This window comes from Oncorhynchus gorbuscha, linkage group LG12 (genome assembly GCF_021184085.1).
Source record: "Oncorhynchus gorbuscha isolate QuinsamMale2020 ecotype Even-year linkage group LG12, OgorEven_v1.0, whole genome shotgun sequence".
NCBI lineage: Eukaryota > Metazoa > Chordata > Actinopteri > Salmoniformes > Salmonidae > Oncorhynchus > Oncorhynchus gorbuscha.
Window position 1 is genome coordinate 70401409 of NC_060184.1, and position 121896 is coordinate 70523304.

At 41.8% G+C, this 121896-nt stretch overlaps 3 protein-coding genes and 2 long non-coding RNA genes across 7 annotated transcripts; 3 read left to right on the plus strand and 2 right to left on the minus strand.

Annotated features, from left to right (window-relative positions):
• Nucleotides 1–32232: 32232 nt before the first annotated feature.
• On the minus strand, nt 32233–53808 carry LOC123991350. 2 transcript variants are annotated; one of them, XR_006830784.1, is made up of 3 exons: nt 53676–53808; nt 36358–36428; nt 32233–35674 (listed from the first exon to the last, which is right to left on the minus strand). It is a non-coding gene; the product is annotated as an uncharacterized LOC123991350 (long non-coding RNA). The 2 variants fall into 2 exon arrangements; XR_006830785.1 differs by lacking the exon at nt 53676–53808 and adding an exon at nt 37133–37264.
• LOC123991349 lies at nt 52842–54744 on the plus strand. The gene is made up of 4 exons (XR_006830783.1): nt 52842–53291; nt 53453–53538; nt 53693–53789; nt 53929–54744. It is a non-coding gene; the product is annotated as an uncharacterized LOC123991349 (long non-coding RNA).
• Nucleotides 54745–55276: 532 nt separating this feature from the next.
• prkdc (protein kinase, DNA-activated, catalytic subunit) lies at nt 55277–99015 on the plus strand. Its single transcript, XM_046292848.1, has 86 exons — nt 55277–55535; nt 56520–56596; nt 56712–56816; nt 56920–56994; nt 57100–57208; nt 57474–57586; nt 58629–58728; nt 58896–58951; nt 59073–59103; nt 59251–59408; nt 60501–60647; nt 60849–61013; nt 61223–61391; nt 61747–61796; nt 62092–62235; nt 62672–62821; nt 62998–63116; nt 63343–63502; nt 64232–64297; nt 64403–64522; nt 64686–64845; nt 65013–65119; nt 65209–65299; nt 65691–65854; nt 66103–66255; nt 68245–68352; nt 68574–68800; nt 68934–69028; nt 69238–69340; nt 69466–69599; nt 70692–70922; nt 71099–71325; nt 71680–71888; nt 72112–72244; nt 72443–72601; nt 72921–73124; nt 73320–73508; nt 73670–73774; nt 74135–74302; nt 74890–75017; nt 75111–75318; nt 75693–75874; nt 76070–76238; nt 76866–76931; nt 77029–77092; nt 77224–77372; nt 77676–77813; nt 78268–78387; nt 78545–78688; nt 81378–81529; nt 81661–81795; nt 82439–82550; nt 82649–82776; nt 83566–83715; nt 83891–84064; nt 84255–84353; nt 84437–84647; nt 84967–85150; nt 85355–85549; nt 85783–85898; nt 86523–86654; nt 86853–87035; nt 88773–88984; nt 89162–89300; nt 89650–89835; nt 90728–90952; nt 91147–91255; nt 91442–91544; nt 91658–91823; nt 91976–92150; nt 92376–92569; nt 92666–92846; nt 93138–93298; nt 93399–93610; nt 93960–94047; nt 94174–94317; nt 94831–95041; nt 95170–95237; nt 95439–95659; nt 95866–95958; nt 96070–96162; nt 96346–96417; nt 96816–97017; nt 97375–97563; nt 97649–97788; nt 98224–99015. Exons 1-86 carry the CDS (start codon nt 55367–55369, stop codon nt 98426–98428), a joined length of 12378 nt encoding a protein of 4125 aa, XP_046148804.1. The 5' UTR covers nt 55277–55366; the 3' UTR covers nt 98429–99015.
• Nucleotides 99016–99054: 39 nt separating this feature from the next.
• LOC123991348 (GRB2-associated and regulator of MAPK protein 1-like) lies at nt 99055–105758 on the minus strand. The gene is given in 7 exon segments (XM_046292849.1): nt 99055–100909; nt 100912–101147; nt 101485–101645; nt 101914–103080; nt 103269–103399; nt 104246–104386; nt 105386–105758. Coding segments are annotated over 7 exon segments (2577 nt in total). The 5' UTR covers nt 105507–105758; the 3' UTR covers nt 99055–100289.
• Nucleotides 105759–113705: 7947 nt separating this feature from the next.
• LOC123990270 (neutrophil cytosol factor 2-like) lies at nt 113706–119358 on the plus strand. Of its 2 annotated transcripts, none has more exons than XM_046290857.1 (15): nt 113706–113965; nt 114200–114282; nt 114661–114769; nt 115006–115140; nt 115410–115517; nt 115759–115818; nt 115949–115992; nt 116426–116567; nt 116723–116788; nt 116975–117047; nt 117163–117206; nt 117340–117500; nt 117592–117703; nt 117861–117978; nt 118635–119358. In XM_046290857.1, the coding sequence occupies exons 1-15, from the start codon at nt 113792–113794 to the stop codon at nt 118724–118726; spliced, it is 1521 nt and encodes a 506-aa protein (XP_046146813.1). In that variant the 5' UTR covers nt 113706–113791; the 3' UTR covers nt 118727–119358. The 2 variants fall into 2 exon arrangements, with proteins under 2 accessions (XP_046146813.1, XP_046146812.1); XM_046290856.1 differs by having other exon boundaries at nt 113708–113965; nt 117160–117206.
• The last annotated feature ends 2538 nt before the right edge of the window (nt 119359–121896 follow it).

Below are 121896 nucleotides of genomic sequence, written 5' to 3' on the forward strand. Positions count from 1 at the left end.
TCTACCAGCAGCATATGATTACGATTTCAAGGGGCAGATTACGATTTCAAGGGGCAGAGTGCTTCATCAACTTCCACTGTGGCGGACCATATTTTGGTCTCGAGCATCAAAGCTTTTTACTCTCCCTCTTGGTAGACAACGTCATTTCAGGATACCACCCTTTTCATTGAGCATCCCTTTTTTTAGTCCCATCCCCAAATACCTTCATGTCATCCCTCTTATAAATGTAATCAACAGAGTCTCTTCGTTCAGTTAGAAGATTTCAGGAGAATTAGGCTGCATGCACAGGGTACGGGATATCCTTTCTTTGTTCCCTCATGTCAGAGGAATGTAGATGAATGTAGGGCATGAGCGGTGCAGGAATACCCCAACCCCCTGCCACTGGAGCAGCGGAAATCCCCACAGGCTATTATCAGGGTGAGGGGTTAGGGTTAGGGTTAGGGGGAGGGGGCTCTGAGGGTCCTTGTGCACGTCATTTCACACCTACATGGTGAGTAGGTCAGACAATATCACCTCCTCATCTAATTGGCTATCAAGGCCATTGATTGGGATGGATAATGCCAGGGGTTCAAGCCCTGGCCATGTACGCCCCTCTAGATCTTGTGAGGGTGGGAGGCACTGGCGTAGCGCAGTTTCTTTGGAACCCCCCCCCCCCCCTGCAAAGTCTGAGTTTACCCCCCTCCCTAAAATAAAATCTATTGCTTCAGCCGCTCACAAAGCATGGACTACAGATTGCTGTCCATGGTTCTGAAATGTCAATGTCTATGCAGCTGTCTGTTGCTAGGCTATCAGATTATGTGGTAGTAGCCTATGACTTTGCTTTAATGGACATATGTTAATTTTGATTTGGTCGTCATTTTCTCATGTTAAGCTACAGGCCTTATGGTGTCGCAATACTGCTATTTAGAATGCTGGCTGGCAGCAATAATATATTTACTTGTTTAATAGTTAAAGTGGAAATTCAAACATTGTAGATTGATTATATAAACACACACAACTCTCCTGTAAGGCCTATAGCCTGCCTTAGCCATCCTCGTACTCTCTCACATCTTGGATAGAATGTTTGTACCGCATAAAACCAGTCTATTAATGCCAAATAAGACAATAAGTCCACAGTCAAAACAATAGCTAACTAGGGATTGTTTCATTATGCAGACAACGGTCTAGCCTATCTATAGCTCTGGCTGTGCTCGCCCCCTTGGCAGAGTGAAGCGCCAAGGCTGTCTGGATGAGAATTAGTCTCTGTCTAATGTTGGTTTGTCTACTCCCACTCCCACTGTCATAACCTCTGCCCAGACACGCTAACAATGCTTTCAGGGGGTGTTTCTGTTAACCGGTTTTACACAAGGGTAGAGAGAGAGAGAGAGCGAGAGAGAGAGTGAGAGAGAGAGAATTTTACTACATTTTTTATCTTGTTTACTCATGCACTGTCATATGTTTTACTGTGAAGCACAGAATCATGAGGATCAGATCCCTCCTGTCCATGCAATCAAATTAATTATGATCTAAAAGGCTAAACTGATCCTAGATCAACACTGACTCCTACTTGCTTTATAAATAGAGATCTCTACACCAGGGTCAGATCAAAAAGCATAACAACCAACATATAAAAAAAGAAGAAGAAGCTACTTGTTCTTAAGATGGAATTAGAAGCTGTAGCAGAGACTGACCATCAGTGGATACTACAAGGGACATGACCAGGGGGTCAGTGGGTGATGCGTAAGAAGCTGTAAAGGACCGTGGCATCCAGCATAGTGTGGGCTTGTAGCAGCCTTATGTTCCACAGTGAACAAGAGGAGTAAGCAACAATGCATAACATACAGCCCTCTGTAGCTCAGTTGGTAGAGCTTTGGCGCTTGTAACGTCTACATCTCTCTTAGCTCCATTCATTTTAGTATTGATGTGAGCTGTAGAACATATTTTACACACTCTATTATACTGGAAAAAGACACTGTCTCTTCTGCAAAATGGAAAGTGAGTTAGTATTTCAGATGTGTTTTGATCCAATGCATTTTAAGCTCTTGGTTAGACTTGAATGTAACACTGAATACTGGTAACTAATATAGGACATTTGTTATTATTCAGTCCTGTACTTGGCCCTCACCAAGGCATCGTTGTCAGTAAGAATTTGTTCTTAAGTAGCACAAGCATTGAGGCAATAAAGTCTACACAATTTGTTACGGTTTTCTTCCGTCGAAGGAGAGTCGGACCAAAATGCAGCGTGGTAATTTCTATACATGTTTATTGAACGACAAAAACACGAACAAAACAACAAACGGAATGTGAAAACCTATACAGCCTATCTGGTGACTACAAACACAGAGACAGGAACAATCACCCACGAAACACTCAAAGAATATGGCTGCCTAAATATGGTTCCCAATCAGAGACAACGAAAATCACCTGCCTCTGATTAAGAACCGCCTCAGGCAACCATAGACTTTCTTAGACAACCCTACTCAGCCACAATCTCTATACCTACTAAAACCCCAATACAAAAACACACCACAAAATAAACCCATGTCACACCCTGGCCTGACCAAAAAAATAACGAAAACACGAAATACTAAGACCAAGGCGTGACACAATTGCTGTAAAAACAGAGTAAAAACTGAACTACCCATCTCGCAGCTGTTCTAAATCACAGATAAACCACACTGCTGACATTTTGCAGTACAGTGCTCATTAATCTTGTAATAATTACATAGGCTCTTCTACAGAGACCATATAATTATACATGTAATTTAATGGGCTTCTCCATCCATATTACCAATTCATTCACTGAATTTCTATATTTGTTAAACTAAACAACATTTCAACAATAAAACTTTGTGCCAGTTTGTTATCCCCAGATTGTGTGTCAAAGATACTGACAAATTGTCAATGTACTTCAAAGGCCTCTGTTGAATTGACACTTGACGTGTGGATGTTTGCAGTTCTTTGTGTTCTTTCATCCCATGGTGCGATGACATGATAATGCCAATTAAACTCAAAAAGCCATGGACACCAATGTGACATATAGAAAAGAAAGATATACGGTATATCAGGATTATTATTGTATAGAATGAAAGGATGAAGTAAATTAAATATTTCACACCATGGTAACAGAGGGACAGTGACACACACTCTTTAACCAAATGACAATCTAAGTGAGATCTAAACAGCTTCTGCCATGAAACAATGATATCAAGGCTCAGAAGAGCTTTTTGTCCATGTTTGAATATGCCTACATTAACTATGATGGCAAATTACTCAGACATGAAAGTTGGCCTTCTCTTTGAAGTCCTTCACAGACCTTGTGTACTGATGGGAAAAGAGGACCATCATTAACACATATATCAGGCGTTTAAAGACTGTGAGGCGGGCTGTGGGCCCTGCGTTGTCACTGATGGGCCTGGCATGTCTGGCTGGCTGAAGAATATAGACTTCAAAACCCAGAGAATTAGCAACTGTAGAACACACTATGTTCAAAGTAACTAATGATTAGGTTGTTGCAGAGAACAAAGAGAGAACAACGGAGAACAAACACAAGCATTTTTTAATGGAATTTCAAGTGTAGGTTTCCTCTTCTTTTCATTGTTCTTCTGTTTTGGGCCGAATGTGTCTTTTGTTTTTACTAGCAAAGTGCAAAGAATCTTAATTCAAATCAAATGTTATTTGTCACATGCGACAAATACAACAGCTGTAGACTTTACAGTGGGGGGGGGGGGGGGGGGGGGGGGGGTATTTGATTAGCTGTTCAGGAGTCTTATGGCTTGGGGGTAGAAGCTATTTAGGAGCCTCTTGGTCCTAGACATAGTGCTCCGGTATCGCTTGCCGTGCGGTAGCAGAGAGAACAGTCTATGACTAGGGTGGCTCTGACACCGGGGCCTTCCTCTGACACCGCCTAGTATAGAGGTCCTGGATGACAGGAAGCTTGGCCCCGGTGATGTACTGGGCCGTTCGCACTACCCTCTGTAGTGCATTGCGGTCAGAGGCCGAACAGTTGCCATCCCAGGCAGTAATGCAACCCGTCAGGATGCTCTCGATTGTGCAGCTGTAAAACAAAACTCTGAGCTTCTCATTCAATGGGTTTTGAGAAGGAGGTGAGGAGAGAGTACGCAAGGAATCAATGAAATGCAATTGAGATTCCCCTAAAGAGTACTGAACCACAGCAGGTTTCTCCTCTCCACCACTCCACCACCAGTCACCGGAGGGGTCTGACCTCATATCTGTTCCCCCTATCATCACGTCTGGGATAGGACCTTGTCTGATGTGGGGTGGGGTGGAGTGATGGAGGGGCCCTCAGAGCTAAACACATGAACGTTTCTTTGGGCCAGGCCAGCATCGCCAGATAGAGGAAGAAACTTAAAAAATAACATCACAGCCCGTAAAAAAACAGTCAAATGATAAATGCTTCCTGGAATTGGTAGTAATCGGCTGCCTGTTATGTGCCTAATGAACGCGAGCACAGTTCCCCGCCATCAGCGATGAATTACTGCCCCGGACAAGTGCCCCGGTTCTATCAGGAACAAATTGAACTTCTGTGTATTAAATGTAAATAACTGTTTTTTATGTAACTAGGCAAGTCAGTTAAGAACAAATTCTTATTTACAATTAATTAACCTTTATTTAACTAGGCAAATCAGTTAAGAACTAATTCTTATTTTCAATGATGGCCTAGGAACAGTGGAAGAACAACAGATTTTCACCTGGTCAGCTCAGGGATTTGAACTTACAACCTTTTGGTTGCAAATTACTAGTCCAACGCTCTTTCCGCTAGGCTACCCCAACAATGACAGGCTACCCCGGCCAAACCCTAACCTGGTCAACACTGGGCCAATGGTGTGCCACCCTATGGGACTCCCAATCACAGCTGGCTGTGATACAGCCTGAAATCGAACCAGGGTCTCTAGCAGTACCTTAGATCGCTGCGCCATTCGGGAGTACTATATTAGATTGTTTTAAGTAGCTAACTCAGTCGGAGCAGTAAAAAGTCTTGCAGTCAATTTGCCAACACAGTAATGATGACTGGTAATGAACACATTAGCTGCCTCAATATGTCACAGTTGTTCATGCCGTGTTCTTTATTAGGAGGAGTGGAGAGGTCTGTCTTTCCCCAGAAGGGATTTTCTTATTAGTCCATCTCTGGTCCAAAGCTAATGTGGTCTATAACCCACTTATTGAGAGTATAGAAGGAAGTAGCTGTTTAAAGGAAATAACTTGGCGTTTAGCAAGATGCCAGAGGACAGCTGAGTGGACACACAATCCAATAATCAATATTAGAAATGACTCGGGCCCCTATTGGTTTATAGTGAGTGGTCATTTGGGACAAAGCCAAGATTATGTTAAATACACAACGTTGCCAAAACAGATGGAAAGGAATACATCAATTGTCTGTTCAATGACAGGAGATGAATGTGTACTAACTCAGTCTGATCTGCTCCATAGCAACCACTGTTACTACAGTTTCAAGTGAGCAGATCTCAAGTCAGAATACCCCCAACAAAGAAGAATATTCCAAACAGCAACATGAAACAATGTGTACTTGCGTGGTTCTGACGGTTCCTGGTGCTGCATACCTTACAGTCATTAGGATGGGACCGGAGCTGCAATAACGTGTCGGATTTGATTCACCCTTCCTGGGGAAACTTCCACCTGTGTCAAAGGGCCGGAGCTAGAGTAAGCAGACAGATACACTGTTACTGCCACCCCCGGTCCCACAGTGCACCTGTGGTAATGGACAAGCAGTGAGAATGGATTGGTCTGCCTGGTTCTGAGTGACATGATCAGTGACCAATAAGAAGTGAGCAAATCAAATCAATTCAAAGTTTATTGGTGACATACACAGTCTAGCAGATGTTATAGCGGGTGCAGCAAAATGCTTATGTTACCAGCTCCTAACAATGCAGTAAAATGTCAAACATGCACACAAATAATAAATACATGAGGAAATGTAATTTCCAATTAACAACCCAAATAGCACCATAACAGTATTCCAAATGCAATGACATTTGAGTTATTTAGCAGACGCTCTTATCCAGAGACACTTACAGTAGTAAGTGAATACATTTTCATACTGTTCCCCTGTTGGAATTGAACCCACGACCCTGGAGTTGCAAGCACCATGTTCTACCAACTGAGCTACACAATCAATATGTAAATACACCAGAGGACTTTACACAGGACATAGAGTACTAAGAATGATATGTACTGTACATCAGTAGGTGCAGTATATTAGAGTGAGCTGTGTCAAGAATCCAGTATATAAATAAATATGTGCTGTGTATAAACATTGCATTAACTAAAATGCAATGTACTGTTGTAGAAATATTAGAATGTGCTTTGTCGTGAATCAGGGGAAGATACTCTGAAGATATATTTTACCAAGCTACCAGTTACTTAACACTGAAAGAAGTGAAGCTACACTACAGCGACTGTCGTAGCGTTGACTATCATTACATGTGAAGACTGTTATATTATCAAATCAATTCTCTATGTGTAATTATTCCTTACGTGATTCAACTCAGTCATGTACATTTAATTAACTAGGAAGTCGTGGCACCACGGGAAATTGTTTGTAGAGTCTCTATTTCACAAATTAACTCACATCTTATCGATTACAGTCTTCTATTAATGTATTATTACCTCATCAGTCTCATTCCTGAATGTCGCAAACCCTTGGATATCTGCGCGAACCCTAGCATCAAATCATGAATCAGCTAAATACAAATGGATTTACTAACTAACTAAGTCATAGAATTACATAAACACACACACAATAGGTCATACATTGGTTACTAACATGATACCAAGAAAAGTCCCTAGTGGATGAAACCGATATGACGGCTTGGTAGACAAAGGAAAGGGGTGAGGACAGCTCAAGAGCGGGAAACTCAGAGTGGACCCACTGTAATAAGTTCACAATTACACTCATGTAAATGCTAATACTTTGAACACGAACAGCCTCACATTAGAAAATAAATAGCAATTTACATATTTACAAGTGTATGCCTTTGTTGTCCATCTCTGTGATCACTGGTCTGTCTGCTGGATAATAGTTCATCAGAGAGTCTCTGGTAGTTGTAGGTTGCCTAATGGATAGAGTTCCATTCTGAAATATTCTTACATCGGATGTGTTTACCAGACTAAAGTATTTAAACAGCTGCATCCTGAATAATTGGTCTTTAGTTTGTAGATTTCTTCAGAATTTCAGAGTGCAGATGATCTCCACGTTCTCTGGTCTGTTCCTTTTGTAGAGTTGTTTGGTCCATAGAGTGTTAGCCATTTCAACGTGGGGACCACATCCCTGTGTTCTCTTGACTATATTTAAATTACCAACCATTTCAACATGTAGCGAAAGCTCCATGTTTTCTGATCTAATGTAAATTGAGTCGGAAAAGGCTTTTATACTGGTGTAGAAAAGGGGGCGTTCCATGATGCCGATGTAAATATCTGTGCTTACGGGGGCGTGGCCACTGACTGATATATACATTAAGAGATACAGAACAGTTATGTTGTCCTACCATCTTTAGTTACATCACAAATTATTAACAAATTCAACAGGATTGATCTTTAAATACGCACGGACATCTCCAACTGGTTGGAATACAGAAATATTGTTACATTATTCAACCTTTTGAGGTTATCATACTGTAAAGTTTTTCTCTGTGGTAACAAAGGGATTCTCAACTTTCATTTTGGCAGCGTGGGGAAAGGAGTTTTGGTATTTACGACTGTCAAAAGAGCTTTTTTGCACATTTATGAACAAATAAATAACAGAAATACCTTATAACAGAAAGAAGTATTCAGACCCTTTGCTATAACACGAAATTGAGCTCAGGCACATCCTGTTTCCATTCATCATCCTTGAGATGTTTCTACAACTCGATTGGAGTCCACCTGTGGTAAATTCAAATGATTGGACATGATTTGGAAAGGCACACACCTGTCTATATAAGAAGGTCATTGAAGGTCCCCAACCAGAATGATGGCCTCCATCATTCTTAAATGGAAGCAGTTTGGAACCACCAAGACTCTTCATAAAGCTGGCCGCCCAATCAAACTGAGCAATCAGGGGAGAAGGGCCTTGGTCAGGGAGGTGACCAAGAGTTCCTCTGTGGAGATGGGAGAACCTTATAGAAGGACAACCATCTCTGCAGCACTTGACCAATCAGGCCTTTATGGTAAAGTGGCCAAACGGAAGATACTCCTCAGTAAAAGGAATATGACAGCCAGCTTGGAGTTTGCCAAAAGGCACCTAAAGGACTCTGGCCATGAGAAACAAGATTCTCTGGTCTGATGGAACCAAGATTGAACTCTTTGGCCTGAATGCCAAGCATCACCTCTGGAGGAAACCTACGGTGAAGCATGGTGGTGGCAGAATCATGCTGTGTGGATATTTTACAGCGTCAGGTACTGAGAAACTAGTCAAGATCGAGGAAAAGATGAACAGAGAAAAGTACAGGGAGATCCTTGATGAAAACCTGCTCCAGAGCCCTCAGGACCTCAGACTGGGACAACAGTCTGAATGTGGTGACAACAGTCTGACTGGGACTACAGTCTGAATGTGGCACAACAGGACTACAACCCTAAACACTCAGCCAAGACAACGCAGGAGTGGCTTCGGGACAAGTTTTTGAGTGGCCGGCAGGAACCCGGACTTGAACCCGATCGAACATCTCTGGAGAGACCTGAAAATAGCTGTGCAACGACGCACCCCATCCAACCTGACAGAGTTTGAGAGGATCTGCTGAGAAAAATGGGAGAAACTTTCCAAACACTGGTGTGCCAAACTGGTAGCGTCATACCCAAGAAGACACGAGGCTGTAATAGCTGCCAAAGGCGCTTCAACAAAGTACTGAGTAAAGGGTCTGAATACTTAAGTAAATGTTGTTTTTTTAAATAAATTGCTAAAAATCTATAAACACATTTTTCTTTGTATTATGGGGTCTTGTGTATAGATAGATGGTTAAAAAAATATGTAATCCATTTTAGAATAAGGCTGTAACATAACAAAATGTGGAAAAAGTCAAGGGGTCTGAATACTTTCTTGAATGCACTGTTTGGGTACAGGTACCAAGTCAATGGTCGGGGGTACAGGTTAGTTGAGGTAATATGTACATGTAGGTAGGGGTAAAGTGACTATGCATAGATAAAAGCACAACATAGCTTCAGTGTGTAAATCAGCTAGAAAGATGTCAGCATCTAGTAATTGTCTCTGGCCCCCTCCTAGTTAAGGGGAGTGATGAGCTCTACAGCAAAGTCTCACAACTCAATCGCTGGTTGAAAACTGTTTTCTGCCCCTCCCAAAAGATAGAATTTGTAGATAATTGGACCTCTTTCTGGGACTCACCCACAAACAGGACCAAGCCTGGCCTGCTGAGGAGTGACAGACTCCATCCTAGCTGGAGGGGTGCTCTCATCTTATCTACCAACATAGACAGGGCTCTAACTCCTCTAGCTCCACAATGAAATAGGATGCAGGCCAGGCAGCAGGCTGTTAGCCAGCCTGCCAGCATAGTGGAGTCTGCCACTAGCACAGTAAGTGTAGTCAGCTCAGCAAAACTAAACATGGCAGTGTTCACCTTAGCAATCTCATTAGGATAAAGACCTTCATTCCTGCCATTATTGAAAGAGATCGTGATACCTCACATCTCAAAATAGGGCTACTTAATGTTAGATCCCTCACTTCAAAGGCAGTTATAGTGAATGAACTAATCACTGATCATAATCTTGATGTGATTGGCCTGACTAAAACATGGCTTAAGCCTGATGAATTTAATGTGTTAAATGAGGCCTCACCTCCTGGTTACACTAGTGACCATATCCCCCGTGCATCCCGCAAAGGCGGAGGTGTTGCTAACATTTACAATAGCAAATTTCAATTTACAAAAACAAAAATGACGTTTTTGTCTTTTGAGCTTCTAGTCATTAAATATATGCAGCCTACTCAATCACTTTTTATAGCTACTGTTCACAGGCCTCCTGGGCCATATTCAGTGTTCCTCACTGAGTTCCCTGAGTTCCTATCAGACCTTGTAGTCATAGCAGATAATATTCACATTTTGGGTGATTTTAATATTCACATGGAAAAGTCCACAGACCCTCTCCAAAAGGCTTTCGGAGCCATCATCGACTCAGTGGGTTTTGTCCAACATGTCTTTGGACCTACTCACTGTCACAGTCATACGCTGGACCTAGTTTTGTCCCATGAAATAAATGTTGTGGATCTTAATGTTTTTCCTCATAATCCTGGACTATCGGACCACCATTTTATTACGTTTGCAATCGCAACAAATAATCTGCTCAGACCCCAACCAAGGAGCATCAAAAGTCGTGCTATAAATTCTCAGACAACCCAAAGATTCCTTGATGCCCTTCCAGACTCCCTCTGCCTACCCAAGGGCGTCAGAGGACAAAAATCAGTTAACCACCTAACCGAGGAACTCAATTTAACATTGCGCAATACCCTAGATGCAGTTGCACCCCTAAAAACTAAAAACGTTTGTCATAAGAAACTAGCTCCCTGGTATACAGGAAATAGCCAAGCTCTGAAGCAAGCTTCCAGAAAATTGGAATGGAATGGCGCCACACCAAACTGTAAGTCTTCCGACTAGCTTGGAAAGACAGTGCCGTGCAGTACCGAAGAGCCCTCACTGCTGCTCGATCATCCTATTTTTCCAACTTAATTGAGGGAAATAAGAACAACCCAAAATCTATTTTTGATACTGTCACAAAGCTAACTAAAAAGCAGAGTAAATAAAAAATTTAAAAAGCAGTAATAAATTCATGAACTTCTTTGAGGAAAAGATCATGATCATTAGTAAGCAAATTACGGACTCCTCTTTAAATCTGTGTATTCCTCCAAAGCTCAGTTGTCCTGAGTCTGCAAAACTCTGCCAGGATCTAGGATCAAGAGAGACACTCAAGTGTTTTAGTACTAGATCTCTTGACACAATGATGAAAATAATCATGGCCTCTAAACCTTCACACTACATACTGGACCCTATTCCAACTAAACTACTGAAAGAGCTGCTTCCTGTGCTTGGCACTCCTATGTTGAACATAATAAATGGCTCTCTATCCACCGGATGTGTACAAAACTTACTCAAAGTGGCAGTAATAAAGCCTCTCTTGATAAAGCCAAACCTTGACCCAGAAAATATAAAAAACTATCGGCCTATATCGAATCTACCATTCCTCTCAAACATTGTAGAAAAAGTTGTTGCGCAGCAACTCACTGCCTTCCTGAAGACAAACAATGTATACGAAATGCTTCAGTCTGGTTTTAGACCCATCATAGCACTGAGACTGCACTTGTGACGATGGTAAATTACCTTTTAATGGCTTCAGACTGAGGCTCTGCATCTGTCCTCGTGCTCCTAGACCTTAGTGCTGCTTTTGATACCATCGATCACCACATTCTTTTGGAGAGATTGGAAACCCAAATTGGTCTACACTGACAAGTTCTGGCCTGGTTTAGATCTTATCTGTCGGACAGATATCAGTTTGTCTCTGAATGGATTGTTCTCTGACAAATCAACTGTAAATTTCGGTGTTCCTCAAAGTTCCGTTTTAGAACCACTATTGTTTTCACTATATATTTTAACTCTTGGATGTCATTCGAAAACATAATGTTAACTTTCACAGCTATGCAGATGACACACAGCTGTATATTTCAATGAAACATGGGGAAGCCCCAAAATTTCCCTCGCTAGAAGCCTGTGTTTCAGACATAAGTGGATGGCTGCAAACTTTTTACTTTTAAACTCGGACAAAACAGAGATGTTTGTGCTAGGTCCCAAGAAACAAAGAGATCTTCTGTTGAATCTGACAATTAATCTTGATGGTTATACAGTCGTCTCAAATAAAACTGTGAAGGACCTCGGCGTTACTCTGGACCCTGATCTCTCTTTTGAAGAACATATCAAGACTGTTTCAAGGACCGCTTTTTTCCATCTATGTAACATTTCAAAAATCTTCACTTTTCTGTCCAAAAATGATGCAGAAAAATGTATCCATGCTTTTGTTACTTCTAGGTTAGATTACTGCAATGGTCTACTTTCCGGCTACCCGGATAAAGCACCAAATAAACTTCAGTTAGTGCTAAATACAGCTGCTAGAATCCTGATTAGAACCAAAACATTTGATAATATTACTCCAGTGCTAGCCTACCTTCACTGGCTTCCTGTTAAGGCAAGGCCTGATTTCAAGGTTTTACTGCTAACCTACAAAGCATTACATGGGCTTGCTCCTACGTATCTTTCCGATTTGGTCCTGCCGTACATACCTACACGTATGCTACGGTCACAAGACGCAGGCCTCCTAATTGTCCCTAGACAACAGCTGGAGGCAGGGCTTTATCCTATAGAGCTCCATTTTTATAGAATGGTCTGCCTACCCATGTGAGAGATGCAGGCTTGGTCTCAACCTTTAAGTCTTTACTGAAGACTCATCTCTTCAGTAGGTCATGTGATTGAGTGTAGTCTGTTCCAGGAGTGTGAAGGTGAACGGAAAGGCTCTGGAGCAACGAACTGCCCTTGCTGTCTCTGCCTGGCCGGTCCCCTCTCTCCACTGGGATTCTCCGCCTCTAACCCTATACAGGGGCTGAGTCACTGGCTTACCGGTGCTCTTCCATGCCGTCCCTAGGAGGGCTGCATCACTTGAGTGGGTTGAGTCACTGATGTGATCTTCCTGTCTGGGTTGGCGCCCCCCCCTTGGGTTGTGCCTTGGCGGAGATCTTTGTGGGCTATACTCGGCCTTGTCTCAGGATGTTAAGTTGGTGTTTGAAGATATCCCTCTAGTGGTGTGGGGGCTGTGCTTTGGCAAAGTGGGTGGGGTTATATCCTGCCTGTTTGGCCCTGTCCGGGGGTTATCATCCTAACCCCTCCTGTCTCAGCCTCCAGTATTTATGCTGCAGTAGTTTTATGTGTCGGGGGGCTAGGGTCAGTCGGTTATATCTAGAGTACTTTCCTGTCTTATCTGGTGTCCTGTGTGAATTTAATTATGCTCTCTCTAATTCTCTCTTTCTTTGTCTCTCTTGGAGGACCTGAGCGCTAGGACCATGCCTCAGGACTACCTGGCATGATGACTCCTTGCTGTCCCCAGTCCAGCTGGCCGTGCTGCTGCTCCAGTTTCAACTATTCTGCCTGCGGCTATGGAACCCTGACCTGTTCACCGGATGTGCTACCTGTTCCAGACCTGCTGTTTTCAACTCTCTAGAGACAGCAGGAGCAGTGCAGATACTCTTAATGACCGGCTATGAAAAGCCAACTGACATTTACTCCTGGGGTGCTGACTTGTTGCACTCTCGACAACTACTGTGATTACTATTATTTGACCATGCTGGTCAATTATGAACATTTGAACATCTTGGCCATGTTCTGTTATAATCTCCACCCGGCACAGCCAGAAGAGGACTGGCCACCCCTCATAGCCTGGTTCCTCTCTAGGTTTCTTCCTAGGTTTTGGCCTTTCTAGGGAGTTTTTCCTAGCCACCGTGCTTCTACACTTGAATTGCTTGCTGTTTGGGGTTTTAGGCTGGGTTTCTGTACAGCACTTTGAGATATCAGCTGATGTAAGAAGGGCTATATAAATAAATGTGATTTGATAATAAACAGCAAGTAGCAACAATGTAAAAGAAAAAGGGGGGATCAATGCAAATAGTCTGGGTAGCCATTTTATTAATTGTTCTGCAGTTTTATGGCTTGGGGGTAGAAGCTGTTAAGGAGCCTTTTAGAATAAGTGCTCTGGTACCGTTTGACGTGCAGTAGCAGAGAGAACATACTATGACTTGTTTGTCTGGAGTCTATGACCATTTTTAGGGCCTTCCTCTGACACCGCCTAGTATAGAGGTCCTGGATTACATTTACATTACATTTAAGTCATTTAGCAGACGCTCTTATCCAGAGCGACTTACAAATTGGTGCATTCACCGTATGACATCCAGTGGAACAGTCACTTTACAATAGTGCATCTAAATCTTAAAGGGGGGGGGTGAGAGGGATTACTTATCCTATCCTAGGTATTCCTTAAAGAGGTGGGGTTTCAGGTGTCTCCGGAAGGTGGTGATTGACTCCGCTGTCCTGGCGTCGTGAGGGAGTTTGTTCCACCATTGGGAGGCCAGAGCAGCGAACAGTTTTGACTGGGCTGAGCGGGAGCTGTACTTCCTCAGTGGATGACAGGAAGCTTGGGGCCAGTGATGTACTGGGTCGTATGCACTACCCTCTGTGCCTTGCAGTCGGATACAACCTGTCAGGATGCGCTTGATGGTGCAGATGTTGAATTTTGAGGATCTGGGGACACATGCCAAGTTCCCTGTTGGGGAAAAGGCGTTGTAGTGCCCTCTCCTGTCATGTTTGTCATTTATTATCATGTCTTGTCCCTGTGCTCCCCATTCTATTCGTTTCCCTCTGCTGGTCTTAGTAGGTTCTTTCCCTCTTTCTATCCCTCTCTCTCCCCCTCCCTCTCTCACTCTCTCGCTCTCTCTTCTCTCTATCGTTCCGTTCCTGCTCCCAGCTGTTCCTATTCCCCTAATCATCATTTAGTCTTCCCACACCTGTTCCCGATCCTTTCCCCTGATTAGAGTCCCTATTTATTCCTTTGTGTTCCGTTCCTGTCCCGTCGGTTCCTTGTTTAGTATTCACTTTGCTGTGATTGTGTATCGCCCTGTCCTGTCGTGTTTTTTTGCCTTCATCAGATGCTGCGTGTGAGCAGGTGTCTCTGTCAACTACGGCCTGCGCCTACCCGAAGAAGCGACCTGCAGTCTGTGGCCGCTTCTCCAGTTATTCCCCTCTACAGACTAGAGGATTTTTGTTATTCCCTGTTTGGACTTAAATAAACTCTGTTTCTGTTAAGTCGCTTTTGGGTCCTCTTTCACCTGCATGACATCTCCACGACTGTCTCGGTGTGTTTGGACCATGATTGTTTGTTGGTGATGTGGACACCAAGGAACTTGAAGCTTTCGTCCCGCTCCATTACAGCCCTGTTGATGTGAATGGACGCGAGTTCGGCCTACCACAATTGTGTCGTCAGCAAATGTAATGATGGTGCTGGAGTCGTGCTTGGCCACGCAGTCGTGGGTGAACAGGGAGTACAGGAGGGGACTAAGCATGTACCTCTGAGGGGTCCCCGTGTTGAGGATCAGCATGGCGGATGTGCTCTTGCCTACCCTTACAACCTAGGGGTGGCCCGTCAGGAAGTTCAGGATCCAGTTGCAGAAGGAGGTGTTTAGTCCCAGGGTCCTTAACTTAGCAATGAGCTTTGTGGGCACTATGGTGTTGAACCCTGAGCTGTAGTCAATTAATAGTATTCTCACATATGTGTTTCTTTTGTCCAGGTGGGAAAGGGCAGTGTTGAGTGCAATTGAGATTGCATCATCTGTGGATCTGTTTGGGTGGTATGCGAATTGGAGTGAGTCTGGGGTTTCCGGAATGATTGTGTTGATGTGAGCCATGACCAGCCTTTCAAAGCACTTCATGGTTACAGACGTGAGTGCTACGTGGCAGTAGTCATTTAGGCAGGTTACCCTGGCTTTCTTGGACACAAGGACTATGGTGGTCTACTTGAAGCATGTTGATATTAGACTCGGTAAGGGAGAGGTCGAAAATGTCAGTGAAGACACTTGCCATTTGGTCCGTGCATACTCTGAGTACACGTCTTGGTAATCCATCTGGGGACAAGGCTGTTTGGCTCAGATTAGCCATGAAGAGGAAGAACATTGCATCTGTTTCTGATTAATTAACATTGCCATGCTTTTGGGTAACATTAAAACCCAGCCCTGAAATTGTTACGCCCTGTGACTAGGGTGGGCATTCTATGTCCTTTTTTCTATGATTTTCTATTTCTATGTGTTTGGCCGGGTGTGGTTCTCAATCAGAGGCAGCTGTCTATCGTTGTCTCTGATTGAGAACCATACTTAGGTACCCTTTTTCCCCCACCTATTTTGTGGGAAGTTAACTTTGACTTTGTTCAGGGCACATAGTCCAAAGCTTCTTGGTTTTGTTGGCGTCATTTAAATAAAAAAGAAAATGTACGCTTACTATGCTGCACCTTGGTCCAGTCCTTCAGCCAGCCGTGACAGAAATAGAGCCTGCACAAGTGAATGTTTCTCGGCAACCAGGGGATCCTGATATATTACATGCGAAGAAGATGGACTTTGTAGCATTTATTGCAATGGTCATAAACAACACAGCACCAACACTTTTTGGGACTCACTGAGTCCAAGAAATCCTGTCAAAGAATGTTCTGCTCTCACAGGCCCCTGAGCCTGTGTAGGAATGTGATTTGAATTAGAATGTGAGTGGTATGTTTTTTTTTGTGTGTGTGTGTGTGTCTATTTTTGTATTTTGTATGATGTTGTTTTTTCCCCATTTGGATACAATGGCTACGTTTACAGTAGGTGGTGACATACACCCCTGACGCTTGTTTGGGGACCACCATGGTACCGAAGAAGCTTATCCAGAAAAGTATATGCACGTCGTCTCATAAGGAAACATACAGCATTGACACTGATTTCCACAGATTTCCCATTACAAGCCCAAATATATCATACCTTGATTATAACTATGACTTATTGTGCAGCATCATGGCTAAGCTCTGGGCATCGTCAGTTTTGTAATTTAATGTACTTTTTATTTTTATTTCAGACTACTGTGTATAAAACTGCTTCAGTTCTTAACATATCATAAACTTCCAAGACATTTAGATGTTGCAGCTATAACTTCCAGGATCTCTGACTGTATGTTTACAGGAAATCACAGCGAGGATACAGCAGAAAGCAAATTGACCTGTTGACATCATGAATCATGTGAAAGTAGGTGCAGTATCTAATGAACGGCTCATCTCCTGAATGTAGAGACTGCAGTCAGCTTGAATGGATGGCTGTTTCATCAGCTTCACATTAGTAATGCAGGATTTTAAGAGCACTGTCGAGGCAATTTACATTTGAAGCACCATCCAAGTCATGGAGATGGAAATTGTAAGCCTGTAAATTGCCCGTTGCTTCATCAAATATACGCAAATTTCACAGCTATGGCTCTTATTGGGGCTGTGCTCAAACAACAAAAGGGCACCTCAAATGGTCACAGGCTCCTTGAGCAATTACACTGAACAAAAATATAAACGCAACTTGCAAAAAATTACAAAGATTTTACTGAGTTATAGTTCATATAAGGATATCGGTCCTTTTAAATAAATTCATTAGGCCCTAATCTATAGATTTCACTTGACTGGGAATACAGATATGCATCCGTTGGTCACAGATACCTCAACAAAAATAGGAGTGTGGATCAGAAAACCAGTCAGTATCTGGTGTGACCACCATTTGGCTCATGCAGCGCAACACCTCTCCTTCACAGAGTTGATCGGGCTGTTGATTTTTACTTGTGGAATGTTGTCCCACTCTTCAATAGCTGGGCGAAGTTGCTGGATATTAGCGGGAACTGAAACACAGTCGTACATGCCGATGCAAAGCATCCAAAACATGCTCAAAAGGGTGACATGTCTGGTGAGTATGCAGGCCATGGAAGAACTGGGACATTTTCAGCTTCTAGGAATTATGTACAGATCCTTGCGATATGGGGCCATGCATTATCATGCTGAAACGTGAGGTGATGGCGGTGGTTAAATGGCATGACAATGGGCCTCGGGATCTCGTCAAGGTATCTCTGTGCATTCAAATTGCCATCAATAAAATGCAATTGTGTTTGTTGTCCGTAACTCATACCATAACCATGGGGCACTCTGTTCACAACGTTGACATCAGCAAACCGCTTGCCCACATGATGCCATACATGCTGTCTGCCATCTGTCCGGTACAGTTGCCAGTGGCCATCGAAGGTGAGCATTTGCCCACAATGCACACAGATGAGCTTCCTTGAGACGGTTTCTAACAGTATGTGGAGAAATTCAACACAATTCCTGTCCAAATAGAATATAGCCAGAAATACTGTAGCCTACCATTGTGAAGCAGAATTCACCAAGCGTTGGATTGTTCACCCACTAATAGGAAACGTGAGCTGGTGAGACAGGTTAGTTTTACCCTACTGATGATGTGTTGTTGCAATAGTAATCCTGCTAATCCGACCCAACTCAATTTGTTTCCACTAGCATGTATCCCAGTGGTTTGCAAACTTTTTGACCCGCGAGGCCACGACACCCAAATAGTAAATGTACAGTAGTCTGTCATTATAGCCATAAATGATGCTGCATTTTCAAAATACAAGAAAATACAGTACACCTGTATTTGGAGCTGAAAGTCTGCCAATAATATCGTCTAGGGATATATCATGTCACTTCTCTGGAGTCCAGAGCAAGCTAAATCATACAACCTACTTGTAGCAGAGGTTGCAAGAACGTATGTTCTGTCTGCACCACACCATCAATTTTGAGGGCAGCCTGGCTGGAGAGTGCTCATTGCTAGCCAGGTAGCCCTGTTCTTCTTAATAAATATCGTAATAAATTTGCCAAAATATGTTACATCTTCATTCCATAACACTGAAGGGAGCGCGATGGTACAGCTGCTTATCTTTAGACACATAGCCAGTAGGCACACAAACTAGGCCTATCTGAAATGTGAAAATAATCAATCAAATTGCCAGGTTGCCTATTATTTTTCTGGCAAAGACAAGTCAGTAGTAGAACTGTATTTAATATGGAGGATAAATGTAGGCCTACTCTGTTTTTGCCTGGCAAAACTGGGGGAAAGTAAACAAGTTCTTTCTGGTCACTAATCTGGATATGCGCTCCCACCTTTGGGTTCTGAAGCATAGATGAGAATTTAATAACAAAAACATATTTTGGGGGAAATGATACTACTACCGAAAAGGGCACTTTGCAGACTGGAAGGACAAAGGGGCGTGTCTTAACAGGTAGAGCCCCATCTTGGCATGTTTCTGGTGCCTCTCACTTGGGTGGTGCCCTCGCTTGGGTGGTGCCCTCAAATGGGTGGTGCCTTCACTTGGATGGTTCCCAGACTTGGGTGGTGCCTTCACTTGAGTGGTGCCCTATTACAAAAGTTTTTAATTCAACCTTGAGATATTAGAGATGATATACAGTATGAAAAGTCACTTTTTTCTCTTCTAAAGTTATAAAATAGCGAGATATTTTATAAGTAAAGCAAAGTAAGGCCTACATTAAATTGCAAAATAAAAAATTTCACGCAATAATGATCTTAATAATGATCCCCATGTTCTGACTATCAATGACTTCTGGGTCAAAATAGAGTAAAAATACTAGTCATTAAATTATACATGGACGGGCTATAATGCCGAAGAATAATAAACCCAAAAATAACTTCATATCATAGTCGGAGAAGAAATAGTCTACCAGTATTGCAGAAATAACACAACATTGAAAGAGCATGCAAAACCATTAATCAACATATCAAACCACATGGATGTCCTTCATATGGAACAATGACGGACCTTTGATATGGGTTCCGTGCCAAAGGTGGAGCATTCCAGGATAAAGCCACTCCAGTATTTATTTAATATTTAACTAGGTTAAGAACAATGACAGCCTACCTCAGCCAAACCCTAACCCGGACGACACTGGGACAATTTTGCGCCGCCCTATGGGACTCCCAATCACAGCTGGTTGTGATACAGCCTGGAATTGAACCAGGGTCTGTAGTGACGCCTCTAGCACTGAGATGCAGTGCCATAGACCACTGCGCCACTCGGGAGCCCGTGGTGTATAGTCACTATTAGGACTTCATATTAGGAGTCACACAGCCATGGAGGTTGTCAAACTGTCCTAATATGGACACTGTAATCAGACCCAGCTGTAGTGGGAAGAGGAAGCATCTGTTCCTCGTGTCGCTGGTGCACCGACTACCACTCCAAATCGCTGCTTCTCACCACTTTAATCATCACTGAGTAGCCCCTTTATTTAGACAACAGCTTTGGAGAGCTCAGACCTAGCGGGGGGCCCCTCAAAACTGCGGTACTCCACATCTTAATCTTAGCTAGACAGACTTGGGGATGGATATCTAATCAATCATTCAGGATAATATATTCGTACACCATATAGCCTACCATGGTGGCTTTACTGGTTTGCATCACACAATCCCAGACAATGTGTTTTTTTCAAGAGAGATGAATGCACTCTTATCAATGTATTCTGATGAAGGCCAAGATAACTGAAAAGTCAACGATTATAATCTCTTCAAAGTAGAGGCGTTTTGGACTTCGAGAGTGAGCGCTGTACCTGTTTCTTCCCCGTTTTAATCACTCTACAAATAATAGCTGTGTAACGGCCACTTCAGTGAAAATGTGGGATTTGTTTGGATTCAATTCATTATAGTCGGAAGCATAAAGGGCTAGCTTAATGACTGTCCTTCTTTGTGTTGTGCCCTTGTTGAAATGAATTATGCTAATTAAAAACAAGGCACCATTGCACTTTTAAGAAGTGCAAATAGCAGCTGGCCATATTGAGCCCTGTTCTTGTTCACTAATATTAAACCATGTATTAATCCAAGTGGATTTCATCGTGGTAATAAGAACAAAACAATTCCCTTGCCATGGAGAAGTACTAAAGGAGGTGGTAAAACCCATGAGACATGTACTTATTCTTCCTGGGAGTACTTTGTGATGTCGTTGCACATACAAGGACATTCACAATTCAAAAGGCAATCGCACATCTGAGCTATCTTTGTTGCAGGTGCATGGTAACAGTTGAATAAGATGAGAAAAAGGAGAAACCCACACACTGCTCTTGCTAGTATCACTGCTCTTGCTAGTATCACTGCTCTTACTAGTATCACTGCTCTTGCTAGTATCACTGCTCTTACTAGTATCACTGCTCTTGCTAGTATCACTGCTCTTACTAGTATCACTGCTCTTGCTAGGATCACTGCTCTTGCTAGTATCACTGCTCTTGCTAGGATCACTGCTCTTGCTAGTATCACTGCTCTTACTAGTATCACTGCTCTTGCTAGTATCACTGCTCTTACTAGTATCACTGCTCTTGCTAGTATCACTGCTCTTACTAGTATCACTGCTCTTGCTAGGATCACTGCTCTTGCTAGGATCACTGCTCTTGCTAGGATCACTGCTCTTGCTAGGATCACTGCTCTTGCTAGGATCACTGCTCTTACTAGTATCACTGCTCTTGCTAGTATCACTGCTCTTGCTAGGATCACTGCTCTTGCTAGGATCACTGCTCTTGCTAGGATCACTGCTCTTACTAGTATCACTGCTCTTGCTAGGATCACTGCTCTTGCTAGGATCACTGCTCTTGCTAAGACCACTGCTCTTGCTAGGATCACTGCTCTCGCTAGGATCACTGCTCTCGCTAGGATCACTGCTCTCGCTAGGATCACCGCTCTTGCTAGGATCACCGCTCTTGCTAGGATCACTGCTCTTGCTAGGATCACTGCTCTTGCTAGGATCACTGCTCTTACTAGTATCACTGCTCTTGCTAGGATCACTGCTCTTGCTAGGATCACTGCTCTTGCTAAGACCACTGCTCTTGCTAGGATCACTGCTCTCGCTAGGATCACTGCTCTCGCTAGGATCACTGCTCTCGCTATGATCACCGCTCTCGCTAGGATCACCGCTCTCGTTAGGATCACCGCTCTTGCTAGGATCACCGCTCTTGCTAGGATCACTGCTCTTACTAGGATCACTGCTCTTACTAGGACCACTGCTCTTGCTATGACCACTGCTCTTGCTAGGATCACTGCTCTTGCTAGGACCACTGCTCTTGCTAGGATCACTGCTCTTGCTAGGATCACTGCTCTTGCTAGGATCACTGCTCTTGCTAGGATCACTGCTCTTGCTAGGATCACTGCTCTTGCTAAGATCACTGCTCTTGCCAGGATCACTGCTCTTGCTAGGATCACTGCTCTTGCTAGGACCACTGCTCTTGCTAGGATCACTGCTCTTGCTAGGATCACTGCTCTTGCTAGGATCACTGCTCTTGCCAGGATCACTGCTCTTGCTAGGATCACTGCTCTTGCTAGGATCACTGCTCTTGCTAGGATCACTGCTCTTGCTAGGATCACTGATTTTTATTAAGCTTGACTTATCATCGTCAAGGCCTTCGTCAGAGCTTTTACGAGGCCAATACGTAAAGCTTAATAAAAGCAGACATACGACGATATTAAAATAATGAAAAGCACACATAAGTGTATTACATTCAAATACTAGTTAACGACAATATAAGCCCAATACAATAGTGTATGTGGGTGAATTGATGATTAGGTCATTGTATAACTCATTACACAGGATACTTTCGACTAATTCATATGATAAACACACTTTTCAGAAGATGGGTTTAGGCAAAAATATTGGAGGGCTTTAGTGTATTCAGAGACATACAAAGCACAGGCTATTTTTAGACAGTGATTCTGTCCTTTGTGTGCTGTTGAGGAAATGAATCTATAAAACTCATATCTGTTTATGCTGTTAAGATTCTGTCAGCAATATTTATTGGGAAAGGGGCCAAACAAACGGAGAGCCAACTAGTGGTTCAAGTAATTACTGTGGGTGTTTACAGAACGCACTCTGAATGTAATTTAGTGAGATATGTTTAACTAGATGGCTACTTATTTGAAATTCACCAAATTGCTGATATTGTGCAACCAAAAAGATCTCTGCATTATTGCTTTCCATGTGTCCTATATCCTAATTGACTACTGAGCAAACATATAAACACAACATGTAATGTATTGGTCCCATGTTTCCTGAGCTGAAATAGAAGATCTCAGAAATGTTCCATACACACAAAAAGCTAATTTCTCCAAAATGTTATGCAGGAATTTGTTTACATCACTGTAAGTGAACATTTCTCCTTTGCCAAGATAATCCATCCACCTGACAGGTGTGACATATCAAGACTCTGATTAAAAAGCATGATCATGACAATAAAAGGCCACTAAAATGTGCAGTTGTCACACAACACAATGCCACAGATGTCTCAAGTTCTGAGGGAGTGTGCAAAAGGCATCAGAGCTGTTAACTTTTCTCTACCATAAGCAGCTTCTAAAGTCATTTTAGAGAATTTGGCAAAAACAAACACCAAAAGATAGTTTTTGGGTGGAGTTTTCCTTTAAGTCCCCTGCTCAAGGGCACTTCAACAGATAATTTGTTTGGGGATTTGAACCAGCAACCTTTCAGTTGCTGGCCTAACACTCTTATCCACTAGGCTACCTGCCACCACAAATACAAAATCTTACACTAATTGCAATATACTGTGCCTGTGAGATTTGATATGGGTTTATTGTACAATTGTATATTGCGAATCATTAATTGTCTTCAGAATAATTGCTTTAGAGAACAACAATTCTCTTAGGTCCTTAATCAAGCGAACATGGGTTATCTTCTACCTCTAATCTCAAATCAAATCAAATTTTCAGACCAGTACAAACATCAATGTGCAGGTGCAGTTAAAAAAAACAACAACATAAAAATAGTTTAAAAAGCGGTTTCTCCATTTCAAGACATGGCTGATGACATTTAGTGATGACACAGTCTGCGATAAGGCTTCCTGAACAATTCATGTGAAGGAATAGTGCCCAATGAAAATGTTTCCCAGGAAGTATCTGTCAGACATCGCCCCAATTGTCCTCATTGTCTGTCTGAGAGCTTATTAGAATAGCTGTTAAATGGCCCCTAATTGGAAATCAACTCTGCAGCCCCTTGTTTCTGTTGGTGAAACAAGACGTCCACAGCGTCCCTTATTATCCCTCACATTTGAATTAATTACCGGAATTAGGGGCTTCCTGTTTCAGAGGATTGACTCAATGCGGAAAGCTCAATGTAGCCCACATCCAAATATGAAATGTGAATGTGCACCATTCAAATGAATAGGTGTTTTGCTCCTAAAATGCTGTGGCAACAAGACACTCATTGGAAATGTTCCGGAGATGATAGATTGTGGAGCTGCCAAATTCAGTAAGCTACAGCTACATTGATTTTCAAACGGCGTGAATGTCAAGGATGAAGCTACAAATAGTTTAAACTGGTTATAAACCGTAGGTGATTCAGTGCTTGTTTATTTGATTGGATCTTGAGGTGGGGGTGAGGGGTAGATCAACCTACATTTGTTTTACTTATCACTTTGCCTAGGATATCGAACAAGAGCTGAATTCCTAGAGGGCCCAGTGACAGGCCCTCTGAGTTATTATCTTCTGTACACATCCTGAATAACGACACAAGCGCTTCATTCCAACGTTCCAATATTGTCATTTAAGCTCCATTCTAATGTTCCAATATTGACATTTAAGCTCCATTCTAACATTCCAATATTGACATTTAAGCTCCATTCTAACATTCCAATATTGACATTTAAGCTCCATTCTAACGTTCCAATATTGACATTTAAGCTCCATTCTAACGTTCCAATATTGACATTTAAGCTCCATTCTAACGTTCCAATATTGACATTTATAATCCATTCTAACGTTCCAATATTGACTCATTTACGCTCCATTCTAACGTTCCAATATTGACGCATTTACGCTCCATTCTAACATTCCAATATTGACATTTAAGCTCCATTCTAAAGTTCCAATATTGACATGTTTACGATCCATTCTAACGTTCCAATATTGACATTTAAGATCCATTCTAACGTTCCAACGCTCCATTCTAACGTTCCAATATTGACGCATTTACGCTCCATTCTAACATTCCAATATTGACGCATATACGCTCCATTCTAACGTTCCAATATTGACATCTTTACAATCCATTCTAACATTCCAATATTGAAATTTAAGCTCCATTCTAAAGTTCCAATATTGACATGTTTACGATCCATTCTAACGTTCCAATATTGACATTTAAGATCCATTCTAACGTTCCAACGCTCCATTCTAACGTTCCAATATTGACGCATTTACGCTCCATTCTAACATTCCAATATTGACGCATATACGCTCCATTCTAACGTTCCAATATTGACATCTTTACAATCCATTCTAACATTCCAATATTGACATTTAAGATCCATTCTAACGTTCCAATATTGACATGTTTACGCTCCATTCTAATGTTCCAATATTGACATTTAAGCTCCATTCTAATGTTCCAATATTGACATTTAAGCTCCATTCTAACATTCTAATATTGAAACAAACGCTCCATCCCAACGTTCCAATATGGACACGTGTTCCATTCTAAAGTGATGATATTGACACAAACGCTCCATTCTAACGTTCCAATATTGACAAGTTTACACTCCATTCTAACGTTCCAATGTTGACACTTCTGCTTGCTCCTTGTGCTCTAGGCCGGCTTACTGTTAAGCCCTTTACCACTGCTGATGTAAAGGACTTTGAATACATTTGATTGATTGGTTTACACATCTGCTCCACGTGGAACACAGACCTACGACACTGAAGACAAACAGAATACTGAGGCGGTTACTCATCTAGATTGGATAGGATCTTGAGGTGGGGGTGAGGGGTAGATCAACCTACAGTTGATTTACTTATCACTTTGCCTAGGATATCGAACAAGAGCTGAATTCCTAGAGGGCCCAGTGACAGGCCCTCTGAGTTATTATCTTCTGTACACATCCTGAATAACGACACAAGCTCTTCATTCCAACGTTCCAATATTGACGCATTTACGCTCCATTCTAACGTTCCAATATTGACACGTTTACACTCCATTCTAACGTTCCAATATTGACACGTTTACACTCCATTCTAACGTTCCAATATTGAAACAACTGCTCCTTTCCAACATTCCAATATTGAAACAAACGCTCCATCCCAACGTTCCAATATGGACACAAATGCTCCATTCTAAAGTGATGATATTAACACAAACGCTTCATTCTAACGTTCCAATATTGACACGTTTACACTCCATTCTAATGTTCCAATGTTGACACTTCTGCTTGCTCCTTGTGGTCTAGGCCGGCTTACTGTTGCAAAGGACTTTGAATACATTTGATTGATTGGTTTACACATCTGCTCTATGTGGAACAAAGACCTGCGACACTGAAGACGCACAGAATACTGAGGCGGTTACTCATCTAGACCTGCATTGAGGCTATGACCAGATCGATATCTGTGCTGTAGAAGGCTTTGTGGTAGACTAGCTCCGTCAGTAGCCTGTCTCCATGATGAATGAGTCCAAGACCGAACAGACAACTGAAATTCGACAGCAATGTTATCAATGCCCCAAGTCTTTTCATAAAGTGATGTTGAGCAAAGAAATAAAAACAGAGTACAATGAAAAGTTTTAGAGGACAATGCTATGACTGAGAATGTCATTTAAAAGGATAGGGGGCAGTATTTTGACGTCCGGATGAAAAGCGTTCCCAAAGTAAACTGCCTGTTACTCAGGCCCAGAAGCTAGGATATGCATATATAATCATGTCGGTGAGTATAACAGACCTGATTTGGCAGCCGAAACCCCGAGGACAAACCATCCAGGGATATTTGAGGTCATGGGATTTCCCAATGTTTTTCTATGGGATACCCTTATTAATTAGGAACCTGGTTAGTGTTCCTATGGCTTCCACTAGATGTCAACTATCTTTAGAAATTGGTCAATGTTTTTCTTTTGAGAAATTAAGAAGTAGTGCTATTCATTCCACGTGTCACTCTGAAGGTCTCTACTATTCTTGTGCGTGTGAACAGGAGTGCGCTCCGTGTTATTTTTCTTCAGAATTGGAAACACCTCTTAAATTTTATCGATTATTTACATTGTAGGATACCTGAGGTTGGATTAGAAACGTTGTTTGAAATGTTTGGACCAAGTTTACAGGTAACTTATTAGATACTTTGTAGTATTTCTGAATAAAAAGCGACAAATAAATGGACATTTTGGGGAAATAAAGAAGGAATTTATCGAACAAAACGACCATTCACTGAGACACTTGGGATTGCAAAAAGAAAAAAAAGAACAATTTCTTCAAAGGTAAGGCATTTATTATATTGTTATTTCTGACTTTTGTGTCGCACCTTCCTGGTTGAAAAATTATTTTCATGTGTTTGTATGCAGGGCGCTGTCCTTAGATAATCGCATGGTCTGCTTTCGCTGTAAAGCCTTTTTGAAATCTGACACAGTGGCTGGATTAAAATCATTTAATAGTGGATCAATTAAAAATCTAAATACATTTAAGGTGATTTTACAATATGATAAAATCCTGAATATCAGCAAGTATGTAGCCTATATGGAAAACATTCAGCTTGCCGTTCACATCTCTCGCCATAACCGCAGGTCAATAGAGGATAAAGATAGAAAGCTGTATGTCTCCTCCTCCTCCTCATCCCTCTACTGATACACATTAATCATTTAGGTCTTGGTAGACAGCACAGCGAGACCTTTTGAAAGAGATTGAACGCATTGTATATTTCACCCGTTCATTATGCTGTAAATGGAATCTCCCCAGGTATACCGGAGACTTTGAATTCACAACCATGTGACATCAGTCTGGTATAGTAACCCTTCAATAAGTTCACATAACCATGAATAACGGAGAGAAGAGTTAACGCCTTCATACAACACCCACCATTTTGTCCAAAGCCAACCAGCCCTAACGATTACATTTTTTACATCATTATTTGCTATTAACATGCTCTTTGGATTAAAAATATTCCTTACAAATGTACAAAAGGTAGACAAGATATGTGAATAAGAGATAGAGGTGAAAACAACGGTAGCATTGCACACACTCAAAGGGACACATGAGCGGCACATTTATTCATGAGTGAAGTCAATGCTCCTGGGTTCTGTAATGAACACGAGGGAGACGAGGGAGATGGTTTCAAGTGCAGAGCGTAGCAGATGTTTAATGCAAGGGACCAGAGCGTAGCAGATGTTTAATGCAAGGGGCCATAGGAGGAGGCAGGTAGCTGGGTACAGGGGCAGGCAGAAAGTCATACATGGTAGGTCCAAAAATGGCAACAGTACAGGCAGGAAATAGGCAAAAGGCGTTGTGAGTGAGGCAGGCAAAAACTATCATACACAGGAGGCGAGAAGGATGGGGGGGGGAGACAGCACTCCAAAAACATGTCTCAAAAACAAACAATACCTCACAGTGATAGGGTGCAAGGAACTGAACTAAATAGTGTGGGATGATGACATGTAGGTGTGTGAACAGGTGATTAGAATTCTGGTGATAGCCAAGCAAGTTCCCATCTGCTGCTATGGTTGGTTGGCTATAGCTAAAGCAGTGGTCTGTGATCCATTCCTCTCAATAAATGCATAAACTAAATAGTTTGTCATTCAGGGTCCACATTGCATTAAAATGGACCTTTCTAGCTAGCCGACTCCTCATTTAAACTAGCCAACCCTTCATTTGAGCCATTATTTTTAACATTTTAGTAATTTAGCAGACGCTCTTATCCTGAGCGACATACAGTAAGTGTATTCATCATAAGATAGCTACGTGGAACAACCACATATCACAGGCATAGAAAGTACAATCTTCCTCAATAAAGTAGCTGTCAGTAGAGTCAACGCTAGAAAGGGGGGGGGCGTTCAAGCAACTTATCGAGCTGTGCAGTTCCTGTACAGGTTATGCATGACATGATTGTTGTGTCCCGACAGAGTTACATGCAGTGTTCACTTGCTATCAGAGTTATGGGCAGCTCCTAGTTCCTAGTGGGAAATTTCCCTTGAATGACCCTCCAAGTCAGAACTACAAATGGGAAGCTCTGAGTAAATGATGTTACCAGAGTTGCGACCTTTCACCATTGACCTTTTCAACCAAAAGATGACAAATCAGTTTTTGACAATTACAATCAATATGAAAAATGTAGCTAGTTTCGCCATATTGTCAATGCAAAGCAATATAGCTAACTTTATCATGAGCATTGTTGGCTATATATCAAACTAAAATTGTACAGGTTGAAAAATTGTTTCCGACTTCAAAAGCAATTGAACACAATCATGTCGGACTTATGACATCCCACTTCCCAGTTTCCCATTTCCCACGAGCACGTGAAGGCAGCATAACATTTTTCTCACATTCAAATAGGAAAATCTGTCATTGTAAAGCAGTCATGAGTCATGACCGCAGTAAAATTCTACTTGACCGTTGAGTCACGGTAATCTCCTCTTAGGCACTCTGGACATGTGTTAGTAGTACCCAGCTAATGGCCTGGGATCTACGCAAGGATCTACTGTCCCTCTAGCCACTCTGCCATCAATGCAAATGCAATTGAAAATCACATCAAACACTTCTCATCAAAGCAGTATCTTGCTTTTAAAACTCACCTCACTGTAATAGATACATTTGAAGAAAGAAATTCAACAGGTCGAAACAGCGTAAAACATGGTCGTGGTGGATGTTGTTTCAAAGCCTAACACAGTGAAATGGACAGTGCTTTCTAAGGTGGTGATTAATGCAAAACACCCATATGTATATTAGAGCTTATACATAGGGCTATATGAGCCCAAGCACAAAAAAAACCCAGAATTAAAATAATGGTTGTGCGTTATACAATACATAGCCTACCACATATTACATGGCAGAAAAAAAGAAGCAAAAAATACAGATTTAAGATATCTTTGGTACATAATTAGTCTAGCCTAAATTAAACAAATTCAGAGTTAGCCTAAAATTATAGTGAATTTGTATTTTTTGATTTTGAATAGCCTAGTAATAGGGCATTTTGTATATTTTCATAATTAATAGGCTGACACATAACCTTTAGCTACAGAATATCTCACCACCATATGTTTCCATCTCCTCCCTTCTCCTTCATTCCTTTCTCAAGTGCACAGAGAGAGGGCCTGTCAACAGTTTCATGAAATATGTTGTGAAAGCATGTTATTATCCAAATTCCCCAACAGATTTAACTTGGTTTCCAAAATTAAGCACTGGGTAGCTGCAGGAACAGGGTTAGAGAGCCCATGGCATACAGAGTTTGGGCGGAATATCACCTGTCGCGCTATTCAATTGCATACGAATGCCATTTAAAATATATATATATATATATATATATATATATTATCTTGCCCATTTGATAATGTGTCATTCTAAATTAAATTGAGAATGTAAGGTCATATTTGGTGCATGTGACAAATACAATTTGATTTGAATAGTCTGATGGGTGAAAATATGATCACTTGATGAGAGAACGTGTGCAGCCTGAGGCAAGGAACAGAGCACTAGCTTTTCCCCCGACTTTCTCAAATTATCAACAGCCTATAGTCACATCACGTAGCCCATCTATCTTTTTCTAAGGAATTATGTGGGTTGTATCATTCACAACTCAAATTGCCAAATAACTCTAAATCTAGCATTTCAGATGATTAATTTGAAATGATTAATATTAATTTTCAAATAATCATGATTTGTGCTCAACATAGCCACTTCATATGCGCACTCTCGCTTCAGAATGGGAAAAATAACCTTTCTACTATATTCAATATTATTCTTACTATAAAATCACATAATATAAAATAATGGCAGGAACTTATAAGCAAATATTGTCAGCTAAATGAACAAACCTACAGCCTATGGCATGGAGCATAGACCGAACATACAGTAGGCCAACCCATATTCTGTTCTTCTGAAATACATTTTCTTCATATCATGTTTCTTTAGACCTGCCTAAAATAAATAATGGATTTATTGTGATGGTGTATATTCAATTGATTTATTAGACTTTTTAAAGTGTACATGTTCTTAAAGAGCGCATCAGAGGCTTGTATGTGTGGAGGCCTGGAGATGCTAAATGTGTTTTGTTAATTAACAGTTAATTACTGTGAGACCGACAATATTTTGCATGACAATAACCGTCTGTCAAAATTTCATGACCGCCACAGCCCTAGGTTTGGCTTTGGCTTTTTCATTAGCTTTGATAGTCCGACTGATTTGAGATTATCCAATCGCTGATTAAATTGTTTTGGACAATGCCCCTCATTTTGACGTCAGTAAAAAAAAACCATTTCTAGGATGGCAGTTTCAGGCTATGTTTAGGGCGATCGATAGAGCAGCGGAATTCAATTCAGGATCAGTCGTCAGGCAAACACACCTCCCCATAATAATAATGACATGTCATGTATGCATATTAACTATGGCAAATATTGAAGCTGACATTTGAGGTAAACAATTAGTAGCTAATTAAACTTGAAAATAAGTCTGACGCTGTATGCATGCGCAAATATCCTACTTTGGATTGAAATCCTAATTATTGGTGGACAGCATACACATGAGTAGTGAGACTAATATTAGCAGGCTACCCCTACTTAAACCTTTTCTGCAACACACATTCATATTGGTTGGCCTATTGACCAATTGTAATGACACATGGTATTTTATTTCTACATGGCATAAGACAAAATACAGCAATAACGTATAGCCTAATACAATCTACTGCAGTGGGCTAAATCCGGGTCAAACGGAGTGTTTCTTGGTAGTCTTAAACTAATCTACTTTGAAACAAAAGTACAGTCGTGGGCCAAAAGTTTTGAGGATGACACAAATATGAATTTTCAAAGTCTGCTGCCTCAGTTTGTATGATGGCAATTTTCATATATTCCAGAATGTTATGAAGAGTGATCAGATGAATTGCAATTAATTACAAAGTCCCTCTTTGCCATGCAAATTAACTGAATCCACGAAAAACATTTCCACTGAATTTCAGCCCTGCCACAAAAGGACCAGCTGATGGAGCACCTTGCCGTAAGACAAAAGTGATAACTTAGTGGCTCGGGGAACAAAACATCAATATTTTGGGTTCATGGCCAGGAAAATCCCCAGATCTCAATCGCATTGAGAACTTGCGGTCAATCCTCAAGAGGAGGGTGGGAAAAACAAAACCCCACAAATTCTGACAAACTCCAAGCATTGATTGTGCAAGAATGGGCTGCCATCAGTCAGGATGTGGCCCAGAAGTTAATTGACAGCATGCCAGGGCGGATTGCAGAGGTCTTGAAAAAGAAGGGTCAACACTGCAAATATTGACTATTTGCATCAACTTCATGTAATTGTCAATAAAAGCCTTTGACACTTATGAAATGCTTCTAATTTTACTTCAGTATTCCATAGTAACATCTGACAAAAAAATACCTAAGGACACTGAGGCAGCAGACTTTGTGAAAATGAATATATTTGTCATTCTCAGAACTTTTGGCCACGACTGTATACACCTCACACACATGGTAATGGGCTTAAAAAGAAGACACCTGTACTCAGATATAGAGTTGAAATGTATTACATTTATAGTTTGCATTACACTTTATATGCACATCACAGAAGACTGAAATATAACAAAACAGTTTGACATAGAAACATCAGATTTAATGTGTTAAAAAAGTATTGAATGGAATGTTTATTTTTTTAAATACATTTGCAACAAATTCTAAAAACCTGTTTTAGCTTTGTCATTATGGGGTATTGTGTGTAGAGTGATAGGAAAAAACATTTTAAATTCAATTTTAGGATAAGGGTATCGTATCAACATGGAACATATCAAACGCATCAAAATGTGAATAAGTGGTCTGAATACTTTCAGAATGCACTCTAATGTTTTGTTTTATCAAAAAATGTAATTTTGTGAGAAAAGTGGTGGAAAATATGATATTCTTAATATAAAAACAAAATGAGGTATGATATAAACTCCACACTGCCCTTCACCGTCACACTCAGCTCTGAAGCATCCTGGGGTTTTGTTTCCGTTTTTTGTAGAGTAAATGATCGTACATTTATAGACAGGGAACATTCTTGCCATGACCTTTAAAACCCCTAGTTTTTAATGCAATGGTGTGTTTGTATTACCCAGCCTATTTCTCATTTAATCATTTTGTTGAATTAAGTCTATGTATAAATATGTAATTAAAGAAATTGCTGCAAGCAAAGGCTGCGCTTCAGATGCTGGTAAATTGGCTTCTGAAAATCAAGTTATTTATTTATTTGATTTCCATGACATAACATCTGGCAGATTTTTTGACAAGTCTGCCACCTCTCTTTGACACCCTAGTCCCTCCTGCTGAAGTTTCTGTGACAAGGAGCTCTGCAATTCTGTAACATCTGTCATGTAGACATAATTAAAGCCGCCAAGTTTCCTCAACAAGCTGCACAGCACACAGGTCCGAACAGAATGACAGACACTGGAGACACTTGAAATATCAACATGTATTATCTGCTAGCCAGCCAGAGCAACAAGAGACAGAGGAGCTTTCAGTGTTGCTCTGTTGACAGTAGTCCTCTGATACAACCATTTAGCATAATTACTTCAACTCATTTATATTTGTCTGTGGGGAAACTAAATCAAATGACTGACAGACTGGAGAAAATGGTTCAGTTTTGTAATTAATGGCGCATGTCCAGGGGAGTAGCCTAAATGTTTGCAACCGACAATGGAACAGATTGTGGCAGACTGAGCTTCATATTGTGTTTTGTGTTTCTTGTCACTTCCTTTCCAACTTTCCAATCTTGTCAGTTTCTTGAAAGCTGGCAATGTAAACACAATGAAGGCAGTTGGCAAAAAAAATCACAGATTCCCTCAAGAGCTAAGTACAAATCTCCTGCCTTTCGTTTTTTGCCGTCTTCGTGAGGTGAAATTAGATGGAAAGTGTTATGGGACAGCAGTGAGAGAACAACTGAGAACATTAGTCAAAAGGTGAATTATGTTTGAATTACAGGTTCAGACTGACTGTCTTGCCACCTAACAGTTTTCTGTTCCTGTGACTTGCCGAGCTGAACATGAAGGGAGATATTATTTCCTGTTGACTTTAGAGATGAGGTTTAAAGGCTTCAGGGGCCTTGTAAAGATTTGCCTGATCGTTGTTTACTATTCCTGTTCCACTTCACGTATCAGTCTGGCTATCCTATTCATTCAAACCGCTTGAGCATACATCTGTAATGAAGTGCATTATTTAATATTGATTTGTCAGCAATTGGATCACCTTCAACCAATCAGAGGATGACCTAATTCAAAGCATAGTGTGTTAGGTTATAATATTTAGATATTATTATTGTTAGCAAGTTACTCACTATGACTGACGTAGCCAGCTATAGACCCAATGATTCAACTGTTGACACCATGTTTGTCTGATTTTTACACCAAGTCCAGTGAAGCCAACTCTGGATGAGAGATGTTTGTATGAGTTCAACACAACTTCCAACTTCTATGTGATGCTGACCTAAAATGGACGCTGTTCTCATACGGAGCCATGTGGATGTCGATACTTTATGCCAGTGTTGGATGACAGATACAGCAGGACATAATTATGCTGCAACCAATGTCAGAATGAGCTGTGGGAGCCAACGTATTGACAGTAATTCTGCATCCGTATCCTGGGCACGGTGTCTCCTGAATGTTGTGACGGGACGAGGGGGAAAGAGGGGGAGGAAATTACAGAACGTGTCATCGAAGTTGCAGATGCTGGAGGTTAATGACATATCAGTGATGATTGCTATGTGTGACAATACTTTCCACTTTTTCTCATGAGCCCCAATCAACTCAACATAAACCTTGGGAGAATATCTGTCCCTCACTGAAAAAGCCATGATCACAAAGACAAGGGAATTTCCCCAATAATACATTTGAAAGCTCCTGCACCTGTTCCTGACTGTTACATCGCGGCCAGAAAAACAAAAAGCCTCAGTGGGCTTTTAGGATCCAGACCCGATTCCCCCCGGCTTCACGTCTCCGTTCTACTCAAAATCCTCAAAGGTTCAATTTAGGACACAGAATTCTTGGCAGTGTTGAAGACTACTGTCAAAAAACTATTATCTGCGGCGCACTATCTGTTATAATACATTAGGTCCAATGACTACTTATAGAAAAACAAAAGCCCTTTTTATGTTGTTTTTCCTCCTACTCAAACTCATTTATCTAAGACAACGTGCTGATAATAAATGTTCTGTTTAGCAAAGAAAATGCATCAAATACATTCAATCTGTCACAATGCCAGTGAAAATAGAACAGTTCATTTGTCCAAAATTGCTTGCGCTGTGCATTGTTCATTTCAGTGAGTTTATTTTTGTTTTGATGAGCCAGAGTGCTAGAAGTTGAAACGCACATCGTAAAGTGCTGCTAGTGTGTTCTCTTGTTGATTTTGTCTATTCGCAGAATCTATCAGAGGAAGGAGACACATTCAACATGTGCTTCTATTTCCACCTTCAGAGTTTTCTCTACCAAAGGAAAGGAATTAGCTTTGTGACAATCAAATAAGTGCATAGAAAAAACACATGAACAAAGGTGAGTTGGATTCTCCCTCAAAGGTGAGTTGGATTCTCCCTCAAAGGTGAGTTGGATTCTCCCTCAAAGGTGAGTTGGATTCTCCCTCAAAGGTGAGTTGGATTCTCCCTCAAAGGTGAGTTGGATTCTCCCTCAAAGGTGAGTTGGATTCTCCCTCAAAGGTGAGTTGGATTCTCCCTCAAAGGTGAGTTGGATTCTCCCTCAAAGGTGAGTTGGATTCTCCCTCAAAGGTGAGTTGGATTCTCCCTCAAAGGTGAGTTGGATTCTCCCTCAAAGGTGAGTTGGATTCTCCCTCAAAGGTGAGTTGGATTCTCCCTCAAATGTAAATTGGATTCTCACTCAAATGTGTGTTGGCTCATCCCCCCAAAAATATTAAAGATTACCACCGCAAATCTGGAAATTATATGGTGCTCTTTTCCACTCTTTTTCTATTGTGGTATATAGCCGGAGCAACAGAATAGATGACCAGGGATGTTGACTTTGGTTTGTGATGTCGCTTTAAGACAACAGAACTTCTGTCTGACATTCAGGACACCTTGCCACAGAGTTCAGGAGAAAGTAGGGCACAGACTGGTAAAGAAGAAAGAAAAAAGAGATCAAATCCAATTGGTGACATACACAGTTTAGCAGATGTTATAGCGGGTGCAGTGAAATGCTTATGTTACCAGCTCCTAACAATGCAGTAAAATGTTAAACAAGTACACAAATATTTACACAAAAAATAACAAAGCAAAAAAATGTCGGAACCAATCCAAATAACAACCCAAATAGCACTGTAACAGTAATCCAAATAACAACCCAAATAGCACTGTAACAGTAATCCAAATAACAACCCAAATAGCACTGTAACAGTAATCCAAATAACAACCCAAATAGCACTGTAACAGTAATCCAAATAACAACCCAAATAGCACTGTAACAGTAATCCAAATAACAACCCAAATAGCACTGTAACAGTAATCCAAATAACAACCCAAATAGCACTGTAACAGTAATCCAAATAACAACCCAAATAGCACTGTAACAGTAATCCAAATAACAACCCAAATAGCACTGTAACAGTAATCCAAATAACAACCCAAATAGCACTGTAACAGTAATCCAAATAACAACCCAAATAGCACTGTAACAGTAATCCAAATGCAATCTATATGTATATACCAGATGAATAAATGAAAGAGACAGAGAGAGAGAGTGTGAGAGAGATGGGCACAGCAGCAAAGGGTTGAAACGACAGTTTCATTAGCAGAAACCTTTGTCCCAGGAATCAGATCACACCATTCCCAGCAACACCACCGTCCACCCCGCCATGACTTTCAGATGCCTGAAAAGTTTGAGCAGAGACAGTGCGAGAGCACTCTATTAGGTTGAGGTATGTTTATTGGGTTGAGGCATGTTTATTGTGCTAGGTATTGATTAAGGCCTAACTCTTTTTCCTTGGGCTTGTGAACTCATTTGAATCAGTCTTTCTTTTGGCCTTTGTGCCTACCAAAAAGGAAATCGAACTGCTAGAGGTGAGATTGAGAAGACTACTGCACAAATCTGCCATTATGATATATAGCGACTGAGGCTGTGCTTCTGGTGTTCTGGAGGTTGCAATGTGACCCAAAGAACAGAGCAGTCAGAGAACAGTAAAGAAAACAAATTACCCAAGATGCAGTGCATACGGAAAGTATTCAGACCCCTTGACTTTTTCCACATTTTGATAAGTTACAGCCTTATTCTAAAATTGATTCAACTGTTTTTTCCCCTCATCAATCTACACACAATACCCCATAAGGATGAAACAAAAACAGGTTTAGACATTTTTGCTAATTTAGAACAAATAAAAAAACTGAAATAATAAATTTACATAAGTATTCAGACCCTTTACTCAGTACTTTGTTGAAGCACCTTTGGCAGCCTCAAGTCTTATTGGGTATAAGGCTGAATACCTTCCAAATGGACTGTGCTGTACACTCTACTAGACTGATCACAGAGGCTCTGATGTCATGTCACACCGTCCCAAGGGTCTTGGTAGTAACAGACCTGTCCAATTGGCTGGCACCTCTCCCCTGGTCACACCTGACATGCTTCAGTGACCTCTGGGCGAACTCCACCACCACGTAACTCTTCCTCTTTTATTCTGACAGCACAGAGCTGGGTCATGTTCATTAGACTAGCAACAGAAAACATGTCAAAGTATTTTGCAACGGGGAACTAAAATGGTAGAAATGTTTTCTGTTCAAATCAGATTGTATATGTCATACACTTCATAAACAACAGGTATAGAGCAGGGCTCTCCAACCCTGTCTCTAGAGAGCTACCCTCCAGTACGTTTTGTAACTAACCTGATTTAGTTTATCAGTCAGCTAATTATTAGAATCGTTAGATTGGGGTTGGAGCGAAAACCTACAGGACGTTAGCTCTCCAGGAACAGGGTTGGAGAGCCCTGGTATAGGCTAACAGTGAAACACTTACCTATGGGCCCTTCACAACAATGCAGAGTGAAAAATTATATAAAAAATTATAACACAAGGAATAAATACACAATGAGTAATGATAACTTGGTTGTATACCATAGCTGTGGTACCAGTACAGAGTTGATGTGCAATGGCAAAATTCTATCCAGGCAGAGCGGTCGGCGGTGCATGTGCAGTGGAAGCCGCTCAGCTGAGGAGGAGAAAAGTGTAGTTGCTGACCAATCACAGTAGAAAACATAGTCTGCGTGGTGATACGTCCAACAGCAGGACCAGCTAACTTGCCCACTCTTGCTAGCTAACACTATCAGTTTAGAGTCACTTTTGGGTGACTGGAGTCTTTGAATTTCTAGGACCTTCCTCTGACACCGCCTGGTATAGAGGTCCTGAATGGCAGAGAGCTCGGACCCAGTGATGTACTGGGCCGTACGCACTACCCTCTGTTGCGCCTTGCGGACGGATGACAAGCAGTTTCCATACCAAGCAGCTGTAGAACTTTTTGAGGATCTGAGGGCCCATGACAAATCTTATCAGCCTCCTGAGGGGGAAGAAGCATTGCCGTGCCTTCTTCATGACTGTGTCGGTGTGTATGAACCATGTTAATTCCTTAGTGAAGTGGACACCGAGGAACTTGAGGCTCTCGACCAGCTCCGTCGATGGGGGCGTCGTGTCGTCAGCAAACTTAACGATAGTGCTGGAGTCGTGCACGGCCACACAGTTGTGGGTGAATAGGGAGCACAGGAGAGAACAAAGCACATATCCCTGAGGGGCCCGTTTAACTTCCCATCCAAAAAACAGTGTCCCCATTCACTGCCCTGGGGAATTGGGATATTTTTTAGACCAGAGGAAAGAGTGCCTCCTACTGGCCCTCCAACACCACTTCCAGTAGCATCTGGGACTGACCAGGCCCAACCCTGCTTAGCTTCAGAAGCAAGCCAGCAGTGGTATGCTGTTGCTTTAATGAACATGACACTGTACTGGGCCTCGCCACATAATGTTTGCAGGCGTGTTTATAATCCGAGAGAGGGATGGACGCTGATGTCAGGGACCATTGCAAAACAAACATAATAGAGGAGTGATGATGGTTGCCATTAGTTCTTACTGATACAAGTAAAAAGACCCTATCTGGAAAAGAACAGGAGCGCTCTATGCCTTTAGTGAAGGCTTCGAGATACAGTAGTATCTAACCGATCAATCAATGTGAGCTTTTCATTTTCTAAATTGATTTTTATAGTGATATTGCTGGGGTCTAGGAGCCTTGGCCTCAGAGACTGGTGATATTGCTGGGGTCTAGGAGCCTTGGCCTCAGAGACTGGTGATATTGCTGGGGTCTAGGAGCCTTGGCCTCAGAGACTGGTGATATTGCTGGGGTCTAGGAGCCTTGGCCTCAGAGACTGGTGATATTGCTGGGGTCTAGGAGCCTTGGCCTCAGAGACTGGTGATATTGCTGGGGTCTAGGAGCCTTGGCCTCAGAGACTGGTGATATTGCTGGGGTCTAGGAGCCTTGGCCTCAGAGACTGGTGATATTGCTGGGGTCTAGGAGCCTTGGCCTCAGAGACTGGTGATATTGCTGGGGTCTAGGAGCCTTGGCCTCAGAGACTGGTGATATTGCTGGGGTCTAGGAGCCTTGGCCTCAGAGACTGGTGATATTGCTGGGGTCTAGGAGCCTTGGCCTCAGAGACTGGTGATATTGCTGGGGTCTAGGAGTGTGTTTTTGACTACTCCTACGTCTCTCTGGTGGCCCTCATCTCCAAGGTGAAACCTCACCTTTTTTGGGGACAAAATGTCATGTTCTTTTTTTTGGGGTTACAGGTACATTATTAATTTCAAATGATATGTTTATAAAACATTAACACATAGGCTGCCACTCAAAAATAAAGAAAGAAAAATTCAGAGTAAGTGATAATAAATGCAATATAAAGAGTGGCCCTCCACCCCCAACCTTCCATCCCATCCCCCCCAACCATGTCTCAATCTAACAATCTTAATGTCAAGTAATCCAACACTCTACTCTGTCTCTGTTTTGATCGCTATTCAATCAATTCTAATCACATCCAGGAGGTGTTGCCTCTTCTTTTCCATTGATCTTCTCTGCATGCTCTGCTACAAAGTCACCTCAATATAGTCCCACAGTGTTATCTCCTAACTCTAAATTTGAAGGGCATCACATCTCTGATGGTAGAGTTGATAAAGACAGAGGCTTGGTTGGGCCTAACTGTTTAAATCAGATGAAATGTAGGCCCGGCTGAATGCCCTGGCTACACAGACACTCTTTCCTGAGGGCTAAAAATAAAAGTCATCAATTGAAAACATATCCTGACACAGTATCCCAACAAAGGCAAGCTAACCAACGAGAAAGATCATGGTTATGGCGTGTATATTGAACATGTTATCCTTAATTCAAGACACAAGCAACAGTCATTATATCTCATGATTTAGACCCTGGCATCCAATGACTACCATTTTTGATCCATTGTGATACCATTATAATTTAATTGAGTAGCACTTCATATTCTCTTTTACAAGCTAATGATTGCACTGCTCAGGATTTACTACACATGACCGAGTAAAATGGAAAGCAATCATGCTTACTCATGATCAAGCTGAACATGAGAGAGTTTATTGTTTAACGGGATAACCTGTCAAAACAACAAAGATGTATATTAACATCTCCTTTAATTTAACTTAGGAGTAACATTTAGCATCAACTGGGTATTTTTCGCTTCATAATCAGTCACATAACTGAAATGGTGTTCTGTAGGATGGTGAATGATTTCATTCCGAGGGTTCTTAAAATTCAGAGCTGATCTTGAAGAATGTCTCAGGACCGAAGCTAATTAAAGATGAATGAGCCTCCGAACTTTAAAGGGGCAATCTGCAGTTCGAACAATAACGTGGTCAACCCCGCCTCTGTTTTGGTAAAAAGCTGAGGGCTGAAGAAAAGAGCCATAAAAAGAGCTATGGATGTAAGAACTGTCAGGCCCTGGCCATAAAGAGGCTTTCATTCTCTATTTTGATTAGGCCAGGGTGTGACTAGGGTGGGCATTCTATGTTCATTTTCTATGTTTTGGATTTCTGTGTTGTTTGGCCAGTGTGGTTCTCGATCAGAGGCAGCTGTCTATCGTTGTCTCTGATTGAGAACCATACTTAGGTATCCTTTTTCCACCTGTGTGTTGTGGGTAGTTAATTTCTGTTTTAGTGTGGTTTGCAACTGACGGAGCTGTTTCTGTTGTTGCTTGTTGTATAGTGTTCAGCTTTACCATTAAAATGACAAACACGTGCTGTGGTCCTCACCTTCTTCCACCAACGGACGTTACATTATCCATTAACTTTTATTTTTTTTAACCATGTTTTGAGGCTATAGAGTGTTCGTTTACATTTGCTTTGTTTACAAACAATAGAGTAAAATAAGCTTTATATTTTGGGTTCTGATGGGGTACGACAGTTGAACAAAGCTCCTGATACATTTACAAGTTATACTGTATTCCTTTAAGAATCAATGGGTATATATCATTCATTTAAAAGTCCAAAAATGAATGTAGTAATCACAGATTGCCTCGAGTTGTGTACTAAAATAATATTGTAAACAAGCTCTGATTATAAAGGAAGTTTATTGACAATCACTGTTAGACTGTATGGAGATTAGTAAGAAATAGCTTTACAATATGGGTTACAATAATTTCAATGTGATAGTCAATACTTTGGCCTCATTATACGGAAGGTGAAATGACATAGTAGGTTAGTGCATGCATGCTTCCAAAGCCTGTGTGCCTTCACTGATAAAACATGCCTTCTTATAGTCAAAGATGAGGGGTAGTTTAGATTAAAATGGCACCGAGGAAGAAGGCAGATGTTTTACGTGTCCCCAACTGATTGCGTTTTTTGTTTGTTTATTTGCAACTTATATTTTTACTTGTTTTGTACATAATGTTAGCGCCACCGTCTCATATCAAGTTAATTTGTCTTGTGCGCCGAATACAACAGGTGTAGTAGACCTTACAGTGAAATGCTTACAGGCTCGAACCAATATTCCAAAAAAGGTGTTAGGTGAACAATAGGTAAGTAAAGAAATTAAGCAACAGTAAAAAGACAGGCTATATACAGTAGCGAGGCTATAAAAGTAGCGAGGCTACGTACAGACACCGGTTAGTCAGGCTGATTGAGGTCGTATGTACATGTAGATATGGTTAAAGTTACTATGCATATATGATGAACAGAGAGTAGCAGTGGGGTAAAAGAGGGGTTGGCGGGTGGTGGGAGGCGGGACACAATGCAGATAGCCCGGTTAGCCAATGTGCGGGAGCACTGGTTGGTCGGGCCAATTGAGGTAGTATGTACATGAATGTATAGGTAAAGTGACTATGCATATATGTTAACCAGAGAATAGCAGCAGCGTAAAAGAGGGGTTGGGCACACAATGCAAATAGTCCGGGTAGCCATTTGATTACCTGTTCAGGAGTCTAATGGCTTGAGGGTAAAAACTGTTGAGAAGCATTTTTGTCCTAAACTTTGCAATCTGGTACCGCTTGCCATGCGTTAGTAGAGGGAACAGTCTATGACTGGGGTGGCTGAGGTCTTTGACAATTTTCAGGGCCTTCCTCTGACACTGCCTGGTGTAGAGGTCCTGGATGGCAGGCAGCTTAGCCCCAGTGATTTAGTGGGCCGTACACACTACCCTCTGTAGTGCCTTGCGGTCAGAGGCCGAGCAATTGCCGTACCAGGCAGTGATGCAACCAGTCAGGATGCTCTTGATGTTGCAGCTGTAGAACCTTTTGAGGATCTCAGGACACATGCCAAATCTTTTTAGTTTCCTAAGGGGGAATAGGTTTTGTCATGCCCTCTTCATGACTGTCTTGGTGTGTTTGGACCATTCTAGTTTGTTGTTGATGTGGACACCAAGGAACTTGAAGCTCTCAACCTGCTCCACTACAGCCCTGTCGATGAGAATGGGGGTGTGCTCGGTCCTGTTTTTCCTATAGTCCACAATCATCTCCTTTGTCTTGATCACTTTGAGGGAGAGGTTGATGTCCTGGCACCACACAGCCAGGTCTCTGACCTCCTCCCTGTAGGCTGTCTTGTCGGTGATCAGGCCTATTACTGTTGTATCATTGGCAAACTTAATGATGGTGTTGGAATTGTGCCTGGCTGTGCAGTTATGAGTGAACAGGGAGTACAGGAGGGGACTGAGCACGCACCCCTGAGGGGCCCTTGTGTTGAGGATCAGCGTGGCAGATGTGTTGTTACCTACCCTTACCACCTGGGGGTGGCCCGTCAGGAAGTCCAGGATCCAGTTGCAGAGGGAGGTGTTGAGTCCTAGGGTCCTTAGCTTATTGATGAGCTTTGAGGGCACTATGGTGTTGATTGCTGAGCTGTAGTCAATTAATAGCATTCTCACATAGGTGTTCCATTTGTCAAGTAGTGGGAGAGGGCAGTGTGAGGTGCAATAGAGATTGCATCATCTGTGGAGCTGTTTGTGCGGTATGCAAATTGGAGTAGGTCTAGGGTTAAACAGCTTCTACCCCCAAGCCATAAGACTCCTGAACACCTAATCAAATGGCTACCCAGACTATTTGCATTGGCCCCCAGCAGTCTTTTACAACGCTGCTACTCTCTGTTGTTATCGTCTATGCATAGTCACTTTAATAACTCTACCTACATGTACACATTACCTCAACTAACTGGTGCCCCAGCACATTGACTCTGTACCTGGGCCCCCTGTATATGGTCTTGCTATTGTTATTTTACTGCTGCTCTTTAATTACTTGTTACTTTTATTTCTTATTCTTATCCATATTTTTTTTACTACATTTTTGGTAAGGGGCTCGTATGTAAGCATTTCACTGTAAGGTCTACAGTTGTTGTATTGAGCGCATGTGACTAATAAAATTTGATTTGGATTTAATAATCTGTCACTCCTGAGTCTTGGACATCAGTGAATTCCCATGGATTTCCAGAGGCTACCCTGCTGTGAAAATGTCAGTACTATACTGCCCTCTACTGTTCTTTGTGTGAATTTACCATTTGCCTTTTTTAGCGAGAGGCTACATTCATACAAAACAGCGGAAATCTCGTTGTAACATTTAAAAGCAAAGTTTTGAAAAGCATTGCTGGAGAAGTATCACTTGTGTTATAGTGTATAACATTAAAAGCAACAATTTCATAGCCTTCCTCATATTAAATAAATGTCAAATAAATGTCTAGAAACTTCCTGTTGTCCACATCTATCTCAATGTTATCCTGATGGTAAGTGAGTGAAATACCCAGAGATATAATCTATCTCAATGTTTCCTGTTGTCCAGAGATATAACATCTATCTCAATGTTATCCTGATGGTAAGTGAGTGAAATACCCAGAGATATAACTTCCTGTTGTCCACATCTATCTCAATGTTATCCTGATGGTAAGTGAGTGAAATACCCAGAGATATAACTTCCTGTTGTCCACATCTATCTCAATGTTATCCTGATGGTAAGTGAGTGAAATACCCAGAGATATAACTTCCTGTTGTCCACATCTATCTCAATGTTATCCTGATGGTAAGTGAGTGAAATACCCAGAGATATAACTTCCTGTGTAAATGACAATATCTGTAATGATAAGAAAATCTGACACCAAGCAAAATATGTTCACTAATGTTCTCACAGCCGTAGCCAAATCCCGTACTTACTGAAGCAAGCCATTTATCCCAAAATGTATATGGAAATGCATATCGACTAAGATGAAACTGTGATCAGGGATGAGGAACATTCTCTAGAGCCACGGAGTATGAAATTACCTAGATCTTGTAGATAAAGCTTTATTTTGTTTTTCCTAGTGTACAAAACCAAGTCTGTTACGATCCCATAAATAATCTTGGGGCTTTGCTTGCAGCAGTGACAGATGTGGCTGGGCTGCTACAGCAAGGTGGCAGCACAGAAGCCAGCACACCAGTGATTGATACACCCCTTTAGCTTAGCGTGGAGGAGAATGGTAATATATGCACAGTTGACATATATTGTCTAACTCAGAATGTGACGGAGGCTGAGAGACATTTCAACACCAGTTCTATATCTCTCACACACACAAAGCAATACTCGTTTAGAGGGGTGATGGTAAACAACATATTCAATTGTGAAACATGGATGGTAAGCAGCTCTTTCCTTTCTCTTAAAACCAATACTTTAGATAAGGGATTCTCAAGAACACTGTTGTCCATGATTGATTTGTCATCACCGCCTGTGGTCAGATCCAAGTCTTTTGATTTACAGTCAACAAAAGGCTGAATCAACTTCAGGTCTAAAGCCACACACATTGTCAAAGTCATATTCCCATGAATGTCAAATGAAGAGGTTTGATTTGTTTTTGTTTTCAAATGAGTTTAATTTAGTTTGCAAATAATACTCATTATAACCTTATAATAACATTATAACCAACATGCATGGCTGTGCTTTCTCATACTCCCAGGAACAAAATAATCAACATGTGAAATTAATCTAATGAGGAAACACTAATTTCATCCTCTCCAAAATGAACTTCGCAGTGATTCAGTCATTTAAATCAGAGTCAGCTAAAGTGTGAAGTGGGAAACAGACTTTAACAGCCTTCCCTGTTTTTCATAGAGAGAGCGAGAGATAGAGAGGTGAAGAGAGAGAGAGCGAGGTAGAGAGGTAAAGAGTGAGAGGTAGAGAGGTAAAGAGAGAGAGAGCGGTAGAGAGAGATAAAGAGAGAGAGAGAGAGATAAAGAGAGAGAGAGAGAGAGAGAGAGAGAGAGAGAGAGAGAGAGAGAGAGAGCTAAAGAGAGAGAGAGAGGTAGAGAGCTAAAGAGAGAGAGAGAGAGAGAGAGAGAGAGAGAGAGCTAAAGAGAGAGAGAGGTAGAGAGCTAAAGAGAGAGAGAGGTAGAGAGCTAAAGAGAGAGAGAGGTAGAGAGCTAAAGAGAGAGAGAGAGAGAGCTAAAGAGAGAGAGAGAGAGAGAGAGAGAGAGCTAAAGAGAGAGAGAGAGAGAGAGAGAGAGAGGTAGAGAGCTAGAGAGAGAGGTAGAGAGCTAGAGAGAGAGAGAGAGAGGTAAAGAGAGGTAGAGAGGTAAAGAGAGAGAGGTAAAGAGAGAGAGAGGTAAAGAGAGAGAGAGAGGTAGAGAGGTAAAGAGAGAGAGAGAGGTAGAGAGGTAAAGAGAGAGAGAGAGGTAGAGAGGTAAAGAGAGAGAGAGAGGTAGAGAGGTAAAGAGAGAGAGAGAGAGGTAGAGAGGTAAAGAGAGGTAAAGACAGAGAGGTAGAGAGAAAAGAGAGGTAAAGAGAGAGAGAGGTAAGTAGAGAGAGGTAAAGAGAGAGGTAAAGAGAGAGAGAGAGGTAAAGAGAGAGAGGTAGAGAGGTAAAGAGAGAGAGAGGTAGAGAGGTAAAGAGAGAGAGGTAGAGAGGTAAAGAGAGAGAGAGAGGTAAAGAGAGAGAGAGAGGTAAGTAAAGAGAGAGAGAGGTAAAGAGAGAGAGAGAGGTAAAAAGAGAGAGGTAGAGAGGTAAGAGAGAGAGAGAGGTAAGAGAGAGAGAGGAGAGAGAGGTAAAGAGAGGTAGAGAGGTAAAGAGAAGAGAGAGAGAGGGGTAGAGAGGTAAAGAGAGAGAGAGAGAGGTAGAGAGGTAGAGAGGTAAAGAGAGAGAGAGAGAGGTAGAGAGGTAAAGAGAGAGAGAGAGATAAAGAGAGGTAAAGAGAGAGGTAGAGAGGTAAAGAGAGAGAGAGAGGAGAGGTAGAGAGGTAAAGAAGAGAGAGAGGAGAGAGGTAGAGAGAGAGAGAGAGGTAAAGAGAGAGAGGTAGAGAGGTAAGAGAGAGAGAGGTAAAGGAGAGAGAGGAGAGGTAAAGAGAGAGAGGTAAGAGAGAGAGAGGTAAAAAAGAGAGAGGTAAAAAGAGAGAGGTAAAGATAGAGAGGTAAAGAGAGAGAGAGAGAGAGGTAAAGAGAGAGAGAGAGAGGTAAAGAGAGAGAGGTAAAGAGAGAGAGGTAAAGAGAGAGAGAGGTAAAGAGAGAGAGAGGTAAAGAGAGAGAGAGGTAAAGAGAGAGAGAGGTAAAGAGAGAGAGAGGTAAAGAGAGAGAGAGAGTGTGAGAGAGACCGAGTGGGAGAAAAAGGTTCTCTCTCTCTCTGTGTCTCTCTCTCTTTTTCTCACAAAGTGTATGAACTGATCCCCCACAGTCTCACGCCCTCGTGTTTTAATGTATCTATTTGGTTTGGTCAGGGTGTGATTCTATGTTTTGTTATCTATGATTTTGTATTTCTATGTTTTGACCGGGTATGGTTCTCAATCAGGGACAGCTGTCTATCGTTGTCTCTGATTGAGAACCATTCTTAGGTAGCCCTTTTCCCACCTGTCTTTGTGGGAAGTTGACTTTGTTTAGGGTACATAGAGGTTAGCGTCACGGTTTCGTTTTGTAGTGTTTTTTTGTTTTGTTCGGCATCCTTTTCCAAATAAAGAGAAAATGTACACTCACCACTCTGCACCTTGGTCCTCTTCTTTTAACGGCCATGACACACAGAGCTTTAAAATGGGCTTTGAATACTCAGAGAATGACAGGGCAGTGAGAACAAAAGCACATTGATTTAGAGAGTCTCTTTTTGGTGACATGTCTTAAAGGGAAATTATGTTCAAACCTTTTCAACTGAATATTTCAGTTCTGATGAATAATTTGGGGACATCTGTTGTGGTTTTTTCCCCTAAGGTCCCTGCACATTAAAAGCTTACGCAGATTTTTCATGTTTGGGACTAATTCAGTGTATGAGGTAATGGCCTCACAACGTTGTTTTGTTCAGTTCCCGGATTCCATTAAAACAGCTTATGACTCAGACAGTGTAATATCCCATGCGGTTAAAGGTATGGGAATAGGGGTGGAATTAAGACTGACCTTTCAGTTTTTGAACATATCCTCGGGATACATTCCAATTATGCATCCCTTCTGGACATGTGCATTAGTAGTCTACAGGAAGTTTAATTTCCGTTAGAATTAATATGAACCAGAGGAATTAAAACCAGTTTTACTGAAATAGCCCTTCATGATTTATTCGAAGTGACTGTGGTGTGTTTAGATTTACATAATGAGCTATAACAGCTCTAGTCAGCAATTTAGCCACATATACTATTTTATACCTGCCTTCTGGCACAAACAAACACTTAAAGGAAAACTCCACCCAAAAACAATATTTTAGTATTTGTTTCTTTAGTCCATGGTTCACATAGTCCCAAAAATATTTTGCTTATCAGCAATCAGGTTAAGATAAGTCATTTTCAAAATACAGATACATCCCAGTATGATGGATTTTGCATCTTATGATGCTGCGTTTTGCGTCAGACAGTTACATATCTTGAAAACATGATTGCTGACAAAGCAAAAGACTTTGGGACTATATCAACAATGGACTAAACAAATACCAAAATATAGTTTTTGGATGGAATTTTCCTTTAACTCTTGCATATAGCAGTAAGGCAATAATTTACTAAGAATGTTGATAACACCTTCTTTAAAGCCTGCTGTATAATGCATTATGACTTGTCATGAGCATGTATGACCCTTATAAAGTCTTATTCTCTTCATCTCATCTTGACAAAATGGCAGCCATTTCGATCATCTGAAATGTTGATACATAGAGAGACAACACATAAGGTAGTACGCCTTACTACAAGACATTAAAAAGCCTCATACATGCATGCTTTAAGTGTTGCCCAATTGTTCATCTAAATGTATTTGAAGTGCATGAATTACACTGTTGAATGTCAAAACCATAATAAATGTTAACAAACATAGTGGAACCTGGCTGCAACCATATTGAAGGGCCAATATGATGGCACTGAGTTGATGATTGACGATCCCATTTCCCAGAAGAGTGCTGATGTCTAGGGATCAGTGAGCTGTGATATTACTTTACAGTAACAAACAGGAACTAAGGAGAAAAAAGCGTAGTGTTTTATACGTCCTATTGGCCAATGTAGACCTATTAGCAGTAAGGACAGACAAAGTGACTCCTACTTTAAGACTTGTCAAATCCTTTTATTTATAGCCTGCTGACGACATTGAGCTCTATATCAGTGTTTGACAGGGTAATTGGAAATGGTTGATGTACAGGCCATAGTTGTTGTTCTTGGCCGGTTGCCACAGGTTGAAAAGAACATTACTCATTCAGTATCCTTACATTTAGGCTCATAAACTGTTTGTGGAGTGGCGTTATGAGAGGAGAATGTGACCCTCAAATTGATTGGTAGTCGACTACACACAATGCAGTTGACAGGAGAATGACTCCATCTGCTGTTGGTGGGTTGTGGTACAGTGCATTCGGAAAGTATTCAGACCCCTTGACTTATTCCACATTTTGTTACGTTACAGCCTTATTCTAAAATGTTTTCAATTGTTACTTTTCCTCGTCAATCTACACACAATACCCCATGACGACAAAGTAAAAAATGTAAATATGACATTTGCATAAGTATTCAGACCCTTTACTCAGTACTTTGTTGAAGCATTTTTGGCAGCAATTACAGCCTCGTCTTCTTGGGTATTACGCTACAAACTTGGCACAACTTTATTTGGGGAGTTTCTCCCATTCTTCTCTGCATATCCTTTCAAGCTCTGTCAAGGATCTCTCTGTACTTTGCTCCACAGAGGAATTCTGGAGCTCTGTCAAGGATCTCTCTGTACTTTGCTCCACAGAGGAATTCTGGAGCTCTGTCAAGGATCTCTCTGTACTTTGCTCCACAGAGGAATTCTGGAGCTCTGTCAAGGATCTCTCTGTACTTTGCTCCACAGAGGAATTCTGGAGCTCTGTCAAGGATCTCTCTGTACTTTGCTCCACAGAGGAATTCTGGAGCTCTGTCAAGGATCTCTCTGTACTTTGCTCCACAGAGGAATTCTGGAGCTCTGTCAGAGTGACGATCGGGTTCTTGGTCACCTCCCTGAAGGCCCTTCTCCGCCGATTGCTCAGTTTGGCCGGGCGGCCAGCTCTAGGGAGAGTCTTGGTTGTTGGAAAATTCTTCCATTTAAGAATGATGGAGGCCACTGTGTTCTTGGGGACCTTCAATGCTGCAGAAATGTTTTGGTACCCTTCCCCAGATCTGTGCCTCAACACAATCCTGTCTCGGAGCTCTACAGATAATTCCTTCGACCTCATGGCTTGGTTTTTTTCTCTGACATGCACTGTCAATTGTGGGACCTTATATAGACAGGTGTGTGTTTTTCCAAATCATGTCCAATCAATTGAATTTACCACAAGTGGACTCCAATCAAGTTGTAGAAACATCTCAAGGATATTCAATGGAAACAGGAGCTCAATTTAAATTTCTTGTCTCATAGCAAAGGGTTTGAATACTTCCGTAAATAAGGTATTTCTGGGTGTTTTCTCTTAAAGTTCTAAAAACTTGTTTTCACTTTGTCATTGTGGGGTATTGTGTGTAGATTTGATGAGGTAATTGTTTTATTTAATCAATTTTAGAGTAAGGCTGTAACATAACAAAAATGTGGAAAAAGTGAAGGGGTCTGAATAGTTTCCGAATGCACTGCTATACGGAGGTTGCAGCACCACAGAATCAATGAAGTGTTGAATCCTGATCAAAGTATTAGGGTCCTAAATTCCACTCCATACCTCCCATGGTTTTAAAAGGAATGGATTGGTGTAAGAAAAATATGGTGGAGACTACCTCTAGCCCATGCTTGGGGTGTCTAACCTATAGAGTGGTTTTAATTGGTGAGGGGGAGTGAACGAGTACACACTATGGGAGAAGGGTAGAGAATCTGACTGCAGCCATTTCACAGGAGATTGGTGGCACCTTAATTGGGGAGAACAGGCTTGTGGTAATGACTGGAGGGCTATAGGTGGGATGGTATTAAATACTTCATGGTTTCCATGTGTTTGATGCCATTCCATTAGCTCCATTCCAGCCACTTAGCAGCCTCCACTGGAATGCATTTATCAAATTCAATTGTCAATTCAATTAACAACCACAAGTCCAATTCATAAAAAGCAATATAAAACAATAGTGGCGTAAAGCAGCATTAATATGTTTCACATTTCCTACAGCAACAATAATGTCCAGTGATCTCTAATTTAGAAGCCTAGAGAACAGTAGGCCCATATCCAATGTCATGCCTAGTGAATATTAAAGTTGACCATTAATATATTAATATTAAGTTGCTATACTGAAAAATGAATGTGTTGAATGATTTTAATTACTGCACTGTTGGTTAGAGCTTGTGAGTTAAGCATTTCATTGTACTTGTGGTGCTGTGCTGTGTGGTCCGAAAAGACCGCTATTAATGTTTTATTCATTTTGCGCACGCGCAGAATGTCAACAGGGAACAATGATTTCCAGAGGTTGGGATGGTAACACCGGTTGCTATATGATTTACAGTAGAAAATAAAAAAGCTTTTTATTTTATGATAGTACAAACCAAACCTGCGTATTACTTGAGGAGTTAACTTTACACTTGTTAGTGCTTCACAACTGGAACTCTAACTAACCTTAGAGATGAATGTTCTGGGAAACGCACTGTTGTCGTTTCGTGCTTGTGATTAAGGCGACTACGAAACTGCTCGAGCGATTCTTGAGATAGTGGACATGAGAATCTGGTCTGATTTCTACTGCGAAAGGGGGCTTCGGTGGACAGCCGTAACAACTATGGCTGGACGCCTCTCATGTGGTCACTACCAATTTATGTGCTCATTGGTCAAAAAACGTATACAGATGTTAAATGGGCGTGTCACCGATTAAAATGTTATAATTATAATATTATAATATTCACAACAAAATAAAACAATCCTTACTAGCAGGGGTGCGTTTCCCTAAAACATAAAGGTAATCTTTAACGGTAAGAACCATTATGCTCTCCTGGAAAAAGCTATATGGACCACAGGTGAAAAATCATAACCGATTATGATTTTTCAACGCTGATACCGATTATTGGAGGACCAAAAAAGCTGATACCGATTAACGTGCCGATTTTTAAATTGTATTTATTTGTAATCATGACAATTACAACAATACTGAATTAACACTTATTTGAACTTAATATAATAGATCAATAAAATCAATTTAGCCACAAATAAATAATGAAACATGTTCAATTTGGTTTAAATAATGCAAAAAGTGTTAGAGAAGAAAGTAATATGTGCCAATATGCTATATGTGGCATGTAAAAATGTGTGCCATGTAAAAAAGCTAACGTTTAAGTTCCTTGCTCTGAACATGAGAACATATGAAAGTTGGTGGTTCCTTTTAACAAGAGACTTCAATATTCCAACCAAGATGTTTTAGGTTGTAGTTAATATATTTGTATTTCATATACCTTTGACAATTGGATGTTCTTATAGACACTATAGTATTGCCAGTGTAACAGTATAGCTTCCGTCCCCCTCCTCGCCCCTACCTGGGCTCGAACCAGGAACACGTCGACAACAGCCACACTCGAAGCATCGTTACGCATCGCTCCACAAAATCCGTGGCCCTTGCAGCACAAGGGGAATAACTTCTCCAAATCTAAAAGCGAGTGATGTTTGAAACGGTATTAGCGCACACACAGCTAACTAGCTAGCCATTTCACATTGGTTACACCAGCCATTAGGCTAATAGGCTTGAAGTCATAAACAGCGGTGTTTTTGCGAAGAGCTGCTGGCAAAACGCACGAAAATGCTGTTTGAATGAATGATTACGGGCCTGCTGCTGCTCAGTCAGACTGCTCTATCAAATATGACTTAATTATAACATAATAACACACAGAAATACGAGCCTTTGGTCATTAATATGGTTGAATCCAGAAACGATCATTTCAAAAACAAAACGTTTATTATTTCAGCGAAATACGGAACCGTTCGGTATTTTATCTAACGGGTGGAAACCCTAAGTCTAAATATTATTGTTACATTGCACAACCTTCAATGTTATTTCATAATTACTTAAATTCTGGCAAATTAGTTCGCAATGAGCCAGGCGGCCCAAACTGTTGCATATACCTTGACTCTGCGTGCAATGAATGCAAATTTCACCTGGTTAATATTGCCTGCTAAACTGAATTAGTCGTTTTAACTAGTGATTATGATTGATTGTTTTTTATAAGATTACGTTTAATGCTAGCTAGCCATTTACATTGGCTTCTACTGCATTCACGTCACAGTCAGGCTACTCGTGGAGTGCAATGTAATCAGGTGGTTAGAGCGTTGGACTAGTTAACTGTACGGTTGCAAAATTGGATCCCCAGAGCTGACAAGGTGAAAATCTCTCGTTCTGCCCCTGAACAAGGCAGTTAACCCACTGTTCCTAGGCCGTCATTGAAAATAAGAATGTGTTCCTAACTGACTTGCCTAGTTAAATAAAAGGTATTAAAAAAAATGGAAATCGGCGCCCAAAAAAAACGATTTCCGATTGTTATGAAAACTTGAAATCTGCCATTCCAATTAATTGGTAGACCTCTACTCCAGACGGGTCAGACATAAAATATACTAGCCTTATTATAAGACATTATAAAGGGTCATGCATGCTTACAAAATGTCAGTATTACTAGCAAAAGATGAAGTGATATGTGTAAGAAGATAGACCTGAAGAAGAGACCTCAGTCTGGGAACTCCTCCACCTCCAAGAGCACCTCTCCCACCCTGACCCCATCTCCATCCCCCACCCCCAAGCCTGCCCTGGGGGACTCCCTGTCCTCTGCCTCCTCCCACCCACGCTCCAAGAGCAGCGGCGGCTCCAGTAGTGGCACCATCACCGACGAGGGTGAACCTGGGCATCAGTGGTTGGTATGAATACTTTAAAAACACACCATTCCTCTGCTGATTTCTGCTTGTCTTTTACTACAAAAAGATGAACTATCCAGCCCATATTCGAAGAGCAAGAGGTATGTGTGATTCACACTATATCATAAGCCAAGTTGTATTTGCTACTTTCTTTACTCTGACAGATGGAGATTTAAAGGAATTGGGGATTAAGACAGATGGGCCGAGGTATCAAATACTGGCAGCAATTTCTGAACTCAATGCTGGGAAGGTCATTTTCAATCTTTACTAAACCCCCTTTCTGTGTTCCCTGCCTATCTATTTATTTTATTTATATTGTGTTTAGTTACCAAAGAGGGTTTACACCTTGATACATCCAATGAAAATATAGAAATTATTATTATTCACCTGAATTGTTGCTGCAGGGGAGAGAGAGGCAGATTTTGCAGTAGACCATCCACAACATCCAGTCCTCCTTTGGCAGCAGTACCAGTAACCCCAGACCACCAGGACATCCACGCTGTGAGTGTTATGACATCACAAATCCCTAACCAGGATGCAGGACACATGGTGTCTGAATCCAATATTACACATGTTAAAATCCCACCTATAAACCTATGTCTCCATCATTTCCTTAAATTGCATTCATTCTGTTCTGTAGTTCCTACAGACTAGGTCCGACACCAGGTGCACACCTCTAACAAGAGGTAACAGGCATGACACTCAGATTGAAGACCACCCATATAGGAAGTCAGAGTTGACCCTATAACCCAGGTGTGAGGAGACTCTTCTGGACACCAGTGTTACAGAACACTCCCAGTGGGGGAGAACGCTGCAGCAAAGAACCCACTGAAGGGACCCCATGACCCACAACTGGGAGGTGGTCTGCTGCTTACCGACATAGCACAACGTGACATGCAGCCATCCTTTATTGCCATGGCAATAGGGCTGTCATAGGGGAGATACAGTAGAGGGAGTGAGCGGGTACTAGGAAAGAAAATGTCTAGTCATGCCTTAATGGTTGTGGGAGATGAAAGCCTTTAGGCTGAGATTGAGACTGTTGCGACAAGCGCTGATGATGTACGATCAGGCCCAGTTCCCTAGATACAGATTATGTCTAGTCCTGGACTAAAAAGTACATCCAATTGAGAGTCTCTATTGAACATGCTTCTAAATCCAAGACTAGTCTTAATCTGTATCTGGGAAACTGGCCCGTAATGTCTTAATGAATGTGGGAGATAAAGGTTTAAAAGGCTGGAATTAAGATTGTCGCACACTGATGATGTAAGTGATTAGAGGAATTCTGGTTTGCCAGAATGATGAGAGGGAAGATTGTCCTAATTTTTAGATTTATGTCTGATTTTTCTGTTTTTTTCAGCCTCTTTCTTTTTCCACATTCGTTTTGGCTATTTCACTATTGTAAGTGTTGTTACTCGTTACTGTACTAAAAGTCTAGTGATTTGTGTGTGTAAACAAAGTGGGGTTTAGTCTGATGATGAATGTAGTAACTGGCTGAACTGCCATTATTAAACCTTATGAAAAGATGGACAGTGTTCTTTTGTTAGTATTCAGATTACTGCCAACCTACACATTGCTCTCTACAGACTGTAGAGTGCACACTAACTCAACTTTCTGTGTCATTTTGGCTTCCAAAATAAATAAATAAAAACAATATTTCCCCATACGAATAGAATCGACACTCCATGCCAGTAGATTACGCTGTTTACAGTTGCATGCGTTTAGCGTTGACGACTACAGGGGTATATTCAGGATCTTTTCAGCGTTGCTTGAGCATTTGAAAACGACGATACATTTAAGGTTACTTTATTAGACTTGTGACACAATCGCTGCCTGTTGAAAGGCTCATCAATGCTAGAATGAAATATTATTGCAATATAAAATAGAATTTGATTGAGATTGCTACATTTTAAACAATTGACATCTGATTTCCGGGTTTGTAACGTTTTTGAACATCATGCTTGGTCGTGAATACACCTTTGATGGGAGTGTTTAAACTTCCAGATGTATTTCTGGTCGCGCGCGTATGAATGTTGTTGATGTGTTCTAAGGATACCTAGCAGTAGCTAGATTGGTTTAACATGTCCTCCGACGACAAAGTTAAGGTTGTTGGAGGGATTCAAGGGCATCTTCTGAAACTTCATGCAGCTCTCTCAGATGGCGACACAAGAGATGCAGCGCTAAGATGTCATGACATTATCGGGGACTTGGGGCAAGAATGCATGCTAACGAACAGCGAGAACGAGCTGGGTAAGGTTCACTGTTGGTCTATATAAAGTGTGCAATATATTAACTTCAATTGTTGTCAGACCCAAACAGCATAACGTTAACTAGCTATGTAGATATCATAGCAATTTAGCTAGCAAGTATAGATTTGCGCCTTGGCTTGCTAATGCTGGGGGGTATTCATTTAGCCTATTCTGTTGCAAAACGTTTCTTAAACGGGAAGGGACCTATCTGAATTTGTCTAATATAAACTCTCGTTTTCGTTTGGAGGAAACGGTTTCTGTTGCAAAACGTTTTGCTACATAATTGGCGTAATGATTACATACCTTCCTAATGAATGAATACTGGCTCGGATCAAGAGTCACAGACTGGGCACCTGTTTGAGACAATGGCCAGAGGCATTTTTTGAGACGCTAATAATCAGTTACACATGCGCATTGCATCCATCTTGAATGATTCCAGACGTCCCCATTCATATGTCATTTGAGATTAACTATGTAGGTAATAGTGATTTAAGACCATAAATTAGCGAGTAAGACCATAAATTAGCGTGTTTCTCAATGTTGTTTCATTCTAAGGACTAAAGAGGTCCTTACTTTTTTGTAGCTCTTGACTAGCAGGCCTGCTACACCTGAGGCTCTGGTCAGCAGCATTGCATGCTTGTCCACACTATGGGAAGATCTCAGTTGCATTCTCACGTCCTCTCCTAGTCTCCTTCTCAAAACCCATTGGATGAGAGCCAGAAGTCTCTCATTTCTGATCTCCTCCTCCAATGGGTTTTGAGAAGGGGGTGAAAGGAGAGGACACGAGGAGTAGCAATTGAGATCTTTCCTAGCTTTCAACAATCCGTTGGGGTCAAGAGGGCAAGCCCACGCTGATCTATGATGCTATTCTAATTCTGTAGGGACTATACAACATAGTGTTTTTGTAAAATATAGAATTACCTGTTTGTTTATGAAGTGGTGAGTGAGTGACATCAAGTAATTGATTGATTGTTTTCTCTTGAAGCTTTACATGCATCCCTGTTGTTCTCAAATGAAGATGGGTTGCTCAACTTTCTTCGAAAATCACTGGCATGGGAAGAGGTTAGTGCAAATGAATGAAGTCAATGAAAATCTGTTCCCCAATTGAAATGTAGAAGTACAGTCCCGTTCTATTTTGTTGTTGTTGCCATGATGACTGGTTCATATTTAAATGCAGCTCCGGGATACAAGAGTTGAGACCATCAATCTACTGGACCAGTTCTTGCAGAGGATATCTACAATCATCAAGGGTTGGGAGAAGACTTATGCCATTGAGATCAAGGTATGTTGTCTATTTTTTAAATGTGTATTTATACATTTTGAAGTTATTTTTATTTGACACCTTGGACTCCTCAGTATTAACTCCATCCTTCCTCTGTTCGTAGGACATATGCTTGGTTGTGTACACAAAGGACAAAGCTGCAAAATGCAAGACACCAACATTAGATCTCCTGATCAAGGTTAATGATTAACATGCATTCATGTGATAATGTTTTTATTGAAAACTGGTTAAATGACACCATCTTTTTACTAAATGTCAGTTTTCCATTTCCTAACTTTTATAGGTTCTCTATTTAACTAAGGACTCCAGCATTGCTCAGGATTTAAAAGTTGGTAAAATATTCGACAAATTCTATTTCGAGCTCTCCTACAAGAACAAAATGGCAGATACAGGTGAGTGTTAATTTCCTTCTTGATGGGGGTCATATTGACAGTGTGAAAAAGCAGGCACCTTCAAGTAGGTGTCGCAGAATAGCTTTCAATAGGGCCCCACATATTCAACCATGTTTACTGACCTATCTTGTAATTCCAATGTTTCCAGTGGCATAGGAATCACTCTGTCTGCTCTCTCTATAATGCAGTATACTATAACACTAGTTTACCTGCAAGTCCTATTGACACTGATTTGTGTTTCTGATTTGTCTTATTTTTTCAAAAGTTCTCAGTAAAATCTATGAGCTCTTAGGAGTTTTGGGTGAGGTCCATCCCAGCGAAATGGTCAACCACTCAGATAAACTCTACAGAGCCTATTTAGGAGAGCTGAAACTTCAGGTACATCCCATATAAAGTAGACTAGGGGTCAGCAACAGGTGGCCCGCAGGCCAAAACCGTCCCCTCAAAACAACTGTAAATTCACCAGGAATTCAGCTAAAATGAGTTTTATTTAGTAAATCTGTTCCCAAGTATTTCCATGAATAAAAAAAGAGACATAGTTGTGGACAAATATAAAGACACAGCGGTCAAAGGCGTCACTACAGACCCGGGATCGATCCCAGGGTGTGTCACAACCGGCCGTGACCGGGAGTCCCATAGGGCGGCGCACAATTGGCCCAGCGTCGTTCGGGTTAGGGGAGGGTTTGGCCAGAGAGGCTGGCCGGAGGGGCCACTACTTGGTTCATCACGCACTAGCGACTCCTGGTGGCGGGCTGGGTGCCTGCAGGCTGACTTTGGTCATAAGTTGAACGATATTTCCTCTGACACATTGTTGCAGCTGGCTTCCGGGTTAAGCGGGCAGGAGTTAAGAAGTGCGGTTTGGCGGGTCATGTTTCGGAAGACGCATGACTCGACCATCGCCTGTCCCGAGCACTTTGGGGAGTTGCAGCGATAAGACGATTGAAATTGGGTAAAAAAATATATATATACTTTTTAATTTTGTCCATGTCAAATTTGTCTTTATTTTCTAAATTACAATTTTAAACTTAAGTTTACAAAAATAAAATTGGTTCTGCATTTTTGAAAATCCATAACAGGTTTTGGAGAATTATTTAAGAAATGTGCAAGGGTGTCTATCTATTTGGCCACAACTTTATGTGATCGTGTCTCATTGTAATCAAGATATTAAATAATTGTTATTTTCAAGTAACAAGTTGGTCAATTTGCAGTGTACAAAGTATTATAATTCTGTACCGTAAACATCCGGTCCGACAAAAGTCGGCCCCCGGCTGAATCTAGTTGCCTATCCCTGCAGTAGACTGTGTGGTATTTGAGCCGTGTTCATTGTGCAATATTTAGGCCTACAGTTAAATTCCAATCGATTTTGTTGTGTGTATTGAATTGAATTTTCTTTTGGTTGCAATGTTGAAACCATTTTTAGATGACTTCATCGACAAAGGAGCCAAAGCTTACTGTTGTGGCTGGATGTTTGAGAGGGATCACGGCACTAATGGTTAATTTCACCAAGTCAGTGGAAGACGGTGCGTGTGTTTTGTGTTTATTGCCTTTACTTAACTGAATGTGTTGCTCCTGTATGGAAAGCTTTTTTTCCAGTCGTAAACTTCTGATTTCTCAGCACCAATAAAGTGACTTTGTCTTCAGGTAATCCTGTATTTTCCATATTTATTTATTTTTATTTTTTATTTAGACCCAGGAACCTCAAAGGAAATATTTGAGTATGCCTTGAAGACAATTAGTCCTCAGGTTGGTAAAATGTTATACAATTAGTGCTCTCAATATCCTACGTGGTAGCGTACAGGTGGTCTAATGTGAGCAATAGGACTGTTCATCCCTCCGTTTATTTCACGTCCTCTCTTTTCAACAGGTGGAGATGTGCCGTTATGCTGTCACCTTTGGTAAGATTTACTGCATTGAGTGCCAAATTATTTGCTAAATAATTTTCACTTTCATGACTACTCCTTTGTTTCCATTGCACCAGACAATCTCAATCAAATGCAGCATTGTTTGAGCTTGACAATAAGCCATTTTTCTACGCTTTGTAGCTGGACTGCGATTGTTAGCAAAGCATGCAGCTCAATTCAGCCACTTGCTGATGGACCACTACAGAGCCTTGTTTGATGTCATGTCCAAGCTGTGTGGACACATCAACCAGGAGATGAAGAAGACCAGTTACTATGCCTTGGAGTCCTTCCTCAAACAGGTGGGCTTACCATGTCCCTGAAAGCCAGTATGTAGTTAGGGGCAATTCCATGGTAACAGAATGATGCTGATACTCCGATATTTCACTTTAAAATGTATTTAAAGCCAACCAATGAAAAACAATGTCTACAAAACAATGTCTACAAAACAATGTCTACAAAACAATGTCTACAAAACAATGTCTACAAAACAATGTCTACAAAACAATGTCTACTGAACATTTGACAGAAACACATTTACTTGAAGAACAGTGCAGATGGAAAGTTTGGTAACAGAATGACAGAACAAACCGTAATGCAGTTCAAGAAATAAAATTAAGAAAATATTTACTAAGTAAACTGAAGTAAAAAATGTAATAAAAAGTAACACAATAAAATAACAACAATGAGGCTATATACATGGGGTACCGGTTAGTCAATGTGCAGGGGTACAGGTTAGTCGAGGTGATTTGTACATGTAGGTCGGGGTAAAGTGACTCTGCATAGATAATAAAGGGCAAGTAGCAGCAATGTAAAAACAAGGGGGTGGGGGGGGGGTCAATGTAAATAGTCCGGGTGGCCATTTGATAAATTGTTTTTTAGTCCTAGACTTGCCGCTCCGGTATCGCTTGCCATTAGGAAGCAGAGAGCACAGTCTATGACGAGGGTGGCTAGAGTCTATGAGCCCTAAAAATTCTCAATCTGCACGGTTCTTCAAGTAAATGTGTTTTTTGTATAGTTTTCCATGGAAATTGTTAAAAGCATTCCTTGTGCATCGAGTTGTATGGTTGGTTTAACTTTGAAATCATCGGTTTTTGTTTGACCTACATTTTGAAATTGAAAAATCGGAGTCTCTGAGTCATTCTGTTACCGTGGAACTGCCGGCAGACAAATTAATGGTGGCGTTTTATTTGTTGACATTTTTTTTGCAGTTGCTGCACAGAAGGGCGTCAGTTCATTTGTCCCCTATACTTATTGTTTCATAAGATATAGGTCATGTTTCACTTGAGAGGATTTTTATGAATAACCGTATTTCTATTCCTTTGTTTTGCAAGCAGTAGTGCGTTTCCTTTTTGCCCTGAGAAATATAACTGTTTGATGGATTATCGCTTTAGGTTGCTCTCCAGGTGGCAGAGAATGTTGAGGAGCACAAAGGCAAGCTCAAGTTCTTCATGCAGAAGTTCTGTGCCATAATCAAGACCATGGACTCTACTCACAAGGAGCTCTCCATTGCTATCCGTGGCTATGGGTTCTTTGCAGCGGTACGTTTCTACTTTCTCCCCTCATCCCTTTGGGCTTGTCCTGCTGGAAAAGCCACTGACTGGTTTGTTGTTATGTTGTAGTATGTTACAGTTAGTCACTGATATGTACATACTTTTGAAGTTGTGATCTATTTAATTTATCCAGTGCACTGTTTATTTTGCATTACTGAACCATTTGTTGTATAATTGTTGCTGTTGCAGCCATGTAAAGTGGTTTGCCCTCAAGACGTGGACCTGATGTACACAGAGCTGATTCAACGCTGCAAACAGATGTACCTCACTGAGTCCGACGGAGAGGAGGACAAAGTTTACCAGCTCCCCAGCTTCTTGGACTCCATTGCCAGTGTCATCATCCACCTAGACAAGGTAACACCAGAACCCAGTCCAAATGAACCCCTCCCCTTCTGAAATCTGAAAAATGCTTACCCCCGCGAAATCGTGATTTGTCCAAATAATCAGTGATGCTAAATCTAGCGCACCGCAATAATTGTTCCTATGTTCCAACCGATGTAACTTTAGTTACAGATGGTGGAGAGACTAGCATTACCATATCACTGTTTATTGTGCACCCACAGATCCCTGAGGTCTACACACCTGTGCTAGAGCGCCTCCTGGTGGTACAGATCGACAGCTTCCCTCAGTACAGCGTGAGAATGCAGCCCACCTGCACTCGTGCCATCGTCAAGGTGCTTGTCGCCATGGCATCCAAGGGTCCAGTATTCTGGAGCTTCATCAGTTCTGTGGGTGAGTTGAAGAAACTGAGTCAGACTCTAGCCTATAATATATGCCATTTATGGAAGCCTTCAAAAACCATTTATAAAGCCATCATAGTTGCTTCACAAACCATTTAAGCTACAATCATTTAGGCTGTAAACAAATGCCATGCTAGGTAGAGGCTGCAAAGGGTTTTGACACAATCGCCAAAGTGCCAGATGTAAGGACATTTTTCTAAAGCCTTTGTTGTACGTGTATAGTATTAATAAAATCTATATCGACCTTATAAAGGGTTTATGAAGGCCTCATTAAGTCGTCAAAGTTGTTGTTACCGTAACTTCTGATGCATCACTATGCCAGAATAGTTTTATTTTTCTCCTTTCAGTGCACCAGGGCTTGATTCGTGTTTGTTCGAAGCCAGTTGTCCTTCCTGAGGTAAGGTCATTTTGGCCCTACATTATGCCACTGTTTTAATGCTCTAATATGAGAATATCATACATTCCTTACATGGACTGTGCTCTATGCATTGTTGACCTTGTTTTCATCAACTCTACTTAGTTGCATAGTTTTGTTATTTAAATGTATACTTTAAAGGTATATTTTCTCTAACCATGATTGAAAGTTGGCAGGATAGTGTATTGTCAGTCAGTTGGGAGGATGGGATATTGTCAGTTGGCGGGATCAGTTGTTGTCATTGGGAATTTGTTAATGGTGGTAACTGTTCTATTAGGAGGGGGAGAACGCTCAGAGTGTCACCGGGACTGGTGGGGAGTCTGCAGAGGCTTCTCAAATGCAGACTGGGAAATGGAGGGTTCCCTCTTGTCGCGACTACCTGGATCTATTCAGGGGTCTCTTGGACTGTGATCATCTAAAGGTGTGTGTGTGTGTGTGTGTGACCAGTTAGGGTGCTGTTCTAAGCAGATCCTGGTTAGAATAGGATTTTTCTCTTTCAGATACTTTAACTGCACTTGATTAAGCTTGGCCTGGCCCAGTAGAATAGTCCTAAAAGTGTAAACGTCACCCATTTAGTTCTGCAGGCAGGCTCTATCAAAGATAACAAATACTATTTGAACCCAGGTCTGGTTCTAAGGGGAAATATGTTTTTAATCTTCCTTGCTCAGTTTGATTCTCTTAGCCTAGTTAGTCCTCAACTCATCTCGGTTAACCCAGAACTTAAATTGTGCATAATTTGGTTAGACGCTACCATTTATGCTTACGTAGTCTGTCCATGAGAGGTTAGTCCTCCACATACAGTGTTGGTTGATGAAGTGTTCCTTGCTATCAATGACTCAAAATGTCCTCTGCTGTAGGACACTGGGTTTCTCGACAAGGGGTTTGAAACCCAGAACGCTACCCTGAGGTCTTTGAGCCGCCTGCTTTATGATGAACTGGTGAAATCCATCCTGAGGATTGTGGAGAAGCTGGACCTCTCAGTTCAGAATGTCCACACCGAGAAGGAGGTGAGACCTCTTCTGATAATAACTTTTGATTTGTGGTGAATCATTTTTAAAAACGGTCACCACTGATGTGTCCCGGCTTTAGCCGATGAATAAAGATGTGCCACGCGTGAAAATACTTGATATTGTAAACAAATGAGAATCTCTCATTGATCAATATGTGGTTTGTGTTGTCATAGGATCAGGATGACCAGGTCAGCAGCAGTATGGTTCTGCCGTCCTCTGATCCAACAGCCCACCTCCTTCCCAACAAACCCAAGGACTTCACTGCCTTCATCAACCTGGTTGATTTCTGCAGGTACCAGTACCAGTCCCCATCCACTAGCCTGGTCCCAGATCTCTGTGTGCTGTCTGGCATAACAACAACTATAGAAAGCGGCTATACAGCACAAATCTGTGCTGAGGAATCCTCAATGCAGCCTAAATCATCCAGTGCTTTCAAGCCGAGTATTTGTATGCCAATTTGGCACCTGAGTCCGTACCTCTAGTTACATTATGAGGCCTCTATCTGTTTGTCCTTGTAGTGAGTTGCTCCTGAAGAAGCGTCTGGACTATTTTGGGCAGTGGGTGTACCCTTTGAGCCACGAGCTGATCCTTCAGTCCATAAGAGCCCCGCTTGTCAGTGGCTTCTACAAGCTACTCTCTGTCTCCATGGAAGTAGCCAAGAGAATCAAGTACTTCCAGGTAAACCGTGTTAATCAATTCCATCCCATTACTATTTTTTGAAAAGATGTTTGATATAATTTGCGCTGTATGCACTAGCAACTCCAGCGTCGTGGGTTTGATTCCCTCTTGGGTCGTATGCACTATCTATTCAGTCACTGCACTGGATAAAAGTTTAGAACTAAAGGTTATATATGCCACGTTTACACAGCTGTATGTTCTGCAACTTGATGGCTGATGTACATGGGATGTGATGTACATGTGATGTGATGTACATGTGATGTACATGGGATGTGATGTACATGGGATGGGATGGGATGTACATGGGATGTGATGTACATGGGATGTGATGTACATGGGATGTGATGTACATGATGGCTGATGTACATGGGATGTGATGTACATGATGGCTGATGTACATGGGATGTGATGTACATGATGGCTGATGTACATGTGATGTACATGATGGCTGATGTACATGTGATGTACATGATGGCTGATGTACATGTGATGTACATGATGGCTGATGTACATGTGATGTACATGATGGCTGATGTACATGGGATGTGATGTACATGTGATGTACATGTGATGTACATGATGGCTGATGTACATGTGATGTACATGATGGCTGATGTACATGTGATGTACATGATGGCTGATGTAGATGTGATGTGATGTACATGATGGCTGATGTAGATGTGATGTGATGTACTTGATGGCTGATGTACACTATACTTTCTTTAACAGGGCGTCGGACCCAAAAGCGCTCAAAGCAGCGCCTGCTTTGCACTCTTCTCAAAGTTTGGAAAAGAGGTACAGCACGACTACTTTTTGAATCGACTCTAGAACGAGAAGAGCGGTGTTAAAGGCCAGATTGTTTGGTCAGAGTGATGTACTGGAATGTCACTGTCTCCTTAGGTGGCTGTGAGAATGAAGCAGTATAAAGATGAGCTCCTGGCCTCCTGCTTGACCTTCGTTCTCTCCCTTCATCATGACATAGTTGCTCTGGACATCAAGGCATACATCTCCCCACTTCAGGTTGGGAGCTCCCTCTCATGAGGGTTTATTACTGGTTTACCTAAAACATTTCAACTCAACATATAACTACCTACCTGGTACGAAGTCATGTACATGTATAGGTGCTGTTTTCCATTCATCCCAATTGATGACGTAACCGCTCTCTGGGATTGGTGTACCCCAGGTGGCTCTGAAGCTGGGCCTGAGCCATGCCCCACTGGCCAATGCAGCGCTGGACGCTCTGGAGTCGTGGTCGTCACGTATTCCCCGGGACACCATGCAGCCATACTACAGGGAGATCCTGCCCCACCTCGACGGATACCTGAAAACAGCCGCTGCTGACGGTGATTTGACCTCGCTGTCCATCCATCCATTCTTGCTTAATCTCAGTCTGGAAAGGAAATTACAAAGAATATCTTTGTTCTATTTGGCTGTACTTCCCTCAGGGAATCTGACCTACTTGTTTGTTCGGTATGCTATAATTCTGTTCCCCTTTTTGTCTTGATTGCAGACAAGGATGAGAGCCCCTGGGAGGTGACGTCTCTATCCACGGGAAAAGAAAAAGGATACAGCAAAGTGATGGCTAAGCTCCTGAAGAGATCCAAGAAGGTTGCCATGGTAATAAGTAGTAGGAGTCATTTTCCTGGCTATAAGTAACCGAAGCATACGTTTCTCAAATATTAATTACATGATGTTTTGTTTGTCAGGAGGAAGCTTCTCCCATTGCCATGGTGAGGAAGAGGGTGGTGCGGTTGCTGGGACACCTGGGAGGGCAGCTGAACAGGAATCTGGTGACCGGTGAGGATCTAGATGTATTTTACAACTACCACTTTGATTAAACACGATAAACAAACGTGTGTGTGTGTGTACTGTATGTATACCTAATATGTGCATCACAGGAGGCTGCTGAGGGGAGAATGACTCATAATAATGGCTAGAACGGAGTGAATGGAATGGTATCAACCACATGTGTTTGATGCATTTGATACCATTCCACTGATTCCGCTCCAGCCATTACCACGAGCCCACCCTCCCCAATTAAGGTGTCACCAACCTCCTGTGATGTGTTTGAACGTCTGCATATCAGCTAATTGTATGTCGACCATACCCTCATATCTTTATATATCACCTTTGGTATGTTTCTATAGTTTATATAGGATCTTTATATAGGATCTTATTCTCTCACCAGCGACCTCAGCCGAGGAGATGATGAAGAAGTTTGTGGCCTGGGACTCTGAGAAAAGACTGAGCTTCGCTGTGCCTTTCACTGACATGAAGCCCGTCATCTACCTCGACCCCTTTCTACCTCGCATCACAGAGCTGGCGCTGTCAACAAGTGACAGGCAAACCAAAGTATGGCCCCTCAAAACAAACATATATATTTTACAAGGAAGCTAGACGGCCCAAAAAATCTGATTTAAGTATATATCTAATAGACCTAATAGTTTGGGACTGTTGTGAATGTGTGCAGATCCCTGAAATAAGGAAAGAGAATATAGCTCTATACACGGCATTGAGTTGAATAGAGCCAGCACTTATCCAATGTGCACTTCTCAAGAGTTGTATTTAAAGTTGTTGCTGTGTGTATGTGCTGTGTTCAGGTGGCAGCCTGTGAGTTGCTCCATAGCTTGGTGGTATACATGGTGGGCAAGGGTTCTCAGATGGTGGAAGGGAAGAAGGGCAGCCTTCCTATGTACAACCTGCACAAACGCCTGTTTCCTGTGCTGCTCCGGCTCGCCTGCGACGTGGACCAGGTTAGTCCAACTCAATTCATTAAATGTATTTTAATAAAGCCCTTGTTACATTAGCAGTTGTCACAAAGGGCTATACAGATACCCAGCCTAAGCCCCCAAAAAGTGGCTAGGAAAAACTCCCTAGAAAGGCAGGAACCTAGGAATAATTCTAGAGAGGACCTAGGCTCTAGCTGTGCCTGATGGACTTCAGACAAAACATCAGCTTAAGGCTTAATGTAGCCTTGATATATTTGTATATTTCAGTCATTTAGCAGACGCTCTTATCCAGAGCAACTTACAGGAGCAATCTGAGTGAAGTATCTTGCTCAAGGACACATCGGCAGATTTTTCACCTATCAGCTCAGGGATTCGAACCAGCAACCTTTTGGTTACTGGCCTAATGCTCTTAACCGCTAGGCTTGATGTAGCCTTCATGACCACTTTGTAAGGCCTATATATACAGCGCATTTGTAAGGTATTCAGACCCCTTCTCTTTTTCCACATTTTGTTACGTTTCAGCCTTATTCTAAAATGGATTAAATAAAAACAAATCCTCAGCAATCTACACACAATACCCCATAATGATAAAGCAAAAAATGTTTTTTTGAAATGATTGCAAATGTATACATCTTTTATTTTATTTTTTAAAGATACTTTATTTACATAAGTATTCAGACTCTTTGCGATGAGACTCGAAATTGAGCTCAGGTGCATCCTGTTTCCATTGATCATCCTTGAGATGTTTCTACAACTTGATTGGAGTCTACCTGTGCTAAATTCAATTGATTGGACATAATTTGGAAAGGCACACACCTGTCTATATAAGAGTCCACAGTTGACGGTGCATGTCAGAGCAAAAACCAAGCCATGAGAATGAAGGAATTGTTCGTAGAGCTCCGAGACAGAATTGTGTCAAGGCACAGACCTGGGGAAGGGTACCAAAACATTTCTGCAGCATTCAAGGTCCCCAAGAACACCGTGGCCTCCATCATTCTTAAATGTAAGATGTTTGTAACCACCAAGACTCTTCCTAGGGCTGACCTGCCTGGCCAAACTAAGCAATCGGGGGAGAAGGGCCTTGGTCAGGGAGGTGACCAAGAACCCGATGGACAACCATCTCTTCACCACTCCTTTATGGTAGATTGGCCAGACGGAAGCCACGCCTCAGTAAAAGGCACATGACAGCCCACTTGGAGTTAGCCAAAAGGCACATAAAGGACTCTGACCATGAGAAACAAGATTCTCTTGTCTAATGAAACCAAGAATGCCAAGCGTCACGTCTGGAGGAAACCTGGCACCATCCCTACGGTGAATCATGTTGGTGGCAGCATCGTGCTTTGGGGATGTTTTTCAGCGGCAGGGACTGGGAGACTAGTCAGGATCGAGGGAAAGATGAACGGAGCAAAGTACCGAGGGATCCTTGATGAAAACCTGCTCCAAAGCCCTCAAGACCTCAGACTGGGGCCAAGGTTCACCTTCCAACAGGACAACGACCCTAAGCACACATCCAAGACAAAGCAGGAGTGGCTTCGGGACAAGTCTCTGAATGTCCTTGAGTGGATCAGCCAGAGCCCAGACTTGAACCCAATCAAACATCTCTGGAGAGACCTCAAAATAGCTATGCAGCGATGCTCCCCATCCAACCTAACAGAGCTTGAGAGGATCTGCAGAGAAGAACTCCCCAAATACAGGTGTGCCATGCTTGTAGTGTCATACCCAAAAAGACTCAAGGCTGTAATCGCTACCAAAGGTGCTTTAACATAGTTCTGAGTAAAGGGTCTGAATACTTATATAAATGTGGTATTTCAGTATTTTTTTATTTGCTCAATAAATTAACAGTTTTTGCTTTGTCATGGGGTATTGTGGTTAGATTGCAGATTTTTTCTTTATCTATTTTAGAATAAGGCTATAATGTAACAAAGTGGAAAAAGTCAAGAGTCTGAAGAGTTTCCGAATACACTGTAGATGCTACAGAAATCATGTATTTGAACCTCAACTTTTTGTTTTCAGGTAACAAGGCAGCTCTTCGAACCACTGGTGATGCAGCTCATCCACTGGTTCACCAACAACAAGAAATTTGAAAGTCAGGACACAGTTGCTGTTTTGGAGGCTATTATGGTAATTCTCCCCTACTGAATTTCAAATACTATTTATTTTTAATAGAATGAAACTGATAGCAAAAGTAGTTGCAACTGCAATGTTCTTCCATGCTTTTGGTCCCATGTTGCCAGAATTTATCACAAATGTATTTCAACCAGGAGTGAATGTGTAAAACTGAAATGTACTAATTCTACAGCAGTTGTTATGAAAGGTTGCTGACTATATCTTTTTTTCTTCAGGATGGCGTGATAGACCCTGTGGATAGCACACTTCGAGACTTCTGTGGCTGCTGCATTCACGAGTTCATCAAGTGGTCCATTAAACAGACCACCCCCAAGCAACAAGAGAAGAGCCCAGCCAACATCAAGTCTCTGTTCAAGCGCATCTACAGCCTGGCCCTGCATCCTAATGGTTTTAAGAGGCTGGGTGCTGCTCTGGCTTTCAACAGTATCTACCGACTATTCAGGTAAGGTCTTATTTGACTTTGTGAAGCGTGTTAGTGCAGTAAACGGGACACTCATACTAGGAAATAAAGGAAATGTGGCTAGATTGCCTACACTACAGACTGCAATTTGTTTTTGTTTGCTTTGTCTGTGCAGAGAAGAGAATTCCCTGGTGGAGCAGTTTGTCTTTGAAGCACTGGTGGTATTCGTTGAAAGCCTGGGACTGGCCCATTCAGACGAGAGATCCTTGGGTAAGGATTGTCACTAAATTCCTGTTGGTGCTCTGTTAATCATGATGTTCAATATGAACAAAAGTCCACAAAATAATTAGGTTTTACGTGTGTCCAGAGAGGTCATAATATACAGTTAAGATCTCGAGGTGCTGAAATCCAACAATATGCATCATCACGCAAATCCATATATCGCCATAAAGATGAATAAAATCCTTCTACTTTCTTAGGAACCTTGCAACAGTGTGGAAGTGCTATCGACCACCTTAAGAGGATCATCAAGTACAAGGCTTCCAACCTCAATCAGCAGAACACCAAGAGGCGGATTCCAAGGTTAGCAATGTACTAGGCTGGCGCTCTTTTGGGATGGTTGCAATTTCGACTTCAAGTACACGCAACTCCGTTTTAAAGCATTTTTGACTTGTATCATTTACTAAATCTTCTCTCTTTTCCACCAGGGGCTTTCCCCCTGATGAAAATGTGTGTTTGTCCGATGTTGTTATGTGGCTTCTGGAGCAGTGTGGGCGACCTCAAACAGAGTGCCGGCACAAGTGCATGGAGCTTTTCTACGAGCTTGTGCCCCTGCTACCAGGTGAACTCTACTTTGTATCTGTTCCTCTGTAAAAAACAAAAAGACAAATGTGACAATAACACATTCTAACTATAGTATGTTTAAACATTTTATTTTAAACTTCTATTTATTAAGACACATTTAAATAAAAAAGGTAAAATATTTAAATGTGCAATTCTATGGCTCTGAGACAAAGGTCAAACACAATTGACCTGAAAAAGTTGTTTATTTACTGCAATATTATTCAATCAGTCAATCAATCAAATTATAAAGCCCTGGCACCACACCACATTGCACATAACACTGACCAGTGGTGTAAAGTACTTAAGTGAAAACACTTTAAAGTACTACTTACGTAGTTTTTGGCGGTATCTGTGCTTTACTTTACTATTTATAGTTTTGGCTACTTTTACTTCATTATTTTCTTTAGGAATCTAGTGTACTTTCTACTCCATACATTTTCTCTGACACCCAAAAGTACTCATTACATTTTAACAGGAAAATGGTTCAATTCACACACTTAAGAGGTCATCCCTACTGCTTCTGATCTGGTGGACTCACTAAACAGAGAACATACCTGGTCATCCCTACTGCCTCTGATCTGGCGGACTCACTAAACAGAGAACATACCTGGTCATCCCTACTGCCTCTGATCTGGTGGACTCACTAAACAGAGAACATACCTGGTCATCCCTACTGCCTCTGATCTGGCGGACTCACTAAACAGAGAACATCCCGGGTCATCCCTACTGCCTCTGATCTGGCGGACTCACTAAACAGAGAACATCCCTGGTCATCCCTACTGCCTCTGATCTGGCGGACTCACTAAACAGAGAACATCCCTGGTCATCCCTACTGCCTCTGATCTGGCGGACTCACTAAACACGAATGCTTTGTTTGTATATGAGTGTTGAACCGTGCCCCTGGCTATCCGTAAATAAAATAAAAACAAGAAAATGTTGCTGTTTGGTTTGCAGGATATAACTAGACCCACCTTGCCAAAGCACAGCCCCCACACTGCTAGAGGGCTATCAACAGACCACCAACTTACTACCCTGAGACAAGGCTTAGTATAGCTCACAAAGATCATAATGGGACTTTTCTTGTCTTTAGGAGAGAGGTCTCCGTCCCAATGGCTGCAGGAGCTGTTGCAGCAGCGTGGTGTGGGCTTCCTCATCTCCAGGCTGGAGGGTGGAGGGCTGCTCTCCCAGCCCACCCTCAGGCACCTGGCCGGCCCCTTCACCGTCAGGGCCGCGCTGCAGTGGATGGACCTGTTGCTGGCTGCCCTCGACTGCTACAACACATTCATCGGCCTACACATCATCAAGCCCCAGCAGATACTAGGTGAGTAAACTCACTGGTGAGCCACACTCGTATGATGAGGGACGTTGCCTGAGACATGAGGACTCGCTTTTAGCTCAGAGGGCTAACAAAGTAGCGTGACGCACAGGAGACCAGGGTTTGAATCCAATATGGTCACACTTGCATTTCAGTCACAAGTTTTTTTTCTTTATTGGAAGGCTCTGATGAGAAATCCAGCTTTTTGAATGCCTTGGGCTTCTTCCTTGCTGAACTGGCCACCAAGGAGCTGGAGGCAGCAGAGGGCTGTTTCAGAGCAGGCCAGAGAATCTCCCTTTTCAGTCCCAGAGAGAGAGACCAGTACAACTACAGCAAGTGCACCATCATCGTACGACTCATGGAGTTTGCCACGGTGGTACTGGTCAAATGCCAACAGGACTTTTGGAAGGTGAATGATTACTTTATGTATATTTTTGGCTTTGTAGACATTTATGGGCACCTCGTTTCTGTGCTAGTGTCCAACAAGACAAAACTTTCGGTACTTCCTGGAAAATGTATGAACATAACCTCTAAATCGCTGACAATTCCCCCATGCAATCACAAGCTGCATGTATTTTTGGGGGAGGATAAAGTGTCAGAAAAGTGTAAAATGTATCCCTTTATCAATTTAATGCCCACTGTCTCGCTGTATTGTTAATTAGGTATGATATCACGGGTCTTCCTTTGCTTCCTTCTGGAAACTTGCAAGATTGTTTACTTGTAGAAATAAACTGTTAAATACCTGTTTTAACCCTGTCCCTAGCTACTGGAGAAGGATCTGTTTGACTCTGCCTTTTTGGAGCTGGTGGCTCTGACTGTCTGTGAACCCTCGTTTATTGGCTTCAACATGGCTGACCTGGAAGTGATGAAGCACCTGCCAGAGGTGTGTGTTCCCCTGCTGAAGGCCCTGCTGGTCTCACCCTACAGAGAGGATCTGGAGGACAGCCTCAGGAAGAGGATATCCCAGCAAAGGTCTGTATGGTGTTGATTAGTCCTCTGTTTAGGTTAAGATCAGTTCAGTCCCAAACCAACCCCTAGACCATTGTCGTTTTTAAGTAGCCCTTTAAACATGTTAGGTAGAGAACAATGGGCTTTATAAGAGTTCTATCATGAATTTTCTTCAGGAAATCATCAGAGCACAGAGTAAATCATAGTGTAGGAATGATGATTAATAATGGGTTTGTGTTGTCTTCAGTGTGGGGGACTTGTGTAGCGTGGACCTTTACCATCCAGACACTTGTACCAGCCATGCCAATATGGAGATGCTTCTCTCCGCCTGCAAACAGATTCACAAAGCAGGCTTCCTCAGCTCCCTTCTGCACAGCCAGGTACTCTTTCTTTCTTTCTTTCTCTCCTTTACCCCTGTCTTACTGATCTACCTGATGCTGCTGAAACATTTAGGCCCAGCTTTACTTAGGCCAGAGTTCAATTGTTGTCTTGTAGTGCACAAATAGTAAACGTTACACACCTTCCCTCTTGCTGAAATCTCTTCACTATGTGACTGTTCTCTCTGCTGTGTGTTAAAGGATCTCAGTTACTCACAGTCCCTGGGATCCAAACTCCTCCTGGCGGTATACAAAGGCATCGCCCCCGGAGAGGAGAGGAAGGCCCTCCCTTCCATGGACGTGAGCAGCAGGAGGCTAGCCGACGGACTGGTGCAGCTGGCCTTCTCCCTGGGTGGACAGGTTGGAAACACCTAGCCTAATACAGTCTTTCCCCTAGATTGTTTTGCAGGCGGGGTGCTAAGGCCAACAGAGCAACATCCATGCCCTCTGGCAGTTTGCTGCTTACATGGCAGACTTCTGTTTATTTTTAATCTTTTTGTAAACAATGTATAGCTTCCAAATATTTTAAAAACTTTAATCTCGTAGATAGTCAGTGATTGTATTCATAGCTCCAGCTATGAATTTGAGAGTGGTCACAGATTGCGGCTTGACTCAAGTACTTCATCAAACTCTGTCTCTGCTACGCTTACCTGTTTGTCTTCTGTCGTCATTCTGGCAGAGTGAGCAGCTGGTAGAGCTGCTTTTGAACACCATCATGCTGTCTGTGCCTCTGGCGGGCAGCCGCAAGCAGAACTTCCTCAGCTTCTCTCATGGAGAGTACTTCTACAGCCTCTTCCAGATGACCCTCAATGCAGAGCTGCTCAGCAACCTGGATACCACCGTAACGCTGCTCATGAAAGCCGCCACCCAAAACCCTAGCATGGTGAGTAATAGTGGTCTCATCTCATAAATTATTTAGAATCAAACCTTCGTTCAAATGTCAAGGATTGGGTTGAAAGCAAAATACACATTTCCATGACCTACCAAGAAAATGGACAAGGTATATCTCTCTCTAAGCAAGATGACCAAAAAGTGTTGTAGAATACATTTGTACATTTCTTTGGTGTCCTTGCAACAGGTTAGCGTGCTGCTGAACGGCATGCTGGACCACAGTTTCCGGGAGCGCTCGATGAGGAAGAGCCAGGGCAGTCGGCTGGTGGAGTGGATACTGCAGAGGTGGGAGCTGCTGAGGCCGTGGTGGGGCAACAATGCCTCCACGTCAGAAAGTAAAACCGCCACCCTCACATTGCTCTCCAAGGTTCTACAGGTGCAGCATAGCCAGATATATATATATATATATATGCTTCTTTTCATCTTTTTAAACATGTTTTCATTGTATTTTAGTACCCAGGTTTTTAGCTTGTGTTTAACCTATATGAGTTTATCTAACTGTTCATTCTAACTATATGTATATCCAATTCTGTGCAGATTGATTCATCTGTGTGCTCCAATGCCGGCCACCAAGCATTCCAACTGGTGTTCTCCACGTTCACTACTCTCATCGTTGACATGGCCCTGCCGTTGAATCTCAAGGTAAAACATTAAGGTCGTTTTAACCCATTTAATCTTCCTGATTTTCTTTCTTGGTATCTAAAATGTTTTTTTATTTTTTTATTTTTTTTAAAGCCCTATTTTATAAGGTATGTTCACTGAAAACCTAGTTGCTGGGGATGGGAGAAGGGTCATTTGGTAGCTGTGGATAATTAACTGGCTGTGGTAGCATGGATGGCTAGGTTGGGAACATAAGCCACACTACAATACTAAGTCCTTAATCTTGTTAACAAGTGCTATGGGATTGACTCATAGTCATGGAAAACTGTCTTTCCTTTAGTCAATGGAAGAGGAAAAATGTTAATCACTGTTTTGAGGGAACTTAACCCCACCACTCTTCAGAGCCAGGCACTGATCATGCTGCCATTCTTCACCACCCTGCCGGAGGAGCCCCTGGCCCAGCTGCAGACGTCCCTGGAGGCACTGGTGGCATCCCACTTCCCGATGCAGTCAGACGAGTTCCCCCGTGGCTCCCTGCACCGCAACAACTACATGGACTGTCTTCGAAAGGTAAGGTCAACCAGACCTGGGTTCAAAAATGGTATTTAGGGTATTTCAAATACTTTCAAAGACATTTGGAAGTAAGTATTTCAATATTATTTATTTGAAAAGTAGTTGAATATTGGAATGTATTTGTAAATACACTTGGAAATTATTTGAAAATACTCAAATACACTCTCATGCATTTAACCTAGGTATGTAAAAAATAGTATTTAACATAAGTATTAAAAATACTTTAAAATACTTCCAATAGAAGTAGTTGATTCGGGACACATTATTTGAACATACTCACTACACAGAAAAATAATAATTTAAAAAAGAAATACTCAAATACACCTGTATTTGAGCTCTGGTCTGCCATCAACTTTAATAGTTAAGACCTAAGTCCCTCCAACATTGTTCTTACACCAGTCCACTTTAAATCCATAAGGGGGTGGAGAAGTGGACACTTCGGTAGACCAGTAGTGTTCTAATGGCTCAGGTGGTGGGCGCATAGTTCTTGCAACATCCGGGTTCTGGGTTTGATTCCCGCCACATATATTTAATGATATCTTGAATTGTTCTTGTACATTATCATGAATGTCACTCCTTTTCAGTTTTTGGATGCCCTAGAACTCTCTCAAAGTCCTCTTCTGCTGAAATTAATGGCCGGAGTTCTGTGCCGCGATACAAAGCACATTATGGAGGACTTGTTCCAAACGTGTTTCCAGAGAATTGCTAGACGGTGAGTGAGGCACTTATTTCCCCCACCGTGTTTAGATCAGTGTTGGTTTCTCCAAGTGTAAGGTGGATTGAAAACTGTTTTGTGTGTGAGCAGGTCCAGTGGTGAGCGAATGGTGCAGCTGTTATGTGCCGTGTACAAGACCATCCAGCAGGGTGACGTGCCTGTCCCCTCCATGCTCCAAGCCATGCTGGAGAGAGTGCTGCTACCATTAGCCTCTTACTGCAGCCCAAAAGCCCTGGCTGAATTCTTCAGCGCTAACGTCGGTGACATCATGGCGGCACTGCTCGCTCGCTTTACCAAGGTCTGTTGGTTGCTTTCTTGTTATCTGTATTTAATATTCTGCAGTCTTTTACAGTGTTGGAACATTAATGACAAGTGTAAAGAGCTTTGGCTTTTGTGGAATCTACAAGGTTCATTGCTTTAATCTGTTATATGACGGGACGTGTGCTTTACTGAAAAGGTCTGAAAACATTTTAAAATAACATAGAGAACTTAGTGTTTTGGTGTAGATCTGCTGTCACGTGTAAGGCTTGAAATGTTATTTGACTTAGCCTAATTAGAAAATGTATTTTGTTTTTGCAGATAAACTTAATCCTAACTGAGCTTTTTCTAATGTTCTCATAGAGTTGAAAAACATTTAAACCAGTTGAAAATAATATTTCTGACTTTTTTCAGTCCAACGAAGCGGCTTATGAGGCCCAGTTGATTAAGAAGAATGGCTGCTACAAACTGATGGAGTTGCTCTACTCTCGCCTGCCTAAAGAGGAGGTTTACTCCAAAGACTCCCAGATCAACCAGGCCTACTGTGGAACCACAGTCAAAACAGAGGGCAACGAACTGTCAAAGACTCTCATCAAGTAAGTCCACCGATAAGTTGTATCTTTTTAAAGGTGCCATCCATAAAATGTTCCAATATAGCCATCCATTAAATATATATTCACCCCTAACCTTGTCAAGGGGTAAAAAATAAATAAAATGCTACTCAATCAATTTCTCCAGTCGTCTAGTTTAATCTGTTTGTGTTGCTAAATCCAGTTGTAATTTCCCTTTAGGTCATGCTTTGAAGCCTTCACGGAGAACATGACAGGAGAAACTCAGCTCTTGGAGATCAGGAGGCAGTACCATTGTGCTGGGTATAACTGTGCCATCGCAGTCATCAGCTGTAGCTTCAACGAGACCAAGTTCTACCAAGGCTTCCTCTTCACAGAGAAACCTGAGAAGGTGATACAAAGTCGCCTGGTCCCAGATCTGTTTGTGCTGTATTGCCAACTCCTATTGTCATGCCATACTAAAGGGTTATTCAACCAAACTGCATTGCAGATTTTATAAAGTTGTATATTTTAAGCAGTAAGGCCCGAGGGTGTGTGGTTTATGGCCAACCACAGCTAAGGGCTGTTTGTCAGCACGACACAACGTGGAGTGCCTGTACACAGCCCTTAGCCGTGGTATATTGGCCATATATCATAAACCCACGAGGTACCTTATTGCTGTTATAAACTGGTTACCAATGTAATTAGAGCAGTAAAAATAAGTGTTTTGTCATACCCGTGGTATACGGTCGGATATACCACAGATATAATCAGCATTCAGGGCTCGAACCACCCAGTTTATAATACAAGTTATACCATGGCATTGTTGAATACTTGTTTCTGATTGGCATGAAGGGCATTCTAGAGTGTGCATTATAATATATACACTCAGTTTATAAAAACATATAAACTATGTACTTTTTTCCTGTGGTGAAATACAATTGCTAAATGGTATGGGTATAGAAGTACCAGGCTCATCTCACATGATCAATTCTACAATACAAATCAATAATGTATGTTCATCTGTTCTTTCCCCCAGAATCAATTCATATTCGAGAATCTCATTGATACCCAAAGGACGTACAGATTCCCTATTGAAATTGAGGTATATTGTTTTTTTTTCTCCCACTGATGAGACGACGTCGGTGAGTAATCAGAGTGATGTCAGTAATCTGAGCATAGCCTTCTCATTCTCCCTATAGGTTCCTATGGAGAGGAAGAAGAAATACGTCATGATTCGGAAAGAAGTGAGCGAGGAGAACGGAGGTAGGATGAATCTGCAGCTCCACCTGACATTCAGTTGAGGTTCCTTAGTGTACTTCACGTTACATTGTTGGAAGTAACAGTTGTCTCTATATTTAACCTTTCTATCCGTGTTGTCTGTCTCTGCCCATCAGAGGAGCCAGTATACCTCTCCTCTCAGTCCTACATGGCTGACAGCAGTCTGAGTGAGGAGATGAGTCAGTTTGACTTCTCAACCGGAGTCCAGAGCTTCTCCTACAATTCTCAGAATCCTGCGGGGCAAAGTCGCACAGTCAGGAAGCGGGTCAGTCCGACTGCTGTCTCTCTCCATGCTCCAGGGTTGCTTTTACATGGGTTAGAGTGTATCCATGGGAGAGTCTCTTGTCCCGTCCCTTAACAGGCCCCTTACCTTTATTATACACATTGCATAAGTACATATACAATATTTAAGATATCCTAAAGATATACTGAGTCAATACTTAGTGGAAGCACCTTCAGCAGAAGGAACAGCTGTGTGTCTCTTTGGATATAAATATACACAAAGAGCCTACAAACTCATTTGCACTGTTGTATCTTTTTATTGGTAAATGTTTGACTGTTACCTCAGAGAGCCGAGACCATTTCGGCTCAGGAGGAGACTGTGGACCTGGAGATGGATGAACTGAACCAACACGAGTGCATGGCGGCCATGACGTCTCTGGTGGGCCACATGCAGAGGAACAACATCACTCCCAGAGTTGAACAGGTCTGCTCCATTCCACTGCTCCATTCCACACTGACCACTTAGCCCCTAAACCCCAGGCACTCTTGTAGATCTGAGAGGATTTGATAGATATAAGCATTATTATGGCTTAATCTCTCTGGTCGGCTTTTTGCAATATTGATTCCACATATCCAGCCCTCATCAGATCTACAGGAGGTAGAGGCTAGGGATTAGGGGCTAGGGATTAGGGGCTAGGGATTAGGGGCTAGGGAGTAGGGGCTAGGGAGTAGGGGCTAGGGAGTAGGGGCTAGGGAGTAGGGGCTAGGGAGTAGGGGCTAGGGAGTAGGGGCTAGGGAGTAGGGGCTAGGGAGTAGGGGCTAGGGGTGGATTTGGAATTCTGCACAAGTCTGTCTATTGCAGTTGGAGAAAGGTTGATAGTATATTTTGGGGATTGGGACCCATTCCAACATGTTGTCTTGTCTTCTGTGTGGTCTAGGGAGGTGTACCCAGTGAACTCCCACCCTGGATGAAGTTCCTGCAAGGAAAGTTGGCAAATCCAGCCACACCGCTAAATATCCGACTTTTCATCGCAAAGCTGATAATCAACACAGAGGAGGTGAGGCCACCCATCCTCTAACAATATATTTTCTCCCTGAGTTTTACCCTTCATCGTTCCCATTTTTCCCATTTGTATTTCAAATCAAGATTGGCAGGTGTGGTTCCAACATACTGTTCCTGATATTTCTGATGGTTCTGACGCTGTTGTTCTGCAGGTTTTCCGTCCATACGCCAGGCTGTGGCTGGGGCCGCTCCTACAGCTGGTGGTCTCTGGGAACAACGGGGGTGAAGGGATCCACTTCATGGTGGTGGACATAGTGGTCACAGTGCTCTCCTGGATTGGCCTGGCCACCCCCAAGGTTCTTTCCCGTGTCTTCTTTTCACCCCTTTTCTCATTGAGCTACACTCTATATACAAACATATGTGGACACCCCTTCCAATTGTTCTGCTACAGTATCAAAAAAAAGTATGTGAACCCTTTGGAATTACCTGGATTTCTGCATAAATTGGTCATAAAATTTGATCTGATCTTCATCGAAGTCACAACAATAGACACACACAGTTTGCTTAAACTAATAACACACAAACAATTATACATTTTCATGTCTTTATTGAACACACCGTGTAAACACAGTGCAGGGTGGGAAAATTATGGGATTTAATAACTGGTTTACCCTCCTTTGGCAGCAATAACCTCAACCAAATCTTTTCTTAATTTTGGACCATTCCTTTTTATAAAACTGTTTCAGTTTAGCAATATTTCTTCTGTTGAAGACATTCTGTTGTTGATTTACTTCTGTGTTTTGGGTCCTTGTCCTGTTGCATCACCCAACTTCTGTTGAGCTTCAATTGGGGTACAGATAGCGTAACATTCTCCTGCAAAATGTCGACAAACTTGGGAATTCATTTCTCTGTCGATGATAGCCAGCTGTCCAGGCCCTGAGGCAGCAAAGCAGCCCCAAACCATGATGCTCCCTCCACCATACTTTACAGTTGGGATGAGGTTTTGATGTTGGTGTGCTGTGCCTTTTTTTCTCCACACATAGTGAGTGTTGTGTGTTCCTTCCAAACAACTCAACTGTAGTTTCATCTGTCCACATAATATTTTGCCAGTAGAGCTGTGGAACATCAAGGTGTACTTTTACAAACTTCAGACATGCAGCAATGTTTTTTGGACAGCAGTGGCTTCTTCCGTGGTGTCCTATGAACACCATTCTTATTTAGTGTTTTATGTATCGTAGACTCGTCAACAGAAACTCTTTGATTCTTCTCATCCTCATTGAGCATTCTGCGCTGTGCTCTTGCAGTCATCTTTGCAGGACGGCCACTCCTAGGGAGAGTAGCAACAGAGCTGAACTTTCTCCATTTATCGACAATTTGTCTTACCGTGGACTGATGAACATCAAGGCTTTTAGAGATACTTTTGTAACTCTTTCCAGCTTTACGCAAGTCAACAATTAGGTCTTCTGAGATCTCTGTTGTTCGAGGAATGGTTCACATCAGGCAAAGCTTCTTGTGAATAGCAAACTCACATTTTGTGAGTGTCTTTTATAGGGCCAGGCAGCTTTAACCAACATCTCCAATCTCATCTCAGCATGCGTTTACTGTGAACACTGAGGCTGTACCAGCTTTAAGTTACCGTTTTAACAGTGGCCAAGTAGGCTTTTGTTTTCTGTTTGATCATAATGTAGGCCCACCAGAGGGGCCTACAATAAAAACAACTATGGAGAAAATGCATCCCATAACAATTTAAGATAGAAATAGCTGTTCTATCATTTAGCCTATAGTAGCAGCCAATGTGTGGTGTTCAATGTAGGCCAACATTCCATGAGTCGCTCTGGATAAGAGCGTCTGCTAAATGACTTAAATGTAATGTAAATGTACTTTTGACAAAAAAACATACAGTACAGGGCTTAACCTGTTTATCCACTTGCCCTTCAGACAAGGTGACTGGAAATGTTGTTGTTTTGATGCTAGAAACCACTTTATAAAATAAAATGCATTATTATGCCCATACCATTATTACAGAGAATCAGACAAATTATCCTACCTTCTGCCTATTTGGTACTTATTCAAGCCTGTCTCAAAATACAACACTGCCCCTTTAAGACAAAAAAACCCTCTACCTGACTCATTTCAAAGAGAAATGTACACGTTTTGTGCTCATGTAGGAAGCAATCACTCCCCTATTGCTGACTACACATTATCTATAACTAGGCTATTAACTCACTGGCTACATGCAGCTTTTGCTTTGATCTCAAACAACCACATCTACTCATCACCACAGCTGTAAACACAGTCCAGTTTAAAGTAAATGGCATAAATTCATATGGCAATGGTCTATTTGCATATAGGCATTCTGCAGCTCTGATTGGTTATGCCGCACCGGTCTGTGTAGAGTACGGGCTGAGTCGTGCACAATAGAATCCTACTTCGACGCGTTCTACCTACAACATCTCTTGCATAGTTAGTTTTGTTTCAGTATGTTACATTGAAAGTGTCTAATATTGTATTGATTCGCTCACAATTGCCACAGTAAAGGGAAACGTTGATAGTGTTAACTAACAGGGAAAAGTCTAGAAAGTTGAGAAGTTCAATCTCGTGCTCCTCTACGTGGGCTGATAATTCTTCTGAGCTCTGTGCGGTGTTCCCAGCGCGGCAGTCTTGGGCTACTGCACGCTAATGCTCAACGCCATCGAACACCTTTGGGATGAATTGGAATGCGAGCCAGGCCTAATCGCCCAACATCAGTGCCCCGACCTCACTAATGCTCTTGTGGCTGAATGGAAGCAAGTCCCTGCAGCAATGTTCCAACATCTAGTGGAAAGCCTTCCCAGAAGAGTGGAGACTGTTATAGCAGCAAAATATTGACCAACTCCATATTAATGACCATGATATTGGAATGAGATGTTCGATGAGCAGTAGTCCACATACTTTTGGTCATGTAGTGTACTTCCAATACAGCATTGTTTCTCCTACTATGATTTTGCCCCCCCATGGGGGAAATGTTGCAGTACAGTCTCTTTTTTTTTTTTTTTGGTATCCTAGGGCAACACTAGAGATGAAGTCCTGGCCAATCGTCTGCTGGAGTTCCTGATGAGGAACAGCTTCCACCCCAAGAGACCAGTCTTCAGACACAACCTGGAGATCATTCGCACTGTGGTGGAGTGCTGGAAGGACTGTCTGGATGTGCCCTACAAGTGAGAATGACCCTAGTACAAGCATTTCATTTCCTTTCCCACTGATTTCCCCAAGCTTTTGAAAACCTTCTCAAAAAAGTGAACTATCCTTTTAATATCAACATGCGTCCTCTTTCTTCTTTGTTGCGCAGCCTGATCTACGAGCGTTTCTGCGGCACAGACCCAAACAGTAAGGATAACTCAGTAGGACTCCAGCTGCTGGGCATCGTTCTGGCCAACAGCCTCCCTGCCTACGATGCCACGAAGTGTGATATCGAGTACGACAGGTAAATGGGCAACCTGTGTCTGTCTGTCGAGAAAGTAAACAAATGCATCAGCTGATTAGTAGTCCACATATGGATGTCATAAGGTGAATGCACCAATTTGTAAGTCGCTCTGGATAAGAGCGTCTGCTAAATGACTTAAATGTAAATGTAATGTAAATGATTAGATTGATGATGAGCATGATTGTGGTTATGATGATGAAGAAGATTATTATGATTGTGGTGATTGTGGTTATGATGATGAAAAAGATTATTATGATTGTGGTTATGGTGATGATGATCGTGGTTATGATGATGAGCATGATTGTGGTGATGATGAAGAAGATTATTGTGGTGATAAGGATTGTGGTTATGATGATGATGAGCATGATTGTGGTTATGATGAAGAAGATTATGGTGGTGATTGTGGTGATGATGATTGTGGTTATGATGAAGAAGATTATTATGGTGGTGATGATGATTGTGATGATGATGATGACTATTAGTATTATTAGTAGTATTATGGCATTATTTACCTTACTATTGTTGACATTATTTTACCTGGTAAACGTGATTGAAAACCCATTCCTCCATTGTGAGTGTTGCATTGAATGAGGGTACTGAGTGTTTCAGTGAATAAGGCCTGACTATGTGAAATGTGTTGCAGGTATATCCAGTCCCTGACCAACAACCTGGCCTTCACCAGATATAAGGAGGTCTACTCTGCAGCCGCTGAGATCATCGGTCTTATCTTGAAGAACATGACTGAAAAGGACAGTGTATGTTAATTTGTCCTCTTGATAATCCTAAACTCAAATGATGGACTTTATTTACTTTTTATTTGAACATGATTCAACATGTTGTTTCTTTCTTTCAGGAACCTGATGTATCACTGCTCAGTCTCACTGTAAATAAATTAAAAGATCTGAAGAAAAAAGACCTGGATGACAAATTCATTATCTGCTTGAGCAAAGTTTCCAAACACTTTCCTCCCTTTATGGACCGGTAAGAGTAGTGTTTTTATCTTGTAACTTTCCTCCCTTTATGGACCGGTAAGAGTAGTGTTTTTATCTTGTAACTTTCCTCCCTTTATGGACCGGTAAGAGTAGTGTTTTTATCTTGTAACTTTCCTCCCTTTATGGACCGGTAAGAGTAGTGTTTTTATCTTGTAACTTTCCTCCCTTTATGGACCGGTAAGAGTAGTGTTTTTATCTGGTAACTTCCTGAAACACCATGATCTAGTAAGCTAGTTCAGCCCAGGCCCATCAGTGCCTTAGGCGCTAAAACTGAAGTAAATAATTTAGCTAATTCACTGGATACAAAATTAACTGGGCTAAAAGTGAAGCTGCACTCCTTCACTGTCATACATTTCCAACTTACTTTGATAATGCTCCTTTTGTTAGGAAATGGCAAAGATTTACAAATATTTGTAGATAAACATCGGGTCACCTCGATTAGAATGGATTCTGGAGGAAGACTTACTGGCTGGTTTGCTCTAATCAAATCTGGGCAATTACCCAGTTATTTTGATATGCAAGGCTACTTTCTAAATACACAAAGCAGCTTTATGAGAGTTTGTAAACATTTTTGCTGTACTGTTTACACCTGTTGTTCACATGGCAAATAAAGTTGATTTTGATTTGACTTACAATAATGTGTGTGTGTGTGTGTGTGTGTGTGTGTGTGTGTGTGTGTGTGTGTGTGTGTGTGTGTGTGTGTGTGTGTGTGTGTGTGTGTGTGTGTGTGTGTGTGTGTGTGTGTGTGCGTGCGCGCACACTTGTGTGTCTATATTAGGTTTGTCAACGTAGTGTCCTACCTGCTGCCGAAGCTGCACGGCATGTTGAAGACCCACTGTCTGGAGTGTGTTTTCAGCCGGGCCGAAGTCATCCCAGACATCTACCTGCTGCTGAAGACCAAGGGATTCACCCAGATCATGGCCCACAGGTTTGCACCCCCCACACACACACACACACACACACATATATATGAGGCCTGGACTAAAAAGCATGGTCAATTGGAGAATCTCCAGTGTAATCGCTTTTTAGTCCAGGACCAGCCTTAATCCGTGTCAGACATAAACTCCGGTAGAAACCACATGCCGTTGTTGCCGTTCTCCTAGGGATGAGGTGAGACAGAGAGTGTGTCTGGACATCATCCACAAGATCCTGGCCAAGCTGAAGCCAGTGGAGCTCCAGGAGGTCCTGGGAGCCGTCACAGCATTCATCTCCCACCCCTCGCCGGCCTGCAGAGAGAGGATGTATGACATCCTCATGTGGATTCAGGATAACTACAGGTTGGTACAGTGCTCATTTTAGGACAGCCTCACCGCATTGATTCAATCACCATGCCTCACCCTTACACAACAACGGTTTAGTTCATATTTGGGCCCCACCACTATGCCCCCTATAATTGCTCTAATGTTGATGCTCGGGAAATTACGGATAGAATGATTGTGAAAGGCTAACGAAGTCAGTTCTTTTCAGTGATGTAGAGAGTCAGTCTGACAGTGTTTCGGTGGAAGTGTTCAACGAGGCAAAGGAAACCCTGCTTCAGGGACTTACTGATGGAAACCAAGGGCTGCAGTAAGTACTTACCTTACATGTGGCATAAAAGTAATTTCTCACAAAGTAGTGTCTGTAGCATTCTGCCTCCCCTCAATCTGCAGGCTGTACGTGCGTAACTTCTGGAGCCACGAGAAGCGCCTGCCCAAAGCCACCCTGGAGCGCATGCTGGTGTTGCTGCACTCTCTATACTCCAGTCGCATCGAGGAACACTTCCTCAGTCTGGCCACTAACCTGCTCCTGGAGATGACCAGCCAGAGTCCAGACTACACACGCAACATGTTTGAGTACCCGCTGTCCGAGTGCAAGTTCCAGGTCAGGAGACTGTGACCACCGTAGAAATCAAATAATTTATTTCTAGATCATTCTTTCAAGATTGTTATTTTTAGAACATTCTATTTCTATGAAATGACTAATATAGGCTTCAGCCTGCAAAGAATGCACATTTTGATAGATGTTCTTTAACAAAACAATGTGACAGAAAAGTACATTCAAATGTATCTTTTCAGGTTTATAACATTTAAATGTGAATTCCACACATGATCACGAAAGACACAGACATCTACTACTGTGGGTAAATCTGCAATAAGACTGTAGAGCAAAGTGTTTTGATGACGTTTTCTCTCTCTTCAAGGACTATGTGATTGATTCGAACTGGCGTCTCAGGAGCACCGTCCTAACCCCGATGTTTGTGGAAACTCAAGCCACACAGGGAGCCACGCAGGGCCTGGAGAGCTCCACGTCTCAACCAGGGACTGTGAGGAACCAGCTCCGAGCAACACAAGGCTCACTGGAGTTCAGCCAGACTCAAGCTCCAGGTATGTACGTCCCCTTTCCTTCAAAAAGCCTTTGAAACTGAGATATTCAGTTGGTTGGGGTATGGGTGTGAGTTAGCTATGACTAACCAGCTGTAACTAACTAATTGTTAGCTATACATTTGTGTTAACTCTTTGATAGTGTTTAGCATCCTTGTGTTTTTTGTGTGGTTATGTGCGTTTTACATTGTTTTGTTTCCCTTTCAGGCCGGCACTCCGGCTATAACTGGTTGACCGGCAGCAGCGTGGACACTCTGGCTGAGTACTCGCTGTCCTCTGAGTCCCTTTCCGCTCTACTCGTGTTCGACAAGAAGAAGCCGGCTGCTTGGAGGCCCACCGGGGACGGCTTTGGCACCAGGCGCCTCGCCTCGCCTTCTGACGAGGGTGACAGCCGCAGCAAAGGCTAGTCTCTCAAGTTTTATACCACCATTTGATGTTATTCCTTTTGTTTTAAAAATGATAACACAATAGTCTCAGAATGAACATGGACCAGGACATAAAGAATAAGAAACAGATTTATTATTTTTTTTCATTGCAAAGAAAAAAATTCTCCAAATGTTTTCCGTTGTGTGCACTTGTGGATACTGTATGTCTATCAGCTGTCAATGTCCTGTTTGTCTGCTTCCCTTCAACAGCTCAGAGTGAACAACGCGCCGACATCCTGAGGCTGAGGAGACGCTTCCTCAAGGACCAAGAGAAAGTCAGCTTGGGCTTCGCCAAGAAGGAAATACGCCACCAAAGACAGGAGAAGGCAAGCGTCAAGAAAGCCCCTTTTTAAGTGAAGGAGTTATACACAGAGTGTACAAAACACTAGGAAAACCTTCCTAATATTGAGTTGCACACCCCTCCCTTTGCCTTCAGAACAGCCTAACTTCATCGGGGAATGGACTCTACAAGGTGTCAAAAACATTCCACAGGGTTGCTTGCCCATGTTGACCCGACTGTTTCCCACAGTTGTGTCAAGTTGGCTGGATGTGTTTTGGGTGATGGACCATTCTTGATACACATGGGGAAACTGTTGCGCGTGAGAAACTCCGTAGCGTTGCACTCAAACCAGTGCGCCTGGCACCTACTACCATACCCTGTTCAAAGGCACTTAAATATTTTGTCTTGCTTAAAAATGCTTCTTTAACTTCTCTTCATCGACACTGATTTTGACGTGGATAAAACAGGTGACCTCAATAAGTGATCATAGCTATTACCTGGTTTCATCTGGTCAGCCTGAAAGAGCAGGTGTTCCTAATGTTTTGTACACTCAGTGTAGATCAAATCCATATTTGTTCTGTATTTGTAGTTATCTGCATTTCAATCTTTTTTGCTTGAGTTTTATGCTGCCATTTTGTCTTCTAACTGGCCGGGTTATGTGTTAACTTAGGACAAGATGGCCGACCAGAGGCTAAGAAAGGAGGCCCAGGTCACTCTGTACCGCAGCTACAGATCCGGAGACTTGCCTGATATCCAGATCCAGCACAGTAGCCTCATCGCTCCCCTGCAGGCTCTGGCACAGGTCTGTCCCACCTCTGGATGGCCACCCCACTGTTACGTCACTTTCATTTACTATACTCACTTTACTTTTGTTTAACATTTCACTTTGGGTAGTAAAAAGTAGTGCTCTGTGTTGTGGGAGAGCAGAACACACATTTCCATCTCATCATTGCTGGACTCAAGTTCTCTACTTAATTTTATTCTAAATGTCTTTCCCCAGAGAGATCCCACACTGGCCAAGCAGCTGTTCAGCTCTCTCTTTGCTGGTGTCCTGCAAGAAATGGACGGCTTGGAGAAGTCTAATGAGGAGAAGAAGAGGATCAAGGAGGAGCTACTGAGGGATATGAACGGGTTCCTAAGCAAGAGTACCCTTTACTTTCCTCCTTTTGTTGCATGTGTGCAGGTTTGAGACTTCTCACGTTTTTTTCACTGTGTGTAGAGGATGGTTCAGTTGTTTTAGGTCAGTTATTTTGGTATTATTGTGGAATATTTCTCATATGTTGGCATCTGCATTTGTAACACTTGAATCTTTGCCATCTCTGCTACAGTTGAAGTAGGAAGTTTACATACCCTTAGATTGGAGTCATTAACTCGTTTTTCAACCACACCACAAATGTCTTGTTAACAAACTATAGTTTTGGCAAGTCGGTTAGGACATCCACTTTGTGCATGACACAAGTAATTTTTCCAACAATTGTTTACAGACAGATTATTTAACAATTCCAGTGGGTCAGAAGTTTACATACACTAAGTTGACTGTGCCTTTAACCAGCTTGGAAAATGACAGAAAACGATGTCATGGCTTTAGAAGCTTCTGATAGGCTAATTGACATTATTTGAGTCAATTGGAGGTGTACATGTGGATGTATTTCAAGGCCTACCTTTAAAACTCAGTGCCTCTTTGCTTGACATCACGGGGAAATCAAAAGAAATCAGTCAAGAACTCAAAAAAAAAATGGTGGACCTCCACAAGTCTGGTTCATCCTTGAGAGCAATTTCCAAACGCCTGAAGGTACCACGTTCATCTGTACAAACAATAGTACGCAAGTATAAACACCATGGGACCACGCAGCCGTCATATCGTTCAGGAAGTAGCCGCATTCTGTGCAAATCAATCCCAGAACAACAACAAAAGACCCGCCATAAAAAAAAAGCCAGACTACAGTTTGCAACTGCACATGGGGACAAAGATCATACTTTTTGGAGAAATGTCCTCAGGTCTGATGAAACAAAAATAGAACTGTTTGACCATAATGACCATCATTATGTTTAGAGGAAAAAGGGGGAGGCTTGCAAGCTGAGGGAACACCATCACAACCGTGAAGCACAGGGGTGGCAGCATCATGTTACGGGGGTGCTTTGCTGCAGGAGGGACTGATGCACTTCACAAAATAGATGGCACCATGAGGCAGGAAAATGATGTGGATATATTGAAGCAACATCACAAGACATCAGTCAGGAAGTTAAAGCTTGGTCGCAAATGGATCTTCCAAATGAACAATTACCTTAAGCACACCTCCAAAGTTGTGGCAAAATGGCTTAAGGACAACAAAGTCAAGGTATTGGAGTGGCCACCACAAAGCCCTGACCTCAATGCTATAGAAAATGTGAGGGCAGAACTGAAAATGCGTGTGCGAGCAAGGAGGCCTACAAACCTGACCCAGTTACACCAGCTCTGTCAGGAGGAATGGGCCAAAATTCACCCAACTTATTGAGGGAAGTATGTGGAAGGCTACCCGAAATGTTTGACCCAAGTTAAACAATTTAAAGGAAATTCTACCAAATATTAATTGAGTGTATGTAAACTTCTGACCCACTGGGAATGTGATGAAATAAATAAAAGCTGAAATAAATCATTCTCTCTTCTATTATTCTGACATTTCACATTTTAAAAATAAAGTGGTGATCCTAACTGACCTAAGACAGGGAATTTTTACTAGGATTAAATTTCTGGAATCGTGAATCTGAGTTTAAATGTATTTGGCTATGGTGTATGTAAACTTCCGACATTCCGACTTCAACTGTATGTTGTGGGCGTGCATGTATTATTCATTGCATACAGAAAGAAAAATGTGACGCATTCACAGAAATACCCAGTGAACAAGATGATGTGCAAGATGACTGGTGTGTGTTTTTGCAGGACATGAGCTACCAGCACAAGGATCTGCTCCAGATGCAGCCTGCAGCAGTGAGCTCCAGCTGCCTGGCCAGCCTCCAGCAGCCCACTGGCATCCTGTTGCTGGAGGAGGGCTTGGTCCAGGGCTGCAGCCCCGAAGAGCCCCCTGCCAAACGGGCCCGCGGCGGACGCAAAGAGGTCCCTCCAGACACAGAGAAATGGATTCATCTGGCAAAGTATGTAATGGTAGTTTGAGGATCTAATAAAAGGGAATCATAATTATAAGTTGGATTTATTTCTGCAGAGCCCTTTTTCCAGTGCGAATCATGCTTTAGCTATACACACACACCTCATCTAATACAGTACTATACATTTGAATTTGTGGTATTGTTTTTCCTTTTTATCTCCTCCAGACTCTACAGATCTCTAGGCGACTACGATGTCGTTCGGGGGATCTTTGGCGGCAAGATTGGGACCAAGTCCATCACATGCACTGCTCTGCAAGCGGAAGCCAGCAGCAACTATGCTGAGGCAGTGAGGCTCTACAACGAGGTAATGCATTGAGAATTCAATTCAATTGCCTCATTGAGATGTGATTATTTGTGCAAGTACATGTGTATAAAAGGAATACAGATACAACACCGACATCCAACAAATCAATGTTTTTAAGTTTGCTGGTCCTGGAGAAGATGGTACTCCTGTTACTCTATCACCCCATAGTGTATTATAAGACTTATAAGCATTCATAACAGCATTCTTAACAGCTCACCGCTCCTTACAACAGTCATCGTAACTGCATTAAAGATTATACATGCAGTCATATTGCATTACACACAGGTGGTTTATAAAAAGTGTTACCAAATGTAACACCTTTTAACGTTGATGTTCCTCAACGCGGCAGGCGCTCAACACGGAGTGGAGTGACGGCGAGCCCACGGACACAGAGAAGGACTTCTGGGAAATGGCGGCCCTGGAGGCATACAGCCATCTGACAGAGTGGAAGTCTCTGCAGTACTGCTCTATCGTCAACATCGACCAGGAACAGCCAGTCAACCTGGACAAGATGTGGGCAGAACCCTTCTATCAGGTAATCCCATCCCACAGAGTTGGATAGAGGGCTTGACACAAGGCCTTCATGAGTTGTGCCATTGAAGCCTTTCACCATTTTTAAAGTAGTCAACTGGGTGGGACTTCCTATGGGGTAAGGAGGGATCATAGAATAAATGACAAGCCACAAAATTAGGTATTTGCTTTTATTTAGTCTATTTGTAGTATGTATGTACTATATCAAAGCTATCTACCGTAGCAGTTTGCTTTTGTCTTGCACGATGGATTGTATTCAGGAATGTGTGTGTTGGTGTCACAAGAATTTTCAATCCCAATGATGATAACTAAACAATTATTTAAGCTTTGACCAATCCCTGAGGTTTGTAAGACCCTGGGTTTAATAATAATTAGGCAAAGGTTGTTTCTGTATTCACGAGAATGTTCTGAAGTCCATAATACAAAGACATGTCATTTTATAACTCTCACCCCCCCCTACCTACTTACACGCACACACCGACACACAAACAGTACAGGGATTACACACAAAGACACACAAACAGTGGGTGGGATGTATCTTTCCCCACAGTTCACATTCCTCGTTTACCGTTCCCTCCATCCCGAGATTAGAGGGACCTTGACAGCGTCTCTTTCCTGTCGTAAGTTTTTCAAAGTTCCAACCAGGTCAGGTCATGTATAGTTTAATTGTCCTCTGTGTTTTCTTAGTCACACACACATTTCTCTCCCTTACTTGCCTTGACCAAACCTTATTGGACTTTAGTCTAATTATTCTTATACGTGTTACATAATCTAATAATTATGTTTCAAGGTGGAATTCTTTAGTCATTACCTTAAACATATAAATTCCCTTATCAGTTGGCTTTTGACTTGCACGATGGATTGTATTCATGAATGTGTGTGTTGGCTTTTGACAGGAAACATACCTGCAGTATATGATGCGCAGTATGTTGAAGCAGCTGCAGCTGGGGGAGAGGGACCAGGCTCTGCTCAGCTTCGTGGACAGTGCCATGAAGGTGGAAGAGCGCAAGGCCCTGCTGGAGAGCCACTACAGCCAGGAACTCAGTCTGCTCTACATCCTGCAGGAGGACTACGACCGCGCCAAGTATTACGCCAACAACTGCTTGCAGGTCTTCATGCAGGTCAGTGGCACCACAAGATGACATACTGCTACTGTAGTTACTGCTAATGTGCGAGGGGGTAAGGATTGTAGGAAACGTGGTTAATGTCGATGGAGTAGTGCAGACAAAGTCAGTTGTCATTTAAATATGGAGGTGCCTGATCACACTCAATCACTCACTCACTTGTACATTTCCTCTCTCATGTCTCTGTGAAGAACTACTCTAGTGTGGACTCTCTGCTGAACCGCAGCCGGTTGACCATTCTGCAGTCGGTGCAGGCTTTGACAGAGATCCAGGACTTCCTCCAGTTCATCACTGGAGAGGGTGAGTGCCCCCCAATTGCGCTAATTTTGATCTAAGGCACCATATCATCTTGCTATTTCGTGACCAACTGGGGTTCGAACCCGGGTTACCGGTGTTAGTCCACTGAGCTATCTCGCTGTTTTGATTCACCATAATATCCTGCATAGGTGACAAAATATATGTTCTATTTATCTCTTTTTGTCGCAGTTTCCATTAACTCCCTACAAAACCTCATTAGACGATGGATTGACCGCTACCCTGACGCCAAAATGGATCCAATGAATGTATGGGATGATATCATTACGTCTCGGTAAGAGGTTGTTTCTTTTTTGAAGAAGAAGAAGAAGAAAATGTGTCTATATAATGCAGGGTGTGTGGTTTCTTTACTGTCAAAATATCCCCTTCTACCTGCCCATGGTCCAGATGTTTCTTCCTGGACAAGATATGCGAGAAGCTCAGCAACCAGGCCACTAGTGACACCATGGAGGTGGACGGGGCAGACCTGGACCAAGCCCAGGACCTCGACACTATTGTCAAGGACTGCAAGTTTAGCATGAAGCTATGCATGGCTGACAGCGCTTGGAAACAGGTGAGGTCTCCCGATGCTCTCCAGAACCGAGGGGCTCCTGCTCACAGCCGAGGCCATGTGTTTTTGTTTGATCATTGTCCATTGTGGATGTCCTCCCGTGGCCACACAGGAAGTGACACATTGCACCTTTTTAAAATGCTTTGTCATTCCAGAGCAACTTCCCTGTAGCCACCAAGCTGCTGAAGGAGCTCCACCGAGAGGCCAAGACTCAGAGAGGCTGGCTGCTGCGTTGGGTCCACAGCTTCAGTCGCTTCAGCCACAAACGCAGCCTGGGTCAGGGGCCCGTGGAGCAGATCGCCACCATGCTGAAGGCTATCCCACTGCTGGGTAAGATCATGGATACTTGGAGGTTTGTTATGGCCAGTTATGGACTGTCCTGGGATCAATAGTGTCCAAACCATTTGCCTGAGTTTGATTAAGCTCCTCAAGTGTTGTAAAAAGGACTATATAAATCTTCATTTTATTCAGTGAGCAAGTTTGTTAAGAAAAATGGGTGCATGTTCCCTCAACGTGATATGGTGCAGCCCTTACGTTCAGTCTTGTCCTCTATAGATGACCTTCAGGCCGAGTGCCAGAGTGCCAGAGGCCATGTTTTCAGAGACCAGAGGATCCTGTTGGGAACGTCCTACCACATCATGGCCTCGGCTGTGAGCAGGAGCCCCTCAGTTCTGGAGAGCATTGGGAGAGAGAAGGCAGACAGGGTTCTGCAGCTAGCTGGGTCTTCCTCAACAGCTAGTCAGCAGAAGGTATACAATTATGGGGCATCGTTTGTAACCTGCTGTATTTTTTAAAAAAAAGATGAATTCCGTGCCACATAAGAACATTTCTAACCCTTTGTGCAGGCGGTGGTAGGGCTGCAGATGCGAGCTCTGGAGTTGTTCAGTGGTGCCGTAAGGAGGGCGGATGAGGAAGTCCAGTCCTACACTCAGGAGTGTTTAAACACCAGCGGCATCGTCGAGGCCTACATGGCTCTGGCCAACTTCTGTGACCAAAGATTGCGCGAAGAGGAGCAAAGCAGTAACAGTGAGTCCCTCCAGCACCTCTGACTTTAGCCCTAGTTTCCTGGAAAGATGAGTGTATCACTATGTACGATTTGGTCCCTGGTTAGATGTAATTGTTACGCTGAGTTTTGTTAAGCACCAGACAGTATCAGTTGTCATTGTATAATGTCTTTAGTAGATTCCAGCTGAAATAGGACTGACATTTAGTTAGGGAAACCAATTATTAGACACAGTAATGTACTCTTATTGCTGTTTAGGCAGTGACTAATCGTCTAATCACTACTAACGTGTCTATCTGGATGTTGTCTTGTAGTTAGTGATTTCCCTGAGCTGGCCACCCTGCCTGCTCACGTGGTAGAGAGCATGCTCAAAGCCCTGAAGCTGAACTCAGAAGAGGCCCGGCTCAGGTTCCCCCGTCTCCTGCAGATCATCGAGCTCTACCCTGCTGAGACTCTGGACCTCATGGCCAAAGAGGTAGGGAGCCTACCAGGGTCCGGATCCATTCCATTTTCCTCAAAATACTATAGCTTTGTTTAGAATTGGCAGGTCAAAGTTCCCATGTTGTGGTTGACAGATGGTGACGGTGCCCTGCTGGCTGTTGATTGGCTGGATCAGTCAGATGATGGCCTTGTTGGACAAGCCCGAGGCTGTGGCGGTGCAGCATATGATTGGTCAGATTGCAGAGTGCTACCCCCAGGCGCTGGTCTACCCCTACATGATCAGCAGTGAGAGCTACCACTTTGAGGACTCGGCCAGTGGACACAAACACCAGGAGTTTGTCGACAGGTACTGTACTGCTTCCACCCTGGCTGTCTACTCAGCTCGCCAAAAGACCATGGATGCTGAATTCTGGATCATACTATCACATAGTAACAAATTGTGTTACTAGACATGGATCCAGTATCAAGCAATGCTGAACAGTTCAGTGTTCACTACAGTGTATTTTATTACGCTTTGTATTACAGTCCGCTATTTACCTGTATGAAATGTATTCAAAAATTACATCTGCTCATAACCTAGCCTATACCTTTGGGATTCATTGAAACAAGCTCCACTAAGAATAATTGGTATTTCATACTAACTGTATAATAACTGCTACGGGTGATGTGTGTGTGTGTGTGTGTGTGTTGGACAGGCTCAAGTCCCTATTGGATAAAGGCGGTGCTGTGCGGGACTTTGTTGATGCCCTCCAGCAGCTAACAAACCCTGAAATGCTTTTCAAGGTGGTTGATGATTACAACATTGAAACAAGTGAACCATTTTCTTATTGCGGTCATCAGTGGTTGTTGCTTCTTCTCAGTTAATTTTGAGGTGTAGATTCTGATAACATTTTCATGTGATTGTCACAGGATTGGTGGGACGATGTAAAAACTGAATGTGAGAAAACGAGTTTCGATAAGAAGAGGATGAGGAACATGTATGAAGAAATGTATTCTTCCCTCTGCGATCAGAAGTCACAAGGCCTTGGCGCATTCCGCCAGAGGTTTATACAGGTTGGCATCTTCACATATCATAAAAACACAGATACAGGTATACTTGTCATATACAGTACATTCGGTAATAATTCAGACCCCTTTACTTTTTCCACATTTTGTTATGTTACAGCCTTATTCTAATTATTATATATTTTTATTCTCATCAACCTACACACAATACCCCATAGAAATGTTTCAAAATGTATTATAAATATTTTTTTAAACAGATACCTTAGTATTCAGACCCTTTGCTATGAGACTCAAAATTGAGCTTGGGTGTATCCTGTTTCCATTGATCACCCTTGAGATGTTTCACAACTGTGGGAAGCATTGGAGTCAACATGGGCCAGCATCCCTGTAGAACACTTTCGACACCTTGTAGAGTCCATGCCCTGACGAATTGAGGCTGTTCTGAGTGCAAAAGGGGGTGCAACTCAGTATTAGGAAGGTGTTCCTAATGTTTTGTATACTCAGCGTATATCATATATGTTATTATATTCCACTGAAATCACTCATTTCGGTGCACTCTAGAAATTTGCCAAGGAAGTGGAGAAGTGGTTGGGCCGTGGTGGTGCCAAGCTTTTTGAGAAGCGGAGAGACAAGGCCTTCCTGAGGCAGGTGGACACAGACCTGATCAGCTCCATGCGCAAGTCCCAGAAAGAGCCAGGGAACCTGAAGGAATACTCCCCCTGGCTGAGCGGCTTCAAAGCCGACTCACTCCGGAACGAGCTGGAAGTCCCAGGTCAGTAGGGATGCAACGTTTCTCATGTCAAGTTCTACGCAGGTGATGCCATTTTGCTTTCCAGCCGTCACTTTATGTATAATATATGATCACCAATAGTATGTGATTTATCTCCTCTTGTCTTTTAGGGCAATATAACAGCAGATCCAAACCTTTGCCAGAGTATCATGCAAAAATTACAGGATTTGATGAAAGGGTATGATCCAAAGCTGTTATTTCCACTTCCTGTTGTTCTCTTGACCATCACTTTAGCCTCTATTTCAATTGAATGTGTTGCTGTTTGCAATGCTGAATGTTACTTCGGGGGCCTTTTTATATCTAGGCATGGATATAATCTAGGGGAAATAGTAGTAGCACTTCATTTAACTTCTGTGTGTCTGCGTTCATCCGTCCCCAGGTAAAGGTGATGAACTCCATCCGGCGGCCCAAGTGTCTGATCTTGCGCGGGGACGACGAGCGGGAGTACCCATTTTTGGTGAAGGGCGGAGAGGACCTCCGTCAGGACCAGCGCATCGAACAGCTCTTCGCCGTCATGAACATCCTCCTGGCCCAGAATACCACCTGCGCCCACAGCAGCATGCAGCTCCGAACCTACCAGGTGGTGCCCATAACCACCAGGTAGCTTTTCCCGACCCAGTCCTCAGGGCCAAAATATTTTATCCATCACTAGCACAAGTGATTCAACTACTAATCATCATTGTGTAAATGTGGCAGTTTAAAATTAACAGCTGGTATTGTAGTGTCAGGGGGTCATGAAGTTATTTTCTGTTTACCAAGCAGACAGCTCCTGTACTTTTCAGTATGTTTTTGATGTATCCTTACAGAATTGGACTGATTGAGTGGATGGAGAATACATGTACGCTAAAAGACCTGCTACTCCGCACCAGGACTGAGGAGGAGCAGCAGACTCTAACTAGGTACAGTACTAGCAGATATGCCAGTAGTAGCAGATATGCCAAAAATCTACAACTGATCTCACTGACGATCTAGACAAAACAAATGTATCCTTTTGTCTTTGTTCATTGTAGACCGAATGAAGTCTATGAAAACTGGCTCACCAAAGTCACCAAGTCAGATGCTCGTCAAATACAAGGTATCGGACGCTATGCTGAGTCTTACAAGTAAGTCAACTAAACTGTGTGTTATACTTAAACATAATAAACTCACTGACCCTGTTATTACGCATTTATCTAGTAAATATGTATCCTGGGTGTTGAGCTGTAATAAATCCTATTTATGTTTTTTGTTTTTATAACTATTCCAGATAACTTTCCATGTAAATGTATTTATGCCATCTATTACAGGATGGCAAATCGCAATGAAACAGTTAATAATTTCATGAAGATGGAACAGCTTGTACCGGCCGATCTGCTGAGGTGGGTTTCTAATTTCTATAATGACATACACCATTGTGTATAGATGCAGCTATCAAGCTGTTACATTTAGTAAACAAACCTTTCCTTCCTCATTTTCTTGAAGAAATCCCTGAAAGCTACTGTTTGTGATAGAACGGTTTACACCTATCAATTTGTTTTTGATCAGTGCTTACTTCAAGAAAGGAAGGGATGAAGGATGTTTATTAACAGGGCCCAAAGCATTGATCCTATCAATTATCATTAGAGCACACTGAAGTGGAGCAGTCTACAGTCCAATACCGAGGGACAATCCATGTCATGAAAAGTTACTGTACTCATAATAGAAGATTAATCCAGCGTGTGCCGGCCATACATTCTTCTGCAAATTCAAAAAGGGCCGTTGTCAATCTTTTTTCCAGGAGAGCGTTTGTCAGGATGAGCACCACCCCCGAAGCCTTCCTCTCTCTGCGCTCCCACTTCACCAGCTCCCATGCTTTGCTCTGTATCAGCCAATGGCTCCTGGGCATCGGCGACCGTCACCTCTCCAACTTCATGATCAACATGGAGACCGGTGGTATGATCGGAATCGACTTTGGCCACGCCTTTGGTTCTGCCACACAGGTGGGCACCCCTGACGTTTTGTTTTGAGGGCAGGGATAGTGTTGAGCAGTGTTTATTAATTCTGGCACATTTGTGTCTTTGTACTACACACGATTTAAACCATCATAGCAATTTATGAGTTGATAATTTGAATCAACTGTACAGTGGTAGGACAAAATAAATATTTTCACCCATTTGGGCTTCCAGGACCAGGATTAAGACTAACTGGTGTAGTGCATAGTACAGCCTCATGAGTTGAATGTGCAAGCGGCTATTTATTACATTGGGTATATAAGCATCGTTTCTTTTTGAATGATATTTGTACAAGTTCACATCTCTACCCAAGAAAATCTGGACAAATATTTTTTTCTTGCACAGTTCCTCCCCGTGCCAGAGCTGATGCCATTCCGCTTGACGAGGCAGTTTGTGAATCTGATGCAACCTATGAAACAGTCGGGCCTGATCCAGAGTGTGATGGTGCATTCGTTGAGAGCCTACAGGGCCAACCCTGAGCTGCTGCTCAACACCATGGATGTGTTTGTCAAGGAGCCATCTCTGGACTGGAAGGTAGTAGTGCACGAGGTCTAGAGTACTTTAATACGATGTGTGTACATTATGACAATGCTACTAACTGGTTTTCACTAACCCTCAGAACTTTGAGCTGAAACAGCTGAAGAAGGGAGGCACTTGGACTGAGAGCGTCAACATAAAAGAAATTAACTGGTACCCTCTACAGAAAGTCAACTTTGCCAGAAGAAAACTAGAAGGAGCAAACCCTGCCACCATAACCAGGTAGGCAATATTTCCTCAGTGGATAACTTTAATTGATTTTGTGTCCAGGGAGTTTTGAATTGGGTTTTCACAAAGTCAGGGTGTTAACTTGTGTATATGTCTTAAGAGCTCAATTCAATCAAATCCGCATTGCAGTATCTCTGTTTTGACCACGGTGAAGAGATCAGCGCAAAGTAAATGAGAACTTTGACCCGGGATTCAGTCTAACGCAGATTAACGACCTGTGCACAATTATTTCCCTTTAAAGGCAATTTCCCCAACATTTACAGAGATAAATTTGCTGTGAACTCCACGGATGTTGGCTAAAGCAGAAATCCCTGATCAGTTAATCGCAGTGCACTAGTAATTTATTAGCGCTTGTTTGAATCCCGGCCTTAAACATTTCTTTGGTAGGATGGCTGAATCTGGCCCTTAGTCTCTCTTGTTTGTTTTTAGTGAGGAGCTGAAGCTGGGCTTTGAGAAGGACTCTGCCTTCAAGGCCATGCAGTCTGTGGCATTGGGAAATGAGGAGCATAATGTGCGTGCCCGGCTGGGGCCCGACGGCCTGTCGGTAGAGAGCCAGGTGGACTGTCTTTTGGATCAGGCCATGGACCCCAACATTCTAGGGAGGGTCTGGGTGGGCTGGGAGCCCTGGATCTGAAATGCACACATCTCTCCCAATGAGGCCCCTCCGAGACACAACTTAACTATGTTTGAATACTTTAAAAACACATCCTTCCCTGAAGTAATCACTGATTCAACAAAAATGTTATGCATGTCAGCAATCAAGTTTAATATCACTTTCTAAATACATAAATACAGCCGTTGCGTCATACAAAGCAAAATGCACAAAACCCGGCTGTACTGCTGTATTTTGAAAGTTGTATATATTAAACTTAATTGCTGACATACATTTTGGGACTACATCAACAATGGACTAATGAAAAAAATACCAAATTATAACTTTAGGGTGGAATTTTCCTTTAAGGATCAGAGATTTCTTCAAGGGAACGAGGAAGCATGTGTTCCTATAGTATTCAAACAGGACCAATGGACTGTTGCCCACGATATAGTGCTGATGTTGTTCCTTATAGATTATGAAGTCCTTTCTTCAGTCTTTTTATGATTGTTTAAAAAAATGCTTAAATGAATTCTAACACACTCAAATTAGACGCTTCATTGTTTAACTGTTTGTTTGGAAGGCACTGCATGGTGAATCATTGAATAAAACAGCAGTCCTTCGCTGTGCATTTGCAAGGTTGTCGTCATTGTAGTTCAGCCAAAAGATAAGACGTGTCCATGTTTATTGATCATAGACAACCATAGAGTTAGGTCAAAACATAATGGGGGTTCATAAGTATGTTTTCCCATGACAGTTTGTAGATGCATTTTCCAGTTCATGGTCCTGTGCTACTGATCATTTACTGTCATAACAGTACAGTAATTTGAGACACAAACACTGGAAAAATGACATGGTGTATTCAGTAAGGTGAAATGTTGCAGATAGCTATAGTCGTAACATGATTTCACGTTTCTATACATGAATCATAACTGTGCTATACAAAGCATGTCAATCTGAACGTTTTGTTACCCTTGAACCCCAACTAAATGTAGTATCGTTAATGGTCTATGGTGGGTTCATGCAGATTAGTCTGAAGTCAGAATCTGTACAATAAGGGAAGATATTGTTATCCCAGATTATATCAAATTAATCCATGGCTAGTAGTTATTAAATACTCTTTAAAACCCATGTAACATATCCTTAGTTTAAAGAGCAAGTTCTCCGTTTAATTTGTCAAACCATTATCCTTTAGCAACGGTACATCCTGGTAGTTGTTTCTTGAACCCCAATGCTTCCTCTAACCATTACAAGGTCAACGTTGGTTAAAAAAAATGAAATATAGATTTAAGGACACTTGTCATGAGTTGATTCACAGTCTATTTGTACTGGCAACGGCGGTTTTACTCAAGTGCATTTCATTATGTGGAATATGAAGTTATTGTATTGGTGGTTATTACTTGCATATTAATTCAGCATTACAAAAAGCACACACACGTATAAATTAGTTAAATGCCATCGCTCGGATCGCAAACTTTCATGAATAACCTCATTACTTCTGTTAAGGCTTTGGGTTAAAGCAAATAGTAACGGAGTTGAGGGAATGTCCCTAAAGTGGACAAACCGATATAATGACGAGTTAACAACAAACACATCCCTGTTACATAGACAACTGTAATGATTACCAGGGTTGGACTTCGGAGAGCTGGATTGACAAGTTAGGCAGCCACCTTCGACTGCCCTTGGTTTTCTGGTTTAACAAGAAAGCTTAACGTTGAGTGTGGGTTATTGAGGGTATATAGTCATTTATATACTATGCCCAATTCATGTGTTATCCTTCTCAAAGAACATGAATGTGCAGATTTGTTTCATCTGGCCAACTTCTGCTATATGAAATAACCCCCAGAATCATTTCTGGATGTGCATAGCATTTGAGTACAAAACATTTTGTTAAAGGGTTTGGCTATATTTTAGGCCTCCAACCTTTAATAAACTGCATGAGTTTCTTCACTTGGAGTTTGCTTAACTTGAAGTCCTCCGTCAGAATCTCCTCCGTAAGCTGCAGAAGTAGATTCCCATCGATTTTCTCTGTCACAAACGAAGACACAATGTCACCGGAAATGCCGATGAACCGTAACGATTTGGACACCTCTTCGATGGAAAGTCCAGAGAGGTTGGTGGGTGGTTGCCATTGTCCTCCGGGGGCTGGCAGGGAGGGGGAGGACAGTGGCGATAGGGGGGGATAGGAGATGGAGAACATTTCTGTCGTTGTGACCTGGTCGTGTTGTTGGCTGACCAGGCACTTTAGAGTGTCCTGTGCCGTATCTTCGACAGAATCTTTACATGTCTCGTTTGATTTGGGCGTCCTCGGTGGCAAGATGGGGGACGATAGGCTTTGTTTAGTGTTACATTCGTCTATCATATTGTCTCTGTACATTTCCAGGGTGTAGCTCAACGACTTGGTGCAAAACTGATTAGTGTATGAGGCTTTGTGGGATTTCAAGGGGATGGCGCTACCGCCCTTCTGCTCTTTTCTATCAAAGTCCAAAAGGCATGGCGACTTGGGGGTGCCAGGGGTCTTTTTCTAGGATAGCTGTAGTAACTTCGACAGGGGATGGGCAGGAACTCCTCCATGCTTTGAGAATCCCCTCCACAGAAGTCGTTGGGCCACGATAGTCTAGAAGGGCAGGAGAGTACACCGTCGAGAGGTGGGCTCACGTGGGATGCTGTCAGGCACTCCTTGTTGCCCTTGACCCAGTTACAGGGGTAACATACGTGGTTCTGCTCATCTGCCTCGGTCACTTCATTCTCTCCTCCACTGCTGCGAGCAAAACAAAAATACCAAAGTTAGTAAAAGAACTAGGTACAAGTTGAGTCTAAACACTGCTAAAATATTCTGAAATAATGTCACATTGGGCTAAATGTAGCCCAACACTTCAGACCATTGGGAGGGAAACAAGGGCTATTGACTAGTCAGCAATGTGTAAGGAAGTGTGTACATAAGTTGTTTTTTTTATGGTAATTTCAATGTATCATCTAGGATCAGAATCAAATCCATTGACCGGGCAAGACCAAATCCTAAATTGAGTGGTGTGTGTGTGAAACATGCATTGAAGTCAAAAGGTATGCGCAAATGAGGCTACACATTGGGATTTTACATGCTGTGTAGGCCTGAGGAATAATAGGAGAGAGTGGGGCTTGGAGAGCGCGTTTCTGTCTGCAGAGCCTTAGCTACAGCCGGCGTTGGGGTGGACATCATCTGCTTGGAACTTCGGGGGGGAATGGGAGGGGCGTTCAAATGACGGCATTCTACCTTCACCTGGAGAGGAAGTTGAAGGTAAATCAGAAAGCCTCAAACCATTCCAAAACAGCCAGTGAAAACTAGCAATGAACAACTGCTAGGTAATTTGGGAGATGGTTTGTTTTTAGCTGTGAGAGGATGTTTACACCAGTAAAGAATATTAAATTGTTACAATGTAATGTCTCAAATATATATAACATCAATATTTTCTCCAATTTTCTTGGTAGTAATACTGGAATATTAGTTGTTAAATGTAGCCATGATGATAGAATTCATGTGTACTCACAGCTTCAGACTTTGGTGGGACTGGGGGCGGAGCTAGACAGATTTCAGAGCTGACCATTGGACCCATATGACAGGAGGCGGGGTATGATATGACAGCCGTGGAGGTGGCGATGGTGTTGCTGGTGCCTCTTGGATCCTCGCCGCCTACACTGTGCCCTCCTCTTCCCCGACTTGATCTTAAGTGGTCCAGCCACAGCTCCTCGTAGGGAACATCTGACTTGCTCATGTCCTCCAGCAGCTCAGGGAAGAGGTACTCTGTGTCAACTGAATCAGCCAGCACGCCCTCGGATGGCAGGAGCACCCAGTCTCCGCACAGCGTCATGCAGCCCTGCAGGTTGACCTCGCTGTTGCTGTGCAGGTTGTTGCCATAGACACACACCGAGAGCCGGTGGAATGACTGGGTAAGCTCGTCACGGGCGTACGTGAGAGAGCTGGGCATGTGCGAGGGGCAGCCGATGCTACTACCACCACTACTCTTCTTGGGGCTCCTCCCATCAACGTCATTCCAGTCGGTCCTGACATCACGCACAGCACGGGAATAGTCGTCAATGTCAAACTGCTCCTGGCAGTAGGTGAACCAGCGGTGCACCATGGTGTCCAGCCACAGCTCGTTCTGAAGCAACCCTTCAGGGATGATGAACTTGGGCATGGAGGCCATGTGGAGCGGGAAGTGGATGGGGATGATCTTGTTACTACGCAGCACGCAGCCCACCACCACCGTCTTGGTCTGGATGTTGACCAACTTGTAGCGGTGACTCTCGCGGATCAGGTGGACGTCATGCTGGTTGCGCGGCGGGCTGCCAGGCACGCTGACGTTGACGGGCAGCCGGGTCTTCTCCACAATGTTGCGGATGGTGTGCTCCCCCTCCTGCATCTGAAGCTCTAGGGGGCTGCATGTGCTGAAGCGACCCTTACACTGGAAGGGCAGGCTGACACTCTCGTTGGTCCGGTGGTTCATGCAGATGAGGCAGGGCATCTTGCCACGGCTCGCGATCTTGCTGATGGAGTGGAGCTTACCGATTTTCTTGAAGATGGTGTTGAAGCGAGACTTCTCCTTGGACGCCTTGGCGTACAGGATCTCTGCCTGGCCCATGAGGGTGAGCTCATCACCGGTGCTTAGTGTGATGTTGTACACCTCCGTGTCCTCGTTGCATTCGCCCGAAGCCATCTGTGAGACGAGGACGTGTTGGATTGTAGTCTCATAGCCTAAAGATCACATAACTATAACCCCTAAAAACACTCCAATTGACCTCCTTATGACAATGTCACATCTGTAGATTTTGGAAATGTACATAACGTAAAAGTCACTAAGGCTAAAATCAACTTATAATTAACTATCAACCAATAGCAACTGACCTTCACATTGAACGTAATTTCCTCCATGACATACACCCGTTCGGGAAATGCTTTGGCCACCTCCTCCACACTGTTGAAGTACTGCACCGGCTCCTTGACATCTCTGTCCTGCTCCAACAGCTTAAACTGACCTACAGGAAGGGGTGGACAGAATCAGACAGGATAGCCTGGCTGCATGTTACCTTTGTTTATGTTACTGGATAGGATAGGCCCTTTTACTTAGTCTGTGCTTCAAAAGGAAATCTCTGAAATATTTCAGTGAACGCACAACAAAGACCCTTTGGGAACATTGCTATCTGAATAACCCTGGTTCCCAGCAGTAGCCTCAGCCTGCACCAGGCCAAGCTTTCATTGCAACCTCAATGTTCCAGTTATGTACAGTGTTTCCGTGAATCAGTTTTACAGTCTGGCTAAGTACACTTCCCATATGCTGTAAGGCGAGAGCATTGATCATATGTCAGTCTGAGGTCCCATCGGCCAGATCAGTTGGATTGGCGCAGGCGCAGCAGAGAGTCAGTGATGTGAAAAGGGTACCGTCTGTGTAATCATTGATTCAATCCTGAGAGGCTTTTAAGATTAGTGAAATGGGACTGTGCCTGTTCTAAACCCTGAGCAAACAGTACAATGTGCATGTTGCATATTTGATTCTAGCACAGGATTTAAAATGTACTGGTTGTACAAATCAATGTATTTTTCCTTGATTAACTTCAATGGCTTTAGAAAGGCATTGAAAAGCTTGTTAACAATAAAATAAGCTTTTAGCAAAGATCTGTCTAATCAGTCCATGTGAAGTGTGATGTAAAATAGGTTGCTTACATGATATGCTAGACTGTGGCAAGGGAGAGTCATAGTGAATGTTGAGTGGGTTTAGTTTACTGATTAATATTATTCGAAGGCATTCACATACATCTGAATAAACATTGCCACGTGAACCACTGACAAAGTAGATTTAAAAATGGAACAGTGATTTGACTAACCTTCATAATGTACCGGGATCTCTATTTTGGGCCCAATGACATAATGGCCTTCCTCCAGACTGTGTGCAGTGATTGTAGTCCATTGACGACAGGAATGAATCAAGAGGTAGTCATTGTCTCGTAAGACGTCCACCAACTCACCTGGAGAAGAGAGACACTTTCATTCAAGTTACACAAGTGGCAAACATCAGTCATTAAAAAGAGGCACAATTTCACAGATTGATTTGAATACAGTAATATAAATCATTTAAATGTATAACTAGTTATCAGTCCCTCATGAATGGTATATTTGACATGATTAACGTTAGCGTATCACCTCGTTTAATGTAGACTAAGCATTAATCTAGACTTATAACTGTAGGCTAAAATGAAAATAATAGTTTTAAATGGCTATGTAGCTAACGCTTTAAATAGAACTGTAGATATGGCTATCATCATGGCCTAAACCAAATTACATTTGCTCTATTGTTGAGCTACGTTTTTGTTGGTAGCCCACTCGGACTGCATTTCACAGTATATTTTCTGTATGCATACATGCATTATACCAAGCAACCTAAGGAGGGCATGTGACAGAAAAAAACTATTGCAATGCATTCCTCTTTCAATTACAAATATAGCGTTATGTTTTTATTTAACTAGGAAAGTCAGTTAATAACAAATTATTATTTACAATGATGGCCTACCCCGGCTAAACCCTAACGACACTGGGCAAATTGTACGCTGCCCTATGGGACTCCCAATCACGGCCGGTTGTGATACAGCCTGGAATCGAACCAGGGTCAGTATGACGCCTCTAGCACTGAGATGCAGTGCCGGGAACTTAACAATCAAGCAATGAATCTAGCTAGCTACACGCGTTTATACATTTCTATCTTTTCAAATGGTATTAAAAAGGTAGGTAAGCTTTTGCAACTTTGTTGACTAACGTTAGCTACGTTGTCAACAATGACAGAGTAGATAACTGTTAGTTCAATTGGCTAGCAACCATTAACTAGCTAACATTAGATGGCTATGCATCTTAGCTAGCTAACCTAGATAGTTAGGTTGGAGGCTAGCTAACTTAATTGGCTTATTGACATTTTAAGCAGCGTATTAACTCGTTAACCCTTACTAAAAACAAATTGCTCAAAATGTACCTACCACTGTCCAACTTCACAATTTGGGGCAATCTATAAACACTGACAAGTCGATCTAAGGGTAAAGACGTCGTGCTCCATGATACATCTTTCAAATTGTTGTACAGCATTGATCCAAGGTCCATGTTAGCTTGTAAACAGCATGAACGCACCACTTCCCGGCGTTGCTGCTAGCTTTGCATTGTTTTCAGTCATGTAACCTACACCTTTCTTTTGGTTCGGTTTTGTTTATTTTGAGGTTAGCTAGCTATTTTTTCATATTTTTTCATGAATTGTCGCACAGCCATGTTAGCTCCGTAATAGCTAGTATGCTAGTTGCACCTAAATTGACAGGAAATGCTGTGTATTGAAACCATAGATATCTGCACATGCCAGACGCCTACCTCTCAAACTATTCCCTTGTCTGGGTCGTCACTAGTTACCACAGCCACAAACCCCGCCTATTTCTAAAATGTTACACTGCTAACCTTATGCCTAACCCTGACCTTAAAGACAAAAAAGCACATTTTTGTTTTCATTCGTTTGTACGATATAGCCGGTTTTTACTATGGCCTGCCAGTCAGATGTTGAATTCACCCCAAGGCAAAGCTTGAGATTCAACACAAACTGAGGAATCCAAGGGAGAATATCATGAGTTAATTCAGATCTTTATTTTACTTTGTGTCCTACTCGAACAACTATCAGGCTGACAAATATGTTACGCATATAAAATATATAAACGCATATATTGTGCTTTAAATGTTATGCATATTATTTATCCACACGAGAAATAAACTAGTTAAATTACTTAAAAGTGGGAGCTGAAGAAGATCGGTGCCTGCAAGGTGGGGGATCAAAACAGCCAATATCCTTCTTGAGTCCACGTTCAACCTTATATGCCTAGGCTACTCCAGCACCATTCATGCATACATTTGTAATGCTATACTTGTAGGTGAGTGTGACCTGTTGGTCAATGTTATTAAACCATGCTTGTTTTTTTTTTAGATAAGGTCACACAGACCCTGTCGTTTTCCACACTGTCCTTCTGTATCTAGAGATACAGTACTTTATATCTATCAAGCTATGAGCATATAGGTGGCGTACTTGATCTTGTGGATAGCCTTTCTCTTGGTCCAAGTCAGAGATAAGTCTTAACAAAGCCAGCTGTTGCCTCTTTGAAAGGAACACGAACAGCGTTTTCTCAGATCAATACTCTCTGTCACGTAAATAGATCAAGAAGACTACATATGGAACCCCGTTTGGGTCTTAAAGTACGTGGTCAAAACGCGTGTGTAAAGTAAACAGGTGCAGGCGCTAAATTAACGCCAAAACTAATCAAATAAGCGCGTGCAAATGTGCTTGCAGGCTGTTTAGCATGTGCTAAATAAAGCAGCAGAAAAGACCTGATTCATCAATTAATGTAGGTGATTCTTACCTGGTTGGCATGCATGCACAACACAAGGTATGCTTCTACACTCGTATGTGTACCATACGGTTAAACACTGACCTACAACAGCACCGACTGTCTTAATTTCAGTGTGCGTGAGATATTTCTCTGTGTATGATGAAGTGCAGTGCAAGTTACTTGACTTTTATGAAGACAGTGATGAAACTGCAAATGGCATACATCAAACTGATGGACTGGATATTAGACACATAGACACACACAGCCTATGCAGTAGATAATGCCAATGTCAACTTTGAAAAACACCACTCCGTTTACCAGTTATTGAGCAGTGCCAACAATCGTATTCTGAAAGCTAATTGCCCAGCTCACATAGCTCGTTAATACCGAGGTAAAGACAGTTTCAAGTTGGATATTCGCGCTTTCAAACCATTTGATCCACAGACTACAAATAGGTGTCAGGATGTTGGAAAAATTGCACAGGTCTTATTTTCACGATTTGGACTTTAATTCGCTTTCCAACGCTGGAAATGTGAGCAGCATCACGTTTGATTAGTTAGGGAGGGTAAACAAAGTACAAACTTTTTTTTTACAATTGAATTTCAATAGCTCCTTGGTCATGTCAATTACACACCTAAGAAGCTTGCAGTGGATATACACCCATATTGCATAACCTCTAGTCCTGTTTCTTCTATATTGTTGTACATTAATAATAGTTTGACAATTAGGGTTTCAGTCCAGTGTTTACCCTTTTTCTTTAATATTTATCTATAATAATTGGTAGTTCTATGTACTTCCCTGGTTTTTTTTGCCACAGTATTTAACAGTACACAATAGGAGAGAGATAGATAATATCTCCTTTCATCGTTAATATCAACAATAAAGGGAAAAGTATGAGAGTTATGTTATTAATTGTCCAAAGCAGGGATGGAGAGTGAGCTAGTAAGGTAGGCTGCAGTGGGTTTACTGGTCAATACATATACTGAACATGTAACCACAGTAATGATGGCCAGTAAATCAATGAATAGAAATGTAATATTGACAAATTAAACACATTTTAGACCTTGAATCTTTTCCAACATGTCAACAGACACTTTACTGCAAGTAATTACGAAACATTTCAGTGTTAACTTTCTCTTTATCCCTGGTTGGTGTACATTTCAGAGCCTCTTCAGTGTGGATGGGGTATAGCATACATTTTCTACATCAAAGACAGCACTTCCAGTTTCTGTTCTTTACTCTGTATAACTCTTTCATCTTCATTCCTAGGCACAGCACATGGAACCACCATTGGCATGCAAAACATTCAATCTAAAACAAAGCATAAGACCCTATAAATAATATCAAAGCAGTATGACAAATTAGCCATCCATTGTGTTAAATCATAAATTGTCTTACATGCCGTCACTTTTGTTAAAAGATTATAAACATGCCGGAATCGGCGTTGAAAAATCATAATCAGTCACCCTCTAATACACACAGCCTAAATTATAGGCACTGAACCATTTACAGGCAATAATAAAAGTAGCATATAGGATCCAACCCTATCAGAGTGAATAAATGTAGTTTATTTAAATATTGACAGTTTTTCATCAGTACGTCCTTAAAGAAAGTCATATCACAGACGCCCACCAAATCTGACAATCGAGAATGAATTGTAAGCACCAAAGTGTGTTTGAAGTCAGTAGGTCACATATGACCAAGGAGCTGTTGAAATTCAAAAATGTTAATACATTTAAAATAGTGCGAGATGTAAATCAACAAAAAAAAAAGTGTGCAATGTGTGTCTATGCCATCGGGTTAGTGTCAACCACTTTTGAAAGTTGTAGGAGTAATGATTAAAGAGCTATTGAAATTAGATTTGTCCCTAACTGCTGTTGGTGAACGTAAGGAAAACTACAGGAGAATATCTGTCAAATATCCAACCTGAAACTGTCTTTACCTCAGTGCTCATAATGCCTGCAAGCATGCCTGCGATCAGCTGTCATTGGATATTGAGACAGTTGTTTTAAAGATCTACAGCCATGTCGCAGTGTCTGCTTCCCGAAGAAAGGAACTGAGTATTTTTTTAAACTTTGAGTGGCGGGAAATTCTGCAATATTCTCTCTCCATCCAGCTGTCGATCATCTCCTGCAAAGCTGGCCAGCTCTTACTTCATACTTCAGGTCCCTTGGGGAGACCTGTCCTGTGGCACTGAAGAGTATTTTTGAGTATAAAGATAAAACGGAAGCTGCTGAGATATGTGTTTTTTCCACAACGTTGGCTGTGTTTTTGACCAACCCGTAAGAAAGCTGAAGGAAACAATGCTCCGCATCAGATGTTTACGAGGAAGTCCAAAAGTTCACAATGAAGATGCTTCAGCGGAAACAGGACAGCTTTTTTGGATACCAGACCGAGCAGCTGATGAACAAACAATTGTCATCACAAAGGTCCAAGCAGCAACATGATTTGAAGTTCTATGACACTGTCATTACATACATTGACAAGTGGTTTGATTTCTTACCAGATAATGTAATGGTGAAACAGACCGGCTTCTATGAGTATCTCACCTTCACTGACCTGCAGGTGGTGGTTGCCCCAAAATGAAGAGGTTTTTTTTTTGTGCTAGCCGGGAGGAAATACAGACAGGATACCACAAAATCCACCAGTGAGAAGTGGGTGGCAGTTTTTCAAAACCTAGGGAAAGCCAACTTGATCAACATGTTCAGGATTGTCTCATTTGTCCTCAGTGTGCCAGGGTCAAATGCCTTTGTAGAGAGGCTTTTCTCTGATGACCACTAAATGGTCAGACTCAAACAGATGCAGCACAGAAGCTCTGTGACAGAGCTGATCAAAAATGAACTCTAGATATCTGTGACCTGTGACTTGTCGTGTAAGGACTTCTCTCTGGCCATGCAAAAGAACTGCTTGAATCAGTCGAGCAGCAAAAAATATCCATGGAAAAAGTAGATTTGGTGAGTGACTCATGCCCCTCTTTTCCTCTTTTGAAATGGTTTATTTTTTGCTGTAAAGGTCAAAATTGTGATTTCTTTGTTCATTTATTTTGAGGTTTATTCACAAGTTTACATAATGATACAGTTTTAGTAAAGCTATAGACTAAATGGGATATAAAAAATGTTTTTCCTTCCCAATTGAATATGAATATACACTGTCACACAACAAGCAGGTTAGCCTAGTGGTTAGAGAGTTGGACTAGTAACCGAAAGGTTGCAAGTTCAAATCCCCGAGCTGACAAGGTACAAATCTGTCATTGAAAATAAAAACTTGTTCCTAACTGACTTGCCTAGTTAAATAAAGGGTTACATTTTATTTTATTTTTTTAAATACCCACACCGCCATGGAATGGCACACCACCTTTTGTCCCTTATTTGGTAGTGAGAAAATTGACAACCCTTCGTACCCCCCCCCCCCAACAAAAAAGAAGCTGAAATATTTGCTAATAAAGAAATTAGCCAAACCCAGGATAGATTTGTTTAGGGCCCAAAGGAGTTTTACATGGACATCAAACTTAAGAGCTGCCAACTCTCACGCATTGGCTGTGAGACACACGCATGGTCCAAGCACACCAAGACAGTTGTGAAGAGAGCACGACAAAAGGTTTTACAGTTGCATCACTGCCTGGTTTGGCAACTGCCCGGCCTCTGACCGCAAGGCACTACAGAGCGTAGTGCGTACTGCCCAGTACATCACTGGGGTCAAGCTTCCTGCCATCCAGAACCTCTATACCAGGCAGTGTCAGAGGAAGGCCCTAAAAATTGTCAGACTCCAGCCACCCTAGTCACTGGTACTGCTTGCCATGTGCCAAGTCTAGGTCAAAGAGGCTTCAAAACAGCTTCTACCCCCAAGCAATAAGACTCTTGAACAGCTAATCAAATGGCTACCCAGAGTATTTGCACCCCCCATACTGGTACCCCTTTTATATAGCCCCACGATTGTTATTTAGTGCTGCTTTTTAATTATTCGTTTTTCTTATCTATTACCTTTTTTTGTTGGGGGGGGGTAGATTTTTTAAGAACTGCATTGTTGGTTAAGGGCTTGTAAATAAAGCATTTCACTGTAAGGTTGTAAGTAAAGCATTTCACTGTAAGGTTGTAAGTAAAGCATTTCACTGTCAGGTTGTAAGTAAATCATTTCACTGTCAGGTTGTAAGTAAGCATTTCACTGTAAGGTTGTATGTAAGCATTTCACTGTAAGGTTGTAAGTAAGCATTTCACTGTCAGGTTGTAAGTAAAGCATTTCACTGTCAGGTTGTAAGTAAAGCATTTCACTGTCAGGTTTGTAAGCATTCAGTAAAGCATTTCACTGTAAGGTTGTAAGTAAGCATTTCACTGTAAGGTTGTGTAAGCATTTCACTGTAAGGTTGTAAGTAAAGCATTTCACTGTAAGGTTGTAAGTAAAGCATTTCACTGTCAGGTTGTAAGTAAAGCATTTCACTGTCAGGTTGTAAGTAAAGCATTTCACTGTCAGGTTGTAAGTAAAGCATTTCACTGTCAGGTTGTAAGTAAGCATTCACTGTCAGGTTGTAAGTAAGCATTTCACTGTAAGGTTGTAAGTAAGCATTTCACTGTAAGGTTGTAAGTAAAGCATTTCACTGTAAGGTTGTAAGTAAAGCATTTCACTGTAAGGTTGTAAGTAAGCATTTCACTGTAAGGTTGTAAGTAAGCATTTCACTGTAAGGTTGTAAGTAAAGCATTTCACTGTAAGGTTGTAAGTAAAGCATTTCACTGTCAGGTTGTAAGTAAAGCATTTCACTGTCAGGTTGTAAGTAAAGCATTTCACTGTCAGGTTGTAAGTAAGCATTTCACTGTCAGGTTGTAAGTAAGCATTTCACTGTCAGGTTGTAAGTAAAGCATTTCACTGTCAGGTTGTAAGTAAAGCATTTCACTGTCAGGTTGTAAGTAAAGCATTTCACTGTCAGGTTGTAAGTAAAGCATTTCACTGTAAGGTTGTATTCGGCGCATGTGGCAAATACAATTTGATTTGACCCTATTCTCACGCTCACACCCCTTACGTGGTATATATCTCACGCATTGAAAAGTACTGCTTTTATTTGTTATTTTATCCATTGTATAGTGCGTTAACTTTTCAACCTTGCTTCAAATAGTTTTGAAATCGGAAACTGCAATTTAACAGCAAGCGGAACCTCTTGCCACAGGACTGTGAACAGCGGCACATTGCAGGATATGATTGGTTATGTAAGGATTCAAGGGGATTGGATGTGCATTTTAAAGAAACGCACCTCAAGATGAGAATGGAGAGAGAACGTTCTCCGCTGAGTTTATACAGAGCTACAATGCTCTAAAACAGAGTTACAATGCTACTGTTTTGTGTACAATGTTGTCAACAAAATTAGGTTGCTCCTACTCCCGCGCCTATTGCAGAATGCAGCCTTTTAACAGCTAGTACTAAACTTCATTTATTCCCCTCGTTTGGTGATTGGCATTTAGTATGTGACATCGAAAAGGCAGCAGATAGACATACAGTCTGTTATAGCAGGGAAGATTGGTAGGGTGACCTGATTTGTAACTAGAAAAATAATTTGGTCAAACATATTGTGAACCCAAAAGTTTAAGTTTGATTCTAGAGGGGGGACAATGAATATAACAATGATTTGGTTAGGGTAATCTTGTCTTCAGGAGATTTTATTACCAATGCACTTTATTTAGTGTGATCAGTTGAGCAATTGTCATTCTTAACAAAGGGCTAAAATAAAAGTTCATTCGTGTGCTTGCCAGCAACAACACCACTGTTATTCCCCACACTTACAGTATTATTCCACTTTTTCACAATATTGCCAGTGTCTGATATGTCTACTTGTGTCTTTGAAAATGAATTATATGAGGTGAAGTCATTTTTGCAAGCTATTCATGGACAATGTTCATTAAGTCCTACCAATAAGCATTGGATGGATATGAAATGCTTCAGGTCATTTTAGTATAGTGCACATGAAAGGCTGAGATAGTAGAAGAAGACTCCTAAACACGCATCATTTATCTTGTCTATGTAGAGTCAGATGATGGCAAGGATCTTCAAGTAGTAGGCATAAACCCCCTGAATATTGATATTCATTAGATTTTATTTGAAGATTTGGTGATTGAGAAATGTATTGTTAAAACAATAACATTTTCAATAACCTAACACTTAGGAAACATAGATAAGGGGTGGCCAACCCTCCTGGAGAGCAAGCAGGATTTTCTTTCAGCCCTATTTTAAAGAGTTCACCAAAGTTATAAAATACAAAATGTTTGTCTTTACCTTGAAAGCAGTATATGGACAAGGAGACTGCAATCAATGATTTGGTTACTCACTGCCACCAACCATTTAATATGAGTATTTCCTGTGCGGAGAATTCCCACTGACCTTCCCACTGTTCCTCACATTTGCCTGTTTTCCAATCTAATTTCATTACAGTCTGAATAAAGTCTCAAACCACCTAAATAAAATGTTTTTATAAAATATGAGCATACTTCAAACGTCATCCCCCAAAAGTAACAAAGTCGTAGAATTTTGAGTGCTCATTTAATGTTCAAAACATTCGAAATACAGCTGGCCTGTATTTTCCCCCCACCCTGGTCATGGGGCCTAAACAATGTAAAAATCCATAGAATTGCTGGAAATTAGCTTTAAAACAGATGCAGACCACCGTTTAGGCAAAAATTCACGCTAAGCTTTCTTTAAAAATTGGCAACCCTGCAAATGCATGTTTATATCAAGCACTATGTTTAGCCTCTTTATATGCACTGTTGCAGCCAACACATTTCACATTTTAACAGACAATCTTATCCAGAGCGATTTTTTTTTTTTATGGTCATTTTTCATACTGGTCCATCGTAGGAATTGAACCCTCAACCCTGGCGTACTGTTACAACACTAAATGGACTGGAGAGAAAAAAGGAACTGCGATTCTGTGTAATCATTACACTTCCTTCCTACCTCTGTGGGGGAAATGTGTCAGTATAAGAAGAGTGGTTTCACTTTTCTCTCGTCATATCACTGTAGCTCAGCGCCTCGACTCTATTTGGAACCATGACATTTGTGAACACTCTCAAACAGTGGGATGAGGCAGTGGCCTGTTTCGAACGCGGGGATTCCGCAGCTGCCCTTGGAACATTTCTGGACATCCAGGAAAAGAACTCCAAAATCTTTTTCAACATTGGCTGCCTACATTTGATCAATAAGAACCTAGATGCAGCTGAAAAGGTATGGCAGTTTTAACCAAATGTCATTATTAATTAAAATACAATTCTCTCTTTCCCTGTTTTTACCAAATCAATACATCTAAGGGTTCAAGTTACTATCACATTGTAATTCAATGTTATTTTACACTTCAAAAATGCAAGTCACAGAAAAAGGGGAAGTTTAGTTTGAGTACACAATGCTTGTGGTACCATTTGATTGGAAGGAAGTCACTGAGTTTTTCTGAATATCACACAGGCTTTGGACAGATGTATCGGAAAGGATGAACACTTGGCTGTTGCATTCTTTCAAAGGGGGTTGACATTCTACAAAAAAGAAAGGCAAGACAAATCTATCATATTAGGGATGAGTGATTAGACGCATTATAATTGCTTAAAAATAGAATACCATTCTTTTGAATGGTGTGTTAAAGGGACATTTCACAATTGTTCATATTCATCATCAGTACCACTCCAACATCAGCGTGTGAAAACAGTGAGCTTCTATGATTTTTATGGAGGATAAGTGTTTCCGATGACTTCATCTGGAAACATTTGACATCATCTGGTGTGAAGTTAAATTGTGAAATGTCTCTTAAAATTGATAATCGTTTTGTACAATTAAATGTAGCATATTTATTCTACATTATTCAGCTGTATATGTGTTTTACCTATAGCCCGATAGTGAATTACTTGGATACCTCCTCACTTTGCCTGCAGGTTTGAGGAGTCTTTTGCTGATTTCCAACATGCCTTCAAGGAGTTGAGGGGGAACCAGCTGATCGACTACAAACCTCTTGGTCTGAGATACAAATTATATGCTTGTGAGGTGAGATATGATGAAAGTCTTGCCTTTGTAACAATGATTGGATATCGAATATGTTACGTGTATTTTAGCAACCTATCAACAGCAACCTATCCCAAAAAACATCACAGTATGTATACACAGCAAAAAAAAGTGCATAGGTGGATGCTACAATGTAAAGCACTTTGAGACCTGGGCAGGAAGTGCTGTATAGCTGTAATTTTACATCAACAAATGTCTGAGTGGTATCACTCCCACAGGTACTGCACAACATGGCGCTGGCCCATGCTCAGCTGGGTCAGTGGGAGAAAGCCAAGGAGAACCTCCTGACTGCTCTGAATCTCAGGACTGAGGCCAAACTCAGCCACATCGACAGAGGTCTGGAGTGCATCCTGGTCAGTGGCCCTTCTCTCTCTCAAGCCTTTTTCACACTATCATGTCGACCTCAACCATACTGTGCTGGCTTAGATATGTACTTGTTTTGTATTATTATTATTCTTTTTTTAACATTATTTGTTCCAGCAGCTATAGTGGATGAGTAACCAGGCCAGGCGGCTCATCTCAGTAGTGTGAGAAGTGTTTCAATGTGTATTTATGATGCATTTTCACGGCGTCTGACTGTTCAACAAAGTTGGAGATGTAAGTCCTCTGTTAATCCTTATAGAAGCAGAAGCTGTTTGAGCCAGTTAAGGTCCCGGCGAAAGTGCTGTTCAAGCCAAACAAGAACTATGTGGCTGAACTGGAGAAGAAGGACTACCTGGGCAAGGCTAAGGTATCCCTATCACCTCTCTCTAAAAACAGAACATGCATATTAACCAGCCAAAATGTTTCAACTTTTTAAATGCGTTTACAACATGCATGTCTAGTACCTACTTTGTTTGAGATGTGCAATTTAAATGAGTTGTGAATAGCCTTGGGTCTTTCTTTAGGATAGCTATTTGGCAAGTTATTAGTAAGTAGGCATGTCATAAAGTATTGTTTCATGTTGGACCAGTTTTATTCTCTATCCTCAGGTAGTTTCTTCCATCGTCTTCCAGGATGAGTTCTCTGGCTTTGCTCCGTTACAGCCACAGGTGAAGTTTCATATGATTTGATGTTTTAATAGTGTCTTTAAAAACTGTCAACAATTAAAATAAGAAATTGATTGAGGAGGAATATTCAGTGTAATGTGATGTGCCATTTTTCTTTTGACGGTAAGAGTAGGTTGAAGATATTCCTACCAGACCAAAAGCGCCTGAAGTTCTGAGGTAAAGTTCATGTGATCTCAATGTTAATTGTAGGGGACACTGGGGGTGGTTTGACACTTAAAGTAACGGTCCAGTGTTTCCAGATTTCTATGAAATATGACCTATATTTACTTACAATATAAGTGAGAATTTTCCTTCCAATATCTGGTTTGGCCGTACCCCAAAAACAGAATGGTTTGGGCTTATACCAGTCATTACAAATATTAATTCACACAAGTAGACCACTGATTGGCCAGCTTAGCCAGTGTGCCAAAATGACATCATGTTCTATGAGGAAATAGCAAGCATTTTTAAAACTGTCTATTTGAGATACAAGTTTGAGGTGGGTTTTTTTTTCCTACAATTTATGCTTTGGCCACATACTAGCATAGAATGATTCAACAGCATTATTTGGGTATGAGTTAAAGTAGGATATCTCTGTCGCCCCCCGCAGGGCTCTGGAGGGAGAGCCTCACACTGTCCTCTTTGAGTTTGTCCCTGAGACAAGTGATGAGTTAGCTGTGGTGCCTGGCAACATTGTCTTTGTGCTGAACAAAGGATCTGACAACTGGGCCTCTGTCATCTTCAATGAGCGAGTATGAGTACAAACATTACACTTAAAAATGCTTTATGCATGAAAAATGTGGATCTATTGTACTCATTATGCTCAAACATACTTGGTTGATTATGAGCATCTGTATTAAACAAATGATATGTGTGCAGTGAATTAATTTAAACTTTACATTTTTAGAGGGGGCTTGTTCCTTATAATTTCCTGGAGCGTTTGGAAATAACCTTATCATCTAAGCAAGATCAGGTACATTTCTACTGTCAATATAGTGTTTATTCCTCATGACAAGATGGCATTGACTCTGTGTGTCAATGCTGAGCTATAACAAATTGGACATCTTTATAGGTTGAATCCCCAAAATACTGGTAAATATAGTTTACCCCTCAATTGCTATGTTAATGATTCCCCCATGGGTTGATTGCTTTCTTGTAGGATGGGACAGACAAGGATAACATTCCAGGGCCACCTAGACGAGAACCACCGAATAGACCTCAGAGAAATTCTGGTAAAGATATTTTATGTAAAAATGGAATGGAAGTTGTATAGTAAACATTTTTATTATTGGCAATGCAACATCACCTATTACAAATTACGTAACTTTTGGGGAATTATTGCAGCAGCTTCTGCTACTGAAAATCAGAGCATTGGGGACACAAAAACAGAGGTATGAGAATAATTGAAAATCAAGTTCAAGACATGTTTTACAGCATGCAATATCCAAAGCAAATATCAATTGTTTATCAGTACTCTATGCTTATACATTTTAAATATCATTGTACGTTTATTTCATTCCCTAGTCTTGCCAGAGTAAAGAGTTTAGTGACCCTTCACTCTGTGTAGTGAAAGTACACTTCACGTACACCATAGCAATCTGCATGGTGCCTGGACTTCCCTACACAACCACTCTGGAGAAAATCAGTCACAAACTGGGCCTCCCTGCCACAGCAATCACCTTGAGGTATGGCACTGTTTAAACATTGGCGTCAATTTATTTCAACAATCATTACTATTACAAAACTAAGCTCAGTGTTTTTGTGATTTTTCTCAAGCTATGCCCAAATAGATTCGGGTAAAAAAGTGATTGATGAGAACACAAGGATGGAAGATGTTTGGAGCTGTGTCCACAATGGTCGTTTAACACTGTGGTGTGATCTCAAAGAGGTAATATGGTCTTGGACTGTATACAGTATTTGATGTCATAATAGTCTTTTGCTATGTGGATTTTTAATTTACAAATGTAATAGTCAACAAACTTTGTTCTGACAGATGTCATCATGTGTGTACTAATGTCCCTTGTTTCATGTAATCTACACTACAGGGAGTGAGTGAGCAGCTACAAAGCCAGACTCACCTGATGGCGCTTCATTCTTATGAGTCTTCAACTCCAGAGGATCTTGAGTTCCATCAAGGAGATACCATCTTACTTCTCTCCAAAGGTGAGCTACATATTTATCTCATGCGGGGCACCATTTCCACAATGCAGAAATTGGTTGTGTCAGTGTTTTATTCTGTTATATGATATCCTGGAAGAGACGGAAACCTGCTGTTGTCTTATAGAACACCGAATTAGGGTTACAGAAGCAATAGTACATTCCCATTTTCATTATTTTCTCATGTGGGCCCCCATTTCGACATTGGGAAAATAATTTGTGTCTAGAGACTAACTGTATTTTCTCTAATAGCTGTAGAGGCGTACATTGACTTATTGTTATTTGAAAAAGCCTCAACCTAATGTTTCCTTAAACCCCCCACCAAAAACAACATTTTGGTATTTATTTAATTTGTTGTCTGTTGATATTGTCCCAAAATGTTTTGCATGTCTGCAGTCAAGTTTTGAAGATATAGTCTTTTCAAGAAGCAAAGTGTCACTTGTCACATCACAATGATGCGTATTTAATCCCTTGATGCAATTGGCATCATCATGATGATGTGGCAAGTGATATCTCGAAAACTTGACTGCTGACATGCGAAATATTGTTGGGACTGTGAAACAGTGAGAGAAAAAAATCATTAAGCAGTTTTGGAGTGGATTTTTTTCCCTTTAAAATACAGAAGCAAAAGTAAATTCCCATTTTCATTACTTTCTTTTCAGTCAATGAAGACTGGTTTGAGGGACAGTGCAACGGAAAGATTGGCATATTCCCAGCATCCTTTGTGGAAGAAGTTCCTATGAAAGATAAATAATGTAAAAGGAATGTCAGGATAAGGAACAATGACTTCATAGAGATTGTGGGATTTGTTATTTCTACTTTGAGCATGAGGTCCGGGATTCTATCCGGTCACGCTTTGGCAGCTATGCACCTTTTAAAGGCAATGTTCCCACATTCGTGGAAACTACATTTATGGTCCACACTGCATATGTCGGCTGACTCGGCTCAATATGGGATTGAATCCTGGCCTTTGTCTTCTAATCTGGAAACCACCAAACACACATCATCAAAGAAAAACAGTCAGATTTCAATATTTATGTTGAGGGGAAGGCATTTAGGTCCGAAACGTCAGTACCTAAGCAAGGACTTTTCTTCATTGGGCTGATATTTACCAATTTATTTCATGTTATTGTTAGTGTGTTATATGTTTTAATAACCTTTTTGGCCAGCACAAATCAAGCATGCCCAGGTTTTCTACATATTTGAATAGAAATGCATTATTTTGTTTTACCTTCTTTTTACAGTTGAATTCACATACACTGAGTTTACATACACTTAGGTTGGAGTCATTAACTCGTTTTTCAACCACTCCACATATTTCTTGTTAACAAACTATAGTTTTAGCAATTCGGTTAGGACATCTACTTTGTGCATGACACCAGTCATTTTTTTCAACAATTGTTTACAGACAGATTATTTAACTTATAATTCACTGTATCACAATTCCAGTTGGTCAGAGTTGACTGTGCCTTTAAACAGCTTGGAAAATTCAAGAAAATGTCAAAGCTTTAAAAGCTTCTGATAGGCTAATTGACATCATTTGAGTCAATTGGAGGTGTACCTCTGGATGTATTTCAAGGCCTACCTTCAAACTCCATGCATCTTTGCTTGACATCATGGGAAAATCAAAAGAAATCAGCCAAGACCCCAGAAAAAAAATTGTAGACCTCCACAAGTCTGGTTCATCGTTGGGAGAAATTTTCAAACACCTGAAGGTACCACGTTTAGCTGTACAAACAATAGTACGCAAGTATAAACACCATGGGATCACGCAGCCGTCATACCGCTCAGGAAGGAGATGCGTTCTGTCTCCTAGAGATGAACGTACTTTGGTTCCGAAAAGTGCTAAATCAATCCCAGAACAACAGCAAAGGACCTTGTGAAGATGCTGGAGGAAACAGGTACAAAAGTATTTATATCCACAGTAAAACAAGTCCTATATCGACATAACCTGAAAGCCCGCCCAGCAAGGAAGAAGCCACTGCTCCAAAACTGCCATAAAAAAGCCAGACTATGGTTTGCAACTGCACATGGGGACAAAGATGGTACTTTTTGGAGAATTGTCCTCTGGTCTGATGACACAAAAACAGAACTGTTTAGCCATAATGACCACCATTATGTTTGGAGGAAAAAGGGGGAGGCTTGCAAGCCGAAGACCACCGTCCCAACCACGAAGCACGGGGGTGGCAGCATCATGTTGTGTGGGTGCTTTGCTGCAGGATGGACTGGTGCACTTCACAAAATAGATGGCATCATGATTTTTACTAGGATTAAATCAGGAAGATTGAAGTCAGGAATTGTGAAAAACTGAGTTTAAATGTATTTGTCTAAGGTGTACTTAAACTTCTGACTTCAACTGTATGTGCTTGTATGTATCTGACACCACAAATGGTTCCTTCAGGACCAATCAGCTATACCTAAGTTATTTTTATGTCATTGTTAAACAAATTAAACATTGGATATAGCATGGACACAGACTATTCTGAATTGCAGTTTCAGGACCTTTTGGTGTGTGTGTGTGTGTGTGTATATGAAAATAGCTTTCATAGAACATTTAATGTCTGCAAATATGACTTATCCAGCAGCCTATATTAAAGATTTTGAATGACAAAATCATACATAACTCTTTTCATATTTCAATTGTGATTTACAGTACATGGAGCAAACTGTTGGTGATTAAATAATAACAACAGCGATGAGTGCATTTAAGGAAAACTCCACCCAAAAATAATTATTTGTTATCAGTTTCATGAATCCATTGTTGAGATAGTCCCAAAATGTTTTGCCTGTCAGAAATCAAGTTTTCAAGATATTTAACTTTTAAAATACAGCCGGTATTTTGGGTGGAATTTTCCTTTAAGTCCAAGTATGTGGCTCGCATTTTCAAAGTTTCATCTGTTACATTTGAACAGTTCTGGTTCTGTTATTTTTGAAGACTCATATACAGAGCATTCGGAAAGTATTCAGACCTCTTTTGTAACATAACGTGGAAGAACTGTGTAAACCTTTATATATGCACACTTCTTACAAAGAGATGTGGAAACACTTGAGTAAATGTGTGAGTTAGACATTTTCTGGTACTTCTGTTTACTTTTTAGCCAGTAATTCTGAAAGTAGCGCTCACGAGCTAAAAGTGTTCCCCAAAAATTGCATCCTATGTGCACCACGTCATTCTCCTTCACGTCTCTCTCGCACTCTGCTGTGTGTGCATGTTGCTAGCTGTCAATAAAATGGCGATGGGCTGTAAACAGTCGCTTTTAAAACTTGGGATTTCATGGCTAATTGAGGTAAGACCATTATTCCGCTCATAGATTATGTATGAACCAAATCAAATCAAATGTATTTATATAGCCCTTCTTACATCGGCAGCGTAGCCTAGTGGTTAGAGCTTTGGACTAGTAACCGGAAGGTTGTGAGTTCAAACCCCCGAGCTGACAAGGTACAAATCTGTCGTTCTGCCCCTGAACAGGCAGTTAACCCACTGTTCCCAGGCAGTCATTGAAAATAAGAATATGTTCTTAACTGACTTGCCTGGTTAAATAAAGGTAAAATAAAAAAAATAAAAAAACATCAGCTGATATCTCAAAGTGCTGTACAGAAACCCAGCCTAAAACCCCAAACAGCGAGCAATGCAGGTGTAGAAGCACGGTGGCTAGGAAAAACTCCCTAGAAAGGCCGAAACCTAGAGAGGAACCAGGCTATGAGGGGTGGCCAGTCCTCTTCTGGCTGTGCCGGGTGGAGATTATAACAGAACATGGCCAAGATGTTCAAATGTTCATAAATGACCATCATGGTCAAATAATAATAATCACAGTAGTTGTCGAAGTGCAACAGGTCAGCACCTCAGGAGTAAATGTCAGTTGACTTTTCATAGCCGATCATTGAGTATCTCTACCGCTCCTGCTGTCTTTGGAGTGTTGAAAA

Bases quoted from the DNA above. Each gene is read 5' to 3' on its own strand.
- prkdc (XM_046292848.1), top strand. From the start codon at position 55,367: ATGTCCTCCGACGACAAAGTTAAGGTTGTTGGAGGGATTCAAGGGCAT. The intron at 58,729-58,895 runs GTGCGTGTGTTT...TTTTTTATTTAG, and splicing joins CACCAAGTCAGTGGAAGACG to ACCCAGGAACCTCAAAGGAA. The intron at 61,014-61,222 runs GTAACACCAGAA...GTGCACCCACAG, and splicing joins TCATCATCCACCTAGACAAG to ATCCCTGAGGTCTACACACC.
- LOC123990270 (XM_046290856.1), top strand. From the start codon at position 113,792: ATGACATTTGTGAACACTCTCAAACAGTGGGATGAGGCAGTGGCCTGT. The intron at 115,141-115,409 runs GTCAGTGGCCCT...TAATCCTTATAG, and splicing joins GAGGTCTGGAGTGCATCCTG to AAGCAGAAGCTGTTTGAGCC. The intron at 117,207-117,339 runs GTATGAGAATAA...TTCATTCCCTAG, and splicing joins TTGGGGACACAAAAACAGAG to TCTTGCCAGAGTAAAGAGTT.